The sequence below is a fragment of the Capricornis sumatraensis genome, chromosome 4 (genome assembly GCF_032405125.1).
Source record: "Capricornis sumatraensis isolate serow.1 chromosome 4, serow.2, whole genome shotgun sequence".
Classification (NCBI taxonomy): domain Eukaryota; kingdom Metazoa; phylum Chordata; class Mammalia; order Artiodactyla; family Bovidae; genus Capricornis; species Capricornis sumatraensis.
This window is the reverse complement of record NC_091072.1, coordinates 108,251,402-108,395,580: the sequence shown is the minus strand read 5'-3', so window position 1 is coordinate 108,395,580 and position 144,179 is coordinate 108,251,402. Positions and strand designations below refer to the sequence as shown.

Sequence of the window (144,179 nt, the reverse complement as noted above, 5' to 3'; positions counted from 1 at the left end):
GCTAGCCGTGGCTCTGAGGGAGGCCAAGGGCTGTGTGACTCCTGTGCACGCCAGCACACCACAGGTCTGACACATGAACACGTGGCCAAGAGCCCTAATTAAGAGACATCTGTGACAGTTTGTGACCAGCCCGTGCTTCTCTGCCCAGTGAACCACTTCTGGAGAAAGCTAAAGGGCTGAAAACCTAGTATTTGTCTGAGATGATGAAGTGTCAGCCCTCAACACAGAGGAATGGAAGAAATATCTCAGTACCTCAGTTTTCTCATCTATAAAGTAAGGACAGTCATAGAATCTATCTCATAGAGTTGTAAACATTAAATAAGTTACTACGTGGAAAGCATTTAGAACAGTATCTGGCACAAAGTGAGTTCTATGTAAGTGTGATTTCAGAACCTCTTCAGGTTTTAGGATAAAGCTCTAAATATGGTGGTGAAATCTACTAATAGCTTCTTTTCTTTCCTCCTGTAATCACTTAAACAACAAGGAAGAATTGTAAGGAACAGCACAGTTCTGCTCTCCAAGGAGGCAAATAGACAGCAGTGAATATACTTGGCATCTCTACTAGCTTCAAAGCTAGTGTTATTAAATGAAAATCAATCTTAATTTATCTTATACAGTTGCGCCATTTCATCTAACAGGAACTTCTTAGGGAAAACAATCGAAGACTCGGTGCAGGTAAAAGCCCTTGAACACTTTCAAGGAGTCACTGAAAGTCATTTGGGGACAGAATTTCAGGGACAGAAATGATTCTGGCTGATAAAATGCATTCTGGGCATCTCAGACAGTGTCTATAAAACACCAAAACCACCAAAAGAAAAAGTCAACCAATCCTGGTTGTTTTTAACATGATTCCCAGGCACTGGTTTGCCTATTTATTTTTTTTAACAAACTGATTAAATCAATTGCTTGTTTTGATGCTGTAGTGTAAGAGTTGGAATGTCTTCTCTAGAAATTGGGAAGCAAGGGTCTAGAACATGCTCTCTCCCTCTCAGAAAAGGGCTTTGGAAGACCCCACAGTGGGCTGGACACACATCAGTTTTCCCAAATTGGCCCACTGTTCAAATCAGGGGTAAATAAAACTTGCTGATTTGAACATTACTTACACTCATCCTCAGTAACATACATATATCTGTACATTTCTAGCCATCAAGTATGGATTTAGTTTTGCGAGGACTACATCTACTGGATGCAATGATCTTGAAAGAAAAGGTCAATGCTAGAAAGTAAAGGCTCCCTGATGCAGAGAGACCTCCCTTGGGACCTCAGACCAAATCCAACCTAACTCTGGGGTTGTTTACCAAGAGGACTGGACAAATAAGTCATGCCCAGCCTTTTAAGGAAAACTGGTTCTAAGACAAGTGAACTAAGCTGTCCTCACATCAAGGTAGCCAGGCTCTAGACCACGTGACCTATCTGTTCACCAGGTTGGTGATCAAGGGGGATGGGTATATGGAGGGCAGTAAGTTCATTGGTTGACCTGTGCAATGGCCTGGAGCAAAAAATCTGCACAGAAACAATGGTAATTAACTAAGCCAATCAGAGTCTCACTGGGACTCTGAACTGGTAAATGGTATCAGGCAGTTGGTTGGTTGGTTGGCTGGATAATTTTGGAGAAGGTGCAAGAAAACACCCAAAGAGATGCTGAAACCTGGAGGCTAGCTAGAGTATGTTCCTGGCAGAGCACCAGAGTGAAGAGGGGAAACTCAGGCTGCAGAAGGGAGATGAGGTTGCCTGACTCTAGAGCTCCTTGTGCTTCTGGGTGACTCCAGTTCCAATTTCTGTGAGGCTCACTGCACAGATACTTCTGGGTTGCTGCCAGGTTCCTATTGTCCTCTAGATTCTGTGTATCCACAAAGCCCAGTACTAAAGAAGACCAAAGTGAATCTGTTTCTTGCAGACAAAAGTGCTGACCTAACACAGCAGGTCTCCTTGGGACACCTATGGGTCCCTTTGGGCTGCAGAACAGCCAAGAAGATGCCGCAGAGGCCCAGAAGGTGCTGTTCTTTGAGTCAGCCATCCACTTTACAGGACAAGTTTCCTGTTATCTGCTGGGGCAGCGGGAGGTGGTACTGAGATGTCAAATTACTGAAAACATCTGCTCGAAGCTGTGTTCCTCCGACCTAACTGAGGTGGCTGGAGAGAGAACAGCCTTCCTATTGGCAGCTAGGTCAAGATCCTGCCTCTGTCCGTGGCAGGGCGACTTGTTAAGGTCAAGGTGGAGTCTCTGGAGGGGGAATGGTGGGAATCAATCCCCACTGTCACAGGAAACATCCTATGGAGTTAGAAGAGCATCTCTGACCATTAAGAGATGTGTGCCTCTTAATTTCTAAGTAATGGCTTATGCAGAGAAAGCTCAAATTTCTGTTTCCCATGCCTTATTTAAGATATGATCCTCCCTGCTCCATTTCTGAGTAACAATTGGTGATGAATGACTCTTGTTCTTGAGGCTCAGATACAAATAACAGGGGTTTTTGTTTGTTTGTTTTCTATGGGCTCCTGATCTGAAGCAATAGGAGAAAAGGCAGGCTATTCTTACCAAAGTATCTTACCCCAGAAAGAACCAAGTGGGCTACAGTCAAAAAGATCATACTTTGTTGTTGTTAATCACCTGAACAAACACTGTCACATCCTGGAGAGCAGGGACTGGTCTTACCATGGTATCTCTAGCACTAAGCTTGGTGACTGTCACGGAGGCACTCAGAACTGTTTGCTAAATGAGCAAATTAATGAAGTTTTACTGCCTTGTGGTCCAGTAGATTGCTCTGGAACCAATCATCCATACAGGTAATACAAGGAGTCTGCTGGGCTGGGCTCAGGGCATTTGCGATACATTGAAGGAACCAGCGATCAGGGTGACTCACATAGCCCCCTGGGACCACTGCTTTGCATTCACTCTGTTGCTCCCAGGTAGTATGGATTCGGTAACTAATGGGCTCTACTAACAAACTCCCTGGGGCCTGAGTTTCCTCATCTGTTCAGTGTGAGGACAGAATTAGGTAGTAGCAGGACTCTTGCCAACCTCAGCCTATATATGATGCTCTGAGTAAATTCTGACAACCCTGAAAATAAATGTTTTAAAACAAAAACCTGTATAGACAGTTGAAAATTTTCTAACATTTTTCTTCTATAAAAATGCAGCATTCTCTGGAACTAATGTAACTTATATGGAGAGTACATCATGAGAAACACTGGGCGGGAGGAAGCACAAGCTGGAATTAAGATTGCCGGGAGAAATATCAATAACCTCAGATATGCAGATGATACCACCCTTTTGGCAGAAAGCAAAGAAGAACTAAAGAGCCTCTTGATTAAAGTGAAAGAGGAGAGTGAAAAAGTTGGCTTAAAGCTCAACATTCAGAAAACTAAGATCATAGCATCTAGTCCCATCACTTATGTCAAATAGATGGGGAAACAGTGGAAACAGTGGCTGACTTTATTTTTCTGGGCTCCAAAATCACTGCAGATGGTGACTGCAGCCATGAAATTTAAAAAACGCTTACCCCTTGGAAGGACAGTTATAACCAACCTAGATAGCATATTCAAAAGCAGAGACATTACTTTGCCAACAAAGGTCTGTCTCATCAAGGCTATGGTTTTTCCAGTGGTCATGTATGGATGTGAGAGTTGCACGAAAGCTGAGAGCCAAAGAATAGATGCTTTTGAACTGTGGTGTTGGAGAAGACTCCTGAGAGTCCCTTGGACTGCAAGGAGATCCAACCAGTCCATTCTAAAGGAGATCAGTCCTGAGTGTTCATTGGAAGGACTGATGTTGAAGCTGAAACTCCAATACTTTGGCCACATGATGCTAAGAACTGACTCATTTGAAAAGACCCTGATGCTGGGAAAGATTGAAGGCAGGAGGAGAAGGGGATGACAGAGGATGAGATGGTTGGATGGCATCACTGACTCGATGGACATGAGTTTGAGCAAACTCTGGGAGTTGGTGATGGACAGGGAGGCCTGGCAGGCTGTGGTCCATGGGGTCGCGAAGAGTTGGACACGACTGAGCGACTGAACTGAACTGAATGTAACAGAAGAAATCCATAACTTCAAGGCCTCTCTGATTACTACCCTCCCCGCTGCTCTCCACTCCCCTCCAGAAATAAGGAGGTCATCTATGGAGCTTTTTCCAAACTCTGCCATATTTCCCCAGGGGGAAAAAGAATCGTTTTAACAGTAGGTGGGCCAACAATATTAAATTATAGAGGTTCATTTATACATACAGATGCTTATTTCCATCAGTAAAAGACTACTTCCTTCCCTCTACAAACATTTAGGCATTAAACGCAGACATTAAATGCAGGAGCTGCAACTGTCAACAAGTGAGGAAGTGGTGAGCAACTGAGGTTAAGTCAGTGGGAAAGTCCTATTAGATGGCAATGCAGTGACAAGTGTAAGGTGTGAAGAAGGTACACAGAAGCATCCAACCAAGGCTCGGAGGACCTGGAAGCCTCTGAGTAAGTGACGTTTAAGCAGTGACGTGGAGGGTAACGGAGAGGCAGGTGAAGGGCTGGTGGGGGAAGCAGTGGGTAGTCAGAACTCTCAGTTCCTGCTAGAGTAGCCTCTGAAGACCATCGTGGCCTCTTCACTTCCCCTTTGGGCTTCACTGATTTCAAGGGCTGTCATTCTCAGTGGTGATTTTTTTTTCCCCCCAATCCTTAAGGACACCTGGGACTTCTTGAACTTCAAAAATTATTTTCACTGATGCTTAACATAAATGGAAACTATCACAAATTGTTGTTTAAAGGTACTTGTTTCATGTTACCTGGGGGCTTGGGAATGAAATAAGAAATGTCACGTTCCACTCCTCTTCCAGTATACAGACACCACAGTCTGGCATCTTCTTCCACAGCTGATTATTGGGTTCCTGTGGTCATGTATGAGTTGTGACTGTGAAGAAGGCTCAGTGCCTTCTTCAAGAATTGATGCTTTTGAACTGTGGTGTTGGAGAAGACTCTTGAGAGTCCCTTGGACTGCAAGGAGATCCAACCAGTCCATCCTAAAGGAGATCAGCCCTGGGTGTTCTTTGGAAGGAATGATGCTAAAGCTGAAACTCCAGTACTTTGGCTACCTCATGCAAAGAGTTGACTCATCAGAAAAGACTCTGATGCTGGGAGGGATTGGGGGCAGGAGAAGGGGACGACAGAGGATGAGATGGCTGGATGGCATCACTGACGATGGACGTGAGTCTGAGTGAACTCCAGGAGTTGGTGATGGACAGGGAGGCCTGGCATGCTGTGATTCATGGGGTCGCAAAGAGTCGGCCACTGAACTGAACTGAACTGAACTGAGCACCTAGCATGGTGCAGTGAATTACTGAAGTAATTACTGAAATTACATGACCCAACTTTGTATTACCTTGTCAGGGCTGTGTGAGAGAAATTTAAATTTATTTATTCTTCCTGGAAGAAGAAAATTTACTTTTTCTGTTCACTCAAAGGGCAATATATACATATTTTTAATGTTTTTAAACCTGGAGATTCTCGGGCCACCTGCAAGTAGTACCTTTCACCAAAATCTATTTCCACTGCACTAGCAGGAAATTTATTTTAATTGCCAATATAAGTATTTTGTGCTAGCTTTAACTTATTTTTTTCATCCATTTATCCAGCAAATATTTACAGAGCACCTTGACTTCACGACATTGTCCTGAGAATTGAGTACAAACATTCATCATTCCTAGAACTTACTTTGAATACAGGTAAGTGCTTTATAAATATTAAATTAAAAATGTAAGAATACACTAATCTCTATACATTTATTCAAGTTTAGAATATTTAAAATAAAGGGCAATTCCTTAAGAGACAGTCACACTGAGTAAAGTCAGACAGAGAAATATACTGTGACATCCCTTATATGCAGAATCTAAAAAGAAATGATACAAATAAAAGAGTAAATCAAAACCAATTAAATAAAGAAAGAAAGAAAACAGAGGATGTGATATTCCAACAGTTTTTAAAAGATGCCACTAAATTCCTATTTTATCAAATTAACACAAAGAACAAATCAAGTTTGTGTAAAATTATAAATAGGTAAAAGTAAAATTATCCTTTAAATAAAATTCAATTAAGCAATCCTACTAGGATATTTTTATATTTACTACTGTCAATCATCTTGAGCCTTAGTTTCCTCATCTACAAAAAAAGAGTTCATTCATTTTTTTATTAACAAATATTTACTGAATGTCTACTATGTGCCAAGCATTGGCTTAGGCTTTGGAAAACATTGGTAAACAAAACAGATGCAATTCCTGTCTTTATGGAGTTTATATTCTAAAGAAGATAATACTGTCTCACGGAACTGTTCAGAAGACTGGATGTTAATGTAATTAAAAGTGCTTCATGAGTTTCACAGTGCTATGTAAACCCAAGGTTCTTGAATGTGATGACTATCCTATTCCTCTATCTCCCATAACTCGACAGAGGTTGTAAAAAACAGTGATTTAAGTTGATAAAAGTGTTTCAACAATGCCACATTTGACCACTAGAGGTCCTCAACAATCACACCCAACATTAATCCATTCTACTAAATTCATTCATTATAATTTGTGAAATAATTTATCAAAAGTAACTTAAGAAAGTTGGCCAAATTAGATAAAATGTATTATATGAAACCATAAAAGACTAGCCACAAGAGGTTAATTATAAGAGATAACACACTACATGCCAACACCATGCAATAAATACTGTGCCTGGCAGAATGCAGACAATTAAGAAGTACTATATATTAATGTTTTATCATTGTAATCTCTTAAATCACTTCATCACCATATACACTCCTTATAAGATGAATCAACACCAACATTATTTTTTTTAATATTTATTTATTCATTTGGCTGCACTGGGTCTTAGTTGCATCATATATGTAATTTCTCACGTGAACCAAGTGATCAGAATATACTCAGAACACACAAAAAAGTAAATTGAGGACTTGGTATATATGTTAAATTTTAATACTTGAGAAAATATATTTAAGTTAAAATCTGATACAAACATTTCCAAGAAAATATACATAAATTTGGATTCAAATGGAGTCAGTATGCAAACCTGGATATAAGACTGTATCTTGACAATTGTTACTGATGGCTTTTTAAAAAGTTATAGATTTTTATATCAGCTATACATCACAGAGGTTATGGCAATCTTTTTCTCAAAAAATTTCCCTTATCCTTTAAGCACTGTAAATTTAGTGTGAAGAAGAAAGTTAGAGATCATCTAATTTATCAAAACATTTTGAAGATTTAAGTTTTAAGGCTCAAACAATGCAAAAACAGTCAGCATTTCATTTTCCCCTGAAGGTTAATTTGATATGTTATTCATAATAACAAATTAAAGCAATGGAAAAACATTCCATTCTTTCTTGGAAGTACACATTATTTCTTCTTCCAGGTACTTCAGTACTTTAAGCTTAATATTTACTTTATTAAACAAAAAGGAACTTTAAAAATCATGCACTATTATTAAGAAATGAAAATTTCTTCCCAACTTCAACAATGTACTTTTAAAACTGTGAAAACAGTTAGAAACACTAGGCCTTTTAAGAGCATATCAAAATATATTTGACGGAATAATCTTTCAGCCATTGCTTACTTTTAAAAAAAATAGCTTTATTTTGGAAGAGTAAGCTATCTATAAGTAAAAATTCATCCAATGTGGATATAATTGGAGAAATTTTGTGACCATGAATATTGGATAAAATGAGTATTTCAAGAATGTTCTCACTGCATCAAAGTGTGAAATTAAAACAGAATTACAGGAATTAGAAATTCCTACTATCAGTGGCCTGATGAAAATAGGACTATTTATGAATTAACTTCCAATTGAAAAAAATAAAAACTATTTCTTGGAATTTGTGCCACATGACAATTTTATTCCTGATGTTACTGATACAGAAGCACTGTTTGGTCTTACAAAGGAATAAACACCTTCCTGAAGGTAAAATTCTTCCTTTTTGAAAGATACAGTAAATATTTCTTATCACTAGAGATGTAAAGCTTCTAGTACTTCTTGATTCCTGACTTCACTTTCCAAAGATGTATATATTATCTCCCTCAATGCCCAGACCAACAGTGAAACTAAACCATTCTGGTGACCATCTCTTTTATGAGAAGCATCACTTGTTTAAAAAAACTAGCTTGCATATAACTTTTGTCTTTATTCCTCAGACAAAAGATCACTTAGTTTTATACAAAAGTTTCATGCTTTATAATCTATAAACATTAGTAGTCAGCTTAAGATGGCTATTCTATGATTGCATACTTGTGTGAACCATTATTTTTCTTTAGAAACACATTTTAGTTTAAAATAGGTAAACATAAACCTCAATATGGAATGACTGATAATACTGTAAAGTTATTAAACACATCCCTAAAACTTCTGAAAGTACATTAATAATTTTTTAAATAGGCACAATCTCTTTAAAAACATATTATTTACAAATACATTAGATTGATGGAGTCTATGTAGTCATTACATTATCTGAGTAAGTTCTTTCGAGAATCTGCCTACAGAACAGAAAAAGGTACATATTGACTGTCCATTTGACATTGAAAAACTGAAGGCAGCATGACTTGATTGAAGAAAACGTAACTGGAAAACTAATTAAAATGGGTATTACTATAAAGAAAAATAACAATCACATGATAGAATTTTTACGCAGCACCATTTTTTCTTCACGATCATCTTAATTTTGAGACTGTAAAAATATAATTTTGATGTTAACATTATTGTAATGTAAAAACTGTCATCTGCACGCATAGAAAATTGCATTAAAAATATTTCTAATATGCTAAAACGACTAAGTTGTTTCTTTCACATTGCACAATGTCCATCAAAAATATAAGTTCTTATAAATAATACATGAACTTTTTTCCAAATTTCAATTTATATTTTTATATCTTAATTTGTTTTTTTTACCAAAAATACTGGTAGCAAAATATTATTGATGTTAACATAAGTCAGTTAAAAAATCAGTTCTTTCTGATTTGGAAAGCTTAAAGAATTTTTAAGTAGTATCAATTCTCCCACACCCAGTGTAACAGCAAGCAAATGTGCACCAGCCATCAGTACTAGGTATTGTTCCTTCCGACAATCCCGATCAGGAACCTAAATTAGGTGCCAAGACAAGTGCCAAACCGTTGCTTTTAAATTATAATGCAATAACATAATAAGAGCACCTCTATTGCTATCAGCAGGTAATAACTGCCATATTTTAACATATACTCAAAATATAGAAACTATGGTTACAGTTCTAGTAGTGTTATTTGACTATGTTTCCCTTAGTGGGGAGACTAACAAAAATGTCACGGATGGCAAATGATATAAATGTCTATAACTAATAAGAACCTCCTGGTGATTTTACCACTGTCTGCCTCAAAAAGGTACCTTCTGGTGAATTCAGGTATGTGAGTTCTGATGAGACTTCTCCTGGGCCCAGCCTCTACCCCCTCTCATTGTACTTAATGTCTGAACCTATTTGGATAAACACAAACAGGAGAAACCTTTTAGGATGTGAAGTTAACACATTCACTCTCTTTCTCTTCTCTTGTTTTCTTAGAATGACACATTATATTTATTTTCTAGGTTTCTTACTTCCCGTCATAACGAAATAATGGTCATCGTCTTCCTTCTTTTTAGCAGAAGGTTTTTTATCTGCACTAACCGTCTCCTTGCCAGATGAGGGTGGTTTCCTGGTTGAAGCTGGGGCTTTGCCACTTTTGGGAGGCCCAGTAGCTGAGCACTGGCTCTTGGTGGCAGTCTGTACTGACTTTGGTTCAGGTTGTGTTTTGGCAGAAGACTGGGGAAGACTCACAATGGACAGTGGGGTACGGCCCGGGGACCTGGAGGAGCTGGTTCCTGTCTTCTGGGATGTGCTTTTATTCTGAGGCTGCTTTTTGGCAACTGAAACCATATTCTTATCTTTCAATTTCTGTGCAGCTTTTATAGGGGCAACTGAGGATACAGGAAGTGGCTGGTTTAAATTCAGGGCCGACTTAGGCTTCTGGGCTTGTGGAGCTCTACCACGGGGCTGAGCCCGTGTTTCCAGACTCTTGATGACAGTTTTGGAACTGGTTGTTGTCACTTTTGCAGGGGACTGGAAGGAAGAAGGGTTAGGCCTCACATGCAGATGTGCCTTAGGTGGCTTTGGACACTTTGATGATGAATTTAAATGTGCAGCTGAGGGAGAGACCACGTGATCCCTGGAAGGTACATGATTGTCTTTCAAATGCTTTGGTTCAGTTTTTCCAGAACACTTATTTGGCAGAAGTGTAGACTCAGGCACATCTCTTGACTTCTGGGCCGGAACACGCTTGGTCTTAGGAGTACTGGGTGATGCGATACATTTTCTCAACGACTCAGATACACAAGGTGCTGCTCTTGATAAAGCTGGTGAAAAAGTGCTTTTACCCACTGGATTTAAAGAAGCATGTGAAGATGACGCATTGTTAGAAGGAGCCTGTGGTTTCTTTGTTATGCCCTTTGAAGACGCGAGTTTGAGATGAGAAGACGCTGCTGGAGAATTTGCCAATTTAGAACGGACTGACCCTGGGGCCAGATTCCCTCCTTTCAGGGAAGACGCTGACGGCAATGCAGCTGGCAGATGTACCTGCTTCTCTTTGCCCCTTGGAATACCAACCGGTGTGGCAGGTTTTGAGTTTTGTTTCTGAAACATGCTAACTGCTGACAAAGGATTCATTTCAGGAGGCTGAGGTGTTCTGGCGGGCGAATCAGGCACACTTTCATTGGAAACTCCTTTTTGAAATGCTAGAATTTTCTGTTCTAGCGTAGCAAACTGTAATATTCGACAGGGGTCATATTTAAGCAAAAATCCTTGAAGAGTATCCCAGCCTCCACCAACACGGACCATGACATGTTTTCCATGAAGCATCTTTTCCCCAAAAGAAAGCAAAAAATAAAGCTGTAAAACTGTAAGGTGCAGCCATAATTTATTAGCAGTCACAGTCTGTGGTGTCTGTGATTATGAAATGCAGTGTATTTGCCAACAGCTTCACTATAAATTGACAGTCTCTTTCTTGTATTATTAAAATTTAATTCATACTGAATCATGACACTAACAATAGAGTCTTCCAGTTTGTAAGAAGATATAAACACACAGCTTACATCCTAAAAATCCAAATTACTAAATGCAAAACTACAAGGAGAACACTGCTCAGTAGAGAATTCACTACTGAAGGAAGAAAGGAGTAGAGATAGTAAAGGAGAGGGAGAAGAGAAAAAAAAGTCTCACAATAGAGAAAAAATACTGATAACTGCAGAAGAACAATAAAAATGACCAAATCTTATACTTTAGAATTTAATAAACTAGAGTCATATGAATTATATCAATTTAATCTTTCCAAAACTTTGATATAATCTATTTCTAGTTCTTCTCTGCAGATGAGGAACTAATGGCTCTGAGAGATTAAGAAAACTGTCCCAGATCACCAACTTGGCCTGGCCTCACATTCACCAGGCTGCCAACCCCAAATGGTGCCTTCATGCAGAAATGGCACATCTTGGGTCTGCCAGCGCAGCCTAAGCTGGACCTCAGGCCCCTGTTCATTCAACAGGCAAATCAGCACAACTGTATGAGACTGCTCTGCAAATTTTAACTCCAAATCCCACGCTCTGTAAACTGTCACTATATCATACTGCTTAAGAAAAAAAAGTTAATTAAAAGACAGAAAGTGCATGTACCTGTTTCTGGGTGAGCTGAGTGGGGTATGGGGATCTAATGATAATATATGAAATCAAAGAAAATGTGGGTAATGAAATTGGATTTTTTTACATACTTTTATATTACATTCCTAACTTGGGAATGAAACAGCTCTTGTATCAGAAGTGGACAGAATGCTGAACAGGTAAAATGTGAATTTCCTTATCAGCAACAGGGATAATTAATCAATAACAGATTGCAGAAGGGATAAAGGAAGAAAATGAGCATGTATATTAGCTATGAGTATAGATGCTGATACTGTGTCAGCAAAAAAAAGGCTTCATATGTAAAACCCAAAGTCTTATATTATTATCAACTACAATATTTCTATTTATTTTTCTTCTTACTGACATTTAATCTTATTAGATGTTCTAATTTTGCTTCTTTCTTCTTATGATAGAAAACTATTCCTTCTTAGGAAGTCTGAAAGTGAAATAAGTTACCTGAGGTATTCAAAGATATTTTTTGCCCCAATTATATCTAAAGTCTAAATAGTCTTAGCTATCCCTACGGTTAGTTGCTCAAAATAAGATCTGAACATGGGGAGGGGTGGGGGTATAAATTGGGATATTGGAACTGACATATATATAGGCTACTATATATAAAAATATATTAATAAGAACCTACTACATAGCACAGGGAACTCTACTCAATGCTCTATAATGTCCTATATGGGAACAGAATCTACAAAAAGAGTGGATATATGTATGCATATAACTGATTCACTTTGCCGTACGGCAGAAACTAACACAACATTGTAAATCAACTATACTTTAATGAAAATTAATTTTTAAAAAAAGATCTGAGTGTAATAGGATGTAAATGGTGGACTTACTCTGATAAAAAGTATTTTATCTCCTAGTCGATATCGTCCTTCAGATAAGTACTCAATAGAAAACCGATGAGAACAACTACAAGGAGGGTCTTCTGCAATGTGTTTAACCTAAGATTAAAAATAAATAAAAAAATTTAGGACTTATGCCGAAACTACTTTAACATTAAAATGTAAGGTTATTTGATGCTGGGAAAAATCAAACTCAAAGATAAAAATTTAAAGACAGCTCAACTATTATCTCTAATCTTCTGTGTTAGTAGTGCAGTCATGTTCTGACTCTTTGCTACCCCATGGGCTATGGCCTTCCAGGCTCCTCTGTCCATGGAACTCTCCAGGCATGAATACTGGAGTGGGTTGCCATTTCCTTCTCCAGGGGATTTTCCCAACCCAGGGATCAAACCTGGGCCTCCCGCATTGCAGGCAGATTCTTCACCATCTGAGACTTAGACATGCACTAATCTAATAAAAGTTAGCAGTGATGAAGTATTGAGTCTCTCTTGCACTCTCTGCCCAAGTGCAGCCAGACTCACTGTGTACTCACTGATCACCAGAAAAGGTCTGTGAACGTGCACACACTGAAGTCAATTAAAAACACATTCATTAGCTCATAAGAAATGTATGAGTTCATTACTAAGCTTGAATTGTTTTAAGACCTGAATTAATATATGTCAAGTCAGGGAGAAGGAAATGGCAACCCACTTCAGTATTCCTGCCTGGGAAATCCCATGGACAGAGGAGACTGGTGGGCTACAGTCCATGGAGTCGCAAAGAGCCAGACACAGCTGAGTGACTAAACAAGAACAACAAAATTTAAAGCCAAGAAAGCCAACAGAATAAAGAATTAAAAGTATGCTTATATATATAAATGTGTATATATATATATATATACGTCAGATAAAGTTTAACCTAAAATTTTCACTTGTCTCCTAATGCTATGCTACAGTAATACTATGGGGGAATATTCAGATTATGTTCCAAAGTTAGTGTTAAAATAGACATAGACATAGTTATATCTATTCACCTAAGATAGGGTAAATTCTAAAAATCTCAACTCAAGAGACACTTTTCTAAAAATACTTGCTTTATTTCAAATAGTCTGCTACGGAGATGAGAGTTGAACTACCTCTACTCCTCAAGGGATTTACAGAATTTTTAACTACAGTAAATATCTTACAAATGGTAAAAACTGAAATAAAAATTTAGGAATTCTATATTCAAAACATGGAAATTAAAATGAATTGACTCAATGAAAATATTTCCTGAGATATGTGTGACTTGAAAAAAAGTCACATATCAGCCACTATGGAAAATATTTTGTTCTCCTAAAATGACACTTTTGAAAAATCAAGACCATGTTTATTTTTCTCAACTACTTGTCATACAGAGTATATCTAAACAAATTCAGTTAACTGAATACAGACATGATATTAAAGAAAGTCTCTTCAGATATACTTAGTGTAGCTGAACACTAACAGAAATTTATGACTGTCTTAATTATCTACCCAAGACGACACTTATGGATTCATCTGGGGCCCAATCAGAAGTGTCTGGATTTATCTCTCAACATCATTCATTTAACAAAATAGCATGATGACAAATAGAACTGATTTTCATATGCCATTCAATCAAGTTTATCTTGTTCATAGCCTGGGTATATGTGCATGTATATGTATACACATTCACACACACACATACATACCACATGCAAAGGATGGCTAAAAATAATCTCAACTTGAGGAAAGAATTTATAATTATTTAAACCATTTATAAATAAGATAAAGTAATTTGAAAGGAGGTAATTATTTCAGTCATTATTTTCTATCCATTAAAGTTTCTTAGGTACACAGAACTGCAATTCTATACTCTTCACAGCACTCAAAAAACTGAATCAGCAATTGCTCCCTATTTTAGACACGATCCTAAGATCTTGGCAGATCAGGTATGTATAGGTGGACATTGAATATATTCATACAGCACATACAGGTTTCAAGAAATGTGTTTTCTTTTAGTTTTCATAACAAGACTAAAGGTAACTTATTTTCTTTGTTCAAAATATCAAACACCACTTATATTCAGCAGTACAAATTAGCACTAACCCACAATAGAAATAAGGTGGTGAATCTAAATGAAGTAATAAATACTGTGACTAAAAAAAAATGTTCTCCTCTGGTTTTATCTATTGTATAATTAACATTTTAACATTAAAGAAATAGCTAGAGAAATTAAAATCATCTTTGAAGTCTCTACCCTAACATCCATTATTTTCATTCTCCTTGTTCTGATACATACTTTATACAAAATAAACATTTTTCTTTTTGCTATACGGTCTTCATAATGATCACATAAAATGATCACTCTGTAAAGATAATGAATCCTAATTTACCTAACCAATGTCCAATTTGAGAGTATTTATATCACTTCCAATTTTTCACCCTTACAAATAACAGTGCAATAAACACTTAGATTCGTGCTATGTTTTTTTCCCCTTTTCAATTACAATAAAAATGAAAGAGGAACACTTCTTGAAAATTATGAGACTGACGCATCACAGTTGAAAGAAAGTGTGACAGTTACTTACAGCTTCGTGCAGCTCTTCATGCTGACAACACGATTTTGGAATGCTGATGGAATCTTCAGGCCCAGAAGTATTAAGTAAAGTCTCTTCTAGTTCAATTTCTTTCTCAAGTTTTACTAATACTGGTGGCTCAACCCCATATCTGAAAATCAATTATGAGGTCTCATCAATCAAGTGAAGTCTGAGGCAAGTACTTACATGTATATCACAATAGGTTATTTTTTAATTTTAAATAAAGTCTGTATGACTCTCTTCTACCAGTAGTTTCATCGGAACATCTGGAAATGCTTTTTAATGTCTCTTAGACTGCCAAAGATTCAGATTATCACCTTTACACCATAGCATATGTATTTGGGTTACTCAATGTTCCCAATATTCAACCTGGGATCCTAAAGGTACCTTTAAAAATCAACTCAAAGGTTGCATGTTCTTATTCTACTCTTAACCTAAAAAATCTAAGTACCCATTTTTATAGTTTAATATTAAATAAAGGCAAGCTATAGGAACAAGCAAATGTTGACACAGCTCACATGAACACACTTACTAAAGGAACAAAAAGAAAGAAAAATTAGTAAATTAAGTTACTTTATTCCAATTAAAAAATATTTTCATTTATAGAAAATAGTATTCTAGATAAAATAAAGTAGCCTAAAACATCTTTATGACTTTGCACAAGCCTGAAATATTGTGGAATACATACCTTGAGACAATTCGACCAATTTCAAGAAGACAAAGATACACCTGTCTTGGATCTTTGTGCAAAACTGTGAAAAAGTAAGACCACATATTTTAAGGGGCAAATTAAACAGGCAATTATACACATATAAATACTTTGAGGGGAATTACAGACAGTCGAGTAAAAAAACTTAGATAGCTTTCAGTTTGGTCACTGCACAGACGCTTCTGTTGAATTAAATGAAATGAGAAAATACATCAATAATTCTCCAGTAGAGCATGATTTTTTTAAATGAATTGTCAAAAACATTAATCCACTTAGATAACCAAGTTGGCAGCATCTGTTTACGAGGTAAATCTAAACACCATGAATATACATCATTTGACCTTCTGCTATTTCTGTAATTATATGGTCAAAGAGAGATTACCTTTAGACTTTGTTGAGTAATTCTTGATTAAAACATTAATTAGTTAATAAGCATTAGTCCAGAACTTTCCCATAGCCAATTCATTTAGGAAGTAAAGTCTGTCTAGGCCATTCTAGATATATAGGATTTATAACTATAAATGAAAAGTTTAATCATGTATTTGATTTGGAATCTGATTTTCCAATTGTTTCACATCTATTTAGAACATAAATTTTTCTAGGAAAATGAGATGTGGCATTTGAGTTCTTATTTGGAAAGAAGAACTAGAAGTGAGGCATACAAAAATATCCTGCTGCTGCTAAGTCGCTTCAGTCGTGTCCGACTCTGTGCGACCCCACAGACGGCAGCCCACCAGGCTCTGCCGTCCCTGGGATTCTCCAGGCAAGAACACTGGAGTGGGTTGCCATTTCCTTCTCCAAAACTATCCTAATAAACATTAAATATGACTACAACATTTACCTAAACCTTCAGATTCAAAGAGGTAAGTCTCATCAACCCCAATGTGCCTGCACCAGTGAAGAAAGTTCGCAGTATTGTCTCTAGCAAAGAATGAACCAGATGCAGCATCTTTCTTACAGGGCACTTTTCTCATTGGAAAATTCTGGAAAAGACAAAAGAATAATTTCAAACAGGTATCAAGAATATTTTCATTAGATATCCATTTTAATATGGGCATTAAAATGGGCATTAATAAATGTTTAGTCCCTTGAAGGTAGCTAAAGATTATACACCACTAGGGAGAAATGCATCTTCAAAAATTATTTTGCTTTATTTAATAAGTATTGGGTTGGCCAAAAGGTTTATTTGGGTTTTTCCATAAGATGGTACAGAAAAACTCAAATGAACTTTTTGGCCAACCCAATATATTCCATAAAGTCATTTTTGGGAAAACAATCTGGTCAAAATTAGCAGTTCAGTTCAGTTCAGTTACTCAGTCATGTCTGACTCGTTGTGACTCCATGGACTGTAGCACACCAGGCACCCCTATCCATCACCAACTCCCAGAGTTTACTCAAACTCATCTCCATTGAGTTGGTGATGCCATCCAACCATCTCATCTTCTGTCGTCCCCTTCTCCTCCTGCCTTCAATCTTTCCCAGCATCAGGGTCTTTTCCAATGAGTCAGTTCTTCAAATCAGGTGGCCAAAGTATTGGAGTTTCAGCTTCAGCAGCAGTCCTTCCAATGAATATTCAGAACTGATTTCCTTTAGGATGGACTGGTTGGACCTCCTGGGAGTCCAAGGGACTCTCAAAAGTCTTCTCCAGCGCCACAGTTCAAAAGCATCAATGCTTCGGCACTCAGCTTTCTTTATAGTCCAACTCTCACATCCATACATGACTACTGGAAGAATCATAGCTTTGACTAGATGGACATTTGTTGGTAAAGTAATGTCTCTGCTTTTTAATTTCATGACTGCAGTCACCATCTACAGTGATTTTGGAGCCCCCTAAAATAGTCTGCCACTGTTTCCCCATCTATTTGCCATGAAGTGATGGGACCAGATGCCATGATCGTAGTTTTTGGAATGTTGAGTTTTAAGCCAATTTTTCACTCTCCTCTTTCACTTTCATCAAGAGGCTCTTTAGTTGTTCTTCAGTTTCTGCCATAAGCATTGTGTCATCTGCATATCTGAGATTATTGATATTTCTCCCAGCAGTCTTCATTCCAGCTTGTGCTTCATCCCAGTCCAGCATTTCTCATGATGTACTCTGCATATAAGTTAAATAAGCGGGGTGACAGTAACAGCCTAGATGTACTCCTTTCCCTATTTGGAACCAGTCTGTTGTTCCATGTCTAGTTCTAACTGTTGCTTCCTGGCCTGCATACAGATTTCTCAGGAGGCAGGTCAGGTGGTCTGGTATTCCCATCTCTTTCAGAATTTTCCACAGTTTGTTGTGTTCCACACAGTCAATGGCTTTGGCATAGTCGATAAAGCAGACATAGATGTTTTTCTGGAACTCTCTTGCTTTTTCAATGATCCAGTGGATGTTGGCAATTTGATCTCTGGTTCCTCTGCCTTTTCTAAATCCAGCTTGAACATCTGGAAGTTCACAGTTCACATACTGTTGAAGCCTGGCTTGGAGAATTTTAAGCATTACTTTGCTAGTGTGTGAGATGAGTGCAATTGTGCAGTAGTTTGAGCATTCTTTGGCATTTCCTTTCTTTGGAATTAGAATGAAAACTGACCCTTTCTGTCCTGTGGCCACTGCTGAAATTTCCAAATTTGCTGGCATACTGAGTGCAGCACTTTCACAGCATTATCATCTAGGATTTGAAAGAGCTCAACTGGAATTCCATCACCTCCACCAGCTTTGTTCATTGTGATGCTTCCTAAGGACCACTTGACTTCACATTTCAGGATGTCTGGCTCTAGGTGAGTGATCATCCATGGTGATTATCTGGGTCATGAAGATCTCTTTTGTATAGTTCTTCTGTGTATTCTTGCCACCTCTTCTTAATTTCTTCTGCTTCTGTTAGGTCCATACCATTTCTGTCCTTTATTGTATCCATCTTTGCATGAAAAGTTCCCTTGGTATCACTAATTTTCTTGAAGAGATCTCTAGTCTTTCCCATTCTATTGTTTTCCTCTATTTCTTTGCATTGATCACTGAGGAAGACTTTCTTATCTCTCCATACTATTTTTTGGAGCTCTGCATTCAAATGGGTATATCTTTCCTTTTCTCTCTTGTCTTTCGCTTCTCTTCTTTTCATAGCTGTTTGTAAGGCCTCCTCAGACAACCATTTTGCCTTTCTGCATTTCTTTTTCTTGGGGATGGTCTTGATCACTGCCTTTTGAACAATGCCATGAACCTCCGTCCATAGTTCTTCAGGCACTCTATCTATCAGATCTAATCCGCTGAATCTATCTGTCACTTCCACTGTATAATCGTAAGGGATTTGATTCAGGTCATACCTGAATGGGTCTAGTGGTTTTCCCTACTTTCTTCAATTTAAGTTTGAATTTGGCAATAAGGAGTTCATGATAGGAGCCACAGTCAGCTACCAGTCTTATTTTTTCTAACTATAGAGCTTCTCCATCTTTGGCTGCAAAGAACATAATCAATCTGATTTTGGTGTTGACCATCTGGTGATGTCCATGTGTAGAGTCTTCTCTTGTGTTGTTGGAAGAGGGTGTTTGCCATGACCAGTGCATTCTCTTGGCAAACTCTATGAGCCTTTGCCCTGCTTCATTCTGAGCTCCAAGGCCAAATTTGCCTGTTACTCCAGGTGTTTCTTGATTTCCTACCTTTGCATTCCAGTCTCTTATAATGAAAAGGACATCTTTTGGGGTGTTAATTCTAGAAGGTTTTAAGAATGACATGAGAATTCCAAAGCACATCTTTACAGTACATCTCTCCAAACATAAATACAAACACAAAATTATTGCTGTTAAAAGTTTATAGACAGACTAATTTTTGCTTACTTCCTTATTGGCAGATTTACAAACACGGTTCTGAGTTTCTTGAGGAGAACTTCACCAATGAAATAGTAGCCCATTCTTAATTCAAGATCTTCGAAAATCGATGATCTAAGTTTTACAGAATCCTTTGTTTTTATTTTTACTATCTGGACCAAATAATCCTGCTGAGGCTGCACAGTTTTCAGTTTTGTCTTAAATTTTTACTTGAAATAAGAAATTCATGTATAAGGTTTTTTAAAATGCAGCAGGCATAGTAGGGTATGTCTTTCTGCCACCTCTACCCCTCAGTTCCTTCCACTCCCTGGAGATAACCACTATTACCAGTTCCTCATATTTCCTTCCTGTTGCTATTATTTTCCAGAGTTAAAATAGCTTTCTGAGTTTTTTAATTGTATGTATGTATGTATATATATATATATATATATATATAAAATCAAACAACAATGCCAAATGCAAAGATGGTTAGTAGCAACTGAAATCTCATCCACATTTCAGTAAGACATACACAAGCGTATGTATCCCTACATACTGCTGCATAAACACACTATTCTGTAGTCTGATTTGCATAAGTGCATATGCACACTTAATGACAGGTTGCAGGCATCCTTTAGGGTAAATAAAATAGTCATTTCTAATGAACAGATAATATTCTACTATTTAGGTACCATAATTAATTTTAAACAACTTCTTTACTGATGAGCATTTAGGTTCTTAAATTTTTTTTGCACAATAGTTCTTGTGAATTTGTGGTTTTTTAGAATAAATTCCTAGAATTAGAATTATGTTATACATCAAACAATATGCTTTATTTTCAATGTGATATGTATTACCTATTTTCTCCCAGAAAGATGGTACTAGTTTATATTTCTACCAGCACTAGGCTCATGCTTAGAACCCACTCACAAACCTCAGATCCCATGAATGAAAACATCCATATTTGATAAAAAGAGAGCAAACCTTATCTACTTCAAATCACAACCTCACGGCCAATTGAGGAAAACTGTCTAAGAAAAGTATTATTCATTCAACCAATACTTACAGAATTTACCATCAAGATAGTATATAAGGAATAAAAAGATGATGATGAAGATAGCTCTTAACTGTGTGCCAGGAACCATCATAACCTCTTTTTTCTTTAACTCTTACAGTAATCCTATAAGGAAGGTACTATTATTCTCAGGCAGAGCTAGCTATTACATATTTATTATACACCAGGCACTAAGCTAACCACTATCTCTATATTATCTCATTTAATTTTGCTGACTTTTCGAAACTATATTCTATAAGGTAAATGTTAATATCTCCATTTTACAAGTGAGAATTTTTTTTAAGATGCTCAAAAAGATTAAGTAAATTATCCAAGATTTACATATAGTTGAGGTAAAAGTTTATAACCTTGTAGAAATAAAAAGTGTCCATAAACAAATCAATATGTACTGAAGTACAATATCACTACTGTCAAACACTTTCTTACCACAGGTTCTTCAGAGTTGCATGTTTTCACCATGTTTTGAAGAACATCAATCAGTTGGCATAATAGCACTCCATTATCAAGTTCTTCCAATAGCCTTTCGGCCTTAACTTCAATACCTAAGAACATATTTCAAAGCTAAGATTCTTCCAGAAATGGTAAATTCAAACTATATGGCTAAAATTTAATTAAATGTAATCAGATTATAGCTGAAACACAAGACAAACACTAGATCAGACCCCAGGTATTCACTCTTAGATATTATAGTTAAAACAGCAGATAATGTCAAATTAAGTGAAAGTCGAATGAAACAAAAATATCTGTGGTATAGAAGCACAGAAAAAATAAAATGACATTTACTTTATTTCATTCAAAAACACCGAAGTGTTTTATATTTCAATATTCACTATTCAGTTTTGATTCACTGCACATTACAGCTGCATGCACAAGAAAGATTCTCTGTAAGATGGATTTTGTTGCAATTTAAAAATGAAAGAACAATATAACAAGCATTCAGGAAATATCAGCTTTTCACCTCTAAAATCCTCTTTTTGGAAGCATTATTACACAATATTCAAAATAATAATAATTCATAATAATTATTCATAATAATATTCAAAAAATTATCCAAATCTTCAAACTGATATGAGATCTTTAGAGTGAGTGTTTAGTGTGTGTTTAATTTATCTTGAAAGACCATAGATGAGATGTATGTATACTTTTTCATGAAAACTTTGGAAGACTACACAAAATTCTGTTATTTAAAAGAGATTTCCCCCACCCCCTGCCCCCGGGGTAAAGTTCAGAGCACTCACACCCTCTGAGTAAAGAAGTAAGATGCCATCTATTACCCATCCCAACACTTCCTCCTAGGTTTCATATGCCTGTGCCCCTCAGAGCTTCAGAAACAGAAGTGAAGTGAAAGTTGCTCAGTTGTGTCCAACTCTTTGCAACCCCATGGATGGTACAGTCCATGGAATTCTCCAGGCCAGAATACTGGAGTGGGTAGCCATTCCCTTCTTCAGGAGATCTTCCCAACCCAGGGATCAAACTCAGGTCTCCCACATTGCAGCTGGATTCTTCACCAGCTGAGCCACCAGGGAAACAGAAATCATTTTAATTACAGCATATATTCCACCCAGAATCTCATGCTTTACACAGGTTTAAGGAGGGGGGGATGTGAGAGTTGGACTGTGAAGAAAGCTGAGAGCTGAAGAATTGATGCTTTTGAACTGTGGTGTTGGAGAAGACTCTTGAGAGTCCCTTGGACTGCAAGGAGATCCAACCAATCCATTGTAAAGGAGATCAGTCCTAGGTGTTCTTTGGAAGGAATGATGCTAAAGCTGAAACTCCAGTACTTTGGCCACCTCATGTGAAGAGTTGACTCATTGGAAAAGACTCTGATGCTGGGAGGGATTGGGGGCAGGAGGAGAAGGGGACGACAGAGGATGAGATGGCTGGATGGCATCACCGACTCGATGGACATGAGTTTGAGTGGACTCCGGGAGTTGGTGATGGCCAGGGAGGCCTGGTGTGCTGCAATTCATGTGGTGGCAAAGAGTCGGACATGACTGAGTGACTGAACTGAACTGAACTGAAGCAGTGGGAAAAAATCAATGAAATATAGACTCCCAAATTAGACCAATACACTTAATTTTTTTTTTAATATTAACAATGAAAACATTGATTATTCACAGCTTTTAACTACTTGACCACTACTTGACCTCTACCATTAAGGCTCAAACTTGCTTACTATTCAAACCCTGGGGTCAGAGTGAACCAGAATATCTTCTGTAAGATAGAATGTAAGTTTGGTGACAATAAGGATATCAAATATTTCCTTCAGTAGAGGATTCCCAACCCCTGGAACAATGATTCCTTGACAAAGAGTAAGATTCTCAGTAAACATTACTGGGTAAGAGAACATAATTTTGAGTATTTTTGTGAGCCTTACCTAATAAACCATTTAACCAGATTGACAGGTCTTCTTGCATGGGCAACAGGGTGGCCTCATGCCTCACAGCTATCCACTCATCATACTGACAAACATCAGCCAAACCTGGCCCATGTCTGGGGGTCAGAGGACTCCGTGGACTTAGAGGCAGGTCTTCTCCAAACCACACCTAGAGAAAACATCAACCAATGGGTGGAACTTGTTCAAAGTCAGGATTCCAATGTTTATTTAAATAATGAATCATAGACTATATTTAATATACACGTATATAGAGCTGCAGCAGCTCACAGAAAGTTAACAAACTAGAAGCAAACTATTAGTCTAGATACTTGACTTACTTTCCATATTTAATTCTGTGACAAATGTAAGTGAATCTCTAACTAATGGATTCTACTGTCAAATCAAGGGGATAAAAGTTAACACATAATTATTTTTCTTTCACTTGTTAGCTGAGTAAGTTTAACAAGTTACCTGACCAGAGTCTCAGCATCTTGGTTGTAAAATCAGTTAATAATACATCTTTGTAGACTGTAGAAGACCTCAGTTTGATCCCTGGGTTGGGAAGATCCCCTGGAGAAGGGAAGGGCTACCCATTCCAGTAGTCTTGCCTGGAGAATTCTATGGACAGAGGAACCTGGCAGGCTATAGTCCATGGGGTTGTAAAGAACTGGACATGACTGAGCGACTAATACCCTTGTAGAATATAGCACTGGGCCTAATATTTGTTGAATAATGGACAAATAAATGAATGAGTGCACAGATGGCATTTTATAAACTTTAAATCCTAACAACAGTGTTATCTAATAATAAAAACCTATATAATCTTGTCCATCACCTGCTATTGCAAGGCCCACAAGCTAAAAATGATTTTTACATTTAAAAATGGTAGTTATATAAGCACCTACATAATAGCTTCAATTTTGCCTACCAACTCACAAAGTCAAAACTATTTACTAACTGGTCAACCCCTGGTTTAAAATAAAAACTGACATAAACACGCTATCAAACCAACACTTGCAAATTTTGAAATACAATTAGATGTACTTTTAATATAGAATTATTGAGAGAAAAGACTGTGCTAAATTTCAATTGAGGAAAGAGTATCCGAGCCCAAGTGGTGAAGGGGTTCTCACAGGAGGGGAGAAACAGAGGACCAGAGCTTGAGTGAGGTGACAGGGTATCTACTACACATGGGTACAGCCCCAAGCACAGTGTCAGACCCTAGGCAAGGCAAGGAGGGTGTCCACTGGGGACAATGGGGGAACGTCCCAGTGCAGGGTGTCAGAACCCAGCTGAGCTGAGAAGGGCATCAACTTAGGGGGAGGTGGCAGTAACAATGGGAGACATGAGGATTTATCAAGTTGAAGCCAGGTTTCTTTCTGCCAAAGAAGAGAGGTGTAACTATGGACTGAGAGAAAATTAGAATGAACTCTATGGTGTAAGAATGCAGTATCTTTTACCAGAAAGCAAAGAAGTACTTAAAGAATGATGGAGACATGCAAAAGGATCCAGAAGTCAACTTGAAAGGACTTCTGCCGGCTAAATTAAGAACAATCTGAGCATCAAAATAATGATGTAAGGGAATTATAACACACTGAATAAAATGGACAACTCTGAGTTCACGCAGATACAAATAAATGAATAAACTGGAATTCTGATGAAGGATGAGATTTTCATACAGTTTCAAAGAACTTCCACAGAAATACTTATTAGAAAGAAAGAGTAATTTCACAGTTGAGAAACTTATCAGGCAGCAACTTAACTGAGTGACACAAGTGAATATGATCAATAATAGGACAAATCAAAATCATATGCCACTTGATGGGATGTAGTGAGATGAAACAGCATCCCTCTGGGATATTCCTGCCAAGATGCATAACCTCAATCTAATCACGAGAAATATCAGGTAAATCTAAATTGAGGGACATTCTACAAAATAATTGGTCTATAATATTCAAAAGTGTCAAGGTCATTAAAGAAAGCAAAGACTGAGATACTGCTCTGGACTGATAGAGAATAAGGGACACAACAACTAAACGCAACATGTGATTCTGAAATGGACACTATTGGGACAACTGGCAATATTTGAAAGTGGTTGAATATTAGATGGCAGTACTGCAGAGTCAATATCCTGACTCTGATGATTTCATGGTTGTTTTATAGCAGGAAGTCCTTGCACATGAGAAATACACTACTGAAGTTTGGAAGTAAGGGGGCACAAGATCTGCAACCTATTTTCAAATGGTTCAGCAAACAAATAACTTCTAGAACCACTTAACAATTAATTGTAGGTTTGTGACTGCTTTTAAGTAAAAAAATTTTTAAGTTTTCTAAAAAAAAAGGCATAAATATAGGCAATATCAAGTGAATCTAGTTCTTTCTTGATTTTTAGAAGTGGATAATTTCCTCCCTAAAATATATTAAACTCACTGAAGTTTATTTGAGGCAAGTCTTAACTATATCAAATTAAAAGCCAACACCATTGTTAGTCTAGACAAACTTGGAGGAAAAAAAAGAGCCCATTTCAATCTCCTGTGGTAAGAAATAAACACATATTTTAAAAATCCAAAAGGCAAAGAAAGACAAGGAATATGTACCACCAGAGGCAAGCAGGAGTAGTAAAACTTAAAAGTACCCAAAGACAGAAACAAAACTGTTTGAGGGGCAGTGGTTCAGGAAAATACATGAGGATCCTATAAAGTTTTAGGAAAAAGATTTTGTTTATTTCCCCAAATTCTCTTAGAATTATTTCAAAGGGAGTATAGCAGCAATTTAATATCTAAATCTTCCCTTCATAAGCACATCTTGTTTCTGTTTGTAATCCCAGGATTCTGTATAAGACCTAGCACATGATATGCAACCAAAAATATTAGCTGAAAAATTGAGGAATAGATACTAGTAAATGACTTTTTGCACCATCAAAATCAAGATGCATCTTACAATCAATGGTATTTTATAGTCAATACAATGTTATTTGTCTTTTATTTGAGCTGACAAGTCAGAGAAGATGTGAATGTTTGTCAAAGAAAAATGGGTATTAGCTAGGAAGGTGGTCTCGAAAAAATTGTGTGTGAAAAGGGAGAAGTAAAATTAACAAAAGTCATTCTAAATTTCTTGCCATGTTAGGGAGACAAGTACTTGGATATTCCTATTATTGCAAACAGAAAACCATAAAAACCTGGGTTGATAAAAAGGAATGAACTTGAGTCAGTTGCAGTGAGGTGGGTAAACCTAGAGCCTCTTACACAGACAAAGTAAGTCAGAGAAAAACAAGTATCATATGTTAATGGATATACACGGAATCTAGGGGAAAAGATAGTGCTGATGGGCCTAGTAGAGAGCAGACCTGTGGACACAGCAGGGAAGGTGAGGGTGGGCTGAGCTGAGACAGCAGCACTGACGTCTGCACCATCGCGTGTAAAGCAGACGGTGGGAGCTGCTGTATAACGCAGGGAGCCCAGCCTGGCGCTCTGTGAGGACCGAGAGCGGCGGGATTGGTGGGGAGGGGACATATATAATTATGACTGATTCACATTGTTGTACAGCAAAAACCAACACAATACTGTAAAGCAATTAGCATATCAATGTTGTTAAAAGTTAGATGTTAACAACAAAGTCTGCATGTATAAAGATTGTTCTCAAACATACTGAAAACTGTCATATTGCAAAGATTCCTAACCATAGGCAGTCTACAGAAGAACTTGAATCAGTACACAAGTTACTGATCTAACTGACATTTAGGCAAAAATTTAGGCCTATGTACGAACAGTCCTTTTCTGAGAGAGAGAGTTCATAGTTTTTGTCAGGTTTTCAAACGGGACTAGGACCCAAAAGAGATTAGGAGCTATAGTTCACTGATTTTTAGACTGTAAGTTTATTTACTAATCAGAACCATGGACATAAAAAGGGGCAAGGAAGGCCTTCATGAATTAAGTGAATAAGAAACAAATTGAAAACAGCTGTCTACTGGGCGCCTCCTCTCTGCAAGGCATTTAGGAATAATGAAATCTAATTAGCAAAGAGGTGAAAATCCTAGGAAGTTCTCACATTCACCAGGGAAAGAAGCAAAAACTTCCACGAGGGATGCCAAGAGTACTCTTGAAAAAGAATCACTAGAGGTGGATCTGTGTAATCTAGATGAGAGAAAGGTTCATGGAACTACAAGAAAACACTGTGAAAAAAAAAATTCATCAAGAAAGTATTAATGGCCAGGAGGTTGGAAATGAGAAAAATATGGTCAATATGCAATGATAAAAAGCACTCAATAAGGAAGAAAACATAATCAACATGAAATTGATGACATGCAGAGACCTGGATAAAAAGAGACATGTAAATACTCAGATAAAAATGGATTTTAGAAATAAGAAGTTCTGAGCATACTCAATGTGGATTAGAGAGGACCCAAATAGGAAAAATAAGACCTTTTGGGAGGCTGCCATGAAATGCCAAGTCCCAAAGTGAAATGAAAGTCGCTCATTCGTGTCTGACTCTGTGACCCCATGGACTATACATTCCATGGAATTCTCCAGGCCAGAATACTGGAGAGGGTAGCCTTTCCCTTCTCCAGGGGATCTTCCCAACCCAAGAATCTCCCACATTGCAGGAAGATTCTTTACCAGCTGAGCCACAAGGGAAGCCCAAGAATACTGCAGTGGGTAGCCTTTCCCTTCACCAGGGTATCTTCCTGACCCAGGAATCGAACTAGGGTCTCCTGCATTGCAGGTGGATTCTTTACCAACTGAGCTATCAGGGAAGTCCAAAAGGAAAACACTATGAAAGCGTTTACTAGCAGAGTTGGAAGACAGAGCTGCACAGCACAGGAGGAGAGAAAGCAACATCACAGCCTGAGTTGTTCTTAACCATTTGATAAATTATCTCTCTAGGGTATCACCCACTGTTATCTTGATGTCTTCTTTCTTAATTAAAAAAAAATAAAAGGCTCTCATGACACAGGTATAATCTCCAGTTTTACATTTGGGTAATTTTGTTGTACCAATGATACAACCAAACTTCCTAAGTGCCTACTATGTAACACATTCCAGGACACATCTTGCTCATGTTATCTCACTGATTCCTAAATTCCTAATTCCTAATAATGGGAATATTCCTAACATTCCTAAATATTCCCTAAAAGATAAGTGCTATTATCCTCACCTTAGAGGCAAGGAAGTGGGAACTCAGAGAGGTAAAATAACTTGCCAGGACCTCACACAGTGGCAGAACTAAAATCAGACACGAAATCTGATTGACTCTACAATTCTCACTTTCCAAGGCAAGCAAACTTTATTATCAGTTGCTTGCATCTTTCTAAGTAGACCTTCCAGGCAGTTTTAAAGTTAAAATTCAGTCATGTTCTATGTACATCAAAACAAAGAAAACTTTAAAGGATATAAGTACTAACTCTGGAAATCATTCAAATTCAAAGGTAAGATTATTCTGGTTTGTCTCATTATTTCCATCTTGCTTCTCCTCACCAAAAAACTAACCAAAAAAATCCATACTTTAAATTTTAAGTTTTAATACCATGTTATTTACAGGCATTAAAGGACACATGTACAATTATCTAAAATTAAAGTTTTTCATTTGTTTTCATTGAAAGCTCTTTTAACTACAAACACATCCTAAATTCTAATGAGAAGAAAATCACAAAATATTCTTTTTCCTGGGGTAGTATAATTAAGATGAACTCACCAATCCTAAGGTATTTTTGATTCTTACAAATATGCAGTATAAATGAATGCTTAAAATTAAAGTCTTTTTAGAACTAGAAAGTAAAAATAGAGTATTTCTGTTATTAAATTTGATGTTTAAAAAACTAGTACAATAAAAAAAATTTGTGATAATTCTACTTACTATTGCAATCTTGTTACATTGATCTCATTAATTTAAATATATATTTTCCCAAGAAAACCACTTACTTGAATTGCAGGCAGCATGGTCATCTATACTGAAATGACACTTCTGTTCTGAAAATAAAACAAAACATTAATATTCACACAATGGTAGCTTTTCCATTCCCCAAACCCTCGACTTATAAGAAATCTGCTTTATTCTATTCGATGGAAAACCTAATACTTTTTCTTCTATTTGGAGTTATTTGATGATAGGAGAATTCAATCATACTCCTAGCTTCTTCATAAAAGTACTCCTCATTTGAAAAAGGAAAACCTGAAACACTTTGATATGTAGTTTCTGGCACTAATACCAAAGAAACTCTTGAAGCATCTGACTAGTAAAATAAAATTAACAATAAAACTTAGTTTTAAATGAAAAATGTCCCAGAATTTCTCCCTGTGAAGACACTGTAAGTATAATGTAATAGAAACATCACAATGACTGATACTGAAAGTATCTTTCATCTGATCTTTACAAAGAGATCATATAAGTTTATCTAAACTCCGTATAAATTCACAAGCTAAACCATAAACCTCTTCTACCAGACGATAAAGTGAAAAAGAAAAAATATCAATTTTAACTATGAAACAATACTCAATGCCTTTCTATAATAATTTTTCACAAGTTATTTTCTCCATGACGTGTTAAAGCCAAAAACCCAAAAGAAATAGGAATTCAAACTCTAAAGTACTACTCTTGAAACCTTCAAGAAAAAAAATACAACTTTAATTTAGATTAATACAACTCTTTAATATATTTTCAGAGAAAAAAAAGAGTTTGAAAACATTCAGAATAATATAGACTATATAAAACCTAGAATTTTTAGATTGCTGAGAGCAGTGTAATATGCTGGTCTATTTTTTAATTGTAAACCACCAATAAAACATTCTAAGAAAAAACAGGAAATGGCTTATAAGGCTATAATGTTATCTATTTCCCAGGAAAAGTGACTTTCTTCCCCTAAGTCATACCAAACATACCTTAGGCACAGTGACCACTACACATCCCACTTTCCTCTCAGGAACACTTCTGGTACCGAAGCTGAAATGGAGCTAAACCTATCTGAAAAGTCTGATGTTACACATCACGTTGGTTTTGTAAGAAGTCAAAGAACAGCAGAATGTTGCTGATATCATTTTTCCTTCTCTCTACCCTAGCAAAAGGCCAAAGTACAATTGAGCATTACAAATGAGCTTGTTATGCTTCCCACGAGCTAATTCAGTGGGGAATACATTTTCCTTTAGCATAAATAATCCTTTGTCCCTAACAGAGATCCACAGTAAGAAGCTTCCGAGACCATTTTTTAAAAATGCAGCAGAGAAGCTGCTCCCATTAAAATAAGGAGTCCCACATAATCAGACAAGAGCTTGAACAGTTGGAACTGCCAACCCCAAACAAAAGAAGGCTTAAATTATAAGGCGTGTGCAAATCAAGAACAGTGACACAGTCACAAAGCAGCTATCACAAGAATGTTTAGCAGTTGCATTTATTATGGAAAATTCAACAAAATTTGTGCACAACCTTCAGTCACTGAACTTTAGCAGAGTATATTTAAATATAATATATATACACATACATATATATATATTCCCACATCATTCTTATCTCATAGAATTACTTTAAAGATGACAAAAGGACAACCATCTTGATTACCTTTTAAAAGTAGTTATTTAATAAATGTTACTCAGATAAGTTATAACATATCTTCATATGTGGAAAACTATCATGTACACAAATATATGCTCTTACTGGAAAACTTTTATTAGTTGATGAGACTCTATCAGTGAATCATCAATTAACTCCAGAGTATTCACTGTGTTCCAGATACTAAGAGCCAGTGATTTGACATTTTCGAGCCATTCTCTTTCTAAGCCATTTCTGTCTCAAGCATTATAATCCCAAAAGCAGTTTCTTGTCTACTGCTAGCCCAGTCCCTAACCCGCATCACAACTGCAATTCTTGCCTCTTACTCAGCTTATTATCTACTTTCCTCTTATCTATCTTTCCCTAAAAGTCTCAGTCTCTACATTTTTTTTCCCACATAAACTAATTACACTGAATCAGCAACTCTTCACTTTGAAGCTGCATCTTAATTAGCAACTTACTGGCCTTTTTGGTTTCTGTTTTTTGTCTGTCTTTTTGGAGAAGACTACTTTAATTCTGTGCCATCTTGAGGAAGTCTTTTCCTTTAGATCTAGAGGGGGTCGGGGGGTGGCGGGGGGAAGCTCTCATGTGACCAAGGCCAGACTACTTGCTAATGGGAGTCTTCAACAAGACAAACCACAAGTGAGGAATACCACGCTCAATTTTTTAAATCTGGAGAAAATGTTAGAAGCACATAATAAGCTCATCTACCTGAAACTTGAACTGAATTTGGGCCTAGTCCACTTTGCCCATGGGGTCACAAAAGAGTTGGACATGACTTACTGACTGAACAACAACATTCAGAAATAGTTTCAGCCATGAGATCCTTAAGATTATTTATCGTAAGGCTCTTTATACCAATTTGACTTCAGATCATGATGGGAATTAAAAAAAAAAAAAAAATGCCTGCCTGCGGAGCTGCTCCTTTGTTCCACAGCTGTAGGCTCTGAAACCAAGTACATTTTAATCCTCACTCACATTATATTAATAAAATATGGTGGGGAGAGCACAAGTGGCAGGGCTCAGTCCTGGAACAAATCAAGGGCTGATTTGTAAAATAATGGCCAAAAAGCAAAGAAATAAAGTAAGATTCCTCAGAAAAATAACATTAATTGCCACTGCAACACACCAATAGCACCCAGCTGACAGATAACTGCCAAGACACATAAGCTGCAGGGATATGATAAATGCCCAGGTTGGCACAGTGGTCACTGCTGAGGAGGGAAGGAAGGTGAGATTAGGATGGAAATCCAGAGAGGCAACTGTACCAACAAGATTCTCATTCAAGAGAAGTGGTGAGAACACAAGTGTTCTTACATTACTGTGTACTCCCTTCTGTGTGCCAAAAAACTTTTCATCATTTTTAATGCTTCATTTAGAAAAACAGTTGGAAGAAAATATCCTGATTTGTTCAGGGGAATAAAAAAAACTATCTTCTCAGTTTTAAAATTCTGAGTTAAATATTTCTTAGTTGCCTAGAAGAGAAAATAGAAATGCTGTATTCATACCATCCCCTTCATGGATCACAGCCTTGTCGTGGTAAAGGGGCTTGCGTAACTCAACGAAACTATGAGCCATGCCATGCAAGGCCACCCAAGACAGACGGGTCATAGTGCAGAGTTCTGACAAACTGTGGTTCTCTGAAGGAGGAAATGGTAATCCACTTCAGTATTCTTGCCGTGAGAACCTCACAAACAGTATAAAAGGACAAAAGGATATGACACCAGAAGATGAGGCCCCCCAGCTTGGAAGGTGTCCAATATACTACTGGGAAAGACCAGGGGGCGATTACTAATAGCTCCAGAAAGAATGAAGTGGTTGGGCCAACGTGGAAACAATGCTCAGTTTATATGCATTATATGCTCATTATATGCTCAGTGGATATGCCTGGTGGTGAAAGTAGTCTGATATGGTAAAGAACAATACTGCACAGGAACATGGTAAATTAGGTCCAGGAATCAAGGTAAATTGGATGTGGTTAAATGCAAGATGGCAAGACTAAACATTTATATTTCAGGAATGAGTGAACTAAAATAGACAGGAATGGGCAAATTTAATTCAGATGACCATTATATCTACTATTGTGGGCAAGAATCCCTTAGAAGAAATGGATTAGCCCTCATAGTCAATAAGAGTCCAAAATGCAATACTTGGGTGCAACCTCAAAAATAACAGAATGATCTCAGTTCATTTTCAAGGCAAATCATTCAACATCATAGTAATCCAAATCTATGCTTCAGCCACTGATGCTGAAGAAGCTAAAGTTGATTGGTTCTATGAAGACTACTGGAGAAGGCGATGGCACCCCACTCCAGGACTCTTGCCTGGAGAATCCCATGGTCGGAGGAGCCTGGTAGGCTGCAGTCCATGGGGTCGCGAAGAGTCGGACACGACTGAGCAACTTCACTTTCCCTTTTCACTTTCATGCATTGGAGAAGGAAATGGCAACCCACTCCAGTGTTCTTGCCTGGAGAATTCCAGGGACGGTGGAGCCTGGTGGGCTACCGTCTATGGGGTTGCACAGAGTCGGACACGACTGAAGCGACTTAGCAGCAGCAGCAGCAGCATGAAGACTATAAAACCTTCTAGAACTAACACCAAAAAAAAAGATGTCCTTTTCATCATAGGGGATTGGAATGCAAAAGTAGGAAGTCAAGAGATACAGAGAATAATAGGCAAATTTTGGTTTTCTGGAGTACAAAATGAAGCAAGACAAAGGATAACAGTTTTGTCAAGAGAACATACTGGTCACTGCAAACACCCTTTTCCAACAACACAAGACAAGACTCTATACATGTACATCACCAGATGGTCAATACCAAAATCACATTGATTGTATTTTTTGCAGCTGAAGATGGAGAAGTTCTATACAGTCAGCAAAAAAAAAAAAAAAAAAGACCTGGAGTGGACTGTGGCTCAGAACATGAGCTTCTTATTGCAAAATTCAGGCTTAAACTGAACAAAGTAGGGAAAACCACTAGACCATTCAAGTATGACTTAAATTAAATCCCTTATGATTATACAGGGAAAGTGACAAATAGATTCAAGGGATTAGATCTGGTAGACAGAGTGCCTAAAGAACGATGATGGACAGAGGTTCATTACGTTGTACAGAAGGCAGTGACCAAAACTATCCCCAAGAAAAAAGAAATGCAAGGAAGCAAAGTGGTTGTCTGAGGCGGCTTTAGAAATAGCTGAGGAAAGAAAAGAAACTAAAGGCAAGGGAAAAAGGGAAAGATAAATCCAGCTGAATGCAAAGTTCCAGAGAACAACAAGGAAACATTAAAAAAGAAAAAAAAAGCACCTACATAAATCAACAATGCAAAGAAACAGAGGAAAAAAATAGAATGGGAAAGACTAGAAATTTCTTCAGGAAAACTGGAGATATCAAGGGAACATTTGATGGGCACAATAAAGGGCAGAAACAGTAAGGACCTAACAGAAGCAAAAGAGATTAAGAAGAGGTGGCAAGAATACACAGTAGAACTATACAAAAACGGTCTTAATGCCCAAATAACCACGATGGTGGGTCACTCACCTAGAGCCAGATATCCTGGATGTGAAGTCAAGTGGGCCTTAGGAAGCATTACTATGAACAAAGTTAGTGGAGGTGACAATTCCAGCTGAGCTATTTCAAATCCTAAAAGATAATGCTGTTAAAGTGCTATACTCAATATGCCACCAAATTCTGAAAACTCAACAGTGGTCACAGGATTGGAAAAGGTCAGTTTTCATTCCAATCCCAAAGAAGGGCAATGCCACAGAATGTTCCAACCACAATTGTGCTCATTTCACATGCTAGCAAGGTTATGCTCAAAATCCCTCATGCTAGAGGCTTCAGCAGTATGTGAACTGAGAACTTGGAGATGTACAAGCTGGGTTCCAAAGAGGCAGAGGAACCAGAGATCACATTGCCAATATTTTTTTTTAATCATGGGAAAAGCAAAGGAATTCCAGAAAAACATCTACTTCTGCTTCTTTAACTACACTAAAGCCTTTGACTTTGACCATGCACAACAAGAGATGGGAGTACCAGACTACCTTACCTGTCTCCTGAGAAATCTGTATGTGGGTCAAGAAGCAACAGTTAGAATTGGACATGGAACAGCTGACTAGCTCAAAACTGGAAAAGGAGTACAACAAAGCTGCATATTGTCACCCTGCTTATTTAATCTATATGCAGAGTACATCATGTGAAACGCCAGGCTGGATAAACCACAAGCTGGAATCAAGATTGCTGGGTGGAATAACAACAACCTCAGATATACAGATAATACTACTCTAATAGCAGAAAGTGAGGAGACACTAAAGAACCTCTTGATGAGGGTAAAGGAAGAGGGTGAAAAAGTTGACTTGAAACACAACACTAAAAAACTAAGGTCATGGCATCTGGTCGCATTGCTTCATGGCAAATAGGGGGAAAAGTGCAAGCAGTGACAGATTTTATTTTCTTAGGCTCCAAAATCACTGTAGATGGAGACTGCAGCCATGAAATTAAAAGACTCTTGCTCCTTGGAAGGAAAACTATGACAAACCTAGACAGTGTATTAAAAAGCAGAGACATCACTTTGTCGACAAAGGTCCATACAGTCAAAGCTACACACTTTTTCCAGTAGTCATGTATGGATGTGAGAGCTGGACCAAAAAGAAGGCTGAGCGCCAAAGAACTGATGCTTTCGAATTGTAGCGCTGGCGAAGATTTTGAGTCCCTTGGACAGCAAGGAGATCAAACCAGTCAATCCTAAAGGAAATCAACCCTGAATATTCACTGGAAGGACTAATGCTGAAGCTGAAGCTCCAATACTTTGACCATCTGATGAGAAGAGCCAACACATTGGAAAAGACCCTGATGCTGTGGAAGACTGAAGGCAAAAGGAAAAGGGATCCTTTTGGAGAAGGTAGAGGATGAGATGGTTAGATAGCACCACTAACTCAATGGACATCAATCTGAGCAAACTCCAAGACAGAGGACAGCAGAGCCTTGCGTTCTGCAGTCCATGGGGTCGCATTGAGTCAGACAGGACTTAGCGACTGAACAACAAATCTGTACAGAACACAGTTCATGTTTTTTAATGTAAAAAATAAGTCACCATAAAGGCACCATTGGGGTAGTACAAAGTAGCAGACCCATCTGTTTGAATTTCAGATGATCTTGGGATAGTAAGCTTCCCTGGTGGCTCAGACAGTAAAGGGTCTGCCTGCAATGCAGGAGACCTGGGTTCAGTCCCTGGGTTGGGCAGATCCCCTGGAGAAGAAAATGGTAATCCACTCCAGTACTCTTGTCTGCAAAATCCCACGGATGGAGGAGCCAGGAAGGCTACTGTCCATGGGGTCGCAAACAGTCAGACACAACCAAGTAACTTCACTTCCTTTTTCACTTTGGGGTAGTTAACTTCTCTAAATCCATGTTCTCATTTGTAAATGGGATACCACCACCTCCCTTGTCTGCTTCATGTACACATTAAATGAGGTGATACAAATAAAGTACCTGACACATACCTAGCACTTAACAAGTGAATTGTTGTGATGATACCATGATGAAACATAATTATAGTGTACTTAACATAATTCATCAAATTAAAAAGAGATAACAAAACTAATACTGAGAAATCATTAAATGTAATTTGGAAAGCTTCTTTTTTCTAACAAAAAATTTACAACATATTGTAATATAGTTAGAAATGAACGACTCTTTGTGAGCCCATGGACTATATACAGTCTATGGAACTCTCCAGGCCAGAATACTGGAGTGGGTAGTCTTTCCCTTCTCCAGGGGATCATTCCAACCCAGGGATCGAACCCAGGTCTCTCACATTGCAGGCAGATTCTTTCCCAGCTAAGCCACAAGGGAAGCCCATAAATGAATATTAAAAACTCTAAAATACCAACAACCTAATTGGGAGTATACTCAAATATGGATTTGTGACCTACAAGTCTATTGCTAGAATAAGTCTTCAGGTGTGTCACAAAGAGGCTCTTTGCTCCACTCAAGCTGTCCCCTCAGCATCCTCTCTACCAGTTTTGCTCATTTCTGTGGCTCTATCACTGTTCAGACGAGATGTTCATTCAAGCACGGCCATTCCTTCATTTATCCAAGTATTTACTTACACCCTTTATTAAACTAGGCACCCCAGGCAAGAGATGCAGTGATGAGCATAACAGACGTGATGCTCTCATGGATCCACTACATCTGTTTGTGTACATTAGTGAATACACAGATGAATATACAATGTTAAATCATGATAATTGCTTTGGAGGAAAGAACAGAGAGAGAACAGCAAGGGCCTACTTTAAAGACTCAGACTGAGTGATATAGGAATGGTTTTGCCAGAGGAAAAACATGAACTTGAAGAATGGTGGGAATCAGCCAGGGAGAGAGAAGAGGAAAAGTTCTATGCATAGAGAATACTTTTTACAAAGACTCTGAACAGAGAGCATTTGGTGCATTCTGAGGACTGAAAGAAGCCAGTATGACTGAAGCGTGAAGCATGTGTGCCGTAGGATAGGGCTGCAAAGTTAGGCAGTAGCCCCACCACACAAAGCCAAGTTGAGGAAATTAGATTTTATTCTAAGTGCAGTAGGAAGCCATGGAAGAGTTTTAACCAAAGGAAAGACATAATGTAATTCATAGTTTTAACAGATCTCCTGCAGCGGGGCAGGAGACATGGGAGCAAGATAGTGATGGGTTTAACAGAGAAAAGGGGGAAGGAAACAGAAGGACAGGTGGGTAGAGACATGGGGAAAAGAATCAGTGGCTTCAGTGAGAGAAGGAGAAGCAGAGAGGAGTGGAAACAGGGAGAGCAAAGGAAACTGAGCACATAGATGAGATGGAGAGCAGTCTGGAAGGGCAAGAGGAGTGGCCCCACTGCAACAGTTCAGCGACAAATGATGGTGACTGAGCAGGGATGCTGATAATGTCTCAACCAGAGAGAAGTGGATGGATCTGACATCTATTTTAAAGTTAAGAATCAAGACTTGATAATGGTTAGAGATGGAGGGTGAAGGCAAAGGATGTCAGCGCAGAGTGAATTGTCAGGAATGACTCCAGGTTTTCTGGTTTAAGCAACTAAGCAAATAGATGATGGCAGTGTTTAGTGAGATGAGGCTGATGGGCATCTGAACAGACTGAAGCAGGGAACCCAGCAGAGATGGCAAAAGTGCTGTGATTTGGTCATGTTTAATTTGAGAAGCCTTTAAAGACATTCAAGCTAAAATGTCATTTTGGCAGTTGGAAATCTAGAGCTAAGAAGAAAGTTTGGGAGCAGACAGAAATTGTCAGCAATCCTTGGGAGATAAAGCCGCTAGAAAGAATGAGACCTTTCTGGAGAAAGCAGTGATTAGGGCCTAGAACAAGTCCTGAGAAAATCCAACATCTAGACGGAGAAAAAGAGTCATCGAGAGGGACAGAGTCTTCATCTAGATTATTCCAGGTTTACAACTCTTCTGATTTACCTTCTCCCAGGAGCCCTTCCTGACTGGCCTAAATTAATTCTGCTTGTATCTGTAGCTCTCGAATTCACGTAGCATTTCTCCCAATTCCTTATTTATACACTGCTTTATACTATTTCTTCATTATTTCTGTACAGTGCTTGACTAAGTTGCGACCCTATGGACTTAATTCATTACATTCTAGTTCTTTGAAAATTGGTAATTCATTGGCGACATACATAGCAACTTTCTGGTAAAACCCCTATTTTGTAACAATGTAATAATATGAGAAAATTTTTTGAGTTTTTAGAAGGAGAAACACTGAAGAGATAACAATTATAATTATTGCCTGCATCTTGTAAACATTACTTCTGAGGCATTTCTCTATGGTAGTTACATTTCAATTAAAATAGGGAAATTCAAAGTGAGACAACTGACTGACAGACTCAATTTTCCTATTCTCTCAAGTACTATGTACACTGCAAGCTTCATTAAGGATTTAAAAATAACAAAGTAGAGGGAGAAACAAATAATAGGAAGAAAGTAACACACACACAGCCAGTTTACAGTATGTATGCATTAACCTTAACCCCTTACTTTCCTCACAACAGTCAGCTTGAAAAACAATTACTGAAATAACTGAACTTTCATGATCTCCAAACTTAAATTGAAATTGACAGGCCAAAAAAAAAAAAAAAAGAGTGCTGCTTAGTAAAAAGTACAGTAAATACGCAAAAACTGAATGGGAAAATATAAATTAGGAAACATTACTTTTGAACTGGCCAAGTCTCCAAACGTCAATGGACTCATTTAGTTTTTTAGTAATAGCAGTATACTGTTGACATTATTCCTTTATCACACACTTTGATTTACCATCACAAATTACTTACCACTATTTTTTAATGCAGTAGTCAAAATAAACCGAAACCCATGGAAAAAATGAACCTGGGCCATACAAACAACTTTGTGCAAAGAAGCTTAATTCTGGGTATATAAATGCAAGAGTAGTGTGATTAAAAAAAGAGGCTGGACATTGGAGTGAGACAGTCTAGACTGAATTCTGGGTGAGGCCAGGAGCTTAATTTCTTTCTCTGAGCTTCAGTTTCCTCATCTATAAAATGGAGAAAACACCAATGACACTGCAGGATTACTAACAGGTTTAACAATATATAAGTAAAGCATCTAGAACAGGACCTGATACATGCTAGGTAATAATGCATTTGATAAACAGTTGTTGTCGTTATTGTTCCGGCTCTCAGTCATGTCCATCTCTTTGTGACCCCGTGGACTGAGCCAGCAGGGCTTCCCTGTCCTTCACTGTCTCCCTAAGTTTGCTCAAACTCATGTCCAGTGAGTCAGTGATGCCATCCGACCATATCATGCTGATAAACAGTAATGAGTACTTTACATGTACAAACTTAATTAATAAATGATAAATATTAATACCACTACCTCTGGTACTGCCTTCACCTTTTGCTCCTCTCTGCCCAGCAGCACAGAAATAATGCTAGTTATGTGTCAGGCAATGTACTAAACTAGTTACATGGATTATTTTATTTGAACTTCACAAACGTCAGAGCAATAAGGTAGCAACTATTTAATATTAACCTTTGTTTACACAGTAGGAAATACAGACTTAGAAAGATTAAATAACTTGCCTAAGGCCACATAGTAAAGTGTGACTTCAGAGCCCCCACACTTAGAAACACATAAAAAGAAACATTACTTATAATTCATTAATGTGGAAATAGCAGACAAACCTACCACGCAAAGTCTGTTGGTTTTTAATGAGGTTTTGAAACAGATGAGTCAGACAGACACGTATCAGGATCTACACCAGACGACTATCACCAGTTTCCACTTCTTCATTCAAATCCATTCCAATCTCCTCCTAAATGGAATCTGAGGTGGCGAGAATGCCAATTCCTAATTATTTAAGTGCCAATTGAGATCAGACAGCAGTTCACAACATGCTTATCTTCTGAGAGAGTAGGTATTAAAACTCTTCACACAAACGAAGCTAAACCCAAACTCTGACCTAGACTGGGCCGGCAAAGAAACATCTCTTCACTTAATAAGAACTGACCAGCTTCTCTAACAGACGTTCCACGAAGCACTCTAAATCAGTAAGACTCAATCCTGCGGTTCGAAGAGATTAGTTAGGAACCAGGAGCGACTGAATGGCAAGCACAGGCTCCAAAATTTTCCTTCGACTTCCAAGGCAACCTACAAACCTCCCCGCCATGCAGCCCTTCAAACCGAAACGTGCGAGTGGGAAAAGCAGCGCTCACAGCCTTGAGGTACGTCCCCTCTTCCCGTTCATCTCGGCGACATGACCCTTGGGTGGGCCGGAGGGAACAGAGAACAAACTTTTCCCTCTGCCAGATGGCAAAATAACTATCTGCAATTTCCCTTCCAAGGTCAGTGACTTGGAAGTTCTTCCCAGGGGCGACACCGAGGAATTAAGCGACCCTATGTGAGCTAGGTGCTTGGAAACAAAGGTGCCTCTGGAGAGGCTAAATTTCAGACTCTGATCTCTTCCTGGATTCTAAAGCAGAGCGGCAGGGAGAGATCACCTCATCCCCCGCCTAGCACACCTGCCGCCCCAGCACACCTGTGGCCCCTGCACCAAACCTGGACGGACAGGAGAAGGCAGGGACTTGCTTCATCTTGACGGCCCCAAGGACCAATCAGCGCAGGCGACTCCCGCAGCGGACCAATCGCACATCAACTTGAATCCCGCAGCTCCCAGCCCCTACCGAACCAACCCTTTGAGTGGGCTGAGCGCGAGGCCTCTTCCAATGCCAGTTGAGGCACCGCAGCCCCAAGAAGGCGAGTAAGAGTTCGCGAGGAAAAGAGAACGGCAAACAAAGTACTCACCCGCACAGGCGCAGGAGGGTCACTTCTCCCTGCTGGGCAACATCTCGCTCAATCTGTGCCTGGCCGGCACGCCCCTACCCAACCGCCGCCGCAGCTGCCTCAGGATCAGGGTTCGCCGCGGCCTGTTTCGAAGGAACCAATCGCCGCGGCCTGTTTCGAAGGAGGCGGAAAGGGGGCGTGGCTGGAGGCCCCGCCCCGCCTCCAGGCCTCTAGGGAGCACGAGACCTGCATGCGTCCTGGTCGGGGAGCTAGTCTCCTTCCTTTGCCTAGGGTTACACAACTCTGGCGGCAAAGTCACTCTTCTCACAGAAAATGGCTTGGTCACAGGGCACGTCCTTTCATCTGGCCCCTCAGCGACAACAATAAACCCTATTTGTCCAGATTAGCAGGAGAGGTGAATCAGTCTCTTCTCGAAGCATCCTGGAGTGTTGCTCAGAGTTGCCCTGAGTTTTATCCTGATCTGTTAAGAGCCCCTCCCAATCCTAAATCCAACCGAGATTTCACTGTATTGAGGGCGATGTCGTTTCCGGATACAAACTGTCATCCTTTTGAAGGGCTTGGGGAGAGGGAGAGAAACCCTGCAGTTCCAGGCCACAACTGAAAGCAGAAAGAGGATGTTGGCTGTTCCTTCGGGAAACACCAGAGTAGGGCGTGGGGGAGGGGTGGGAGAAGGATTTGACCGCAACACAATGAGAAATAGGAGGGTTGAGGTAAAGTGGAGACTGGTCTTGAATATAATAAAAGATAGGTCTCTGATCACTAAACGTGGCTTGTTAATATGGGGATAAAGTCAGAGCCGAAAGCCTGGAAGGCCAGGCCCTTTCTCTCAGCTTTATTTTGTCAAATTATGTCGCCTTTCTGGGTCTCAGTTTCCCATCTGTAAAGAGTGGAATTGACCAGGAATGATGCTCTTTAGCTGGAGAAGGAAATGGCAACCCCCTCCAGTATTCTTGCCTGGAGAATCCAGTGGACAGAGGAGCCTGGTGGGCTGCTGTCCATGGGATCACAGAGTCGGACACGACTGAAGCGACTTAGCATGCACGCATGCATTGGAGAAGGAAATGGCAACCCACTCCAGTGTTCTTGCCTGGAGAATCCCAGGGAAGGAGGAGCTTGTGGGCTGCCGTCTATGGGGTCGCACGGAGTCGGACACGACTGAAGCGACTTAGCTGCAGCAGCAGCAGATGCCCTTTAGCATGTATTCCTTCATTCACTTAAACAAAAAAAGAAAAATGAAGAGGTACTGTTGCTTGCTGAAAGACTAGAAAGAGAAAAGTCTTTACCTTGAAAGTGCTCAGCAACGTGGTAAATGCTCAGTGGAAATCAGAGAATCTGTGAAAGAGGAAGGGTGACGGTCAGAGGCTTGAAAGGACTTGAATTTTGAAGGACAAATAGGAATCTGCCAAAGGAGAGGGTAATTAAAGAGTGAGGAGTGCTTTCTAGGCAGAGAGAATAAGCTTCCAGGGATGTGAGAGCACCTGGAATGCTCTGGGAATTGTAGTTCTGAATAACAAGTTTAGGGATTTAGTGAAGTGAAGTCGCTCAGTCATGTCCGACTCTTTGCCACCCCATGGACTGTAGCCTACCATGCTCCTCCTTCCGTGGGATTCTCCAGGCAAGAATACTGAAGTGGGTTGCCATTTCCTTCTCCAGGAGATCTTCCCAACCCAGGGATTGAACCCGAGTTTCCCACATTGCAGGCAGACGCTTTACCATTTGAGCCACCAGGGAAGGGATTTAGGGATTTAGAGGTATTGATAAATCAGGCTGGAGGAGTAAGCACAGAGGAAACCTTTGTAGATACTACGGAATTTAGATTCTTTCTTGCAAGCAATTGTGACTGATTTGTGTTTTAAGGGGAAAAAAATATTTTTGAGGGGTTTGGAGATGGAGCCTGGTGGGCTGCTGTCTATGGGGTTGCACAGAGTCGGACATGACTGAAGTGACTTAGCAGCAGCAGCAGCAGCAGCAGCAAAGATTGGCAGCCATTCTAAAAATTAAAAGATTATAATTACTTAAACTAGCTCAGAAGGGATAGTGAGAAAGAGGTGTCTGGAGATACTTAAGAGGCTGATTTATCTGGACTTGGTATCATATGACAGTGATGCCAATCTAAGGAACACAAAGAAAACAACACTGGGGGGAGAATAATGCATTTTGGTGTGAGGTCATGTTCACTTTGAAATGTGAGGGGCATGTGCACGTTGAGGTGTTCAGAAGATATGGTTGGAAAATTAGGTCTGAAGCTGGTTAAACTGGTTTGTGCAAGAGACAGAGATTTGAGAAGTCAATTTAACAAACACACTTAAGCGCTTGTTCTGTACCAAACTCCATCCTAAGCAGTGGGGTCCTGCTCTTGCAGAACTTACCTTCTGGGTTAGCTGGGTAAAGATGGTCATCAAAAAGTTGACATTTAAGTGATCATTGAATATGATACCCAAGAGCGGTTGCTCCTTTTTTACTGGTGTCTTTACCAGAACCCTTTGTTGTTCATGACTGCAGTAGATCCATTTTCACAGGACCTGGTGTTCAAATCAACCTATGTTTTATAGCAGGGGTCCCCAACCTCTGGAATCTAATGCCTGATTAACTGAGGTAGAACTGGTGTAATAATAATTGAAATAAAGTACACAATAAATGTAATGCACTTGAATCCTGCCAAAACCCGCCCCCCGCCCCCCACCACACACACACACACACACACACACACACACTCTGGTCCATGGAAAAACTGTCTTCCATGTAACTGGTCCCTGGTGTCAAAAAGGTTGGGAACCAGTTTTACAGTGTTTCTGTTTCAAACTAAAGGGGCAATTTGTCATATCATTTCATTCAGCCAAACTTCTAGTAGAGTTCTGATTTTATGTTGGATTTGTTGAGCCCAAATATCAAATAGGTACACTGCTCTCCAGAACCTTAAGAATAAGTAAATTGTGTCACACAGATTTTGTTTGATGAGTCAATAGTTAACAGTTCTATTTTTTTCTTACATGCATGGTATGTACCTAAACATTTGAATACGATTTATTAAAAATTGAAACTATGTTATGTGAAGTATGTATACATTCTTTCTCAAACACACTCACACACACCACTTAATATTTCTGTAAGCCATTTGCTGAAATGTTGGCAGCAGGGCATTTTCATGGTTGGTTTCTTTTTATTTTCATTGTCTATTTGGTTTGTCTTGGTAACTCCTCTAGCTTATAAAGGACAGTGTGGTGAAAAGTAAATCCATAGTCAGGAAATCTGTGCAAATCAGATTCTCTAAGCCCATCTTCCTCTTTGGTTAAAGGTGGGGAATGGATGAGGAGTTCCCTTCTAGATTCTTTGATTCTTATTGCTTTTCCCCTATGAATAAAAAAGTCCCCCATGTTGCTCTCTCAACCTCACTTTTACAAGAATTCTCAGTACCCCATCCCCCTAGTACCCCACCCACTAAGCACATTTACCATCTTACCTGCCTTGATTTTAACACTGCAATTAGTAATTGAGGGTTTCAACTAGTGAGCTGCAATTTACTTTCATGTGTAGATTTTCTAACTGGTGGTTAGGTTAATAGTAATGTTTTAGGTGTTCTCACTTGAAATTGGCATGGTTGTAACATGCAAAGCAAGCCTCACCAGTTTGCTTCCATCAGATGACAAAGTATCTTATTTAATAGTTCTAACTTTCTCCAGATTGTGATGAAAGCATCATGCTTGGAGATCTAAATTTTTCAAGTTATTACATTAGGAATATTCATTCATCTGACTACACATCTCTACAGAACACAGAAGAGTCACTCATAATCTCATAATCCTTGAATACTGAAATACAATTTGGTTTTTTCACAACCCCTAGAAGAATGCTCCTTTATTGCTTAAAGTTTACTGTAGTTGTTGGAGATGTTTTTCTTTGATTGATTTATTAGTTGTTTTGTTCTGCATTTTGTATTTTCTGCTGTTGTTTCTAATGTTTTGACATTAGCTATCAATCCATGGATTCTGCCTTGTGTGAACTACTGGATGAAACTTGGGGGCTACAGATGGCTTGATTCACTCAGTTAATTAAACTACTCATTCAGCAGATGATCTATTGAGAGCCAATGTTAAAAACAAGATTAAGTTCAATCTTAAAGAGATGTTATTGATTTACATTAACAAATATTATCTGTATGTAATTCAATAATATAAAATTTTATGTTATGATCAATACTAAAATGTCATATTTACATAGTGAATCGAATAGCCTCCCCTCCAAAATTCATATCCACCTGGAACCTTAGTTGTTCAGTCACTCAGTTTTGTGATCCCATGGGCTTCAGCACGCCAGGCTTCCCTGTCCTTCACTATCTCCCAGAGTTTGCTCAAACTCATGTCCATTGAGTTAGTGATGCCATCAAACCATCTCATCCTCTGTCATCCCCTTCTTCTCCTGCTTTCAGTCTTTCCCAGTATCAGGGTCTTTTCCAATGAGTCAGCTCTTCACATCAGGTGGCCAAAGTATTGGAGCCTCAGCTTCAGCATCAGTCCTTCCAATAAATATTCAGGGCTCATTTCCTTTAGGACTGACTGGTTTAATCTTCTTGTTGTCCAAGAGACTCTCAAGAGTCTTCTCCAGCACCACAATTTGAAAGCATCAAATCTTTGGCAGCAAAGTGATGTCTCTGCTTTTTATTACGCTGTCTAGGAACCTCAAAATGTGTCCTTATGTGGAAATAAGATATGTATAAGTGATTCCCTCTTTAGGTTTGTTTATTTGCTAGTTTGGCTCACAGAACTCAGGAAAGCAGTTCACTTACTATTACCAGTGTATTATAAAGGCTACATCTCAGGAACAGTCAAATGAAAGAGACAAAGGGTAAATGGAGGAGGGTGTGGAGCTTCCACTCTCTGGCACATCACCCTCCTGGGCACCTCGATGTGTTCATCAGCCCAGAAGCTCTCCAAATACTGTCATTTAGTGTTGTGTGTTTTTTTAATTCGAATTTCCATTACATAGGTATGAATGATTAAATCATTGGCCATTGGCAACTGACATCGATCTCAATGTTCTCCCTTCCCCACAGTTGGAGGAATGGGACTGAATTCTAACCCTCTAATCACGTGGTTGTTTCCTCTGGCAACCATCCTCCACCCTGAAGCATCTAGAGGCCCCCAAGAGTCACCTTAGCGTTAACTCAGGTATGGATGAAAGGATCTTGTTATGAATAATAAAGATCCTCCTATCACTCAGGAAATGCCAAGAGTTTTAGAATCTCCATGTCAGGAACTGGGGACAAGTTATGATACTTGCTATTATAAGGTCTTAACCACCTGAATAAATCCAGACCTAAGAGAGTAACTTCTATCTCCATCTACAGGACACCCTCAGCTCCAGCTCAGTTCCCACCACTTGCTTTCCCCCAGATGCCTTAGGATCTGGAAACACCAAACCGCTCAGTTCCCCAAACTGACCCTTCTCCTTCAGGCATCCAGAAATTTACTTCTCTGTCTTAAATGTCCTTTCCTCACCACCCACTTCCCTGGTGAGTTTGCAACTTCCCATTTACTCTTCATTCATCAGCTCAATTCCTTTTGATGGTGGGTTCTGAGATCTTTATTTTGCAGAGGTGAAACTGAGGCTTACAAAGGTACTGTGCACCCTCCCGCTCTGGCCCACATTACTTCTGGTCCTTAAACATCTGTACAGCTTCCCCACCTCCCCTTCTTTTGCTCCTGCCACTGTGTTCACCTTGAATCCTCTCCTTTCTTACCCACGAAGTCCTGACTATTCTTCCAAGCCCAAGGCAAATGTCACCTCCTCCATGAGATTTTCCCAGGTAAGCCCACAGCACTTTCCTCTGCTTTTCTTTTAAGCCCCTCCAGGCAGTTACTGGGTCTTAATCATCTTTATTTCTCCCATGGAGATTAGCATAAAGATTTTACTTAGTGCAGACTCAAGTCATTTTTCTTGTTGAAACAAATGGAATTCAACTAATGTTAGCCCCAACTCACTCCCTTCTCTACTGACTAGCCTTTGTTAGAACTTCAGGATTGCCTTAATATTTTAAAACTAAAAACTCTCTGCTGCTAAGCAAGCTCCAATTTGGCTGATTTCAGGAGTAAGGGACATGTAAACTCATTACTTACAGAAGGTGTTTTATTATATTTACTGAAGGATGGTGGGGAGAAGAATGCAACAATATAACAATGAAGGAAGGAAATGAACTAATTCCTGCTTTAGGGGAAGTATACACAGCTGTGCACCCAGCTGAAGGAGTGTTTTCCAAAAGCAAAACAAACAAATAAATGAAAATGAGTAATTACATGCACTAAAGCCAGTAGAGAGCACTTTTACGAGAGAAAAGGGAATGTCCCATCACTGGAGTTATCTGCATACTCTGAATTTGTAAATGCCACCTCAGGACCTTAAGTAGGGAAAGAAATTGCTTGATGGAATATTTTATGTGAGAATCATTAACTCTTCTGTATGCTATGCTCTGTGAACTTTGAAGAATAAGAAATTATCAAAGGGCTATCACAAATGAATGAATATTCACCAGGACCTCCGGGGATGAGAAAAGCACTATTTATGTTGTAGGAGTTTATCTTTGTGGAAATTACCCCCTCAGACTCAATAGGATGCCATTCATTGTTTAAAGAAATGTTTGTCTATTTTTCAAAGTTTGTTCCCAAAGAAAAGCCTGTTGCCATTATGTTCGGTTTATTGCCCAAATTGAACACAACTCTTTAATAAAATATATGCAATAAGATAAGATGAAGAGCAAAGTGAGAGCTTCCCCTATTTCAACAGACTTACAGTAATGATTAATGTAATTTGGCAAACAGGGCAAGCCAATTTGAATGAAAAATTCCCTGAAGCTTTGTAAAATACAATACAGAGAGAGTATTTCAACCTAGCCCCATATTTACAATTGCTAGGGTTATATAACTACCACATAAATATAGAGAAAAATTCTGGCATGAAGCCAGGTACAAATGCAATAAAAGAAAGTTATGTATCAGATTTATATCAGGAAAATGAAGAGCTGGATCCTGCCTCTGCAGTGCTCATCACTGCACATCCCAGATTTCACAGAGAAGTGGGGTAAACTTGTGGTCATTCACTCTCCATGACATAAGCATGTCTGCGTGGTGATGGTTGAATGTCCTCAACTCAGTCAGGCGACCCAGAAGACAGGCAAAATGTTGAGGATTCTCAGGCTGATGAATTTTACATAACTTTTGTAGCACATCAAGCAATGGTTCCTGAAGCTTCTCTACTGCCTCTCTGTCCTTTATGTATTGTCTGTCTGTTTTTCAAGTTCAAAATAAAATGACAAAAAAAGTGGAAAAGTAAAAATTTGGCATAATTACAGCAAGGTTAACTTTTTTTGAACTGTAACTTACAAATACCGTATACTTAAAATGGGCAAAGTATTCATATTGATGAATTTTTACACATATGTATATATACTCCTGTAATTAGATCAAGCTATAAAACACAATTAGATCAAGCTATAAAACCTTTACTGCCCCCCAGCTGCTGCTGCTGCTGCTAAGTCGCTTCAGTGCGACCCCATAGATGGCAGCCCACCAGGCTCCTCCGTCCCTGGGATTCTCCAGGCAAGAACACTGGAGTGGGTTGCCATTTCCTTCTGCAACTGCTCCCAGAGGCCTGACTAATTCTTCCAATCAATGTGTTCAGGAAAGACTTCACACTACCCTTTGGTTTTAAACTGTATGCTCTGTTACCTGTGCTTAGTCATTTTAACTCTACACTTTGTAATAGAATGTTGCCTTGAGCCTGAAATATACAGAATAACCCATTCTCAAGGCTCTGACCTTTAAAGGTAAGACACTTTTCCATTCATTTAGAGATAAAATGTTGCAGAACAGAGAACAACGTTTGTCTTGTTGGAGGTTTATAGGAACATTATAACCAGACCTACCTGAACAGCTGCAAGAGCAAAGGATTCTAGCACCAAGAAGTTTGCAGCAAGCAACCACACCCCCTCCAATTTTATTATAAAAGAAGCCTGAATTCTAACTTGGGTGAGATGGTTCTTTGGAACATTAGTCCACCACCCTAGTCTGCTGGCTTTCCATAGAAAGTTGCTGTTCCTTATCCTAACAACTCATCTCTTGATTTTTCGGACCACCATGTGAGGAGCAGTGCGAGCTTGGGCTTGGTGACGAATGCACCCAGAAGGTAACCCCAAGAACAGACGTAAGTGTCATCTGTGGTGAGTATATTCTGAGGAGTGGAATTTCTGGGTCATTCTTTCTAAAATTATAATTTCTCATGGTAAAACAAAGAAACAACTATCAATAGCACCTGCCACAGTATCATAGATTAAAATGGTTTAAGCTTAACACTGTAATTAGCTTTACAAATCAGGAACATGACATTACTTATTCCCAAATAGTTAATCAAAAAATATAGACAAATTTTATGTACAGAGATTCATTTCAACATTGTTTAAAACAAGAGTAATGACAAATCTGGAAACATCTTGAATATCCAAACATGGTAACAACTGAGTAAATGATTATACATCATACAACATGATGTACATATTGCAACAAAATTCTACCAGTATGATTTTTAATGACATGGGAAAAGTATAAAGACAGTATATTCTTTATTACTTTAAAAAAGTAATAGTTTCATTTATGGCCTGCTCAAATTGCAACCCTTTAGATGAGCCTTCCCTGACTAGTGATTACAACAGCATTTTGCTGCCACTTTCTTTCCTTATATGACATCTTAATTTTTTTTGTAGTATTACCACTCTCTGAAAATTCTTTTTGTTTGTTTCTTTATTCATTGTCTTTCTCCCTCTGCTAGGATGTGAACTACATCCTGCCTGTTTCTTTGCTGCTGCTATATCCCGCAATGTCTGGAAACATGTTTAGTGTATAAAGGTGTTCAAAATGCAATTATTAAATGAATGAGCATGATGTTCAGAAAAAGGCTGAGAAGAACTACACTGAAATGTTAACAATGGTTCAATTTGAGTGATGGAATTATAGGCCATTTTACTTTCTCTTTGTTTTTTATCCAAGATTTTCCTTAATATTCCTACTATCCTTGAGAGGAAAACCGAAAAATGGGATAAAAATAAAGATATAACATTGAAATTACCTGGAGAGAGGATAACAATTGCTGTAAGCAGAGCATACTCTTCTTGAGTCATTTTCAATTCAGCAATACTTTTATAAAAGCTAAACATAGGCGTTATATATTCATCAGAGATACCTATGGGGGAAAGTTGAAAAATTGCAGAGGCATAATAAAATTTTTGAATGACTGAAAAGTGTAAAACTACAAACACATTATACACACACAGACAATATTTATATCCATATGTATACATTTAAATAATGACTATATATAAATATCCCCGTTAAAGGTGAGACACTGCAAAAAAGATCAGTTAACAAAATTCTTAAAATATAAACTAATCAATGATTTATCTTTGATCTTGACTGTGCCTTTGTTTTAGTCACAACTTTGTGACAATATTCTTGAATTACCAAAAGAATCTCTGAACTTCACTGTGTTCTAGATGGGGCTTGGTTAATCTTTTAAATATCACTATCTATAATCAAGACATAGACAGCATCTTAACTAACAAAAAATTATTGTTCTTTAGTCCGGAAGTATAAACTCTACTTAATACATTGGCTAGAGTTCTTTACAGAGTTCCCATCTCTCTCTGAAGTATCAAACCGTTTATCCACTGCCTACCAGGCAATGGTACTTGGTTTCTCTCTTCAAACTCAGCATGTCCAAAAGCAAAGACACCATGTACAGAACTAAATTCCTTGTCTTCCTCCAAATCCACTTCTTTCCTGATGTTCCCATTCTTAGTGGCTGGTATCCTCACCCACCCAATTGTCTCTACCTGGTAACCAAGATTCAGCCTCCCTCTAACTCAGTCCGGTGCTGAGTCCCCTGGATTTGACCAGCTAACTCTCACTTGGCACCTGGTTGACCTAGTTTAACTTTTTAATTGTTTTCATCTGGATTACTCCACTTGCCTCCTCACTGGTCTTCCTGTTTTCAGTGTGGTCCCTTTCAATCCATCCCTGAATCACCCTTCTAAAATTCAAACCACACCGTGTCTCCCCAATTCTTTCAAACCTTCAAAATCTCTCCATGGTTTTGGCATAAATGTCTTCCTTTTTACATAAGAAACTCTAGGCCCTGTCCCTGGCCTTTCCCACCGCTGACTACTCACCCACATGATAACAACAGAAGTTAACATTTGAGTACTCACTATGTATTAGGTGCACTTCTTGCACTGGGAATCATTTAATCTAACACCCCATAAGATGAGCACAGAGAGGTTACATAACTTGACCAGACACACAGCTGGTGAAAAGTGGGACCAGGATTCAAACTAAAGCTAGTAGGCCTCACAGTCCTGGCTGTTAGTTGTGGCTAAGGGGTCCCATCTTTCTATCACACAACCTTTACTCCAGCTGTGTTCAGGCACTTGGAGTTCCCTAAACAATTCTTATTGCTCAGTTTTGTACATGTTATTTTCTCTGCTTGCAATACCCTCCTCATCCTTTATAACTTACTCCTTTTCATAATTTAAGATTCCTTTGTGCCATTTCCTCCAGTCATTCAAGAGCAATTAGTTTGGGGCCTGTTCTGTGTTTGGCCCCACTCCAGAAAAGCTTTGATTAGGGAATTGTGCAGAAAGAAAAAAAAGAAAGTTTGTGTTGTGACTTATGGATGAATTAAGATGAGACTGAATTTCCCAGAATTGGTTCACAATAGACAACTCTATTTCATCCCAAACTAGACCTAAAGCCTTAGAGCTTAGGTCGAAACATACCAAGTAAAATTGGACTCCAAATGCTAAAAAGAGTATAATTATCATCTAATAGTACATTTCACAGGCTCAGAAAGTCTGAATCCTCATTTTTAGATGAATCTGAAGAATCTTCTCAAATAGAATCCCTGGCCTTTCTCTTTTTTAGTCAAAATAGCACTTTTCTCCCCTTCAATGCTTAATCGACCCCAGTGGGCTCTCTTAACAATAGTGTCTTTGTTGAACAACTTGGGGGTGACATCGTGTGGAAGACTGCCCTCTATCCAGCTATTACAGATTGAAGTGAATGCCCATGATCAAGCTAGATACAACTTAAAATTCAGATGGCTGGAGTATGTAGGCTGGGACTACTAGTCCTGGTTGCCAACAGACATAGTAGTTAAAGAGGTAGTAAGTCTGAGTCTAAAAGCTGACCTATGACTTGATCTTGGGCACATTACTTAAACTCTTTAAGCCTCAGTTTCCTCATCTGTGAAATGTGAATTGTAACAATAGTATTATATGAGATAAAATATGTAGAGTTCTTAGCACCATGCCTAGGCTTTAGTCACTCTACTTGAAGGTAATTGTTAGGTACTTAGTACAGTGAAAGTGAAAATGTTAGTCGTTCAGTAGTGTCTGACTCTTTGCAACCCCACGGACCGTAGCCCTCCAGGCTCCTCTGTCCGTGGAATTCTCCAGGCAAGAACACTGGAGTGGGTTGCCATTACTTCCTTCAGGGGATCTTCCTGACCTAGGGATAGAACCCAGATCTCCTGCATTGCAGGCAAATTCTTTACCATCTGAGCCACCAGCTCAGATGCAGCATCCTGCCTGGCTCATGGTAAACTCTCAGTAAATGTTAAACCCTCATAAATGTTAGAGCAAATAATCATAATAAGAACTATTATTGTCATTATTCAGGAAATTGGGTCAATACATTCGTTCCATCTTAATCTTTGATTAAGCTCATGTACTTTTGTATTTACAAAGCTGTATTTTTGCTTTTTGTTTTGTTTTTGCATTCTGCAGTTTGCTAGAGATGAATACAAACTGGCTGATCAGTGATTTGCCTCAGTATTTTTCTGGGTATTAAAGCTAAGTAAGATCTGTATTTGTTAATAAGGCCACTCTTCTTCACTTTTGAGAAATGGCAGTCTTCTATATTTGAGTACTATACTCTTCAGTTGCAGTTACCTAAAATAACTCACGACTGTCACTATTTTAAATAATACATAAAGGTTTGGAGATAAGGTTGGTGGTGGTTTAGTCGCTAAGTCGTGTCCGACTCTTGTGATCCCATGGACTATAGCCTGTCAGGCTCTAGTCCTGACATGCTCAGAATACTGGAGTGGATTGCCATTTCCTTCTCCAGGGGATCCTCCCAACCCAGGGACTGAACCCCCATCTCCTGCATTGCAGGCAGATTCTTTATGAACTGAGCTACCAGGGAAGCAGGAAACTGATTTGAAAATATTTATGAAATCATCTTTGACTACCTCATTTCTTATTTTGTTTTCCTAAATCCCTTTCACCTTCCAAAGATGATACCATTAGCTATCTAATTGCAACTGGTAATTTGGGGAGAGAAAACAGGTTAAAATGTTTATTAAAAATGTTCATCTTGTAAATGTTCATTGTAAAGACCAACAGTGAACATAGAGAAAATGTAGAAAATAAATAATAGAAGAGTTTAAAAAATTATTTTCCTACAGGATAGATAAATATAAAGTTGGTTTTGGAATTAGAGTGGATGATCAGAATTAATCACGCCAGCATAAACAAAGAGATGCTTTAAGTATTTCTGAGCCAGCAATTTCTAACATAAGCAATGTAACAACAGCATCATCCTGAAGGGGCAGTCTTTTCTTGTTTTCCTGCTTCCTCCTCCAGAAACTTGTTCTAAGTCCAATTAGTTGATTTTTGGTCACAAGAGGGGGCTATTTTCTAATTTAATCACAAAGCCTACCATGAAAATGTTAGTCGTAAAAAAAAATCAGTTTCTGTTTCTCTGTTTTTTTGTTTTCCTTAAAAAAGTCTGTGATTGATAAATTATTTTTCCAATGATAAATATTCTCTGAGAGAATAACCATGTGATAGAATTAACACTATGCTCTTTAAAGTTACTTTAAATGTAAATGTCTTTATTTCCTAATTAACTTCCTAGTTTTAATTGGGAGCAAAAATAAAACAGAGGTATGTGTGTGTGTATCAAACACAAATGCACATATACAAGGCATCTTCATTTGGCTAGGACACCCTACTCATATTTCAAGGCCAAGTTCAAATTTTGCTTTTTTTGTGGAGCTTTTCCTGTCATTTTGAAGCAAAATTTGTTGTGTCCTCCTCTATGTTCAATTCTATTGCACCTCTCACAATTCAAATCTCTCCCTTCCATTAGAGTGTGAAATACCATCTACATTTTATAAAAACAGGAGTCAACTGCTCTATCCCCAGTGCTTGGCACACTGCCTGACCAATAAAGATGTTTCTTATTCATATCTGTGTCCTTAGAAACTAGCATCCTACTGGAGACACAGTAGGAGATTAATAAATGCTTATTAAATTATGCAATATTATGTTTTGTTTGTTCCTAGCAATGAAGGTTACATAGCTGTGAGATGTACTAGGAGAAAGGATGCCATTCAGACAATGGAAATATTCCTGTGGTGCTAAGAGATTGGACCTTGGCCTCTTTCAATTGCTAACCTCCACTCAGTGAGTCATTTTTGCCATACTGTTGCCTTGATTAAAATATTTAAGATATTTAATACTTTCCAATAGTCTGAGTGGCTAAAATTTATCTTAGGATAATGGTGCTTAGGAGTTGCCAGGGTTTGGACTGTCAAATTTCGGATTCATCTCAACCGAATTCACCGATTTTTGTGCACCTTGTCTGTGCCAGGCACTGTGTTAGTGCTGGGAACAGTCCTCAAGCAGTGCACAGATTGATGGAGGAGACAAACGCATAAATAAATACATAATTCCCAAACTGGACAAGTAAAACAGGCTTGGGGAATACTGCTGAGGGGCAATGGAAATATTGACACTTGTGTTACTTTAATACTATCTCTTACTTTGAAGGGGTTTCTTACTATAATTTGACCCCCAAATTTGTCCCATGCCAAAATTATCATGTGACCACTTTGAAAAGCAGCATGAGAAGTTGTAAGATTTCTAAAGTTTAAGAATTAAAACTTTCTTATAAATATTCTGTCATTTGTCTCTGTACATTTCCAACCTTTCTTTCAAAGACAGTCTATGAACTGACAGTTTAAGTCTGCTTCATTAGAGAATTTAGCTTTTATAACGATTTTCATTTTGTGTAAGTTGCCAAAGTTAAAGCAGCAAAATCATATATATTTAAAAAGTAGAAAAAATATACTATATACGGTATGCTTTACTATGCTACAACAACTTTATCACTCTAATAAGCATCTCTCTTTCCTCTGACCTCATTGTCTCCATTCTATTTTTTGCTTAAATGCAATTTCAGATTGATAGATGCTGCTTGTGCCTTCTCACTCAACCAAAGGGGAAGAACCATGTCTTAGTGGGTCTTTATATTCCCTACCAGCTAGTAGCTGGGGAAATATTAGATCTTAGCAAGTGACAGGTACAATGTATAGAATACTGCTGGGCTTTGAATAGAACACCTGTGTTCATCTCCTGATAGTCTGCTGATTAGCTGTATGACCTTGGGCAGGTCACTCAGCCCATGTAAGCCTTTCCCCAATAATAGTATAGGAACATAGCCCTCACCTTTAGAGGCCATTGGAAATACTAAGAAGATGATGCCTGTAAAAGCAAACCATTGCACAATCACAAGGTATATTGTCATCTTGATAAACACTTGCTGAATTGAATATTTTACTTATGTCTGTTGTGGGTAATCAAAAAAGGCCAAAAAACACTATAGTTTTCAGAGGTTATTTCAATTTGAAGTGAACATAACAGAACAAGTTGTTAAGTCTGTGAGAAGTTATTGCTGATTACCTTAATGTAAAAATGTAAACTAATTAGTATCAGCAAGCCCTTTTCAGTTCTATCATATTTTATGGTATCATATGATTATTCCTATTTTTATTAAAAATTCCAGGTTATAAATGAATTTTACATAATACCACATTAGGAATAAAAACCTGATGCACTAGAACTGTGCAAAAAACTCAGCCACAGGTTGTGCCAGAAATATATTCTGAAGCCTCAATTAACATAAATAAACACTGTAATCCTCACTAGGTAAATGTATCTTGGGAGACAGCATCTTAGTGGATGTAATGGGATTTAATAATAGCAAACAAAAGAGTATGAATTTGGAGAACAGGAAAAGAAATTTCACATTATATTCTTTAAAGAGCTCTGTATGCTTAAACAGGGTAACTTTGAAATGTTATGCTATTCTGGAATTAAACATACAATAGAAATAAGAATGTATTATATTTGCATAAAAATAAAGTTATTCTGAAAGGTCATCTTGCAAGATCAGGTTTTTATATGGTGTGGGGAAAAGGCAATGTTCTGAAAATCCACTGGGGGATACAAATTCATAAATATTAATAAATGGAAGCATCACTGTAGATTAAAAATAGGAAGCAGCACATGAATTCGGATGGTTTTCATTGTCACAATATGTGGCTGATGTCTGGGTAAAGTATCTTATGAGCCAGAGGCATACATGTTTCTTTATACAGACTGTTCTAGAAGACTTCATTCTTGAACTTTTCTGAAATTTGCAGTATTACAAGTTCTGTAACTTCTGTTATCAAGTAAGGTTTTTTCTTTTTGATCACTACATATTTTTAGTCTATAAGACCCTCATGTTTTCTCACCTGGTTATTGCATTGGTCTCTTTACAGAGACCTGCTACTTGTCTTAATTCCCCCAAATCTTCTTTCACAATAAAGATCTTTCCGTAGTACTTTTATGGTCATATCGTATCTGTTCAGAATATTACCAAGAATCCCAATTACATAAGAACTAAAGCTACTTTTGTGGCATTCAACATCCTTAATAATCTAGCATTCACTGCACTGCATTTTCAGCTCCACAAATATTGTCTGGCAGCAATATCAAGGTATTTGTCAGTCCTATACATGGATGCTCTCTCATTTCTCCACATCTTTGTACCTGCAATTTCTATATTATTATATTGTAAAGGCTCTATCTCTTGGAATGCCTTTTTCAGACTTTTGTGGCTTGACAAGTTCATAACCATTCTCTATGATTCAACTGTAATTTTACATGCCTTTTCTGACTCAGCAGGAAGATTTGGCAGAAGGGAGGCACATCTTTAGGCTTCAACTTCATTTTACATACATATTCCTTACACTCCTTTGGAATCACTTGCTTATACACCTTACTTCTCCACTCGTCTGTGAGTTCCCCGAAGACAAAGACCATACATTCTCATTTCCATACCTCCCCATCACAGTATTCCTCCATAGTAAGTTAAACTGTGTGATTCATTCATTAGTTCATCTGAGAGGCAGTGAAGTATAGTGGTTAGGACATGTGGCTTCTGAAGTCAGGCTTCCTGTCTATCTCTGAAAAAATTATTCAACCACTCTCTTAGTTTTTTCATCTATAAAATGGGAAGAATAATAGTACTTAAAGGATTTTTGTGAGGATTTGAGGAACCAGTATATATTTAGAACAGTGTCTGAAACCCAATAAATGATGTATAAATGCTGCTATTGGTATTGTTTCTTATTTGGCTTTGAACTGAGATAGATTAATAGCTTGATACACAGTCATTCATAGCTGAAGTTTCTGAATAAATGGATCTTTTTTTAGACTGAATAATCCCCACTCCTTTATGTTATTTTAAAAATCATATTAATTTTCCAATATTTAAAAAAATTTCGCCTTTGGTCCTTCATCTTAATGCAGTGAAAAGAGTATTTTTGGTATTTTGCTATTACAACAAGAATTTTTGAACCAAGTCACAAAATTTGCATCTATTTAAATTGCATCTTTTCTTTTTTGTGTCATTTTCCATGCTAGTCACAATGGGCATAAATTACATAAGACAGGCAAGAGGCCTGCCTTCATGGCATATTCAAATTCTTACTTGCAGGAACAAATGCTTTTTACCATTAACCAAATTACTTACCACTCTTTCGAATTCTTTCTTCCAATAGGTCAGTATGTCCAGCTGGAAGTTTCTTACTGAAAATCTCAGCTGAACGGAGAAACATAGCTTCAACTGCAGACCCTTTCAGCAAAGCAATCTGATCTTCATGGTCCAATGTCTGAAATCCTGAATGAAGATGATAATCAAATCAGTATCAAAAATTGAATGTTCTATAACAATATTTCTGGAGAAGGCAATGGCACCCCACTCCAGCACTCTTGCCTGGAAAACCCCATGGACGGAGAAGCCTGGTAGGCTGCAGTCCATGGGGTCGCAAAGAGTCGGGCACGACTGAGCGAATTCACTTTCGCTTTTCACTTTCATGCATTGGAGAAGGAAATGGCAACCCACTCCAGTGTTCTTGCCTGGAGAATCCCAGGGATGGGGGAGCCTAGGAGGCTGCCGTCTGTGGGGTCGCACAGAGTCGGACACGACTGAAGCGACTCAGCAGCAGCAGCAGCAGCATAACAATATTTCACCATCCCCACTGACAGATAATTTCCATAAAGTGACTTTGTAATTGTTTAAGACTGAGTAGCCAAATTGAGTTAATAAGTATCTGTTATATTCCCCAAATAGAAGCTGAGTTTTATATTCATTGAGCAGGATTTGTTCAATGAGTTGGGCAAAAAAGGATATCAGGTCTACACCAAATATATATGCTTGTATACTATGGAAGACACAGGCTGATTCAGATGAAATACTGGAGACAAAGTGTACTGTTTCTGAACCATTATTTTAGTCACGTCAGAAAGGGTCAGAGAGGCTTGACTCTGTAGAATGGAAGTATCCACAAGCCAGAAAACATTTTACATGTACCCAGAGGTTTAAATGAATATTTGACCAACTCATGAGTCTTTAATCTATGTGAAGAAGCGGCATTCTACCCTCCTTGCCAAAAACACAATCAGGGTCACATTGAGGTGTCTGCTCTGAGCTCAGCACTGCCCATGCAGGGTAGGGAAAATAAGAGAAGTATGGGAAAGAACTGATGACCTGAAGAAATACAATGCTGCCCGGAAAATTCAAAGTCCTTATGCGGGCTTATAGGCTGCAGTCCCCAGCAGCCTCGTTGACCTCACTTTCTCCTTCATCACCTCCTCTTCAGTCATTGAGCTCCAGCCACACTGACTCCTGCTTCTGCTGTGAGCCCACAAGTCTAATTTTGCTTCAGGGCATTTGCTCTTCTCCAACTATTCCCATGCCTCACTCCCTCACTGTAGGCAAGTCTCTGCTTCAAGGTGACCCTACCTAAAATAGTACTTCCCAGCACTCACTAGTCCCTACCTTCTTTATCTTCATTCATAGAACTTAACACTGGCTGACATGATACTATAGGATTACTGGCTTATTTGTTAATCGTCTGCCACTCTCCTAGAGTATAAACTTTGAAGACAGAAACTTTGCCTGTTTCATTCATTTTTGTTCCAAGTGCCTGACATATAACTTGTATCCAAGAATTACTTGCTAAATAATTTTATAATGACTGAATGAATGGAAAACAAACACAAACTCGTGTGCATATATGTATTAATACTCAGACACACATGGACACATGAATACAGGCAGAAATAAACTAATGCCATCAGAGTCTAAATGCTCTGGAAAAGCATTAAAGAGCAACAGAATTCACAGAAGAGAGTAATGCCAAGAATGAAAAGTCACTACATTGATGGCAGGCATTCAAAAATACTTGCTTAATGAATAAATGAATGAATTGAAGAACTGAAAACATAGCAAGAGTCCATTAATGGTGATTACCTAAATAAATTATGGTAAATCAGTATAAAATATGACAGTATGGAGGACAGTATAAAATAAGGTCTCTAAAATCAGGTTGCCTGGAATAAAATTCTGTCTCTGACAGTTGCTATCTTTGTGATATTAGGAAACATAACCTTAGTGCCTCGCTTTCCTCATCTCCAAAATGGGGATTATAAAAGTACTTGCTCCTTAGGATTGGCAGAAGTATTAATGAAGCAATTGCATTAAATGCTTAGTACAGGTTTTGACATACAGTAAGTACTTAAATAATGTTAACTATCATTATTACAATAGAATACCATGCAGTTCTTAAAAGCATGAGACTGATTTATACATATGGACATGTGAAAATCATAGATGCTTAAAAATATATATATATTTTATGATCTCATAAATGTTAAAAAACCTGTGTATGTGCATGTTTGTAGAGATAAAAATATGTGAAAGCAATCAAACCAGACTTCTATTAATCATGGCCTAGAATAAAGATGATACAGGTGAGTGAAGAGGGGACTTTCTAACCCTAACTTTCTGCTCCATATATTTCTGCATTGTTTGAGTCAGGTGATTGAATTACTTACAATGGACACCAATTTATTCAGAGTTTTTCCATCTAAAACTTTAAAAATGAAGTGAAAGATTCCTTCTTTGCCTGCCTGCTGAGCCTGCCTTCTGAGATAGCCCAGATCTATGAGGTATGATTTTAAGGAGGTTTGGAAAGGTAGGAATTTTTTTTTATCAAAGTCCATTAATCTTTTAAATTTATCGCCCCATTGATAAGCAAACATTTAAATCCTTTTCCATAATTTGTATTTTTCCCAAGTATAAAATCAGATTGTGAGAGTAAAGAGTACGCTTTTTCAAATTATATTCCCTGTCTACCTCCTACCCAAGATTCTGAATCACACTTTTAGAAGCTATGCCCCTTTGTTTCTCTTCCTAAAATATAACCCAGAAACTTAAAATCAGTCCTGAAGTCTCATTTCCATCTCAGTGTCACAAATGCCTGATCAAGGCAAGTCTCAGAACATCTTCTGTAAGTAGCAGCTCTGCTGTAACCATCTCTTTTCCTATTGGTAATGAATAACCTTCCCCTGTTCTAAGAATTTGAGTCTTTTCTGTCTCTTAAAAAAAAAAAAAAAAGTCACTACCTTAAAGACTCTAAGAGCTCCTCTGAGGGCGGAAGCCTTGCTGAGTCTCCAGCACCCTGGATAGTGCCTGACACAGGTTATGTTCAAAGTGCTGAAAGACTCTTGCTGCGTCTTTCACAAAACACCCTTTCATACTGGTATTATATCACTATTATTATTATACATAATAATGTCATTTCTAAAGTTATTGTTAATCAATATTCTTAGTTTCTCAAGATTTTCTTGCCTTTAATTTCCTGCTGTACTTAAATTTTTTTCCTTCTACTTTACTCATAAAACATGCATTAATTATTTACACATGCATTAATTGTTTCTCTCTCTCAGGAACTATGTTAGGCACTGGAAATGAAGAGGTGTAAAAGATTCTTGCCACTGCTTTCAGATAAGCTACCTTCCTGTAAATAGGATTCTTTCTTTTCTTCAGTTATTCCTTGGTTCAATACCAACTGGCCATTTGAACTGAAAAGCCTCTTCCCATAAGCGACCAAGAACGTCACATTCTCCCTGTCCCAGTTCTACCCCCCACCCGGTTTCCACTCTTGTACAATCTTGGTTTTGATCAAGATTGCTCTAGCTAAATTAGCATGCAACAAATTAAGTTTCTCTTTCATTGTTAATAAAGGAATGAGATATATTAATGTTTCAATGATAACAAGAACTTTCTCCCCACGTTTTATGACTTTTGCATAAGCTTATATCTATCTATGACACATTTAATAATATAATAGCATAATGCTAGCAAAAGAAAGCAAATTAAATGTCTAATTAAAATCCTACATCAGAAGTCACCTTCTATAACAACATTACAGTGTTGTGCTACTATACAAGGTATATATGAGACCATGGTTTTCTACGAGACCATGGGTTTCTAATGTACTAACATATTTTAAAAACACTGGAACAACTTAAACCTATTGACTTAGCATTGATAATGCAGCTGGAAAATGGGAGGTGGGGAGGGGCGTAACTTTGGGAGATAAGAATCTTGAATTCCAGTTTATGCACTGGCACCATCTAAATGGGGCTTCTAAGGTGGCTCAGTGATAAAAAAAAATCTGCCTGCCAATGCAGGAGACTCAGGTTAAATCCCTGGGTTGGGAAGATCAGCTGGAGAAGGGAGTGGCAATCCACTTCTTGCCTGGAAAATCCCATGGACTGTGGAGCCTGGTGGGCTACAGGCCATGGTGTCACAAAGAGTCAGACATGATTGAGCATGCACACACAATCTAAATGATTATGGATAAGTCCCTCTCCCTCATCCCCCACATACAACTGTTCATCAAGCCCTATCAATTTTTGAGTCTCTCTTCATTTCCTCTTCTCTTTCTCTGCCATTGCTTTATCACAAGCCCTTTACCTAGATTGGTATAGTAGACATACTAACTGATTCTGACTACCTGCAATGCTTCCCTTTTCAAATCCATCTTATACACACCCAAGAAAATCATATCTCTGTGACATAAATTTCATCATGTTCTACTTCAAAAATAAATAAATAAATAAAGCCACCAAAACTCCTTACCATCCAGGGGATAAGAATTAAATCCTTTAGTTATGTCCTCATCAGTCTGGTACCAATCTGCCTTATGTCAAACCAAGAAGCCCACCATAGATACATTGAATTGTCTCTCCCATCTCTAATAATCCCATTCTTGTTCATGCCTCATTACATTTTCACAAGCAGATCTCTCAACTTGGAATGCCCCTTCTTTCCTATCACCAGGAAAACTCCTTTTTTATTTTATACCCAAATCAAATAAGGTTCTTTCTGAAGCCTCCTGGTCTTTCTCAGGTACAATTAAGAACCACTTTCTCTCTGTCCAAACAGTGCTTTGTGTACATTAAAAAAAATTTTTGGCCTTTAGTTACTCTACTTGAAGGTAATTGTTAGGTACTTAGTATAGTAAAAGGGAACGTCTTAGCTGCTCAGTCGTGTCTGACTCTTTGCGACCCCATGGACTGTAGCCCGCCGGCTCCCTTATCCATGGAATTCTCTAGGCAAGAAAACTGGAGTGGGTAGCCATTCCCTTCTCCAGGGAATCTTCCCAACCCAAGGATCAAACCTGGGTCTCCCAAATTACAAGCAGATTCTTTACCATCTGAGACAGCAGTTGAGACACAGAGTCAGACAGGACTGAGCAACTTTCACTTAGTATAGAATAAGTATCAAAAATGCTTATTGGATGAATAAATGGATGAATAACAATTCTGCAAAGTTTCAATTTTTAATCTATCATTTGGTGAATTATTATTAATGATTTGTTGATGAGTGGAACATGATCTGGCTCTAACATTTCATGTCTGTAGTAGACACATGAATTTAGAGCAGATGTGAGATGACTCCCATTCAATTGATAAACAGACACCTGCCTTTCAACATCACAAGAATACTGTATAGTAGAGAAGTAAGTATGTGCAAAGATACCTGGAAGTTTTTTTGTGAATTCTACAAGAACCTGTACATGACTGGTAGCCATTTCAGTTAAAATGAGAAAATTTTCTTCTGCGCTGAATTCTTCTTTTAACTAAATTTTAAGAAAAAAAAGCAAACAATAAGTAGATCAGAGAAATCAACATAAAATTATTAGACTACAGAATCATATTTATATAATAAAATTTAAGACCCAACTCATATTTTCAGATCTTTGGAGAACAAATGCTTTTTACCAAGCTAAATATGAGACTTACTCTTTGTTTGATGTAGCAAAAAGTTTAAAATATAACGTTAATTCTAAGCCCTAATCATTTTAAAGTAACAAATTCATATATACATTTGACCTCCAAGGTAGTCAAAGCTCCAGAAAATATTAACTTCAAACACATAATTTTCAGATATTGTACATACAATTTTATTTGTTATTTCCTGAGGCATCCTCTGCTTGCTATATGAATCCATAATATAATGAAGAAGATTCTGTTGATCTGGGGTGAGTTCAGTTTTCTCCTACACTGGCAAAAAAATAAAAGGTGTTAGGGAAGGTGGTTATCAGGCATGTTTCTCATATGTACATTCATCTAGAGTAAACCGCTAGCAGAAACTGTTGAAAAAAGCCCTAAATATGGCAGAAACTGTGCATGCACTCTGTTACAATGTGTACTTGCTTTCTCTGGGCCATTGGACAAGTTCTATCACATTACACTAAATTTGTCCAAAGTGGCTAATTTTCCTATCTACAAAACATGGATAGCAAAATATTCCTTTCATGTATTTCTTATGAAGAGATAATAATCTAGATATGAAGCCTATCAAGACAATTCACAAAATTACTGAAAATTCAAAGTTTAATCATAACTAAGAACAGCTTCCCACATATAAAATGGAGACTCCACGTAAATGTAGTTATGTGGAACAGGGGTCAACCAACTGTAGCCCATAGACTAAATCCACCTGGTTTTATAAATGTATTTCAACAGAACTACACTTGCTTTTCAGTGTATTGTCTATATTGCTTTTGTACTACCATTGCGGAGTTGAATGGTTCTCACAGAGACTGTGTGGCCAAGGCCTAAAATATCTGGTCCTTTATAGCAGTGTTACCAACCCCTTAAGTAGTGAGTCATCAATCTGGACAATTCAGACCCCAAACACCTCTTTCCCTCCGATTAGCATCTTTTGTGAGATGAGACTAATTGTGTTAACTCGTTGCTTCCTTTACTAAAGTGTTATTGACAAAGCACAACAGCAAAGCAATATAGCCGACCCTTGAACAACACAGGGTTTGAACTATGTGGGTCCACTTATGCATGAATTTCTTTTGTTAAACATGTTCTGCTGCACTACAGAATCTGTGGTTGGTTTTTGAATTCATGGACACAGAACTGAGGTTACTGGAGGGCTAGCATGTGAAATGACATGTGGATTTTCAACTGCCTGAGAGTGGGTACCCCTAATCACCCTCATGTTGTTTAAGGGTCATCTGTACTTTTAACATAAAATTATTTTTTCTGAAATGAATACAACAGAACATAGCTGAAAAACTAAACATGGATGACATTTTCAACAGTGGTATAATATTGAGAAAGGTATGACTTGACTGATCATAGATTACTGATTTTTCAACTAATGGAAAGTCAAAATTTTTCCAAAAGTCCTGGGCACCATCATCATATGTTTGGCCAAGCATCCAAGATGCTGTTCCTCCGTTTTGTCTGAAATCCTGAAAGGATTTCTTGGGTAATTTGTGACCTCGGTGGGAATGGCCTTTCTCTATTGATTCACAGATGGGTATTCACCCTGTCTTACCCCATGAGGACTAATCCACAAGCCTCTATTGAATCCACATCCTTTCTGGTCTGAGCCTCCCTTCTCAATGACAAGGAAAAAATGTCATCAAAATGTGGTTAAAAAAAATCCTCTTTATATCCCAAGCCATTCCCACTGGCAAACTTGGGGAAGCAGGAGAGGAATGGAGTCAGGAGATGGGAGCTTGCACTTACTCTACTTCATCCATGCTTACATGGGCTTCCCTGTATTTACTGCTGTGTTTCATGTGGCTCAGATGGTCAAGAGTCTGCCTGCAAAGCAGGAGACCCAGGTTTGATCCCTGGGTTGGGAAGATCCCCTGGAGAAGGGAATGGCTTTTGCTATCTTTTGAATTTTTATGTGGAAGCATATATTACTCTTTTGATTAAAAAGCAAAGAAGAGGGACTTCCCTGGTGGGCCAGTGGCTAAGACTCCATGCCCCCAACACAGGCATTGAATTGAACCCCTGGGTTCAATTCCTGGTAAGGGAACTAGATCCCATGTGGTACAACTAAAGATCTTGTTTGCTGCAACTAAGACTTGGCACAGCCAAATAAATATATAAATATTTAAAATAAATAAATAAAAAGCAAAGAAGAAATCCACTTGATGCACACTTGAAATGAAATCCTGATGTGGCTGTAGCCCTCGTCTGAAAGCCCCCCGCTCAACGTCATGACATCCTGGAAGCTCAGCAGCCACTGGTTCTGACCAACACCGTGGCCCATCATTACCCTGCATGACTTAGTTGTCGAGGTTACTTGTCGCAGGTCACGTCCTTCACTGTCTTCATGGATGGCGTGATCTGCATGCTGCTTCACATTTTTTCTCAGTCGTTTAGATTTACACTGAATTTCAGTTAGCAAGCCTGAAAAAATAAGCAGAGTCTTCACCATCCAAGGAAAGTCCTATTGGATGTGTGTGGTCACAAGGCAGCTGAGCTATAGTCAGCTCTAAAGGTCTCCTTTGCCAGCTGGCACTGAGCTGATTCTAGCCCTCCTGACACTGTAAGACTTGACCTTGAGCAAGAAATATATCTCCTGTGAGTCTCAGTTTCTTCCTTGATAAAATGGAAATGATATTTACCCTATAGAGTTTTTTGTAGATTAAATAATGACTAGGTCACTTTTTAAAATGAGTAAACAAAGAATCTGTAATAACAAAGCATTGTACCCATGTAAGGTAGTCAGTAAAAGAAGGTGAATGACACTCACCCTCTTCCTGGCCTAGGGGGGCCTCAGAAACTAGTGTTTCAAAACATAGTATTAATATTATTTTTCATTGATGTTTATATAATGTCCTGTAAGAAGTATATTCAATTTCACATTAAACACAGAAGTAAATATGTTGGGTAAAATGATGTCAACATCCTTTAGGGAAAAATCTTAAAGTTCTGTTAATTTTCAGGATTGTATAAATTATTGGGAATATAGTTATAGATGAAAATAACTCCAGGAGACTTTGAAATTTTTTTTTTTTTTGAATAATCATGGGACTTCCCTGGTGGCTCAAAAGTTAAAGAATCTGCCTATAATGCAGGAGACCCAGGTTTGATTTCAGGGTAGGGAAGATCCCCTGGAGAAGGTACTAGCTACCCACTCCAATATTCTTGCCTAGAGAATTCCATGGACAGAGAAGCCTGGCAGGCTACAGTCCATGGGGTTGCGGAGTTGGACATGACTGAGCAACTAACACTTTAACACTTTGAATAATCATATGAAATCATCATGAATTTTCACTTAAACAGAACAATCTAAAATAGTGGAGAGCAATCTCCCATGTTCCCATTTGACTTCCTCATTCTCTCAATGTTAATGAAACAAATCTCCAAGAATTTCTTTGTCCAGGGCATGTATTTTACAGGATCATACAAAAGTTCCTGTATCTGTTGCTGGATGAGTCTGTGTTTTCATAAATAATATTATAGACTCTTGTAGGTAGGTTCATGAAAAATGTCCTCAGGACTTAGCTGGAGCAGGTTCATATTTAAGTGATGAGGAACATGAACCACCTAGGATCGAAGCGAGTGTTTCCACTGTAAGATTGGATTCCAGCCGCAGCCCCTGCCGCAGTCTCTTGTTTCATACATGCTAAGAAGAGATTGTGATCGGCCACTATAAAACTTTCATCTATCCAGAGCTGGATTATTTACACTGCCCTATTTTTTCCCCTTCCTGCACGTATTATTTCTTTGGGTCCATCCCAGTTGCCTATGGTTGGGGAACAATAGAACTGGAGTCACCTTCCAAAGGTTTTTATTTCATGCAGCATTCCCTCTCTGAATGTTATCATCTCCTTGGTGATGTTTGTTTGTCTATTTGTGTTTTGAGAAGGAAGAGGACGTATCTCAGAATCTGAGGGGTCTGCAGAATTTTCAGGATGAAAAATTAATATGTTACATACTAGCGTGCATTCCAAATTCTGATGAAGATTACAGTTTCTCACAAAGCCAGCAGTTAATACAGTGTTTCTTTATCTGATCGAAAGACCAAATTATATTAAAACTCGGAGTAGTTAATTTCCTGTGTAAACCTATACAAATTGGTTCAAAGCTGCACAAAGAAGGAGTCTTAATAAAACGACTTGGTTTAAAACTCTATCTAGACAATTCAGAGGCAGTTATACCTTATAAAACATTTTTAATTTTCCTCACAGCTGTGAATTTGTATGCTAATTAATAAGTAAGCAGGATATTAAATTATATTTGGAGGAAATTTTAGACTTATTCTTTGTAGCTAATTAAAACGTGCTATTTTGGCTGTATGTTAAAGCCACTTCATTTCACATATAATTCATTGCAAGAATGGACACTAAAATACAGCTATTTCTTTCAGGTGTATGAAGTGCTTCTGCAGCTGACAATTTGGACAATTTCAGTGGTTCATTATTCTCTTCAAGAGCTTAGATGGTTTACTAAGTCCCTTCCTCAATTTTTGACCTACCATTCTAATTATATGAATTACCTGACATCTGCCTCCTTAAGAGATTTTTAGTGGAATTTAATTGTTTGATGCAAATACCTGTATACATACATTCAGCCAACATTCCCATTTCTTTGCATTTCCTTAGTCGACACTCTTGGCACTTCCTTCGCATGTACATGTCCATCACGCAGTTGCCCCCATTTTTACACTTGTACACGGCATTTTTGGTAATGCTTCTTCTGAAGAAACCTGGGGAAGAAACACAGAAAGGAGTAAGAGGCTCCTAACAACACACTCGACTTCTGAGATGGCGGAGCATCTTCTCATGAACCCTGCAGGGCACCTAGGCCCTCCTCAACCATACCTGTGACAAACGTCCTTTCAGTTGCACTGCATGGTCCAGACTGGCTGCTATTTTAATGACTTATCTCTCAAAAATAAAGACATGCTTGAATGATAGCCTCTCTTGGAAAAACTCTTTGTTTTAAAAGATAGATTACTTTCATTAGCGTATCTTTACAGGGAGACAATTACCTGCTAATGAGCTCTAGGTGCTAGTAGTAAAGAGTTGAATAAGTCATACCTGCCCTCTTACAGTTTATGGGCTGGTTGAGAACAAAGACATGCAAACAACCAAATCAGTGAAATTCCGTGTTCCTGGGCTGTGCTAGGGCAAAGAAGCTGGATGAATGGTCAGTTCTGGACGGAGAGGTCAGAATCAGAAGCGAGAAATGAGCTGTCTTAAAAAACAAGGGACTGTCTACCAGGCAGACAGGGAGCAGTCAACATTTAAGGTTTCATTTCAGTACTTAATATACCCCGCTTGGTATAATAATAAACATGCAAACCTTGCTTTAAAAATAAGCATCTCCCTGAAGAGGATGTAGCCATACCCACTGCTGCTCCAGTTCAGTTGTCTGGAGTAGGGCAAGGGATTGCCTGACTCCCTCTCTGCTTCTGCTCTTCCTCCTCCACCCATGGACCTGGATGACCATAGTTCCTGGCTCTTCCATGGTGAATCAAGAAAGAATTGTGGGAGGCAGGGGAGGAAGTGACAGGAAAGTGCTTACTTGCCTGGTGTTGTCAGAAGCTGGTTTCTACCTAGCGAATTTCTGAAATTGACTCTTTATCCCATGGGTCATGTTATTTTGAGAACTCCTCCCCTCTCCTTGATGAGGGCAAATATGTCTCTCTTCTAGCCCATGGCTTGTATCTCCCTCTGCTTCTAAGAATTTGGCAATTCTCCTCCATTCTCTTTCTTCTGAGGTCCCTCCATGTGGCACTTTTAGCATGGACTTAACTCCATGTCGTTTTCTCTGTTCCAACAAACTCAGAGAAAGTTTCTCCCACCTATCTATGAGCAGCCAGCTACCTGCCCTCTTGACCTTTCAACTTCTCAGGTGAAAGTCAGACATCAATCTCTGGTGTCCCTCAGCTGTGGGGAATATTTTTCAGTCTCCTCAAGTGATCCTGTTGACCACCCTTCCACTGGGCACAGGGCAGCAGGGCCTCCTTGGTGCACAGACCTTATCTGGGGAAGAGGGATATCTTTTCCTAATTCCCATGAAAGCTCCATACTTTTTCCACTGGTGTTGAGTGTTTGAGTGTCTCCTGTGGAGGTATTTGTCAGCAGTGGCCTGCCACTAGGGCAGGGCTTCTGGATACAGGAGACCTGGGTATGGCATAAACCCTCTTGGAAGAGATTGCCATTAACCCCACCACAGAGCCGCCAAAACTCACATAGGACTGGGGAAACAGACTCTTCGAGGGCACAAATAAAACCTTGTGTGCATCAGGACCCAGGAGGAAAGAGCTGTGACCCCACAAGAGACTGACCCAGACTTGCCCATGAGTGTCCAGGAGTCTGGCAGAGGTGTGGGTCAGCAGTGACCTGCTGCAGGGTTGGGGGCACTGAGTGTAGCAGTGTGTGCATGAGAACTTTTGAAGGAGGTTCCTATTATCGTCATTCAGTTCAATTCAGTTGCTCACTCGAGTCCAACTCTTTGCAACCCCACTGACTGCGGCATGCCAGGCTTCCCTGTCCTTCACCAACTCCCGGACTTTACTCAAACTCATGTCCGTTGAGTTGGTGATGCCATCCAACCAACTCATCCTTTATCATCCCCTTCTCCTCCCACCTTCAATCTTTCCCAGCATCAGGGTTTTTTCAAATCAGTTAGTTCTTCGCATCAAGTGGCCAAAGTATTGGAGTTTCAGCTTCAGCATCAGTCCTTCCAATGAATATTCAGGACAGATTTCCCCTGGGATGGACTGGTTGGATCTCCTTGCAGTCCAAGGGACTCTCAAGAGTCTCCTCCAACACCACAGTTCAACAGCATCAATTCTTCGACTCTCAGCTTTCTTCACAGTCCAATTCCCACATCCATACATGATGACTGGGAAAACCATAGCTTTGACTAGACAGAGCTTTGTTGGCAAAGTAGTGTCTTTGCTTTTTAATATACTGTCTAGGTTGGTCATAACTTTTCTTTCAAGGAGTAAGCGTCTTTTAATTTCATGGTTGCAGTCAGCATCTGCAGTAATTTTGGAGCCCCAAAAATAAAGTGTGCCACTGTTTCCCCATTTATTTGCCTGGAAGTGATGGGACTGAATGCCATGACCTTAGTTTTCTGAATGTTGAGTTTTAAGCCAACTTATTGATTCTCCTCTTTTACTTTCATTAAGAGGCTCTTTAGTTCTTCTTTACTTTCTGCCATAAGAGCGGTGTCATCTGTATATCTGAGGTTGCTTATATTTCACCTGGCAGTCTTGATTCCAGCCTGTGCTTCATCCAGCCCAGTGTTTCTCTTGATGTACTGTACATATAAGTTAAATAAGCTGGGTGACAACATACAGCCTTGACATACTCCTTTTCCTATTTGGAACTAGTCTGTTGTTCCATGTCCAGTTCTAACTGTTGCTTCCTGACCTGCATACAGATTTCTCAAGAGGCAGGTCAGGTCGTCTGGAATTCGCATCTCTTTCAGAATTTTCCACAGTTTGAGGTGATCCACACAGTCAAAGGCTTTGGCATAGTCAATAATGCAGAAATAGATGTTTTTCTGGAACTCCCTTGTTTTTTCCATGATCCAGTGAATGTTGGCAATTTGATCTCTGGTTCCTCTGCCTTTTATAAAACAAACTTGAACATCTGGAAGTTCATGGTTCACATATTATTGAAGCTTGGCTTGGAGAATTTTGAGCATTATCTTACTAGCGTGTGAGATGAGTGCAATTGTGTGTTAGTTTGAACATTCTTTGCCATTGCCTTTCATTGGGATTTGAAGGAAAACTGGCCTTTTCCTGTCCTGTGGCCACTGCTGAGGTTCCCAAATGTGCTGGCATATTGAGTGCACCACTTTCACAGAATCATCTTTTAGGATTTGAAATAGCTCCACTGGATTTCCATCACCTCCACTAGCTTTGTTCATAATAATGCTTTCTAAGGCCCCCATGACTTCACATTCCAAGATATCTGGCTCTAGGTAAGTGATCACACCATTGTGATTATCTGGGTCATTAAGATCTTTTTTGTATAGTTCTGTATATTGTTGCTACCTCTTCTTACTATCTTCTTCTTCTGTTAGGTCCATACAATTTCTGTCCTTTATTGTGCCCATTTTTGTATGAAATGTTCCTTTAGTATGTCTGTTTTTCTTGAAGAGATCTCTAGTCTTTCCCATTCTGTTGTTTTGCTCTATTTCTTTGCACTATTCACTGGGGAAGGCTTTCTTATCTCTCCTTGCTATTCTTTGGAACTCTGCATCAAATGGATATATCCTTCCTTTTCTCCTTTGCTTTTCACTTCTCTTCATTTCACAGCTATTTGTAAGTCCTCCTCAGACAGCCATTTTGTGTTTTTGCATTTCTTTTTCTTGGAGATGGTCTTGATCTCTGTCTCCTGTACAATATCACGAACCTCTGTCCATAGTTCATCAGGCACTCTGTCTATCAGATCTAGTCCCTTAAATCTATTTCTCAATTCCACTAAATAATAATAAGGGATTTGATTTAGGTCATACCTGAATGGTCTAGTGGTTTTCCCTACTTTCTTCAATTGAAGTCTGAATTTTGCAATAAGGAGTTCATGATCTGATTCTAATTCAGCACCTACTGACCTGAGGAGTTCATCTTTCAGTGTCCTATCTTTTTGCTTTTTCATACTGTTATGGGGTTCTCAAGGGAAGAATACTGAAGTGATTTGCCATTCCCTTCTCCAGTGGACCACATTTTGTCAGAAGTCTCCAACAAGACCCATCCATCTTGGGTGGCCCTACATGGCATGGCTCATAGTTTCATTGAGTTAGACAAGGCTGTGGTTCATGTGATTAGACTGGCTAGTTTTCTATGATTGTGGCTTTCAGTCTGTCTGCCCTCTGATGGAGAAGGATAAGAGTTTGACTTTTGAAGGATAGTTTGGCCTCAGGTCTGACAGAATGTGGTCCACTGGAGAAGGGAATGGCAAGCCACTTCAGTATTCTTGCCTTGAGAACCCCATGAACAGTATGAAAAGGCAAAATGGTAGGATACTGAAAGAGGAACTCCCCAGGTCAGTAAGTGCCCAATATGCTACTGGAGATCAGTGGAGAAATAACTCCAGAAAGAATGAAGGGATGGAGCCAAAGTAAAAACAACAACCAGTTGTAGATGTGACTGGTGATAGAAGCAAGGTCCGATGCTATAAAGAGCAATAGTGCATAGGAACCTGGAATGTCAGGTCCATGAATTAAGGCAAATTGGAAGTGATCAAACAGGAGATGGTAAGAGTGAACATCGACATTCTAGGAATCACCGAACTAAAACGGATTGCAATGGGTAAATTTAACTCAGATGACCATTATATCTACTACTGTGGGCAGCAATCCCTTAGAAGAAATGGAGTAGCCATCATGGTCAAGAAAAGAGTCCAAAATGCAGGACTTAGATGCAATCTCAAAAATGACAGAATGATCTCTGTTCATTTCAAGGCAAACAATTCAATATCATGGTAATCCAAGCCTATGCCCCAACTAGTAACACTGAAGAAGCTGAAGTTGAACAGTTCTATGAACACCTACAAGACCTTCTAGAACAAACACCCAAAAAAAAAATGTCATTTTCATTATATGGGACTGGAATGCAAAAGTGGAAATCAAGAAACACCTGGAGCAACAGGCAAATTTGGCCTTGGAATGCGGAATGAAGCAGTGCAAAGGCTAATAGAGTTTTGCCAAAAAAATGCACTGGTCATAGTAGACACCCTCTTCCAACAATGCAAGAGAAGACTCTACACATGGACATCACCAGATGGTCAACACCGAAATCAGATTGATTATATTCCTTGCACCCAAACATGGAGAAGCTCTATACAGTCAGCAAAAACAAGACCAGGAGCTGACTGTGGCTCAGATCATGAACTCCTTATTGTCAAATTCAGACTTAAACTGAAGAAAGTAGGGAAAACCACTAAACCATTCAGGTATGACCTAAATCAAATTCCTTATGATTATACAGTGGAAGTGAGAAATAGATTTAAGGGACTAGATCTGATAGACAGAGTGCCTGATGAACTATGGACGGAGGTTCATGACGCTGTACAGGAGACAGAGATCAAGACCATCCCCGTGAAAAAGAAATGCAAAAAAGCAAAATGGCTGTCTGAGGAGGCCTTACAAATAGCTGTGAAACGAAGAGAAGTGAAAAGCAAAGGAGAAAAGGAAGGATATACCCATTTGATGCAGAGTTCCAGAGGAGAGATAAGAAAGCCTTCCCCAGTGATCAATGCAAAGAAATAGAGGAAAACAACAGAATGGGAAAGACTAGAGATCTCTTCAAGAAAAATAGAGATACCAAGGGAACATTTCATGCAAAGATGGACTCGATAAAGGACAGAAATTGTATGGACCTAACAGAAGCAGAAGATAGTAAGAAGAGGTGGCAAGAATAGACAGAAGAACTATACAAAAAAGAGCTTCATGACCCAGATAATCACGATGGTGTGATCACTCACCTAGAGCCAGACATCCTGGAATGTGAAGTCAAGTGGGCCTTAGAAAGCATCACTATGAACAAAGCTGGTGGAGGTGATGGAATTCCAGTGGAGCTATTTCAAATCCTGAAAGATGATGCTGTGAAAGTGCTGCACTCAATATGCCAGCACATTTGGGAACCTCAGCAGTGGCCACAGGACTGGAAAAGGTCAGTTTTCATTCCAATCCCAAAGAAAGTCAATTGCAAAGAATGTTCAAACTACAGCACAATTGCACTCATCTCACATGATAGTAAAGAAATGCTCAAAATTCTCCAAGCCTGGCTTTAGCAATATGTGAACCGTGAACTTCCAGATGTTCAAGCTGGTTTTAGAAGAGGCAGAGGAACCAGAGATCAAATTGCCAACATCCGCTGGATCATGGAAAAAGCAAGAGAGTTCCAGAAAAGCATCTATTTCTGCTTTATTGGCTATGCCAAAGCCTTTGACTCTGTGGATCACAAAAACTGTGGAAAATTCTGAAAGAGATGGGAATACCAGACCACCTGACCTGCCGCTTGAGAAACCTGTATGCAGGTCAGGAAGCAACAGTTAGAACTGGACATGGAACAACAGACTGGTTCCAAATAGGAAAAGGAGTACGTCAAGGCTGTATATTGTCACCCTGCTTATTTAATTTCTATGCAGAGTACATCATGAGAACACTGGACTGGAAGAAACACAAGCTGGAATCAAGATTGCTGGGAGAAATATCAATAACCTCAGATATGGAGATGACACCACCCTTATGGCACGAAGTGAAGAGAAACTAAAAAGCCTCTTGATGAAAGTGAAAGAGGAGAGTGAAAAAGTTGGCTTAAAGCTCAACACTCAGAAAACGAAGATCATGGCATCTGGTCCCATCACTTCATGGCAAATAGATGGGGAAATAGTGGAAACAGTGTCAGACTTGATTTTTTTGGGCTCCAAAATCACTGCAGATGGTGACTGCAGCCAGGAAATTAAAAAGCGCTTACTCCTTGGAAGAAAAGTTATGACCAACCTAGATAGCATATTAAAAAGCAGAGACATTTCTTTGCCAACAAAGGTCCATCTAGTCAAGGCTATGGTTTTTCCAGTGGTCATGTATGGATGTGAGAGTTGGACTGTGAAGAAAGCTGAGCACTGAAGAATTGATGCTTTTGAACTGTGGTGTTAGAGAAGACTCTTGAGAGTCCCTTGGACTGCAAGGAGATCCAACCAGAACATCCTAAAGGAGATCAGTCCTGGATGTTCATTGGAAGGACTGATGTGAAGCTGAAACTCCAATACTTTGGCCACCTCATGTGAAGAGTTGATTCACTGGGAAAGACCCTGATGCTAGGAAAGATTGAAGGTGGGAGGAGAAGGGGAAGATAGAGGATGAGATGGTTGGATGGCATCACTGACTCGATGGACATGAGTTTGATTAAGCTCCGGTATTTGGTGACAGACAGGCAAGCCTGGTGTGCTGCAGTCTTTGGGGTTGCAAAGAGTCAGACCCGACTGAACAACTGAATTGAACTGAACTGAACTTCCACTGGTGGCCCCTAGGGGAAGACAGCTGCACCCCACACCTTTGCAATGGGGATGTGGGATTCCCAGCACACTAGTCACATTTCCTAAACCTTTAAAGATCCCTCTGTAAATTCCTCCTCACTTCAAACCTTCAAAGTGGGCATATTTATCTAGTCTTTAATGACCCACCACAAGATGGGCTTGCTTAGAATTTTAGCATCTATTGTCTTCTTGCCTCTGTCAAAACTGAGACAGCTGTGTCCTTCTATTTTAACAGCCTATTGGAATAATAGCTGACATTTACCAAACACCCACTGGCTTTTGTTCTAACCACTTCACTTGCATTATTTATTTAGTCTTTATATCAATTTTATTATGATGATAATATTACGTGTCCCCATATTACAGATGAAGAAGAAAGGTACATAGAGGTTAAGTACTTTGGTCATGAGCACATTGTTAACAGGTGGACTAGAAAGTTCAAATCCAGGCAGTCATGTACCAAACCCCACACTCTTAACCACGAGGCTATAATTGCCCCTCTCACATCAGAAGAGAATCACTTAATATTAACTCCCTACTATCTGCAAGCTTCATCAAAGAATGCAAGAGCTACACCAAGATGAAGAAAACATTCCTGTCCTCAGAGCTTCCAACTTAGTGGCAAGACAAAAGAAGTAAAATCACAGTATAATGCAGTGGAGAGTAATAGGAGAGCTAATTAAGTAATAAATTACTGTAATGTAGATGAAAAAGTGATCATTCCATGGCCATACTAAATTCTTGTGAAGGATATGCCACATTAAAGGGGAGACAGCAGTTCCATCATAGACTTAGAGACTTGCACATTTGTTATTACAATTTCCCAAGCAGAAGGCAATAAAAATTGTTCTAGTAAGATAAGTATATGAAGCTTTCCCATCATTGAGAAGTCTAGTGTCATGAGGAAAGGCATTATATGGGCTGGGAATGAAAGAAAGTGAAAGTGAAGTTGCTCAGCCGTGTCCAACTCTTTGTGACCCCGTGGACTATAGCCTACCAGGCTCCTCCGTCCATGGGACCCTGATTAATTCCAAGTAGCGGAAGTCACTTGGAATGATTCAGGGCCATTCTGAGCCCGTATGTCTTTTCCTCAAGACACTAGACTTGACCTGGGTTCGATCCTTGCAGGGGTTGGGAAGATCCCCTGGAGGAGGGCATGGCAACCCACTCCAGTATTCTTGCCTGGAGAATCCCCATGGACAGAGGAGCCTGGCAGGCTACTCTCCACTGGGTCACAAAGAGTCAGACACGACTGAGCAACTAAGCACAGGGGAGGTCACAGAACTCATGATGGAATTAGAATTTGAGCTGGACATCAGAGAATAAGTAGAATTTTGAAACATGGACTTTGAAGGAGGAAGGAAAGACTGGGAAAGGAGCAAAGGCATGGAGTTATGGAAATTCCAAAGAAGGGTAGATAATCCATCTTGATGGGAGGGTATAGTGTGGGGAGAATTAGTGGGAACTGGATGAGGGCATGTGATAGGACAGAATATGGTTAAATGAACTTGAGCTCCAAGCAAAGAAGCTGAAATACCTTTGAAGGGTTTTGGCAGGGCAGGGTCTAACCTAATCTATATGTTGGGAAGATGCCTTGGAGCAAGATCAAGGTGGGACAGGGAGACTGGAGACAAGAGGCTGTTATGGCCAGAGGGGGATGGATGCCTGACTAAGAGGTAGGGAAAATAGGGAGGAGGAAACAAGGACATTCAGGCCTAGATAACTAACTCAATATGAAAACAGGCTGAAGAAAAAAAAAGTCATAAACTTGCTTGTAAATTTGTCAGCTAGTGTAACTCTCAGTAGGAAAGATACTATCATTTTCCTAAATGTCAAATCTAACCACATGAAGTCTAAAAAAAGTCTGTTGATATTGGGAGTGCAAATACCAGATCATGCATTTCAGAAGAAACTATAGACAAAAAAAAGAATTTTTTTTCCTGGTACCAAATGATTGAACTCAGTGACCACTTTAGCCTACCTGAGTTAATATTTCCACTTATTCTCAGCCTCTCCCAAGGATGATTCCCTCTAACATCATGATCAATACTGATAGTTCAATAATTAACAGAAATAAAATTCCTTATTCCAAGATAAGTCAAAGGACAATTCTGGAGGTTTTTTTTTTTTTATTCTGTTAATACTGCATTAATACTGAGAAGGAAATCATTATCATCTCAATAGCTGAATTAGTTAGCTTTCACTCTGAGGTGGCAACACAATACTATCATTATATCACTTAAATAAGGCTACCTATACAGTATTTATACTTATGCAAATCCATCCATACACATCCCTCTGCCTCTATTTAGTGCATATTCAACAATGCCCATATCAAAAAAGTCATTTGAAAATGAATAGAAAGAAATATTCTCTGAGGAACAGAGGCTCCCAGGTAGACAGGGCTGGCATTGCCATCTGAGGAGTATGTTGCACTAGGAGGGTTCCGGGGCAGGGGGCGGGGGGCAGGTGAATAGCTATGGTAAAATGGACCCCTCAATTATGCAGAACACTGGACATCCTGCTTTTTTGTTTGGGGCTTCCCTGGGCATCTGTCTGCAATGCAGGAGATCTGGGCTCGATCCCTGGTTGGGAAGATCCCTTGGAGAAGGGAATGGCAACCCACTCAAATATTCTTGCCTGGAGAATTCCATGGACAGAGGAGCCTGGCGGGCTACAGTCCATGGGGTTGCAAAGAGTCAGACACACTGAGCAATCAGTATTTTCATTTTCACATACAGACAGAACCCATATGCTCCCAACTCATACATACATGCATGCCTATACAAACACACATGCACATACTGGACTCCAGGGACTGACAGTAGGCCACCCATTAATTTGAAATCAATAAATGTTGGTTGATGTTTAAACCTTTAAGGCTTTTTTTTCCTTGTTTTTGACCAAGGCCCAAGGCATGCAGAATCTTTGTTCCTTGAACATAGCTCAAACTCAAGCCCACTGCAGTAGAAGCAAGGATTCTTAACCACTAGACCACCAGGTAAGTCCTCCCCTGGCTTTTTCAGTTCAGTTCAGTCATGTCCAACTCTTTGCAACCCCATGGACTGCAGCACACAAGGATTCCCTGTCCATCACTAAATCCTGGAGCTTAATCAAACTCATGTCCATTGAGTCAGTGATGCCATCCAACCATCTCATCCTCTGTCATCCCCTTCTCCCGCCTTCAATCTTTCCCAGCATCAGGGGCTTTCCCAGTGAGTCAGTTCTTGGCATCAGGTGGCCAAAGTATTGGAGTTTCAGCTTCAACATCAGTCTTTCCAATGAATATTCAGAGATGATTTTTAGGATTGATTGGTTGGATCTCCTTGCAGTCCAAGGGACTCTCAAGAGTCTTTGCCAACACCACAGCTCAAAAGCATCAATTCTTTGGCACTCAGTTTTCCTTACAGTCCAACTCTCACATCCATACATGACTACTGGAGAAAACACAGCTTTGATTAGATGGACCTTTGTTGGCAAAGCAATGTCTCTGCTTTTCAGTATGCTGTCTAGGTTGGTCATAGCTTTTCTTCTAAGGAGCAAGTGTCTTATAATTTCATGACTGTATTCACCATCTGCAGTGATTTTGGAGCCCAAAAAACTAAAGTCTCTCACTGTTTCCACTGTTCCCAAATTTATTTGTCATGAAGTGATAGGACTGGATGCCATGATCTTAGTTTTCTGAATGTTGAGTTTTAAGCCCAATTTTTCACTCTCCTCTTTCACTTTCATCAAGAGGCTCTTTAGTTATTCTATTTCTGCCATAAGGGTGGTGTCATCTGCATATCTGAGATTACTGATATTTCTCCTGGCAATCCTGATTCCAGCTTGTGCTTCATCCAGCCCAGCATTTCACATGATGTACTCTGCATATAAGTTAAATATGCAGGGTGACAATATGCCTTGACATACTCCTTTCCCAATTTGCAACAAGTCTGTTGTTCCATGTCCAGTTCTGTTGCTTCTTGTCCTGCATACAGATTTCTCAGAAGGCAGATCAGGTGGTCTGGTATTCCCATCTCTTTCAGAATTTTCCACAGTTTTTGTGATCCACACAGTCTAAGGCTTTGGCATAGTCAATAAAGCAGAAGTAGATGATTTTCTGGAACTCTATTGCGTTTTTGATGATCCAACGGATGTTGGCAATTTGATCTCTGGTTCCTCTGCCTTTTCTAAAACCAGCTTGAACATCTGGAAGTTCGTGGTTCACATATTGCTGAAGCCTGGCTTGGAGAATCTTGAGCATTACTTTGCTAGCGTGTGAATTAAGTGCAATTGTGCGGAATTTTGAACATTCTATGGGATTGCCTTTCTTTGGGATTGGAATGAAAACTGACCTTTTCTTGTCCTGTGAGCACTGCTGAGTTTTCCAAATTTGCATACTGAGTGCAGCACTTTCACAGCATCATCTTTTAGGATTTGAAATTGCTCAACTGGAATTCCATCACCTCCACTAGCTTTGTTCATAGTGATGCTTCCTAAGGCCCTTGACCTAGGAAGACTTGACTTCTCATCCCAGGATGTCTGGCTCTAGGTGAATGATCACACCATTGTGGTTATCTGGGTCATGAAGATCTTTTTTGTATAGTTCTTCTGTCTATTCTTGCCACCTCTTCTTACTATCTTTTGCTTCTGTTAAGTCCATACAATTTCTGTCCTTTATTGTGCCCATCTTTGCATAAAATGTTCCCTTAGCATCTCTATTTTTCTTGAAGAGATCTCTAGTCTTTCCTATTCTATTGTTCTCCTCTATTTCTTTGCACTGATCAATGAGGAAGGCTTTCTTATCTCTCCTTGATATTCTTTGGAGCTCTGTATTCAAATGGGTATATCTTTCCTTTTCTCCTTTGCCTTTCGCTTCTCTTCTTTTCTCAGCTATTTGTAAGGCCTCCTCAGACAACCATTTTGCCTTTTTGCATTTCTTTTTCTTGGGGATGGTCTTGATCACTACCTCCTGTTCAGTGTCTCAAACCTCCATCCATAGTTTTCAGGCACTCTGTCTATAAGATCTAATCCCTTGAATCTATTTGTCACTTCGACTTATAATCGTAGGGGATTTTTAAACAGCAACAAACACATAGGACTAACCAATTAGTTATCTAACTTCCAATATGGCCTAAATAGAGTCAGCGTTTTTGCCTCAGCAGACTGTAGCATAAAAAGGACTCTACCACCCACTTTATAGGGGCTTCCCTGGTAGTTCAGACAGTAAAGAATCTGCCTGCAATGCAGGAGAGCCGAGTTTGATTCCTGGGTTGGGAAGATCCACCGGAGGAGGGAATGGCAACCCACTGCAATATTCTTGCCTGGAGAATTCCATGAACAGACCATGGGGTCGCAAAGAGTCAGACATGACTGAAAGACTAACACTCACTTATACATGACTTATTTTGTATCAGACACTTTAAAACATTTTGCATATGGTGTTTCACTCAACATTCATAACAATCCTATGAGGTAGACTTATTCTTATCTCCCTCTTACAGATAAGGGGACTGAGTTACACAGAAATTAAGTAATTTGCTCAAGGTCCCACAGATAGTAAATAGTAGAGCTCAGATTTGAAACCTGATAGGCTCATTTCATGCAAAGATGGGCTCGATAAAGGACAGAAATTGTATGGACCTAACAGAAGCAGAAAATATTAAGAAGTGGTGGCAAGAATACACAGAAGCACTGTATAAAAAAGAGCTTCACGACCCAGATAATCATGATGGTGTGATCACTCACCTAGAGCCAGACATCCTGGAATGTGAAGTCAAGTGGGCCTTAGAAAGCATCACTATGTACAAAGCTGGTGGAGGTGATGGAATTCCAGCTGAGCTATTTCAAATCCTGAAAGATGATGCTGTGAAAGTGCTGCACTCAATATGCCAGCACATTTGGAAAACTCAGCAGTGGCCACAGGACTGGAAAAGGTCAGTTTTCATTCCAGTCCCAAAGAAAGGCAATGCCAAAGAATGCTCAAACTACCACACAATTGTACTCATACGCTAGTAAAGTAATTGCTCAAGATTCTCCAAGCCAGGCTTCAGCAATATGTGAACGACGAACTTCCAGATGTTCAAGCTGGTTTAGAAAAGGCAGAGGAACCAGAGATCAAATTGCCAACATCTGCTGGATCATCGAAAAAGGAAGAGAGTTCCAGAAAAAATCTATTTCTGCTTTATTGACTATGCCAAAGCCTTTGACTCTGTGGATCACAATAAATTGTGGAACATTCTGAAAGAGATGGGAACACCAGACCACCTGACCTGCCTCTTGATAAACCTGTATGCAGGTCAGGAAGCAACAGTTAGACCTGGACATGGAACAACAGACTGGTTCCAAATAGGAAAAGGAGTACGTCAAGGCTGTATATTGTCACCCTGCTTATTTAACTTATATGCAGAGTACATCATGAGAAATGCTGGACTGGAAGAAACACAAGCTGGAATCAAGATTGCTGGGAGAAATATCAATAACCTCAGATATGCAGATGACACCACCCTTATGGCACAAAGTGAAGAGGAACTAAAAAGCCTCTTGATGAAAGTGAAAGAGGAGAGTGAAAAAGTTGGCTTAAAGCTCAACATTCAGAAAATGAAGATCATGGCATCTGGTCCCATCACTTCATGGCAAATAGATGGGGAAACAGTGGAAACAGAATCAGACTTTATTTTTTGGGCTCCAAAATCACTGCAGATGGTGACTGCAGCCAGGAAATTAAAAGATGCTTCCTCCTTGGAAGGAAAGTTATGACCAACCTAGACAGCATATTAAAAAGCAGAGATATTACTTTGCCAACAAAGGTCTGTCTAGTCAAGGCTATGGTTTTTCCTGTGGTCATGTATGGATGTGAGAGTTGGACTGTGAAGAAGGCTGAGCGCCGAAGAATTGATGCTGTTGAACTGTGGTGTTGGAGGAGACTCTTGAGAGTCCCTTGGACTGCAAGGAGATCCAACCAGAACATCCTAAAGGAGATCAGCCCTGGGTGTTCATTGGAAGGAATGATGCTAAAGCTGAAACTCCAATACCTCATGTGAAGAGTTGACTCATTGGAAAGGACCCTGATGCTGGGAGGGATTGGGGGCAGGAGGAGAAGGGGACGACAGAGGATGAGATGGCTGGATCGCATCACCGACTCTATGGACATGAGTTTGAGTGAACTCCGGGAGTTGGTGATGGACAGGGAGGCCTGGCGTGCTGTGATTCATGGGGTTGCAAAGAGTTGGACATGACTGAGTGACTAAACTGAACTGACTGAGGCTCAGTTCCAATCTCTATGCACATAACCACTATATCATGCTTTCCTTCTGGTAAGATTGCATTCCTAAAAATTATCTTTTGACATTAATGTCCCCAAATCCCTAATTCCTGTGAAATGCTCCACAGTTTCTTCCCTGTTCCCCAAACTTTTTCGTGGACATTTCCCTGGTGGTCCAGTGGCTAATACTCCCCACTTCGAATGCAGGAGACCTGGATTTGACCCCTGGTCAGGGAGCTAGCTCCCACATGCTGCAACTAAGAGTTCACACACCACAACTAAAGATCCTGCAAGCTGCAACTAAGACCCAGCAGAGCTAAATAAATAAATAGATATTTAAAACAAAAAACCAAAACTTCTTCAGAAACATCCTATTCTCCCTCTCCCATCTCAGCTGTCTTTTCCACAGCTGCAACGGAGTACAAACTAGAAAGAATTGCTGCCAATACTAACCCAGGTAAACTTGGTTTCCATCACATAATTTAGACTTCAGGATCTCAGTTCTTCTCTTTGAGTTGCTTGCTGAAAATTTTAGAACTCAACAACAGACTCCTGATCACCTAGCAGGTGACTGTTTTAGGTCACTGTTTTTGAAAAAGCAAATTCTCAAACTCTTGAATTACAGTTGATGAAAATTAGTCTTAACTATTTAGTTTATGCTAATGCCTTCTCTGGTGGCTCAGTGGTAAAAAATCCGCCTGCCAGTGCAGGAGGCGCGGTTCAATTCCTGAGTTGGGAAGATCCCCTGGAGAAGGAAATGGCAACCCACTCCAGTATTCTTGCATGGGAAATCCCATGGACAGAGGAGCCTGGTGGGGCAAGAGGAGTCCATGGGGTGGCAAGAGAGTCAGACACGACTTAGTGACTAAACAACAACGTTTTTTTAAGTCCCCCCCTCCCCCTTATCTCTTAGGGAGCCACAGAAATATGTCGACGTGGTTTTTCAACACTTACTTTTATCACTACCATTTCTCTTTTTAATTAATTCATAAATCTATTTATTGGCTCACTGGGTCCTCATTGCTGCAAGCAGGGGCTATAGTCGTGGTGTACAGACTTCTCCTTGCATGGCTTCTCCTGTTGCAGAGTATGGGCTCCAGAGCACATAGCCTTTCAGTAACTGCCATACATGAGCTCAGTAGTTGTGGCGCATGGGCTTAGTTGCCCAGCTGCATGTGGAATCTTCCTTGACCAGGGATCAAACTCATGTCCCCAGCACTGGCAGGCAGATTCTTAACCACCAGGGAAGTCTACTACAATTTGTAATAATCTTTTTAACTTAAATAAGTTTAAAAAGATCTGACTTTGAATTATCTTTGGAAGTTGCCTAATGTCACTCCAAAGTAGACAAATCTTCAGACAACTAAGTAGTCAAAGGGCATTCATCATACTTCTATACTCCCTCTGGGGAAAAAAATGCCATGAAATAAGAGAAAATTTCAATAAAATATCATAGTTTATAAAAATATTTGAATACAACTTCATTAGTGCATCAGAAATGTTGATGAACCTCAGAAAGACAGAAGTCAGAGTAAATTTATGAAGAAATATGACCATGGGGCAGAAGAGTTCAGGAGTAGTAGCAATGGGGAAGTTCCAAGTTCAGATACAGGTAGATGCAGAGAGGGCCCTGAAGCATTGATGAGGAGCACTGGGTTAAGCCAGGGGTTGGCTAACTACAGCTTAAAGGATCAGTTTAGCTTCCTATTTCTGTATGGCCCACAACCTGAGAATGATTTTTATACATTTTAATGGTTGAAAGAAATCAAAAGAAGAATATTTGTAGTATGTAAAAAGTACATGACATTTAAATGTCAGCATTCATAAATAAAGTTTTATTGGAACAAAACCGTAATCATTCATTTACATATCTACTTCTGCACTACAATGACAGAGTCAAGAGTTGTGACAGAGACCTTAATACCTGCAAAGCCTAAAATACTAACTTCCTGCCTCTTTACATACAGAAAAAGTTTGCCAGCCCCTATGCTAAGCCAGGGATAGCAGGAGTACTTGCATGCAGTTTCAAGCATCGAATACGGGTCACTGAGGGAGGGCAAGGAGGAACAAGGAATCCTTATGCCCAGATGATAAGGACCGTAACATTCCATCTAACAGCAAATCTTGTCCTCCCTCCTGACAGGGAAAAGCAGCCCACAGAAACACAAAGAGCATCCTTTGAGAGGTGTCTACTCAATGAGATTACTCTTGTTTCTAGTCATTTGGGAATTGTCTTTGCACAATTAAGTGCTTCCTCTCTCTTGAGTCAATGAAGAGAGACAGAAGACATAAATTATTATTATCAGAAAAAAAGAGGGCCATCCTAATAGTTTTCTGTAGCTTCAATGTGCCAGGAAGAAACACACAACATTTTAATAGCTTTATTTATTCCTGACGACACATCTGGAGTGGGGTCCTCCCTCCTGCAGGCAATCCTGTCATGTCCCTAGTCAGCATCCTCTCCTCTCCTAGACTGTTACAACCTCTCCTTTTCAATCTCTCAACACCATGTCCATACTTCTGACTCTCAGCTAATGACTGAGCTTCTTATTTGACTGACAAAATTGAACCTTTCAGAAGAGAATTTCCACGTGTACCACCGTGAAATCCATCAACCTGTCTGTATTTGTACTACATAATCTGCCTTCCTTCCTTTTTCTAAAGATGGACCAGTCCTCTTCTAAACCAAACCCACCCTAAAATAAAAGCTTCCCTTAGCCCCCATCCTTCCATTCATTGCCCTGCTTCTCTGCTCCTCTTTATGACAAGACTTCCTTAACGAGTAGTCCACAGTGGCTGTCTCTACTTGATCTCCCTTTTCTCTTAAACCCACGCCCATCAGACTTTACCCCACCACAGCTGAAAAGGATCCTCCACTTGATTCAGTTCTCCGTGCTCATCTTGACTGAACCACCATCAGTGTTTGATACAAACAGTTATGTGCTTCCTCTCTCTTGAGTAAATCAAGACAGAGAGAAGACATTAATTACTACTATCAGAAAAAAAAAAAATAGAGGGCCATTACTGCTAATCCCATGGATATTAAGAGCATAAAAAGAAATATTATCTTAAAAATTATATGTGCCTTCTCTATATCTCTAATTCTGTGTTTGTAAGGAGGGAAGATAGCTCTGTGGAAATAGAGACTATCCAAATGACCAAAAAACAAAATGCAAAACACACACACACAAAAACAAAACCACAAGTGGTTATCAGTGTTTGCCTCTGGGAAGCAGGAGTTGAGGTGGAAATGGTTGGGCAGGGGCTTTTCTACCATTTGACTTTTGAAAAACGTGTGCTCATTTCTTTGCACAAATGTCTTAGTCCCTGAAGGAACTGAAAGCAAAAATCACTGACACCCTCACCCCTACTGGGTATCTCTGGGAGAATGAGGGTAAGTATAATGTCACTCTGCAGGAGTTTGCCTAGCAGGTCTTTAACAGCCATTTAAACTCCCAGGCAGGCAAATTCCCAGGAGTTGGAGGCTTACACTGTTCCTTTTAGTCACTACTTTCATATTTACATACTGCTTATATATTGAAACTTTTTTCTTATTTAAATCTAATTTTTATTGTCTTCAGTTTCTCTTATATCACTGCTCTATATTTATTTAAAATATCAATTTCTATCCATTGGAAATCACCCTTCTACCATTTCATTTTTCTGCATGTTCTTTTAGATACTATTTTATTACTTTTGTAATTTTAACCTTTTTTGTTTGTTTTCCTGATTTCTCCCTTTTATTTATTTTAGCTCAGCTGTGTGAACGGTTTTCCTACTTTGCTTTAAATGGTGATACTGAGTGCAAAAAGTTCGTTTGTTTTGTTCACCATTGCATTTCCTATGCTTAGAATAATGCTGGAATATAGCTGGTATTTAATAAAATTTTTACTGAAAAAAACTGAATTAATTCAAATTCCCAGCAACTAGAGGCTTAATTAGTTAACTAATGGGAAGAGAGAACTAAGATCATGGCATCTGGTCCCATCACTTCATGGCAAATTGATGGGGAAAAAGTGGAAGCAGTGACAGATTCTATTTTCTTGGGCTCCGAAATCACTGCAGACAGTGACTGCAGCCTCAAAATTAAAAGACGTTTGCTTCTTGGAAGGAAGCTATGACAAATCTAGACAGCATATTAAAAATCAAAGCAAAGACATCATTTTGCCGATAAAAGTCCATCTAGTCAAAGCTGTGGTTTTTCTAGTAGTCATATGCAGATGTGAGAGTTGGACCATAAGGAAGGCTGAGTGCTGAAGAATTGATGCCTTTGAATTGTGATGCTGGAGAAGACTCTTGAGAGTCCCCTGGACTGCAGGGAGATCAAGCCAGTCAATCCTAAAGGAAATTAATCCTGAGTATTCACTGGAAGGACTGATGCTGAAGCAGAAGCTCCAATACTTTGGCCACCTGGCGTGAAGAGCCAACTCACTGAAAAAGACCCTGATGCTAGGAAAGATTGAAGGCAAAAGGAGAAGAGGGCAACAGACGATGAGATAGTTAGATAGCATCACCAACTCAATGGACAGGAATCTGAGCAAACTTTGGGAGACAGTGAAAGCAAGGGAACCCTGGCGTGCTGCAGTCCATTGGCTCGTGAAGATTCGAACATGACTTAGCGACTGAACAACAACAAATGATCCAAATTAGGGAGGCTGGATGAAGGCAAGAGTAACAGCGGGAACTCGGTCAATAAAACAATAATAGCGCTTGCTTTTGAACACTCAAATGTGCCAGGTACAAAGCTGCTGCTGCTGCTGCTGCTGCTGCTAAGTCACTTCAGTCGTGTCTGACTCTGTGCGACCCCATAGACGGCAGCCCACCAGGCTCCCCCATCCCTGGGATTCTCCAGGCAAGAATACTGGAGTGGGTTGCCATTCCCTTCTCCAATGCATGAAAGTAAGTGAAAGTGAAGTCGCTTAGTCATGTCCGACTCTTAGCGACCCCATGGACTGCAGCCTACCAGGCTCCTCCGCTCATGGGATTTTCCAAGCAAGGTACAAAGCTAGATGTTTCAAAATCAATGTCTCATATTACTCTTCATGGCAATCCGGTGATAACAATAGTAATAGAGGATAGACATTTATACTATGTTAACTGCTTTATATACATTACCTTATTTAAATCTATGTCAAAGGGCTTTCTTGAAAATGAAAAGTGTTAGTGTATGTAAAAGTTAAGTCGCTCAGTCATGTCCGACTCTTTGCAACCCCATGGACTGTAGCCCACCAGGCTCCTCCGTCCATGGGATTCTCCAGGCAAGAATACTGGAGTGGGTTACCATTTCCTTCTCCAGGGGATCTTCCTGACCCAGGGATCGAACCCAGGTCTCCCATAATAGAGGCAGACGCTTTAACCTCTGAGCCACCAGGGAAGCCCAGTATAAAGTCTCTAGATAAAGCCTACACAAAATCATCACTCAATATATGTTATTTATCTGTCTCTCATCCTCACATTACCATCATCATCATCTCACCCTCCTCCTCCTCATCTTTATTATTATCCTCATTTTACAGGTAAGGACTCTGAAGCCCAGAGACATTAAGTAACTTGGAAGAGAATCAGCTGGTTGGATTTTGTAACACTTATTACAAAAGGCATACCATGAAGTGAAATTCTTTAAACCCCACCCCTTGAATCACACTCTAAGATAATTTGACCTATAGAGTTCTTTGAGATCCTTATTGCATTTTATAAAATCAGACCTCAAAATCAAATAGGATTTCAGTAAGCTTATAAGTTTGTGACCCCATGGACTGTAGCCTGCTATGCTCCTCCACCCATGGGATGTTCCAGGCAAGAACACTGGAGTGGATTGCCATTTCCTTCTCCAGGGGATCTTCCCGACCCAGGGATCGAACCCTGGTCCCCGACACTGCAGTCAGACTCTTTACTGTCTGAGCCACCAGGGAAGCACTATAAGTCAGTCAGGGTATCTCAACTCTGAACCATGAACAAAACGTCTATTGGAAACACTATATTAGCCCAATATACCACAATTGTTTCAATAATTCTGGAATCTTCTCTTAAACTTCAGAACTAAGTCTAATGTGGTTTCACTGCCTTATATAAAAATAAGTTCAAATGGAGCCTCTCATTTACTCATAAAATGCCTTTTAAAAGTTCTACTATTTTCTCACTGATAGGCTAGACTTTCCTGGCATGGAGATGGGTTGTGAGTGACATTGACCTATTTGTGAATGCAGCCATTTGAAATATCCAGTCAGATGCAGATCAGTTTTGTTAGCTGAGGCTTGAGGTTTGAATCAAAATTCATCCAGACCTTAGCATATTTCCATATGCTCCACTGATAACTGAAGGGGAGGGACAGGTCTTGATTTAATCTAGCATCAAGCAAATGACAGTCACTGGCACTCAGCCTTATGCTTGTGTTCTGCAATTATTACATTTAAAAAAAAATCAGAATTTATCTTATTGATGCCATAAGTGCTTATATCAAATAAAACCTTAAGAAAAATTAAAATATTTTAACAGAAACAGATATAGAGACCAGTGAAATCAGGAAGTTTAACAAAGTTTAAAATCTTTCCTTTGTTTTTAAGCTTTAAAAAATTTTCTCATGGGTATATATGAGTGTGTATGTGTGTGTTTAAAGTATTACATGCATGACTGATCTGAGTGACGTCCTAAAGCTAGAGAGCTACCAGGATCTTTGCATATAAAAATATAATTTAATCGTCACAAACTCTGTGCAATAGATATTATCCTTAGTTTGCAGACTGGAGGTTCAAAGAAGTTACATATTCTGTCAGCTAAGGACTGGCTAACTGGATGCGTGCACCCTCTACTGTAAGGGCAGAATAGTTGAACAGTCTTTCCCAGACTCCCTTGCTGCTAAATGTGGATGTGACTTAACCTCTGCCAAACAGAGCCTCTTGTAAGACATTTGAAAAGTGGAAGTGAAACAAGAGCTGTGCTTCTGCTGTTCGTGCCGGCAAGCAGGATCACAAAGTTCTGCGATGACAGCATCCGGTTTCCAGTTGCCAGCTTCCAGGGCGACTGAGAGAGTTGTCACAGGGCCTCCATCTTTTGTATGTACAGATTTAGCAGCCACGCCATGGCTCTGGAGCCAGTAACTACAGAAAGGCAGATCCCTGATCCCCAAAGGGCAGATATGTTGCTGTGTTCCTGAAGTCAACAGTTCTTTAGCTTCCTGACTCCCCATCTTCTTGGACAACAACTACCCTAGCATTCCAGTTCTGCCTGTGACTTAGATTATCCTCCTGGAACACAGCACAGATGCTGCTCCTGTGCCCTTCCAACTTCTGTATGGATTTTCTCTGCTTGAAATTCCGTTTCTGCTTTACTTTGTTGAACACTGACTAATTAATATGGTAAGTAACTTGCTTAGTCAGCCAAGAAGTACAGATTCAATGCATGCCTGTCAAATCCCAGAGCTTACACTCCCTTTGATGGAACATTATGGAGTGAGATTCCTTTTGCCTGTGGTAAATGCAGATACGCAAGGGGTGTGGGGTGGGGACACCAAGTTGGCCAAGCTGTTAGGCCCGCAGGTGTTGGTTCCTTGGCTTGTAGTCTACCCTATTCTGCGCACCTTCTCCCCATTCACTAAGCTAGAACAGTTTTCACTTGTTCCCTCAAGTGTGTTAGTTGCTCAGTTGTGTCTGACTATTTGTATCTAGTCTTTGCAACCCCATAGACTATATAACCCACCACTATATAACTCCTCTGTCTATGGAATCCTCTAGGCAGGAATACTGGAGTGGGTAGCCATTCCCTTCTTCAGGGGATCTTCCTGACTCAGAAATCGAACTCTGGTCTCCTGAATTGCAGACAGATTTTTCATCAAGAAAGCATGAAGGAGCCAATTATTGATTTTTCAGTCACTAAAGTCTAAGCCCCAAGATCCCAGACACTAATAAAATTTCCCCAAATTGGAAGAGGCAGATAATCAAAGAGTAATGGCACACTGAATATCTGAGAAGGTCCTGAACTCTGTCCCTCTCATCCCCTATTTCTCAGACCGAGTCCTGGGGATTAGGTTTACTGAAAGCTTATAGGAACTCCACATCATTGGGGAATCCTAGAATAGAGGGATTCTTGTGCTTTTTCCAGGGGAGAGTACGGGGAGGCGCCAGAGGTTCCCTGTACCTATTGAGGTTTCCCTGGGGAACCAGGCATTCCAGGTGACACTGTGGGGCTGGACAGGAAGGAGGAGTGTGGTCAGGACACTAGGACAGTGCCTCAGAGACCTTTCCCACTAATGACTGAAGATCAGAAAGAACATTCTTCCCCAGATGCTGGACTGAGTCCCAACCCTGCACCCAATCCCTCCATGTGCATGCGTGCATGCTAAGTAGCTTCAGTTGTGTCTGACTCTATGCAACCCTATGGGCTGTAGCCTGCCAGACTCCTCTGTCCATGTGATTCTCCAGGAAAGAATACTGGAATGGGTTGCCTGACCCAGGGATTGAACCCATGTCTCTTACCCCTCCTGTGTTGGCAGGCAGGTTCTTTACCACTAGCACCACCTGGGAAGCCCAATCCTTCCACAATGCTATGTAATTCTGGAATTCAGAGGAAATCTCAGAAAAATTCAGTAGAATCATCCTGAGTTAATGAAATGAGGTATCCACCAAGGCTTGAAATTGGATTAAACCCAGTTACATAAAAGAAGAAATATTTTTCTTGCATGCATACCCTGAGTGTTGGGCTCTCTCACTGCACAACTCCCAGTTAATTCTGATGCTGGACTCAACTCTTTTACAATTAAGGTCAAGAAGAGTTACTGCTCTAGAACAGGGGTCAGCAAATTACAGCTAGGCCCATGAGCCAAATCGGCCCACTACATGTTTTTTATTCTCCTGCCTATTTTTGTAGGCTAAGTAAAGCCACTCTTTTGTGGCTGAGTTTGCCAAGTTGTGTAATTGCAACAAAGATCACTACAGTGCAAAGCCTACAGTATTTGCTATCCATCTCTTTATAGAAAAAAAAAAAATTACCAACGCCTGATATAGAACATGGGCCTTGCCTGGCTCTGTCTCATTTCCTGTCTTGCACTCTTGTCCTTTTGCTGTCATCATGGGGGCAAAGTCTCATATCAAAATCAATGGAAAAGCTCTGCCTTTCTCTGCTCTTACAAATGTATCCAGGTTCAGATCCAGCTTTTCCTCCCTGAAGTGCCCTGAGAATCAGTCCTCCTTAGACCAGACTTCTGTACCCTTGTCTCCTGACCCTGCATTTGCCTACCAGCCTCCCAGCTCTGACTTTTCTTCTGTATCCTTTGTGGGCATCTCATCCCATCTGCTTTTGGAGTCGCTGTTTCCTATGGTTGTCCACAGCACTCTGATCTTCCTCTACTCACTCCACCGCAGCTGAGAATTCTGAGAAGAACCAGATTTCACGCCAGCCTTCACCTGTGAGGGGGCCATCTGGCCCAGGTTATTGACTTCAGGGTTTTACTCCCTTGGCTTGGATAATACCAGTATTTCAGTGCCTAAATGGAGCACTTGATTCTCTTCCTTTGGCCACCACGTTAGTCAATGTTAGCTTGAACAAATAGCTCAGAGAGCAGTAATAAAGGCTCTGGAGTCAGCTTTAGAAGCAGGAGGTTTGAGGCTATGTCCCTTCTTACCTAGGAAGTGATGAGCACGGATTTTCATTGTGTCATTCCCAAAAACCACTTACTCCACATTTTCTACATACCAGACACTGTTAGATGCTGTGAGGTGCAGCAAAGCTGAAAAAGACATAGTCTATGTCTTCAAAGAATTTACACGTTCTTTTTATCCATATGGACTTGACTCTCCACAAAAAGGATAAAAGTATTTTGAAGGCCATAAAAGAATCTTTAAAATTTTCTTTATAGACCTGTCTTAATTTTTTAATTTGGGGTATAAATACTGCTTTGGGGGAAAAAAATCTCATGAAGTCACATCAAGTTTTAGACAAGCTGATCATCTGAACTTTCTAAAGTTTGAAATATCCTCGACCATTCTTCTGTAGCTGGGTCCTCTGTTTATTTTTGTGGCAATCACTGGCATCTGGAAACACTAAAGTGGCCTACCATTTAACAGATTCTCCTCAAGGGATAGTTCTTAATCAGCTTTCAATGACCTAGACGCTAACACGGTAGCATCCCATAAATACTTGCTGAATGAACAAATTAAAAAATAAATAGGTAAACCTAGTAGTCCCCTATGTTCTTCCTCTGAAATTTTACAGACTTATAATTTGTGCCCTCATTAGGGGAATGATCACATAGGGATTCATACTGAGTCATTTTCATATTTCATATGTTGTATTTTGTCCATCCTATACGGATTGCAATTTTATTGATTCCCCTACAGCACTTCTATGTCCCTGCTAAGTGAAATATTTGTTGAATATCAGCTATTTCTTTTTGTTTCCCTCTGTTTGCCTTCCTCTGTCTCTTTCTCAATTAGAGTACATGAAAATGTATTTTTAAATATTTACTGAATAAATCCTTATTCTCCTTGACCTTAATTTTAAGACAGAGGAGTTCAGCAATGTCTCTTTCTTAAAAAGACAATAAAAACGAACAAAACCCACAATCATAAATTCCTTCTAACTATATGTGAGGTTGTGAATAGGGAAAATGTTAGTTATATCCAAGCTAAATACTCTAATAAGATCTTCCTAGAAACCTATGACATCCCAATGATGGTGAGGAGATTAGAAGAGGGAGAAGCAGAAGAAGAGAAATGGGAAGTTATTTGGGAAAAGAAAAGAATCCAGTTTGAGGGATTTCAACAACAAATATAGAAAAACCTTATTAAGGAGAAAACTGCCAACCAAAAGACGTTTACCTTTGCATCCCTCACAGGTCAGGGCGTTATAGTGATATCCAGATGCTCTGTCTCCACAAACAACACATAGCTCATCCCCTTTGATTCTTCCTGCTGATGCTCCCAGTCGGGCCTTCTTTGTTATGGGAATCTCCACTACCTCAGTCTCTCCCTGATAGAGAGTCTCAGCAGGCATTCGCCTGAGTTCATATATTCCAGGAGAGTACCACTCTTCAGGCTGCTGGGGATAGAAACCCACATTGGAATAATAGGAAGAAGGGGAAATCTGTGGTTGAACCTGGGGAAACTGAACGTTGTTGTATTGTGAGTACGGTTCCACTTCTAGATTCTGTCCCAGAGGGCCTGCCACTTGTTCTGTTAGTACACCTGAAAAAAAGTGACAACAAAACTGGAATTGATATCATCATTCTATAAACAAGAGGCAGTTTAGCATATGGTTAGGAGTACAGGCCCTAAGGAAAGACTGAAATATTTAAATATTTACATTAAAATTTTAACATAAAAATTAGCTTTTTACAGTAAAAATACTATTAAAAGATTAAACGACAAAATTAAAAGCTCAGAAAGATATTTGCAACATAGAGGACAGACAAAACACTCATATCACTAATATGTAAAGAGCTTTTGCATATCAACAAGAAAATATTCAACACGGAAAAAAGGAAAGCATGCAAGCATGCTTAAAAGAAAAACAAAAAGGAAAGTTGGAAAAAATTCAACAATTCATAGTAAAAAAGATAACAGGTAAACATACAAATGCTGTCTTTTGTCATTTCTGTCTCGTGAAATCCTATGAAGTGGATAACAGTATTATCCTCACTTATAATTGAGTATTCCAAGGTTGAGAGTAGTTAGGCAACTTTACTCCTACACACCTAAGTAGCTGAGATTTAAACTTTGAGTCTGACTTCAAAGCCCATGTGCTGAATTGTTCCTCTCTGCTGCTGCTGCTGCTGCTAAGTCGCTTCAGTCGTGTCCGACTCTGTGCGACTCCATCGACGGCAGCCCAGCAGGCTCCCCCATCCCTGGGATTCTCTGGGATGACTGCAAACGTGTGATGCTTTAAAGAATGATGGTAAAGATTTCCTCTTCCTTCTTTTATACTTGAGTTTACTAGTCCCTTCAGTGCCCCCATTTGCAGGTAACCTATAACTAGGCCTGCAAGACTATGCATGATCCTACTGTTTCTTTCTTTCCCAGCCATTTCCCAGTGTTCTGACTTCCGTATTCCTTGAATGTGCCTTGCTCCTTCCAGAATCAAAACCTCTCCCACATGTTGCTTGCTGAGCCTGGAACCTTCCTCCACACAGCTACCCGCCTCCAAGAACATCATCTCGCTGTTCTCCACTTATCTTTAAATTTCCCATTAAGTATAGCTTCTCTTGGGAAGTATTCCTTGACCCTGGGTTCTGGGAGTCTTGGTTCTGAACCTAGTTATATGGCACTTACCTACACTGCCTAGGCCTCCCTTATCTGTAAAGAGAAGACTCCATGCTTCATGATATTATAGTTCTTCTTTATATCAAAAACTTCTATAAGTTTATGACCAACAGTTTATGGGCATTACAATTAACAGCCTTTCTACAGTGACAAAGTGGAAAATATGTATGTTAAATATTAGTTGAAAGAAAAAAAGCTTTCTGCATTGATCCAGGAAATGATTAGTGGAACACAAAGTATACAGTATCTGTGTGAAATCAATTTTGTTTCTTTCATGCCCAACTTATCTATATAAAATCAGCACTGAGTCAGTATATCTGTCAAACAGTTTTGGCAATGGTGCTTTGTCTTATGACCACAAAATGGAAGAATATAAAAATATGGAATTATTACAGAAAAAAGATAAACCATATACAAAATTTGGATCATTTAGTAGCTAAATATGATTAAAATTCCTGGAGTGAATACAACTGAAAATAGTGAAAAGCATTAAAATCATTAGTTTCACCTAGATTTATCCTCCAACCCATTTTACCCCTACTCAACTCCCCATTCCACCCCCAGCCCCAGATTCTCTCCATCTACAGGTCCAGTAAAGTTAGGCAACTTGCCTGAAGTCACATAATCAATTAAAGACAGAATGTTGATTCTCTAGAATATAAAGAAATGTATAGTCATTTTCTCTTTAAAATTCCAAGATCTCTGAGCATTCTTTCAAGAAATCTTTTACAAATCAAGACACCATGGAGTTCCAACTCAAGTCAAATCATGTTATCAGTATCATATCAATCTCTCGAATCATTTCAAATTAAACAGAAAGCTTTCACAAAGACATCAATTCTATCACATGAAATTAATAAACAGGGTGAGATTATGATATCAGTACACACAGTATTATTAAATAACACCTTTATTCCCAAAGCACATCCACTTCTAGTATTTCATAGTGTTCCCACCAAATCCCCACAGAGCAGAGACAATACATACGCAGGCAACTTACAATTAAAAGAAAAAAATCCAGCATGAAAACCACACTCCAAAAGAGTGGAACAAGAGCTTCCATGAACTGACTATAAGATCTTAAACAACTGCCTGACATTTTTCTGTTTTCCTCTGTAAAATGAGACTACTAACAACCAGCCTTCCTATCTCATAAGGTAGTTTTGAGTATAAGATACAGTTTCTGAGAAAAAGTTTTGACAAGTTAAACACCATAAAAAGGCATGTTTGTTTCCTAAAGAACCCAGCAAAATCTTGATTCTAATTACAGTTAATTGATAGTTAATTAGTAAATATTAATACACATTAATCTGTTTTGATATATTATCTATCTTTTAAATAAGGTACATATATATATATATATATATATATATATATATCTTACAATTTGCTAAACACAGAACTAGGTTCTGAGAATAATACAGTGAACAAGACAGAAAAGAGGCCCCAGACTTTCTCTTGTTTGTGTGCTGGGGGTGGGGAGGGGTAAAGGTATGTCAAGGGCTGGGATAAAACCAAGTAAATGAATACAGAATTTTCTGACAGAGCATAAGATGTGGAGAGGGCAAAGGTAGGTCAACTTTAGAGTGTACTTTCTGAAAAGGTAAATTTATTTTTGCTTTAATACAATTTATGAATGATTTCTTAAGAATCAGTTTATCAAGAAATAGGAGAATTTGGATTTCTTTATAATAGGAAATTTTCTGTGGGAGTTTAGGGAAGAGTTCTTAAATGGGAACACTTGAATGGACTCCGGGATAGTCTGAGACCCCCTGCAAAAGGAAGAAAAATTTTCTGGGTAGAGAGTCATTTAGTAGCATTTAATAGTTTCTCTAAAGGACTAGACCAAAGGGAAATTTCTGAGATGGAAGCCCTCTATAGCTTTCAATGTGTTAGCGGCTAACCATGTGGAACAGTGAACACTTGAAACATGGCTAGTGATAATGAGGAAATGAATTTTTCATTTTCTGTAACTTTAAATAATTAAAATTTAAAATAGCCACATGTAGCTAATGATGCCATATCCAACAGCACAGCTCTAAGGAGTTTGTGACCAGAACCACTGGGTACCCAGATGGGAGAATCAGGTTCATGTGAGAAGGATGGCGCTTTTTCTTGAACCTGTAGTTAATTGCTGATGAGACCAATAAAGGGTTCAGATTATATCCAGTTTTTCTCCCTGGCACAATGCTGATGCTGGTAAATGTTTCATGAATGTTTGTTGAAATGTTTCATGAATGGAAAAACTGCCTTCTTGTCCTTTCTTATTCCCTAACCCATGGTTCCTCAAGTAGATGATACGACTTGGTTTGTGAAATTGTTTGCCAGTCCTGGTGCCAGGCCTTTGTGATGTTGGTGCCTCTTCCCACCAAGTTTGTCAACCCATCGCCTGCTCTGTGACGCCTGGTCCGGTTTCCCCAGGTAGAATTAATCTCTCTTCCCCTCTGCACACCCTGGTACTGCACACTCAGAAGTGTGTACCATTGCTGCTGTTGGTTTACAGGCTCGTGTTTCATGCTATATCATTTAGGGTGGTGGGACATATGCATTGCAAGCATCCGGCCATGCAGACAAATCTGGATTCAGTTTACCTGCAACATGCTGGAAGTATGAACTTGGGAAACACACTGAACTTCTTTAAGCTTCTGTTCCTTTCTTATAAAGCTGGGGTAATATAATACACTACTATGTATAAAATAGATTAACTAGTGAGAACCTATGTATAGCACAGTGAACTCCACTCAATGCTCTGTGGTGACCTAAATGGGAAGGAAATCCAAAAAAAAGAGAAATATGTGTACGTGTAGCTGATTCACTTTGCTATACAGCAGAAACGAATACAGCATTGTAAAACAACTATACGCCAATAAAAATTGATTTTAAAAAGGATAGGACAATATAGTAATTGAAACAAAATATAGTACCTAGGTGAAAGGTTAAAGATAACCTAAGAAAAAGAATCTAAACTGCCCTGACTAAGCATAAACATTCAATACATTTTTGCTATTGTTGCGGTTAGTCTGTGGACTTTAGGGGAATACATTAGATTCAGTTCAGTTCAGTTGCTCAGTCGTGTCCGACTCTTTGTGGCCCCCTGAATCACAACACGCCAGGCCTCCCTGTCCATCACCAACTCCCGGAGTTCGCCCAAACTCATGTGCATCAGTCGGTGATGTCATCCAGCCATCTCATCCTCTGTCGTCCCCTTCTCCTCCTGCCCCCAATCCCTCCCAACATCAGAGTATTTTCCAATGAGTCAACTCTTCACATGAGGTGGCCGAAGTATTGGAGTTTCAGCCTCAGCATCAGTCCTTCCAATGAAAACCAAGGACTGAACTCCTTTAGGATGGACTGGTTGGATCTCCTTGCAATTACTATATATTATATTCCCTTTTTTCCTTCATTTGTGGCACCTTATAGAGTGCCTGACACAGTTTAAGTCTTTAATAAATGTTTATTAAATTGAAATGATGGGGAATTTGCTTCTCCAGCTTTCCATCTACTTTAGATTACTAAATACAGTCTCAGTCATTTTAAAATAAAACATTTAACTAAAATAACATGCTGCAAAGTTTACAATCAGAAATATGTTCAAAATTACAATTATTGTAAAAATGACGAGTTTCTCTAGCTGGAAATTCGAAAGGTAAGCTTCTGTTTTGAAAAAAATATGAAAACAGACAATATTCTTTATACTATCTATATTTTGATTATAATCTGTATTTTAGTTCAGAGAAAAGAAACATACTGGGCTTAATGCTGAACTCTTTACTCATCTGATTTTCCATTGACTTTTGGGAAAAACCTGTTGTGAAACTATTTCGATAAATTTTTTGGATCTCTTTTTATTTTTCTCACCATAACCCACAGTTTGAAATAAATCTTATATCATGATCCTTATACACACTTACACATATGTATAAATAATCTGAAACAAAATTTCCATGAAATAACATGTATCCTTACCCCTGACTGCACTCTGATATTTCTACTGTACTTATTCAGTTCTAAATTTTTAATGCTGGTCACAAGTCACAAAATAGATGTCATGACCCACTAGGATCTAAGACTCGCCATTTTAAAACATTGCATTAAACAATGTACTTTAAAATGTTTTTTCAAGTGTCTGAGGGCATTAATACTTTAGCTGCCTCGTGTTTAAACTGGAAGAACTGCGCTACTTTGACACAATATCCAGTGAAGAATTGTAGGGAAAACACACTTAGATTTAATCTCTATGAGATACCCACCTACCTCGAGCCCTACAAAAATCACCCCAGCCAGCTTTTCACCCCAGCCTTCTGGTTCTGACTGAGCCATCTTTGATGGAGATCTGTTGCTGAATCTCAAGCAAAAGTCCCCCACGTTTCCTCAGTCCATTGGCAGAAGCTCCACCGCAAGCAGCTGTGAACATTCTCTTACCTTTAGCGGGCTTCATGCTCATCACTTCCATGGCGAATCCTGAAGATGTGTGGCTGTGACAAGGACTGATTTGAACTGGATTTTCTAACTCCTGAAACTGCATTACCATTCTTAGCTTACTCACAGCAACTGAAAATGAGACTAGGTGAGGAGTAACAGAGGCCAGAGGTTGTACGGTTTACTGATTAACTTCATTACTGAGCAGAATATTTGTAAATGTTTATGAGAAAAGTCCTCAATGCCAAATTGCCTAGTAAGCTGGAAACCAGCCTCTTAGATAAACATTTTGGGGGAGCACATTCCAATTTAGGAATTTTCAGAGGATAGATTTTGGTTCAGTGACTCTAAAAGTAGATTTGAGGGTCTAGAGCCATATTCTGTTTTGGCATTTGTTCCTCTCAAAAGGGTACAGAATGGTATAATTTTGTAATGTCAGGAAACATGAAAGCATAACACTGAACGGTGTGAGGCCAATTAATCCGGGCTTATACGCAGTGTTATGGGTAGAACTGTGTCCCCTCCCCACAGTTAGTATGTGGAAGTTCTAACTCCCAGCTCCTCAGCATGCAACATGGTTTGGAGATAGGGTCTTTACAGAGGTAACCAAGTTAAAATGAGGTCATTAGATTGGTTCCTAATCCTGTATGACTGGTGTTCTTATGCAAATGGGAAATCTGTATTTCAGATACAGAAGCTCAAAGAAAAGGTGGTGCAAAAGACACAGGGAAACATCATCTACAAGCTAAGAAGAGGCCAGAAACAGATCGGTCCATTTCAGCCTTCAGAAAGAGCCAACTCAGCCTTGATTTTGAACTTCTAGCCTCCAAACTGGTACAACAATACATCTGTCATTTAAGTCACCCAATATGTAGTATTTTATTACACCAGCCTTAGCAAACTAATACCTGCAGGCTTCCTTGGCACTCACTAGCTCTCTGGATCACAGACAAACTACTGCCTCAATTTCCTCGTCTGCAGAATGGGACTGATAATCACACAACCTCAGAGAGTTGTTATGAGGATTCAATAAAATAATGTTTATTAAATGCTTAGCACACTGGGTGGCTACCCATCATCATTATATTGATATTTTAATTATTCAGCCTTGGACTCACATTGTAGGTTGGTTTGCTTCCTGAGTAAGAATAATTTCTGTGGCATAACCTGTGGATACCAAGCTTGTGATTGCAGGTTATTTTTTGGAAGGGAGGGCTTTAGAATAGGACTCAGTAGTTCTGGGGTTCAGCTCAGGGATAATGCAACCAGACATATCAACAGATGGTAAAAACACAGATAATATTTCCTGCCCTACTTCCCTTATGGACCTGTTGTGAAGATAAAATGACATAATAAATATGAAAGCAGTTTTAAAAGGCAAACATGATCTATATAAACATAATAATCCCTGCTAAGCCATTTCTACAACCTTTACAGGTTTACAAAGTGGCTTTCTATGCATTGGGCTTCACTGATGGCTTAGATGGTAAAGAATTTGCCTGCAATGCGGGAGACCTGGGTTTGATCTCTGGGTTGGGAAGATCCCCTGGAGGAGGGCATGGCAACCCACTCCAGTATTCTTGCTTGGAGAATCCCCATTGACAGAGGTGACTGGCAGGCTACAGTTTATGGGGTTGCAAAGAGTCCAACATGACTGAGTGACTAAGCGTGCACACACACACACACACACACACACACACACACACATTATCTCACCTGATTCTTACTTGCACGTCTTGAGGAAGGTATTATTTCTGATGCCCACTATCTTTTACCTTGTTTTGCAGACTTGAAAGGCAATTCAGTGAAGTTATGTGATTTGTCTTAAGTTAGCCAGCTATTAAGGGATGAAGCTAAGGCTCTAACCCTTGTGGTAGAAAAGCTAAAGCACACCTGCCCTCATTGCCAGGAAAGAGTTATGGTTCCTGGGTGTATTTCAGTTTGTATTGCTCAACCAAGAATGTATTGCTCAACCAAGAATCACCATTCGCAAAGCTGTTTTCAATTCTCAAAATATATTTTTCCCCTAAGGGTCTGTGCTGTTTGAAACAGTAGTCACTGCCTGTACACGGCTACTTAAATTTAAATTCAGTTCAGTTGCTCAGTCGTGTCTGACTCTTTGTGACCCCATGGACTGCAGCACGCCGGGCCTCCCTGTCCATCACCAACTCCCGGGGTTTAAATTAAATTAAATTAAATTAGAATTAATTTCTCAGTTACACTAGTCCCATTTTAAGTGCTCGGTAGCCACAGGTGGTTAGTGGTTACTGCATTAGACAAAGTAAACCTACTATATTTTTTATCACCACAGAAAGTTCTACTGGATAGCACTGTTGCAGATGGTACTTGGGAGCAATGTGAATGATATGCCAGTTGTGCCAAATGGGGGCATAAGCTATGATGCCATAAAAAAGGGAAGTTCCAGAGCAAACTCTAGCAATGATTTTCTGAGAACTATCCTTGAGAAGTCTTGACCAACAGATTTGAGTGATACAGTCTCACCGGAAAGAACTTCTCTTCTGAGAAGATGAACAGGAACGTTCTCTTAGCCTGAATCCTTACTCATCCAATTCTGATTTCCTGGTCTGGACTATATTTTGGTTGCCTACTCACTATCTATGGAATCTTAGCAGATTATTTAACATCCTTAGATCTCTATTTTCTCATCATCAAAAGGGGAATAGTAATGGTATCTACCCTATAAAAGTGTAATGAGAATTAACACTAATGGCAAATAGAGTATTTACAATGTGCCAGGCATTCCTCTGAGAATTCTTTAAATGAGATAAGTAACTTCACAAAGTTAAGTAATCTGCCTATGACCTCATGCCAGTGATATGGGACTGGCATAGATGGGACTGAATGCAGAATCCACTAACCAATCTAAAATACACTTCACATGATGCCTGACATGTAGAAAGGGCTCAAGAAATGGCAGTGGTTATGATCACATTTTTCTTTTTTAACCACTGTAAATGTATAAATTTGCAGCCTGATTTCATAGTCAACCTTTCTCAGTTTGGTTATCCTGAGCGTCCCTGAGACCTGTTTCTTAGCCTGCAAGGTTGAGAGCCAGGCCCTGGATGGTAGTGGATTCACCAACTAGCTGGTCAGCCAGTACCTCACTGCATACCTCTTCCAAAAGATGCATGCCCTATCTGAAAGAAGCAGTAGTTTATTTTGTAATAGGGAAAGGTTCTACTGATATTTATTTTCCATCTCCCATTTCTTAACCTTATAACAACAGTACCAGATCTGAGAATCCTGGGAGAGCAAGAACCAAAGCCACAGTGAATTAATAAAAATCCTAGAGACTGCTTCAATCTGTAAAAGAGATATAGGTAATAAAAGGTAGTAACAAAATATTTAAATAAGGCTAAAGCAAAGCTCCATTTTGTCTGAGACAATGGTATCTTTCCATCTTCTGGAAACTTTCAGCTTTGATTCACCCACCAGGTCAGAACTACATTGACTTGTGTTAAACTCAGTGAGATGGAAAAAGACTTGAAATCAGATGTCAGAAATATTATACAACATTGCATCTCAAGACCTTTAATTGTATTTCAAAACCATCTGGCTGGTTCTGCAACATCTGAAAGTTTCTTTTAGTTTAAGCAAAAGACATAGGCAAGAACCAGATTTCAATAAAAATAAAGCTATACAGAGAAAATGAACATCAACAGCTGAGAAAAGCATAATGTAATGAGAAGTAGCTAAGGGAAATGAAGTATAAGTGGATAGGATTATTTAGGATCTGACCTCCTGTGACTTGCTGGACCTCATTCATAATGGGGCTTTGGAAACACTGTCAGAAACAATAATAAAGGTAACACAAAAATGTAGATTCTAGAACATGTTTTTTTTTTTTTTTCCTTAGAACACCCAGAAATTTAGCTTGATACTGTTGGTTTCTGTTGGCTCCTTGAAAATTCTTAGCACTCAACAATGTTAAGATCAACAGAATTTCCTCCATTTAATAAGTAAAGTGGTGCTTATCATTCCAAAAGTTTAAATAATAACAACTACGTTTCAAACCCTGGAGGAGTTATACTGCTTTATGATGCCTTCAGATTCACAGGACACTTTCCCACACAGTCATTCAATCCTTCAACAAACAGCGAAGTGTTATTATTAACCCTAATTTACAGGGGAGAAAACTGAAGTTCAGAGTTTCAACTGCCTCTGCAACTTTATTTCTTTCAATTTCATCACTTACTTCCACTCACATTCATTGAACTTTTCCCAGTAACACCGAGCTAAAGGAACTGGATTCATCGTACTTGAAATAGTTGGTATGGGGACATGAGACTTGCAGTGATGTGGATGAACCTAGAGTCTGCCATACAGAGTGAAGTCAGAAAGAGAAAAACAAATCTTGTATATTAGCACATAGACATGGAATTCTAGGATAACTGTACTGATTAATCTATTTGCAGGGATAGGAATAGAGAGGCAGATATACAAAACGGACACGTGGACACAGGCTGGGGAAGGACAGGGCGGGATGAATTGGGAGAGCAGCACTGACATATAGATACTACCATGTGCAAATGGCACCCCACTCCAGTACTCTTGCCTAGAAAATTCCATGGATGGAGGAGCCTGGTGGGCTACAGTCCATGGGATCATGATGAGTCAGACATGACTGAGCGACTTCACCACGACGATGTGCAAAATAGATAGCTATTTTGGAATCTGCCATATATATAACACTGAGAGCTCAGCTCAGTGCTCTGTGATGATCTAGAGGAGGTGAGGTGGGGAGTGGGTTAGAAGGTGGTCCAAGAGGGAGGGGATATATGTATGCCGCTGACTCACTTTGTTGTACTGCAGAAATTAACACAACATTGTAAAGCAAATATACCCCAATAAAAAAAGATTGTACCTTTTCTTGCTTATTCTGTGCTAAGAATGGTTTTCTGTTTTCTGAATCTTTCAAATTCTGTTATTTTTTTTTCTTTAGTTCTCAAACCACAATTTGCTAAAAGAAGACAGATTTTAATTGACATGTCACATTCTACCCTATTCATTATGTCACACCATGGGAAGCTGTGGACTTTGTCATTATTACCTTTTATTATGTACTAATTGCATAAGACTCTGCCTTCTTCATTCATCAGAGAAGTCTTTCTTAACCCACTCAAATTAATCTTTGACCAAGTTTCCTGGCTTTCGGGATCTCCCAGAGGAAAGGAAATTTGTCTTTTTTAGGTCACCATGTCCTTCCATCCTGAGTCCTGTGTGTGGATTGGGGACCAGTGAGCTAGGTCCCCATGTGGATTTGTGAGCAGGCCTGGCCACAGAATGAGTTGAAGGATCTTACAAGGTGATTCCAGACCCATCTCTGTAATTCTTTCTTTCCTTCTTTTCTACAAGGTCCAACCTAAGAAAAGAGAACTATAGAACAAATGTACACCACTCCCCCACCCCACCTTAGCTTCCCTTTGAGTATTCTGACTGATCGGTAGCTGGGGGATCCCATTAGCACTGTGTGGCAGTCCCTCTGGTGATGGTGCACATCCTTTGTCCACCTCTCATTTCAGCTGTAGCTATAGCAGGGGATCATGTACAAGCTCAGACTCACTTCACACTTGCACCCTGTCATTTCAAGAGCAGGCTGCACATCTCTGCTTTTTGCCCAGAGCTTCTCCAAGGCCACAGGAGACCACACGGCTTGATTCTACTGGGAGTAGCAAAAGCACGGCCCAGAAGTGCAGGGACGTTAATGTCCCCGGAGTGACCCTCAACCAAGGGGAGCCAGAGGTCAGTTAATAACTTCTCCAGTGCCTGGTGCCTCGGTGGACAATTCTCTCTGCTTCTCCCAGTGCAACCAAGCTCCCCTTGCCCACAGCAGTGATCTCTATAATTCACCTCATCTTGTTTTTCCCTCCTTCCCTGTCTTATCACCCCACTCCTTGGCTCCTGCTCCCTAGGATCATCTCTCACATAAAGTCTGCACACAATCCTTGCTTCAGGCTCTGCTTTTCAGGGTAACCATTTATATGGATGGAAAGGCTTCCCCTTCTCCTTAGCCAAAGCCTTCTAGAGGGGCCCACAGTCCTCTCTGGAAGCAGCTGAAAGGCCTCATTCATGAGGTCACTAGTGTATCCACAGTCCATTAGTGAGTGCTCATCAGTATTTGTTGAGTAACATTTATGTCACTTTCTCAATGTCTTAAATTAAATGTCAATGTCTTGGGATTTAATTATGGCCTTTTGGGTGACCTGCAGGAAGGGGAACCATGCCCAGGACCACCTGAAAAGTCACATCGTATGTCAGGTGAGTACCACTGAGTCCAAGCTGCCACTTCCTGACACGACGGCTATAGAGCTTTGTGGGCCTGAATGCTAGCTCTAGGTGTCCTAGAATTCCCAGCCTAATAATCTCCTTTTACCAGTGTTGATTAGTGGAAATATCCAGAGCCAGTTCTCTAGACTCTTTCAACTTTCCTCAATGAAAATGAGAAGACAAAGCCCTCACAAGTCATTTTAGACTTTAGACCTTTGCATTTGCATTTCCTTTACCCAGGATACGTCTTCAGATTATGACTGTCTTTTTCAGCTCAGTTGTCAACTCCTCAGAGGTCTCCCCTGACCACACAAGTTAGAGCAGCCTCCTTCTTCCAGTTGCTATGACATCACCCTCTTTTGTTGTTTCCATAGCACTCACCACTACCTGATATTATTTCATTTATTTATTCCTTTGCCGGTTTCTTGAGAGTTTACTCTCCATTAGGGTCTTGCCTGTCTTATTTCCTGCTTTATTCCAACATCCAGCACATGGTCAGTGTTCAGTGTCTAGATGGAAGAAATTATAGCCACCCATATGCAATACCATAAACTTCAGTTGCTCTTGTTATAACAACACGATGGCTGGTTTTCAGGACACAGTTAGACCATAGGAAAAGAGTCCAGCTCTCCAGTTAGTTGAGCCTATGAGTTAAACTTCTGAATTTGGGGCGCATCTCAAGATCTACAAGTGATGACTTAGGTATTGTGGGCTACTCATCCATGAGCCAGTCTTTTCCCTGGTGTTCTGTACCCCAGGCTCAGAGTGGGAGGTCCAGAGAACCCATCAGTGTCATCAAGACGTGAAAGAAGATGGGCAGGAATTATAACAAAATGCCCTTCATCCTCCCCTTTGGCAGACTTTGGTTAGGTATGTTGAACAGAGTGAGACAGAGGCCCCGAGGGAAAGGTATGTGGGAGAGGAAAAAAAAAAACAAACAAACAAACCTTAGACCCTGCTCTAGAACTTAATAGAGAAGATTGAAGGAAACTTCTCCAACTCAGAATAACAGCCATGCATTGCAGCTTATGCATTTTGTGCTATGTATTCTAAGAAACATTACAAAAAGTGTTAGGAAACTGGATAAGGATGTGGTCCTGCAAAGGAGAGATGAGGAAAGAGCACCACTGAAAGAAAGCATGAACCACAACGCTTCTGTAGAAATCATTTTCAGATGTTTCTAACTTGACAGCTCCTTCACAACTTTTTCTCTATCTACTTACCTCTTTTTCACCTCACCACCACTGAGGTCCGCTTTCAATCTGATGAGCTTGCTTAAAGTGGACTAGTTTGTAAGAAAAATCTTAACAGTTTCCTCTTGATGTATATACAAAATTAAAGCTGGATGGATTTGTTTAATAATGATGACATCAGAGTTTAGATTTGGAGATCTTAACATGCAGTCATAAAATTTCAGAGCAGGAAATGGAGTCTATATGTGAAAAAAATCATCTCAAGTGCAACTTTCCTTAGTCTATGATCTGCACCTACAGTCCTAATTATCTGATGAGTAGATAAAATACTATCAAGATATCTATACATTATATTTGTAAGGACCCATAGAAGGGTAGGCTGGAACATGGAAGTCTATGTTCCACTGCCCTTGACTGTATCCACAGGATGAAGAAAAGCCAGCTGGAAGGAATAAGATGTAGCAACTATATCTGAGAACTGGCATTTCATAAATAATTACTGCTGCCTTTAGTTCTCTGAGAGTTACTGATCAACATCTTTTCCCCTTAAACCTCTTTTCTCCTTCCCTACTATTATTTATTGTTTGATTCTTGGATCAGTCCTGGGTGTTCTTTGGGAGGAATGATGCTAAAGCTGAAACTCCAGTACTCTGGCCACCTCATGCGAAGAGCTGACTCATTGGAAAAGACTCTGATGCTGGGAGGGATTGGGGGCAGATGGATAAAGGGACGACAGAGGATGAGATGGCTGGATGGCATCACCGACTCGATGGACATGAGTTTGAGTGAACTCTGGGAGTTGGTGTTGGACAGGGAGGCCTGGTGTGCTGCAATTCATGGGGTCACAAAGAGTTGGACACGACTGAGTGACTGAACTGAACTGAGGATTAATAAAATATAGTCTCTTCCCTTAATGCTCTTAAACTGGATGGGGGCAGGTAGACATGTAAAGAGATAATAATGACCCCTCCTTGGAAATGACCTGATAAACCACCGCACTCTAATGCTAATGACTAGTAGGTAATAGTATAAGCTATTGATTAATATCTTTCAGGGATTTCTGCAACCAAATAGGGGATAGATTCTTAACACATTGAATTTTGTGTAATTTCAAGTCTTTGCATTCTTACTATCATCATCGATCATGGTTCATATTTTAATATAGTGTAAAAACCTGGGAGCATCTAAGCCTCCCAGCAGAGATACAAAGCAGAAGGGAACTATTTTAAGAGTGGCAGAAAGCTGCTCTACCCCACTCAAAATATTGCCCCTGCCAACATTTTGCTGATGTTCTCAATTCAAACTCTTTATAATGAGGTGTTTTTTTAATAAATGCATAAAGTGGAGCAATAGATCATTTTATGGTATCATCTAGTTACAGATCTACTGAAAACAACTTAGTACAATTTGTGCTCAATCCAGTTTAAATGACTAATCCTGACACTGTGCCATATCTCCCCCAGCACCGGAAGAAGGGTGGAAAGGAAACGTAGCACAGAGCTATAATCTAAGTAACCCCAGCCTTTAATAGGTATAATATTAAACCATAAGAATCATGATTTCATACTTTAGTACATGCTATAATAATATTAGAATTAGCCCTAGACAGGAATGTATTTCTACTCCCAGCTCTGTTAATTATCTAGCCTCATGGCCTTGGACAAGTCACAAAACTCTCTGACTCTTGCAGTTCTCATCTATAAAAAAGAAGACTATTAGGTTCAGTGAATCCAAGGTCTGATCTATCTCTAATCTTGCAGAGTAACTAATGTCTATGGAGTACTCGGAACAAAAATATTTTCTGGACTCTCTCTGTACTTATCAGTTAGGTTTTTTTCCTTTTGTATGTCCAAATTGCAGTTTGTTTTTTACTAATATTTGAATGAACTTGACAACTTACCAAATAAATTGTCAGAAAGAGAAAATTCATCTGTGGCAGGTAAGTGGGAGTGTTCAATGAGATTCATTTTTGATCCCATCCAAACTTTTCTATTTGAGAATGTATTACCTTCGTTATGGTGGCCTTCAAAAAAATCCCCTGAAAGGTAAATAAATACATAGAGTGTTGGGAGGGTGGGCAGATGATTAAGAAAGAGAGGGAGAGACAGAGAAAGCGAATTTTAACAAGCACAAAAGATTCCCTTTGTAGACATTTTATCATAGCTTTTCTTTACATGTCTTTCCTCGATAATTACCATTTTTACACTCATTTGGACTTACAAATGTCTAAGATATATGCTTTCAGACTAGATACTCTCTAATTTATCTGGGAAAACACCTTTTGTTTTCATTTGTTTGAGCACTTGGTAGATTTGGGCAAGATATGATATTTTGGATATGTTTATTTTATGTATAGAAAAAACAGAAACAAATATAAAAGCCTTGATTAAAAATGGGATAAAAAAATGATTTACCGTAAATTTTACACTAAAGATGAACAGGTCTTTGCAAGACACAAAAATGATTTCAGATCACTTCCGACCAGAATTTTTCATTTTCTTTTTTTGGCTATCCTGTGCAGCCTATAGGATCTTCGTTCACCAACCAGGGATTGAACCCACATCCTCAACAGTGAAAGCATAGAGTCTAATCAACTGGACCACCAGGAAATTCCTTGGAATTTTCTTAAGTTGAGTAGGCATCATATTAGCAGATAAAAAATTCAGAAGATGTTCACCCAAGATCTTTATTCTTGCCTTTTAGAGAAAATTTAAGGGGCTTACATTTTCATTCTCATGGTCTACCTTGTCGTGTATTTAATCTAGGGTAAAAGAAGCTATGGCAAGAAGAAAAAAAGTGGTAAATCTCACCCAAATGTCTGAAGTTTCATCCTGAGAAGATGTCCACAGTATATCCAAGAACCCAAGAGATGCGGTGTTCACTTGTACTATATTTCCAGTTCTTCCTTCCTTCCTTCCAATATGTCTTCCTCCCTGAAAAAGTAATGAAAAAAGTCGAATAATGAAAAGGTATGTTATCAGAACACTTTTTTTCAAGGCTGTTTTCTGAGGATGATTTTTAAACTTTTAATCCTGTCTTTACTAAGAAATCATTTCATTTATGGATAACTACTTATATTTACAACTCAGAAAGAGAATACAGGGGGTTTGTTGGGCAAATATTTATTTCATTAGAACTTCCTTACTATTCATAGCTCTCTGTTTCTTCCTCATTCAGCAAAATGTTCCAGATCAAGCAGAAGTGACAGTTCAAGCAGACATTTGGCTGCAAAGAGTTGGACACGACTGAGCGACTGAACTGAACTGAACTGAACTGAAGGTAGTTCACCAGACTACATTTGTTGTATGCAGTCATTTATTCATGTTTTCAACAAATATTTATTGAAGAGTTATTCTGAACTAAGCTCTGTGCTGGATCTTTGAAAATGAAATAACAGGAAAAATACCATCCAAAATCTTTTATATCAAGCTTAATGAGGAACAGAGACATTGAAAAACAATCACAGGAATACACAGATGATTACATGTCTTGAAAGCTGCTGATGAAGGCAAAGATGAGCATGCTCTACTGGGGACTCACCTGTATTAGATTCAAGAGGCCTTCTCACCACCCTGAAGTCAGGAAGGAAAGGGGTGTAAAAAGGAGTCAAGATAGGGCAGTAGTTGGAGGAAAATGTGTGGTTTTGAGGGCAATTTTTAAAGACAAGCAATACTAGGTCTCATCTAGAATACACCAGAGAGTTTGAAGAAACAAGAGAAATGATACTCCTGAGAAATGATACTAGCTGTGTCCACTGTGGGAACACAGACATACCTGAGTCCATCTGGTAAACCACTGGCCTGGCCCTACCAAAGTCTACTGTCCAATAAGCCAAGGGGCTTGTTAGGAGAAAACTCATCCTAAAGTCAGAAGGAAACAGGAACCATGATCGTCACTTCAGTCCTTAAAGGAATGTGTAATCCTCACTGTGGCACAGTGTTTGACCAACCTGTATTAGATTCAAGAGGTCTTCTTGACACTCAGGTAAGAAGGGAGAGGGTTATAAATAAAAATGAGTCTATAAATACTGAACTGTAAGATAGAACTTCCAAAAGAATGAAACAAAGAGGAGAGAGCTCATCTCACTTCCATCCCCACCTTCAAACAACTCTGCAACATATCATAGTCACAGGAGCTTTGACTCCAAGGGGACTCTGGGCCTTTCTGGGGCATCTGTGAAACAGTGACACCATCTAGGTATCACCATGACCCATGGAAACGTGCCCAGCAGAGGAATTGCGACCACTGGTTGGGCACTGCTTTCCCCCATAAACACATAAAGTAATGGAAGAAGAGGCCTGAGTAGACTTGATTATGAACAAACATAAAGAGACCCCAGGGCATTCCTAAAACATCTGCAGGGAGAGGAGGGCTTTGATAAGGAACTATAAGTCCTGAGGAATAAACCAGTAAAAGTTCAGCTGTCACTATCGATGAGACCGCATTCATACTCATAAGCTAGCTGCGTGTGTGTGTGCTCAGTTGCGTCTGACTCTTTGTGACCCATGGACTATAGCCCACCAGGCTCCTCTGTCCACGGGATTTCTCAGGCAGGAATACTGGAGTGCATAGCCTCTCCCTTCTCCAGGGGATCTTCCCAACCCAGGGACTTGCATCTCATCCTTGGTAGGCTGATTCTTTATCACTGAGCCACCTGAGAAGCCCCTGATTAGCTAACAATAAAAATCTCCCAGAATCCAGATAGTTGACCAAGTCTGCTCAAATCAGGTCTGTTGGTTATGATGTTTGAAGGGAGTTAATACAAAAGAAACTCTAATTTTTGAAATGGTAACATAAGCACATGGCAAGCAATTCAATACTACACTGAAAAATAAGTCTTCCTTGAGTTCTGTCACCCTTTTCCCTTACCAGCCACCAGATCTGGTTTCTTGTGTATCCTTATCATACTGTACCCACTCTTAGCATAAAGGGGCCCATATCTTAAACTGGAGTCTGGCAAACTACTTTCTGTAGGCCAGAGCTGGCCTACCACATGTTTTTGTAAAGCCTGTGAACTAAGAATGGTTTTTACATTTTCAGATAGTTGGGAAAATATCAGAAGAAAGAAATTTCATGACATGAAAATTATATAAAATTCACATTTAAATGTTCATAAACAAAGTTTTATTGGCTCATAGACACATTCATTTGTTTCTGGACAATCTATGGTTTCTTTTTCCCTGCAGTATGACCCACAAAACCAAAATTTACTATCTAGCCCCTTTGTAGGAAAAGATTGTTTCCTCCTGCCTTATATAAAGAATAGAAGAAAAATTTAATCAAAATAATATCATAGTAAACTATGAATAACTATAGTGAGTACCTTGGGGGTGCGACCTCACCTAATTTTATACATATCATGATAGTTGACTCTTCCTTGCCTCTTGACAGATCCTTCCTGGGTTTGGCAGCTTTAGTCTTAATTGCTCTGTGACTTAATGAGCACCTCCTGTGTACGACAAAGGTCCATATTATCAAAGCTATGGTTTTTCCAGTAGTCATGTATGGATGTGAGAGCTGGACCATAAAGAAGACTGAGTGCCAAAGAAATTATACTTTCAAACTGTGGTGCTGGAGAAGACTCTTGAGAGTCCCTTGGACAGCAAGATCAAACCAGCCAATCCTAAAGAAAATTAACCCTGAATATTTATTGGAAGGACTGACCCTGCAGTTGAAGCTCCAATACTTCAGCCACTTATGCAAAGAGCTGACTCATTTGAAAAGACCCTGATGCTGGGAAAGATTGAGGGCAGGAAGAGAAGGGGGTGACAGAAGATAAGATGGTTCGATGGAATCATCAACTAAATGGACATGAGTTTGAGCAAACTCTGGGAGATAGTGAAGGACAGGGAAGCCTGGTGTGCTGCAGTCCATGGGGTCACAAAGAGCCAGACACAACTGAGAGACCAAACAACAAAAACTACATCTGAAGCACTTGGCAAATGTTTTCACATATGTTATTTCTTTAATGAGGGTTACATCTGTGTCTTCCTTTCTCTAATACTCTTCCCTTTCTTTGCAGGAATTGCTTCACAATAGGAAAATAACTCCCTGGAAGATGTAAGAAAGATCGTAGCTCTGGAGTCTTTTTTCCTCCTTGATTTCTCCCTTCCATACAAAGAATCGCCTTATAGGTTGAGAATAAGAAAATGAATATTCTCTACCTAAGGGATCTTTGAATTTTGCTTGTTTACCCCCCAAAAAAGAAGTTTCAAAAAACAATACATTCCCGCAACACATTTTTAGGTTGGCATCTAAAGTTTTTTACCAAAAAATAAACTAGTTCAAAAACTGTAATTGCTGATATATTGCAAAAATTGACATTTTTATATGTTATTACATTGCTTAAATCTCTTCAATTAAATCTAAATACCACAGCAACTTAATAATCTTCTTCATCATTCTAAGAAATATAAGGAAATGTTCTTTAAATTTTGGGAAAAAAGTTTAATCATCCCTGTGCTTTTTTGAGTTCCTATTGCATTCCACTACACTGAAGAATTTTATCCTAACATATGGTTGAATGTCTATTACTGAATATTCTATCATATTTTCTATAACTAAGTTTTGTATACAAATTTGGATTTAAACATTTTCTAATGGATTCAATTTTTTAAATGTTTAGACAATTTTTCTTCCGGATTAAGTTTTTTACTAGCTATTAATAATTGGTGCTTAGTAGACTTTCTCTACAAATAGGGTGGCTCACCCTCTGTGTTCCAGAGCACAAGTGGAGACACCCATCTGGTGTGGAGGAAAGAGCATGCAGATGAGAAAGGAAGACGGCTCTGTTGGGTAACAGCCAGAGCCAGCACTGGCAAAGCACACACATCAGGGGAAAAACACCTTCTTAGAAATGCAGGTGAAGGTTCTGGTTAAATAATGAACTTTGAACAACTTCAGAGAAAGCACCTAAGCATCTCTGAAGTTAGTAATAAAATCCCTGCTAACAGAAAGCCATCCTTTCTATTCAGGTGAATTCATGTATGTATCAACACACGAAACATTAAGTTTGGAATCACAGCACATAAAGAAAAATACCTTCTCTACCTTCATGCACTATTTTCCTGAAAAGCTGTTACAATTTATTTTTCAAATGAAAGCATTTTTAAAATAAAGAGGTCATTGCCGAAAATTCAGACAATAGAGAAAAGTATTTACAAAATGCTAAGTGACATTTTATAATTTTGCTCCAATTTACACTCGTACCAGCAGTGGATCTGGGTGCCTGTCTCATCACACCTTCGATGGCATTACTTACTCCCACTTAACATTCTTTTCTAATTTGCCCGTGACAAATCCTATCTCACTGTATTGAATTATATTTCCTTGAATATGAGGAAATTGAAAAGAAATTTATTTTATATCTTTATTGTCTGTATGTGATAGATATTTTTCATGTCCTTTGCACCTTTCTATGGAAGTTTACTTTTTTTATTGACTTAGAGGAGTTCTTTGTATATTGAGTGTACTAGCATTCTGGTATATTTATTACAAACATTTCCATTTGTCTTTTAAATATCTTTACTTGAAAAGATTTGCACTGTGTGTAGTTAAATATATTAGATTTTTTAAAAGCTTTTTAGTTTTAGTTTTTGGTACAGGGTGATTTTTCTGAGAATTGCTTGCTGACTACTTTTTTCCTTTCCCATTGATTTATAATTTTTCTTTTATTGAGACTGAATTTAGTTTTCCATTGATCATATTGTTACATCTACATCAAGATCATCCTTTCCTATTATTGTTCATTTGTTTTCAACCTTTTCTAAGATATTCTTACCTTCTTACTTTCTATGATAAATTATCACATCTTGTATACATTCTTTAAGAAAAGTTTCTTTGAGAGTTTGATATGGTACCAAACCTATATATTTAAGGTAGGGAGATTTATATCTTTGTATTAGTCAGTTTTGTCTTTCAGGGGCAAGTTGTGGCTTCATTTATTCAAACATGCTTTTATAACTCTCAATTTTGTAGATTTTCTTTCATGTATGTCCCAGCTTCTCCAAGAATGCATCTCCTATCATTTATCTTCCCTGCTTCATGTGGTCATCAACGATTTATCTTCATCTGTCGTCTTCTCCACTATATTGTAAACTCCTAGCAGGCAGGAGCCATAGCTATGCTCCTTCTGTATCCCCCCTCACAGCTAGCAGAGTCATGCATACACAGAAATAATATCTGTGGTCCAAGACAGATGTCAAGAGGGATGAAACACGAGAAGATTAGAATGAGGAGGGAAGGAATAGGAGTTTTAAATTAGCAGAGAGAAACTATTATATACAGGAGGGAAAAACAACAGGTCCTACTGTATAACACAGGCTTTCCTTGTGGCTCAGCTGGTAAAGAATCTGCCCACAATGCAGGAGATCTGGGTTCAATCCCTGGGTTGAAAAGATCCCCTGAAGAAGGAAAAGGCTACCCACTCCAGTCTTCTGGCCTGGAGAATTCCATGGACTGTATAGTTCATGGGGTTGCAAAGAGTTGGACATGACTGAGCGATTTTAACTTCATTGTACAACACAGTGAACTGTATTCAATATCCTGTGACAAACCATAATGGAAAAGAATATGAAAAAGAACATATTGAACATGTGTATATGTATGTGTGTATAACTGAGTCACTTTGCCATACAGAAGACATTAACACAACACTGTAAATCAACTACGTGCGTGTGTGTTCAGTCATTCAGTCATGTCTGACGCCTTGTGACCCTGTGGCCTGTAGGCTACCAGGCTCCTCTTTTCATGGGATTCTTCAGGCAAGAATGTTGGAGTGGGTTGCCATTTCCTCCACCAGGAGATCTTCCTGACCCAGCGATCAAAAAAAGAAAAAGAAGGAGACTAGAATGGAGAACCAGTGCTGACCTTTCATAGCTTCATCGATAACCTGCAACTATTCGCTTAACACTCTGCCCCATTATACACCCTCAGCTGAATGTTTAAAAATCTAAATGATAGAACTGAAATAAAGATTATAAGGCAATCTTTCATAAATGTCCATATATAGAGAAAGTGACAGGCACAAATTTGACTGCATTGTTTCCAACAGTAAAAAAATAAATAAAACTGGAAACATTAATAAATGTCCATTAATGAGAGAATGAGTACAATAAAGAAATAGTATATGCGTAGTGCTATAAGTATATTTGTAACTGTTATACAGCATTTAAATGAATGGACTAAGTGTTCATATGGATAAACTGAGTAACTTCATATTGAGGAAAAGAATCAGGTTGCAAAGTAATACATGTGGTTTGATATAGTGTATGTGCGTTTAAAGGTATGCAAAACAATGCTACATATTAATCCTGATATCCTAATGCAAGGGTCAGCGAATATGATCCCCAGGCCAGATCTAGCTTGCCCAGAACTAAACATGCCTTTTTGTTTACATATTGCCTATGGCTGTTTTCACACCACAGTGACAGAGTTTAAGTAGTTGCGACACAATTGCACGTGGTCTGCAAAGCCTAAAATATTCACTCTCTGGTCTTTATAGAAAAAGTTCCTGATCCCTGTCTAACCTGTAGAGACAAGCCTGGAAGTGTTGAATGCACATTCAGGATGTGGTCAGAATAACTAGATGGATACATAGGGAATTTCAAAGCATCTTTAATTCTTCCCTTAAGCTAGGGGTTAAATACAAGAAAGCTGATGATATTATTCAATGTTCTCCATGTTGGAAATATTTCATAATTAAAAACCATGAATGGAATTATATATGTGAAGAACTTCTTCATCTATAAAGATATGCAAACTCATACAGAGATTCTCTCTTACACACTCTTAAACATACACACACACACACACACACACACATTCTTGAGGCTTTGAGGAGGAAGTAATTCCTAACTATAAAATGTTGGGGACTTTTAACTGTGGTCAACGAGGTGCTATTGGAAATTTTGATGGCACAATAAAATCTATGTTCAAGAAGATTACTCTTATGGGAAGGCGGGACAGGGGAATAAGCAGTGAAAGAAGAAAAATTCAGGAAATTCTCATTCTGGAAGTGAGATGATTAGGTGCAAAGCAGGGTGGTTTCTGTAAAGATGGAAAGGAAGTGACTTGAGTACAGTTTACAAAGAGGAGGAGGAAGAAGACAAAGCAGGCTGATGATACAAAGTTTAAGACTTTGGCACTGGTGGAAGCAGGGACAAAATGTTTATTTTACTTTATGTTTATTTGTACTATGATGTAATGTAAACCTTAACTTAAGGACCCAGGAATCATTTCAGAAGTGGTAAGCACTATTTGTTTTTAAAGTGATAAGACACAGAGTGACTGGTAGCTTGGACTCCTACTTTCTGGTTATCGGTTTGTACTTGTTTAGATAGCGTGTGTCACAGGGAGTTCATGGTGGATGGAGCTTCTCTGATTTAGCACAAACCATTTGGAAGAGACCTTGGAAAGACCTTGCTCCAATTAAACGGCCTTGACTCTGATTTAGAAGAATCTCAGCTCTCAGAATATGAAGATAAAAAAACAGTTTCTTGTGCTGGTTCCCCATGAACTCTCCACACCCAACATCACCCTTCTCAGTGACATTTTTCTCAGATAAACCCAGTTGCTGGTGGTAAAGCATACACTTTGTGGGATATCTATGTAGTTCATTCATAAAGGGCAATAAAAAATAAACTTTTTCTAGCCATCATGATTTCATGCTCAGCAGAAGTCCTGGATTCAGCCCAAGGCTGGAAGAATGTTCCTAAGAGAAAAGAGAAAGGAGTTCTAGAAGAAAAGGTTTTATCTCACAGGGGATTTGGTTTTCCCAGAAGTGATCAAACCAAAGTAATTCTTTCCAGGGCCAAAATACAGACTTAGAAAAACAAATCCTTTCCATCTGGGGCAGAATGGATACTTCTAGATGTATGGTTAGAGTCCTTTACTGTTCAACTGAAATGACCACAACATTGTTAACTGACTATGCTCTAATACAAAATAAAAAGTTTTTAAGAAAAAAACAAACAAACAAAAAACCAAACAGTTCTCACGGGGAAAAAAAGGGAAAAGAGAATAGATCCTTTCCAAAGTTGAGATTTAAAGGACAATGTGTGGCCATTGTGATCACATTATTCTGAGAGTAGTGCTCTGTTAAGAACTGGATGACCTTTACTGCTATCACAGTAACCTTTACATCTTTTGTGAAAATAGATTAAAATAATATCTACTATTTTATGAGTACTTACTATGCGGCAGCTTTCATGCTATGTTATCTCATCTGATCTGTAATAAACCAAGTAGGTAATAATATATACACTTAATAAATGAGAAAACTGAAGCTCAAAGAGATTAAGCAAACTTTCCAAGGTCACGCCGCTTGTAAGAACCAGAGTGGGGATGTAAACCCACCATCTAACTCTAAATTCATGTTTTCTCATGCAACTCTCCCACTGAGACTGTCATTAACTACTCACCAGTGCTTAGTGAGGGTGAACTGGCATTTCTGCAAGGTCAGTTCTGCCTAAAACATTTCAACATTAGCTGTTTATATGCACAATTAAGTAAGCCTCTACAAAGTTGGCCTGTCATATTATTTTGCCTCTTTTCAAACTTCTTTGCTGTTTCTAAAGTCTTCATTTAGGGACTTCCTGGTGATCCAGTTGCTAAGACTCTGAGCTCCCAATGCAGAGGGCCTGGGTTCAATCCCTGCTCAAGGAACTAGATCCCACATGCTGCAACAAAGAGTTGTACGTCACAAATAAAGATCCTGCATGCCACAGCTAAGACTCAGCACAGTCAAATAGATAAATAAACAAAAAATAAATACATTTTTAAACAATAAAAAATAAAGTCACCATGTAAAGGTACACTTCCTTCAGGGGCTGTACAACAAAAATATTTTTGAGTCAACCAGACCTCTACTTCTGAGCTTCTGTGCTTTGGAGGTTATACAATAGGGCTCAAAGAGTGGCTGACCTTTATTTTCAACTAAGTGTAAAAGAGGCACCTGGAATAAAGGCCCCCAGGGCCATGAACTTGAGAGTCAGGACTCTAAATTTTGTACCCTAAGCATCTCATTTGTCTTACTCTAGTTCTAGGCCTCCTTTTCAGCCTTGACCAGGCTGATCTCCAGCAAACTATCATAGCACGGGGTACCTCTTGGAGCATGCGCCAGTTGTAATCCTCCCTTTGTTTTTGTGGTGATTTGGCTGTTGGTCACCCCACTGGGGGCTTCCCAGGTGGTACTAGTGGTAAAGAGCCTGCCTACCACTGCAGGAGCTGGAAGAGATTTGGGTTTGATCCCTGGGTAGAGAAGATCCTCTTCCTGGAGGAGGGCATGACAACCACTCCAATATTCTTGCCTGGGGAACCCCATGGACAGAGGAGCCTGGCGGGCTACTGTCCATAGGGTTGCAAAGAGGCAGACGTGACTGAAGCAACTTAGCACGCATGCTCGCACACACCCCTACTGGACTATCAGCTCTAGGAGAGCTCACCCTGGATCTCCAGTCCCCAGCCTGTGGCCAAGTACACATTAGATACACCATTAATTATTTGTTGACTGATGAGCAGATGAATAAGTGAACTAAACACATAAACAATAAATGAATAATATATCTCACCAGATAACCATTTTTAGAATCAGTCTTATTTCGGCCACAGAGTCAACAGTAAATACAGGTGTAGGATAACAACACATGCAAGAGCTGAAGAAGGACTTTTTTTTTCAGTCACACAAAAAACCTGACAACTAAGGCTGCTTCCCCACAATGTAGTCCTAATTAGTGATGCAAAAATCCATTCTTGTTGGAAATCTCTTAAGCAGTGATCCCCTACATTTTATACATGGACTGACCACCCCAGGAACTAATTTTAATCATTCTCCCAAAGCTTACTTTGTTAATTTCTCTTCCTTGAGAGCTACCAGGAATAGTTCTTGGTCTACATAACATTCATTCAGTAGGCTGCAGTCCATGGGGTCACTAAGAGTCAGACACGACTGAGTGACTTCATTTTTACTTTTCACTTTCATGCACTGGAGAAGGAAATTGCAACCCACTCCGGTGTTCTTGCTTGGAGAATCCCAGGGATAGGGGAACCTGGTGGGCTGCCGTCTATGGGGTCGCACAGAGTTGGACACAGCTGACACGACTTAGCAGCAGCAGCAGCAACATTCATTCTTAATAATCAGGGAAGTTTCTCCCCATTATCTGCTATAGTCAAAATGGTCAAGATGATGGAGAAATTTACGCTTTCTCCATGACTGACTTGTCATCTTCTTTTCAAATGATTCATTAGATCTTCTGAAATTTTATGACTATTACTTTTTAAATCAGTTTGTTTGTAATTAGAGGATAATTGCTTTATACTACTATGTTGGTTTCTGCCTGCCATATATCGGCATGAATCAGCCATAGGTATACGTATGGCCCCTCTCTCTTGAAACTCCCTCCCACTTCCCACCTCATCCCACCTATTATTTACATAAATCATTTGTTATTTATAAAAGTGGCCACCTCGGCCTCTCGCATTCCATATGCCCTTTTGCAATGAGGGTTTGCCACTACGCATCAATAGGTGAAGGCTATTTCCACAGTGCTTGAACTTGAACTGGTCTGGTAACTTCCTTGATCAGTAGAATGGTGGAAGTGATGTTGTGAGACTTCTGAGCTTGCCCTTAAGAGACATTGACGCTTCTGTTCCCTCAGTCTAAGAATGCTGCCGGGAAACTGTCACATTATTTGTAGATGCCCCATATATAAAACCTAATGGAGACAGAACTCAGCTATCCAAGCTGTCACACTTGACAGTCACACCAGGACACCAGACCTGTGTGAGGCCATCTTGGACCTTCTGTTTCATCTGATTGTCTATCAGAAAAAGTCACTTGAGTAAGCCCAGGCAAAACTATGAGAAGAACTGCTCCTCTGACTCACAGAAATGTGGGAATTAAGTCACTAAGCTTTGGGGTAGTTGTTACAAAGAAATAAATAACTGCTATAGAACCGTACTTAGAAGGGGGATTTTTTTTTTTTTTTAAGAGGCTAAACAAATGGCTCTGGCTTTGGGACTGGGAGGTGGACAGAGCCTGAAAGGGCAGTGGGGAAACTGGTAGAAATCGGAAGAGTGGGGAGGAATTACTATAGGAAGTTGAAAAATGAATAGGTCATATTTTGCAGTCTCTCCCTCTCTCTCTCACACACACTCACACACACACACACACACACACACACACACACACACACACACACGGGCAAAACTGTTCAACTTGGAAGATACACAGTTTCCTAATGAACCTGTGGGTTTTTGTTTGTTTCGCTCTGGTTTGGTTTCAGGAGGGTCAGAGCCTTTTCCCCACTGACCTCCAAGTACCTCTGTGGATCCCTTTGGGATTAAGGAGAACTCCAAATAGTAAGGTGAAGGTGTCAAGAGGTGTTTTTAGCTGTGAATGATAGGTACATGAAGACAGAGATGAATTAGGAAGGAGCTATTCGTTTTAAGCAGGATTTGAAGTGACAGCACAGTACAGCATTTGGGGCTTCCCTGGCAGCTCAGTGCTAGAGAATCTGCCTGCCAGTGTAGGAGACCCAGGTTCCATCCTTGGGTTGGGAAGATATCCTGAAGGCAGGCGTGGCTATCCATGCCAGTATTCTGGCCTGGAGAATCCTATGGACAGAGGAGCCTAGCAGGCTATAGTCCATAGGGTCACAGAGAGTCAAACACGACTGAAGCAACTTAGCATGTGAGAGGTCCAGGATGTGCTGGATTGATAAACAAGACTATTGTACACTTTTGTTCTTCCATATGATATAAGAGTCTCAAAATAAATGATTCCACAGTAAATATCAAATCATGGATGTGGCTATAAGATCCTTTGCTGAGAGCTCAAAAAACAGAAGGAGGTGCCTAAGAGACCCTCACATCCAGGTAAAAGAGCTTCTAAGAATTCCAGGGCATTATCTCACAACATTATTTCATAGTAGCTTGACGTGTCCAAAGTAGAAAGAAGTTTGTCTCAAAAAATTATGGAGGTAAGTTTTCAGGCATGGAGTAAGTCCCCAAAAGACTAATAAGAAATCCACAAAGTGCTTTAGCAAATAGGTGTCATGAGAGGAATGTCATCTTAAACCGAAAGCTAACTCTGCAATTCTTAGAAATAAGTAAAGCCCCACCAATGAATGAGCTGTTTTGATGACTTGCTCTGACCGACAGAATTGTTGTACTTCTGAAGGTAAACCTCAAGAGAACCTTGTTACTTCCACTTTCATCCTCTTGGGATGTTGTCCTGAGACCCCATGCCATGAAGAAGCCAGGAATGAAATACTCCAGGACAATGACACTGGGTCATTTCAATTATCCCAGTCAACAGCCTTCATCAAGGCCCCAGTCATGAGAATGAGACCTAGTCGACCCTCCAGTTGGTATGTTACCTGATTGAGCTCAGGAAAAACCAGCAAACAGCCACCTAGTCAGCTCACAAAATTATAAGAAATAATAAGTTATTATCTTCTTAAGCCATTAAGTTGTGCAGTAGCTTGTTATATAGCACTAGATAACTGATACAATCTCCCAAAATGAACAGTATGGCATGTTGTCTTTTATTTTGCTGGGTCTAAAAAAGAGACCCCTTGCTTAAAAATACTACATTTTCTCTTTTAAAGTGGCATTTCAATGTCCACTTCCAATATCAATGCCAAGGGAATTCATTCACTCACATATTTATTCATTCAATATACATTTATTGACTCTGTGTCAGGCATTGAACAGATACGGGAAAAAAAAAAATCATGATCCTTCAAGAGTCTTAGTGGAAAAGTCAGATAAGGACAACAACGCAATCAAAATGGTATGGGGACTGCTATAATAGAGGTAAGGACAAGTTCCTTCAGGAGCACAAGCAAAGGCTTCACTCATTCTGTGTTCATTAATTGTTCACCAGGTACGAGGTTTTGATCTCGGTCTTGGAAATAGAATGATGGATGAGACAGAATAAAAAAATAAATCCTGATAATTTGCAAGTAAACAAGTAGTAAGGTTTCCAATGATGATAACAAGAAAATAAAGGAGATAAGGGATAAAGTGGTGTGCATGCATGCATGCTAAGTCATTAAGTCATGTCTGACTCTTTGCGACCCCATAGACTGTAGGCCACCAGGGATTCTCCAGGCAAGAATACTGGAGTGGTTGCCATGCCCTCCTCCAAGGGATCTTCCACATCTCAGGGATTGAACCTGAATCTCTCAGATCTCCTGCACTGGCAGGCAGGTTCTTTACCATGAGCGCCATCTGGGAACTGGGCACTATTTTAGAGAGGGTGATCCTAGAAAAGCTCTCTAGAGAGTGGACATTTGAACTGAGATGTGGAGGACAGGAAGAAGTAAGCCAAAAAAGGGGGAAATAAGTCCAAGCAGAGTGCTCAGCAAGTGCTAAGGACCTTGGCTTGGGGTGCTGGAGGAACAGCGAAAGCCCAGTGAGGTTGGAGATGAGTAAGCAAAGGGGCAGTGCAGGAGATGAGGTCTGAGAGTAAGCACCTCTCTATGGCCTGTTGACTATGATAAGGAGTTCAAATTTATTCTAAACGGGAGTCTGACTGACGTTAAGCATGGATGTGACTAGGAGAAAAAGAAAGTCTCTTTGAGGGTGAGGGGCTGGTTCGTGAGTTTAATCTCTAAGAAGTTGGCACTAAACTAAGCAGAAGGCATGCAGAGGGGATGGCCATAGGAGGAAAACAGCAGGCTGTCTTCTAAGCAGCCATATATTGTCCTCATGCTGTAGTGAGTGGACTCACCTCAAACCAGTGGAGAAAGGTGGCCTATTCAAGACCCAATAGCCAGAAAAATGATGATTCCTTTGGGGTAAAAAATTAAAACGTTCTATCTTATATCATGTTAAGTCTCAGGTGGATTAAAGACTTTTAAAATGATAAACATTATTGGGAGAAAATATAGAAAAACACATTTGTGATCTTTATTAAATTCATAAACATTAAAAAAAGACTTAATGAACAAGAAACAAATAGGAAAAGAATCAATTTGACTACATTAAAATCAAGAAGACAGAAATCAAGACACCATAAACAAAGCTAAATATATGAAATAAACTGGGAGAAAATGTTTACCACATAAATAATGGCCAAAAATTAGTATAAACAACATATTAATAACTTCTGTAAATAAAAACAGAAAAGATAAACAACTCAAGGAAGAAACTGGCAAAGGATACAAAGAGGAAATTCACCAAAAGGGAAATACAAGTGGTTGATGAACATACAAAAACATCTGAAGCTAGTTATTAATTAGAAGAATGCAAACTAATACAACTAGATACCATTTCCACCACTGAATTATCAATGCTTTTTTGTCTAATAATACTAAAAGTTGAAGAAGATGTGTGGAAATACGCATTCTCACACACTGCTAGTGGGGGCATAGTTGTTATGTCTTTTTGAAGGACTCTTTAGCAGTATATTCTGAAAAATAAAAGTACAATTCTAATTCTTAGGTATCTTCCCTGGATAAAACTTTGTACAGGTACACAAGAATGTTCACTCTAGCACTGCTTCTATTTAAAATAGGAACTGAAATATCAAAGCTTTATTTGGACTTTTATCCAGAAAAATTAAAATTAATAAAAATTTATATTTACACCTATTAATTTTGGTCACCAGAACTCTGTTGTCATTCTTAGACCTAACAAAGAAAAAACATATTTTTCCTGTGCAATACTTTCTTTCTTATACAGTACTTCCCTTGGCAATCAAGCTGCATTATGTTGGCATTGAACTGAAACAAGTTTGCAAAGAAGAGAAAAAGAAGAGCAGACATTCCTTTATTGCCCAAATTGGAAAGGGGCAAACTAAAGGAGAAAATAACTCACTGTGGAGGGCAAGGGGTCTCGGGGATTGCAGATTGGGGTGAAAGAATAGGGGGGTAGGAGAAGAGAGGAGGGTGGATATTTTTAGGTACTGATGACTTTTGCCTCCCCTGCAGCTGGGTGACGGAGGATACATAGAGTGATGCCTCGTACATTTCCACTGGTAGAAAACATAATGGCAACAAGAAACACCTGGGAAGAAAAAACTGTTCCCATTTCTTTTAGCCCCTTCATGATGTATGTTGCTAAGATTTAAGAGAAAAATGGGACTGAGCAAAATGAAGGAAAAACACTCCCTATCAAGAAAAGAACATGAACCTTCATTCTTTTCTTTATCCACAAACCTAATGACAATGCAAGTCTCTGAAAACCTATCACAAGGTGATATGTATTCTGCTGGTGTTCATAACCTGAGGTTTCTGTGAAACACAGCAGTTCTGAGTGCCTTTTGAAAGTCCCTGATCACAACACCAGGGAGGGTTCACTGAATCTTTAATTAAGATGACAATAACTGAGGTGTCCAGTCAGCTCTCCTAGACTGACCTTTGGGTTAAAGCAAGTAGTGCTAATAACTTTCCACTTGCCCTGCTTGAGTGTAGTTATTAGAAAATGCCCTAAGAAGTTTTAGTAATCTTCGCAATTGTGCTAGGTCTTAACAAATCACCCCTGTCAAGATGAAACATTTGTGGTCTGGTCCACCTGCTTTCCTCTCATCATTCCAGATTTCAAATTCTCCCAACCTCCAACAATACCGAGGTAGCAAGAAGAGACCTTCTGAGTTAAAAAGACTTGCCCGTCCTGTTACTTCCTAACTGTGTGATTGCAGACAGGTGACTTGTTCCCTTTGAGCCTCAGTTTTCTCATCAGTAAAATGAGTATAAGAACTTCCATTCAGGGTTATTGTGAGAAGGAAACAGGCAATTTAGACAAAGCCTCTGACATGTTGGTACACACTCTTGCGTACAAAGTTCTTTTCTTTTACTTCCAAATACAACGACTGGGTGTTCCACCACCATGTGGCCAGATTTTGGAGGTGTGGAAATAAAAGGAAGGACAGGGATTACATTACTTTGCTTCTCCAACTGGTGGGGAGAGGGCAGAGGTGTGTGGTACAAAACAATGCTGCAAATCCTGATGAAGGGTCTCAGGATGAAAGCATCATCCCTGGCCAGTATTTTATCAGCTAACTTGAGTTGCATCAGCCATATTGCAACATTCTCAGCAAAACAGAAAAGTCCACGGTGCAAATGGCACAGGTCCACAATTTGGAGGGCGGGGGAGACTCAGAGACAAAGGTGTCTATCATTTTATAAAAATCACACTAAAAACCTGGTATTAGCTGTCTCTATTCCCCTTGTTGATACTGCTGAGGTGGTTCTAAGGCAGCATCAGTGACATCATCAGATTTCTTTAAAGTTCAGGTGAGTTTCTCAGACCAAGGATCCAGCATGTGTCTTTTGCATCCCTTTCCCCAGCCCCTCCCTTCTAAACAAAAACTCAGTTGAGAGAAATATGACCCAGGCTTCGCTCACAGTTGCCTAATTCCCTATGGCAGCATGTAGAGAAGGAGATGCTTTATCTGCAGATTCAGACCTTGGAGAATTTTAGTAATAAAGTTCTTCCTAATATTTTCCATCTTATTTTAATATTTCCATCTGATACTAATATGAGAAATGGAAACCAATAGAAAAGTTTGCAGTAGGACTCAAAACAGAAAGCTTTTGAAACCTACTCTTCTCCTAGGAAAAACTTTCAGTCAAGCATAACTTAAATATCATTCAAGTCCTAGATCTGAAATCTTCTGACATTAGTAATATTCCCCAACTTGCATTAAGATTTGGTAAATCACAGCACATTATACAGACGAGATTGCCTACAGAATCAGAACAGAGACACTTTTGAAATTTAGTCTTCAGTGATTCTCTTGGGTGATCACAATGTTGAAAAGATATTCCAAAATAATTTTTCAGTAAGAAAAGCAATTTACTTTTTAATAAAGTACTACCCATTGACTTCTGCTTCTTTGTTTTGAAGAATTTTTTTTTCTTTTTTAGAAACCATCATGATCTCACATCAAATTCCACCAACTGAGAATTCATTCATTGACCAAACTTACTGATGCTAAGGAGAAACTTTCAATGACAACGTCCCCTCTGCTGTTTTGGGATGGATACCCCACACCCAGAGGAATCAGGTACTCACTGAGATTGTCTTAGGCTGGAGGTGAACTTTCAAAGCCCTGGGAGGATTCTGAGTCCAATCTTCCTCTCCAAAATGCAGTGGTTTTGCTACAAATACTCAGGATCTGATTTTGCATTGGGGCAAGTCCAGGAGACAGTGGGGTGAGGAGGAGGGAGTTCCAGCAGGAGCCGGGGCCAGTCACGGGCGGCCTTCCTGCCTAGCAGCAGCATCTCTGCCTTGGCTCTGTGCCTCATGGACAGAGATTAGTCATTAACAATCCTTTCCCTGCTAAATGATATAAACAGAGAAAGGAACCTTGGGACATGCTCGAGATTCCCAGGACAAACTCCCAAAGCCCCTGGATAGGGACTGTAACAAAGCGGAGGCATGCCCTGACGCCTTTGAAAACCCTTCTCCACAGGCTGTGTTTTAAGGGTCCCAGGTACCCCGATTTTTGCACACAACATCTAAAACTGAATTGTCATATTACCTCTCTCTCTCCAACTGCTTTCAATAGCTCCACCACCTACAAGGGACTGGAGTTAGCAACTTTGAACCTTTTTGACTCTCCCTCTCCCAGGCTTTCTGTATCAAGGAGTAACAGATTAATGCAGATTTCCTCTTTCTAATGTCTCCTATTTCCAACCCACTGTGCTCCTCTGCTGATTCAGGCCTACCACCACTTCCCTTCTGAACAGTGTTGCTTGGCCTCTATCTCTTCTGACTCTTCTCTTCTGGTTTCTGAATTGCACAGCAGCATAAAGTGTGGGGCCCTGCTGAGATACCTTCTCATCTGCCACAACCTCAGGAAAGACACTCAGCATTTCTGAGTCTTGGTTTCCTTGTCTATAAAATGAGGATGGTGTAACTGTCCTTTGTGTGGTGGTGAGAATTACATGCATAGTTTAAAATGCATAAAATGTTTATGAAAGTGCCTGACAGAGAGGAAGCACCCAATACATTTTGTTGTTTTTATTCAGTCGCTCAGTCATGTCCGACTCTGCGACCCCATGGACTGTACCATGCCAGGTTTCCCTGTCTTTCACCATCTCCCAGAGCTTACTCAAACTCATGCCATCCAACCATCTTGTCCTCTGTTGTCCACTTCTCCTGCCTTCAATCTTTCCCAGGATCAGTCTTCTCTAATGAGTTGGCTCTTTGCATCAGACAGTCAAAGTATTGGAACTTCAACTTCAGCATCAGTTTTTCCAACGAATATTCAGGGTTGATTTCCTTTAGGACTGACTGGTTTGATCTCCATGCAGTCCAGGGGACTCTCAAGAGTCTTCTCCAACACCACAGTTCAAAAGCATCAATTCTTCAGCACTTAGCTTTCTTTATAGTCCAACTCTCACATCCATACATGACCACTGGAAAAACCATAGCCTTGACCAGATGGACCTTTGTTGGCAAAGCAATGTCTCTGCTTTTTAATATGCTGCCTAGGTTGGTCATAGCTTTTCTTCCAAGGAGCAAGCATCTTTTAATTTCATGGCTGCAATCACCATCTGCAGTGATTTTGGAGCCCCCCAAAATAAAGTTTCTCACTGTTTCCATTATTTCCCCATCTATTAGCCAGAAATGATGGGACCAATTCTTAATTTTCTGAATGATCTTCATTTTCTGAATGTTGAATTTTACACCAACTTTTTTCTCTCTCCTCTTTCACTTTCATCAAGAGGCTGTTTAGTTCTTCTTCACTTTCTGCCATAAGGGTGGTGTCATCTGCATATTTGAGGTTATTGATATTTCTCCTGGCAATCTTGATTCCAACTTCTGCTTCATCCAGTCTGGCATTTCACATGATGTACTCTGCATATAAGTTAAATAAGCAGGGTGACAATATACAGCCTTGATGTACTCCTTTCCCAATTTGGAACCAGTATGTTGTTCCATGTCCAGTTCTAACTGTTGCTTCTTCAGCTGCATACAGATTTCTCAGAAGGCAGATCAGATGGTCTGGTATTTCCATCTCTTTAGAATTTTCCACAGTTTGATTATACAGTGGAAGTGACAAATAGATTCAAGGGATTAGATATGATAGACAGAATGCCTAAAGAACTATGGACAGAGGATCATGACATTGTATAGGAAGCAGTGATCAAGACCATCTGCAACAAAAAGAAATGCAAAAAGGCAAAATGGTTGTCTGAGGAGGGCTTACAAATTGCTCAGTAAAGAAGAGAAGCAAAGGCAAAGGAGAAAAGGAAAGATATACCCATTTGAATGCAGAGTTCCAAAGAACAGCAAGGAGAGATAAGAAAGCCTTCCTCAGTGATCAATGCAAATAAATAGAGGAAAACAATAGAATGGGAAAGACTAGAGATCTCTTCAAGAAAATTAGAGATACTAAGGGAATGTTTCATGGAAAGATGAGTACAATGAAGGACAGAAATGGTATGGACTTAACAGAAGCAGAAGATACAAAGAAGAGGTGGCAAGAATACACAGAAGAACTATACAAAAAAGATCTTCATGACCCAGATAACCACGATGGTGTGATCACTCACCTAGAGCCAGACATCCTGGAATCAGAAGTCAAGGGGGCCTTAGGAAGCATCACTACGAACAAAGCTAGTAGAGGTGATGGAATTCCAGTGGAGCTATTTCAAATCCTAAAAGATGATGCTGTCAAAGTGCTGCACTCAATATGCCAGCAAATTTGGAAACCTCAGCAGTGGCCACAGGACAGGAAAAGGTCAGTTTTCATTTCAATCCCAAAGAAAGTCTTCAAACTACTGCACAATTACACTTATCTCACATGCTAGCAAAGTAATGCTCAAAATTCTCCAAGCCATGATTCAATAGTACATGAACTATGAACTTCCAGATGTTCAAGGTAGATTTAGAAAAGGCAGAGGAACCAGAGGACAAATTGCCAACATCCATTGGATCATCGAAAAAGCACGAGAATTCCAGAAAAACATCTACTTCTGCTTTGTTGACTAAACCAAAGCCTTTGACTGTGTGGATGACAGCAAACTGGAAAAAAATTGGTGGAAGGCCTACACTCAAATCTATTAGGAAAGCTGTATTTTACTTCTCTTATTAAATAGTATCTGTAGGTCCTGCAGGCTCAGACTCCCTACCCCTATGGGCTTCTTCTATCTTGAAGCATACCACCTCTACCCTTTATTACCAGGAAGAGGGAAAGCCCAGCCTTGGTAAACACTGTCCTGCCAATTTGAACAGTCTTTCCCATGACACACAGTGGGCTCTGCAGCTCTGGGCTGCCCAAAGGGTTCTTGCATGACTCCCAGACAAATTCTTCTTGGATGATGAAAGTCTTTGTCATGGCTTCATTCTCTTCATCAGCACTGGAAGGTGAAGGCTGAAAGAATTTTGTGAGAATCAATTGACTACCTGGAACTGTATATATACATATATACAATTGTATATATTTACAAATAATAATAAAACATAAATTTGTATATGTATATATACATATATACAATTGTATAAATATACACATATATATGTATATATTTATACAATTGTATATATGTATATATACATATATAAATTTATATTTTATTATTATTTGTAAAAGTATGTTAGATAACTGTTATATCAGAAAAATTTTAAATAAACTTGTGAGTGTATATGTACCTAGGAATATATGTGTGAGTATGTGTGTGTGTACCCGCTGCCCTGAGAGCTGGTTGTTAAATACTTCCCAGCACACCACTGCCCCCACCTATACTACCCCTATTTCTTCATGGCTCCTCCGTACTCTTAGTTGAAAAACACTGATGTTCTCTTTACTTAATGGGATTCTCCAAGCTCCCTCGTGCATCAGAACCTTTCCTTATCCTGAAATGCTCTCTTTTTTCCTTCTCAGTACCTTTCACCCTTGATCATTCAGATCTAGTCTAGGCATGAGAATGTGATAGTGTGAAATGTCAAGAGGAAAATATTGCTGAACTCTTGTATCAGTAGCCAACTTATGGTTGCAGTTCAAGCATGATTTGACAAATGGACCTGCATTCCATTCCATTAATTCCTTCCCAATACACTTATTTTCCGGATATCACACACATGATGTACTGTTAAATTCTTAGTCTCACACAAATTACATTCATAAAAGTGAATGCTCTTTTGGCTCCAATACTACATATGTTGGAAATTCACTAGTTCATCAGAGATATGAACAGCTTTTTTGCTGAATCAAATAAGTTTTCAAATATTGGAAGAGAATTTATTCAATGTTTCGTGTGTGCTCTTCACAATGTAAATAATCTGCATTATTAACAACACCACAACTTAGACCAGAGGTCAGCAAACTTTTTCTCTAAAGGGCCAAAAAGTAAATATTTTAGGCTTTGCGGCCACATCTGGTCTCTGTCATATTTTTCAAACTTTAAAAAATTTAAAATCTCTTCTTAGCCCACAGGCTGTACAAAAACTTCCATAGGCCAAATTTTGTCCTCCAGCCTTAGTCTGCCAATTCCTTGGACCAGCAGCTTTCAACGGGGAAGAAGTGGGGGAAGTCTTGCCCACCAGGGGATATTTGGCAATATCTGGAGACAGGAGTGGTTGTCACAACTTGGAGGAAGTGCTAGTGGCATTTAGTAGGTAGAGAAGACAGATGCTGCTAAAAAACCCTATGGCGCACAGCACATCCTTCTGGAACAAGGGATTGTTGAGCCCCAAATGTCAGTAGTGCTGAGGCTGAGAAACACTGGGGCTGCCCAGATGGCACTAGCGGTAAGGAACCTGCCTGCCAATGTAGGAGATGTAAAAGAGGTGGGTGTAATCAGGAAGATCCCTTAGAGAAGGGTACGGCGACCCACTCTAGTATTTTTGCCTGGGAAATCCCATGGACAGAGCAGCCAGGCGGGCTACAGTCCTTGGGGTCACAAAGAGTCAGAAACAACTGAAGCAACTTAGCACAAAAGCATCAAGAAATGGTGTTAGACAGTTACCAAAGCAGTAAAAGAAGTACAGATTTGTAGATTTAGTTCATTCCCATGGTGTGAATATCTTTCACACTGGCCAATTTCAAGCTATCAGCATGATGTGATTGAACACAGTGATGGAAAGAGAGGCACATGATTGCTTAGAATTTCCACCATTCAGATACAATAGATCTGAATAGCCACGAGAGCATATATAAATGTGAAATATTTTTAAATAGTTAGACTGTAAAGAGTTTTAAGTACGTATTACCCTGGATTTTTAAGTGTCTTTAAATATAAGTTAATGTAATTTAACTTTTAATAGGTGCTGTGTTTAACAACCAGTTCAGAAAAACCTGAAAACTACTAGCTCTCATGGGCCAGGGCAAGCTGACTCAGTCCACCATTGGGGGAATGAGGACTTTCTTACATGTTGTCTTCATAATTTAGGAGCTGCTGCTGCTGCTGCTGCTAAGTCGCTTCAGTCGTGTCCGACTCTGTGCGACCCCAGAGATAGCAGCCCACCAGGCTCCCCCATCCCTGGGATTCTCCAGGCAAGAAACACTGGAATGGGTTGTCATTTCCTTCTCCAATGCATAAAAGTGAAAGTGAAGTCGCTCAGTCATGTCCAACCCTCAGCGACCCCATGGACTGCAGCCTACCAGGCTCCTCCGCCCATGGGATTTTCTGGGTAAGAGTACTGGAGTGGGTTGCCATGCAATTTAGGAGCTAGGAAGTATTATCCTCATTTTTTAAATGAGAAAAGTAAGACTTAGACATTCAATGGCTCATGAGAGCAAGAGAGCTGGGCTTTAAGTTTAAGTTCTTTTCTCCAAAACTGCTGTATTTTCTCCTATATTTTGTTCTACAATCAATCCAAGCAAAGAGAAATCAAAATATTTGTTCTATGAAGTGCTTCTCAATACTGGCTTATTTTAGTTAGTTGCTAAATAGACTACAAATGAAGGAAGTCACTAAATATATTGACAGTGACCAACTTTTGTACAGTATTAAGTATATAGTAGAAAAGCCATTCTGCCCAAAAAAAAAACAAACAAACAAACCCAACTCTCCATTCATTGATAGTGTTTCTTGGTTAATGTGTTGACTTCCTTAGCTTCTCCAGGATTCTTCTGTTTTTTGAAAAACCCACCCCCACTCCCAACTCTAGTGATTGAGTTCACCCCAGATCAGGGACTATAAGATATCCTGCGGTAAATGGGAAGTAGAATAGGTGAACTTTGAATACTTGGACAGCCAAGGTGAAACCCAGCCTAGGAGGCCTGGGTGATCACCACAGAGAACAGAGCCAGGGCACTCAACTTCACAGACGGACACTAAAATGCACAGAAAGAAAGGAAGGAAGGGCTTGGATCATTGATGCTGGCCTCTTTTCCTAATGACCCAGGCTTACCTGTGAGCATTAATCTCTGCTCCAACATTGTACCTATCAGAAAGTTGCATCTGCAATGGTCTTTACAGCCTTGAATAATGTCTTTTCCTTGGTAATGAGAGAGTTAATTGTTAGATAGGTTGATAAAGAGTCCGGGGCCCTTAGGAGGAGAAAGGGACAAATGTTTTATTCTACATTGCTTTGTCTTAGTCACATAAGATGTTTTTTCTTAAACTCTGAGTTGTTATGACAACAATCTTTAAGACTAACTTTCTTTAATCCCAGAGCTGATGATTATACAACAAACAACTCATCTAAACTATATAACAATGTATCCTTCTCCAGGACATGTTTCTCCTTCTTAAGAACCTTCTAACTAATCCTGTTCTAAAAGGTCTTGTAGGTCTTCATAGAACCGTTCAACTTCAGCTTCTTCAGTGTTATTTGTTGGGGCATAGACTTGGATTACCGTGATATTGAATGGTTTGCCTTGGAAACGAACAGAGATCATTCTGTCACTTTTGAGATTGCATCCAAGTACTGCATTTCGGACTCTTTTGTTGACCATGATGGCTACTCCATTTCTTCTGAGGGATTCCTGCCCGCAGTAGTAGATATAATGGTCATCTGAGTTAAATTCACCCATTCCAGTCCATTTTAGTTCGCTGATTCCTAGAATGTCGACGTTCACCCTTGCCATCTCCTGTTTGACCACTTCCATTTGCCTTGATTCATGGACCTGACATTCCAGGTTCCTATGCAATACTGCTTTTTACAGCATCGGACCTTGCTTCTATCACCAGTCACATCCGCAGCTGGGTATTGTTTTTACTTTGGCTCCATCCCTTCATTCTTTCTGGAGTTATTTCTCCACTGATCTCCAGTAGCATATTGGGTACCTACTGACCTGGGTAGTTTCTCTTTCAATATCCTATCATTTTGCCTTTTCATACTGTTCATGGGGTTCTCAAGGCAAGAATACTGAAGTGTTTTGCCATTCCCTTCTCCAGTGGACTACATTCTGTCAGACCTCTCCACCATGACCCACCCGTCTTGGGTTGCCCCGCAGGCATGACTTAGTTTCATTGAGTTACACAAGGCTGTGATCCTTGTGTGATTAGATTGACTAGTTTTCTGTGAGTATGGTTTCAGTGTGTCTGCCCTCTGATGCCCTCTTGCAACACCTACCATCTTACTTGGTTTTCTCTTATCTTGGGCATGGGGTATTGCTTCACGGCTGCTCCAGCAAAGCGCAGCCACTGCTCCTTACCTTGGATGAGGGGTATCTCCTCACCACCACCATTCCTGACCTTCAACGAGGGATGACTCCTCTAGGCCCTCCTGTGCCCGCGCAGCCACCACTCCTTGGATGTGGGGTTGCTCCTCCCAGCTGCCGCCCCTGGCTTGGGCGTGGGGTTGCAAAAGTAGGAAGTCAAGAAACACCTGGAGCAACAGGCAAATTTGGCCTTGGAATGCGGAATGAAGCAGGGCAAAGATAGAGTTTTGCCAAGAAAATGCACTGGTCATAGCAAACACCCTCTTCCAACAATGCAAGAGAATACTCTACACATGGACATCACCAGATGGTCAACACCGAAATCAGATTGATTATATTCTTTGCAGCCAAAGATGGAGAAGCTCTATACAGTCAGCAAAAACAAGACCAGGTGCTGACTGTGGCTCAGATCATGAACTCCTTATTACCAAATTCAGACTTAAATTGAAGAAAGTAGGGAAAACCGCTAGACCATTCAGGTATGACCTAAATCAAATCCCTTACAATTATACAGTGGAAGTGAGAAATAGATTTAAGGGCCTAGATCTGATAGATAGAGTGCCTGATGAACTATGGAATGAGGTTCGTGACACTGTACAGGAGACAGGGATCAAGACCATCCCCATGGAAAAGAAATGTAAAAAAGCAAAATGGCTGTCTGGGGAGGCCTTACAAATAGCTGCGAAAAGAAGAGAAGCAAAAAGCAAAGGAGAAAAGGAAAGATATAAGCATCTGAATGCAGAGTTCCAAAGAATAGCAGGAAGAGATAAGAAAGCCTTCTTTAGTGATCAATGCAAAGAAATAGAGGAAATCAACAGAATGGGAAAGACTAGAGATCTCTTCAAGAAAATTAGAGATACCAAGGGAACATTTCATGCAAAGATGAGCTCAATAAAGGACAGACATGGTATGGACCTAACAGAAGCAGAAGATATTAGGAAGAGGTGGCAAGAATACACAGAAGAACAGTACAAAAAAGATCTTCATGACCCAGATAATCACGATGGTGTGATCACTCACCTAGAACCAGACATCCTGGAATGTGAAGTCAAGTGGGCCTTAGAAACCATCACTACAAACAAAGCTAGTGGATGTGATGGAATTCCAGTTGAGCTCTTTCAAATCCTGAAAGATGATGCTGTCAAAGTGCTGCACTCAATATGCCAGCAAATTTGGAAAACTCAGCAGTGGCCACAGGACTGGAAAAGTCAGTTTTCATTCCATTCCCAAAGAAAGGCAATGCCAAAGAATGCTCAAACTACCACACAATTGTACTCATCTCACATGCTAGTAAAGTAATGCTCAAAATTCTCCAAGCCAGGCTTCAGCAATACATGAACCATGAACTTCCAGATGTTCAAGCTGGTTTTAGAAAAGGCAGAGGAACCAGAGATCAAATTGCCAACATCTGCTGGATCATGAAAAAGCAAGAGAGTTCCAGAAAAACGTCTATTTCTGCTTTATTGACTATGCCAAATCCTTTGACTGTGTGGATCACAATAAACTGTGGAAAATTCTGAAAGAGATGGGGATACCAGACCACCTGACCTGCCTCTTGAGAAATCTGTATGCAGGTCAGGAAGCAACAGTTAGAAATGGACACGGAACAACAGACTGGTTCCAAATAGGAAAAGGAGTACGTCAAGGCTGTATATTGTCACCCTGCTTGTTTAACTTCTATGCAGAGTACATCATGAGAAACGCTGGACTGGAAGAAGCACAAGCTGGAATCAAGATTGCCGGGAGAAATATCAATAACCTCAGATATGCAGATGACACCACCCTTATGGCAGAAAGCGAAGAGGAACTAAAAAGCCTCTTGATGAAGGTGAAAGAGGAGAGTGAAAAAGTTGGCTTAAAGCTCAACATTCAGAAAATGAAGATCATGGCATCTGGTCCCATCACTTCATGGCAAATAGATGGGGAAACAGTGGAAACAGTGTCAGAGTTTATTTTTGGGCGCTCCAAAATCACTGCAGATGGTGATTGCAGCCATGAAATGAAAAGACGTTTACTCCTTGGAAGAAAAGTTATGACCAACCTAGATAGCATATTGAAAAGCAGAGACATTTCTTTGCCAACAAAGGTCCATCTAGTCAAGACTATGGTTTTTTCCTATGGTCATGTATGGTTATGAGAGTTGGACTGGGAAGAAAGCTGAGCGCCGAAGAATTGATGCTTTTGAACTGTGGTGTTGGAGAAGACTCTTGAGATTCCCTTGGACTGCAAGGAGATACAACCAGTCCATTCTGAAGATCAGCCCTGGGATTTCTTTGGAGGGAATGATGCTAAAGCTGGAAACTCCAGTACTTTGGACACCTCATGCCAAGAGTTGACTCATTGGAAAAGACTCTGATGTTGGGAGGGATTGGGGGTGGGAGGAGAAGGGGATGACAGAGGATGAGATGGCTGGATGGCATCACTGACTTGATGGACGTGAGTCTGAGTGAATTCAGGGAGTTGGTGATGAACAGGGAGGCCTGGTGTGCTGCGATTCATGCGGTAGCAAAAAGTCAGACACGACTGAGCAACTGAACTAAACCGATACTATTGAATTCATAGACATATGCCCTCATTTGACTAAACCCCTACCTCTGAACCTTTGAATTATTTCTAATTTCCCTCCATTATAAATCATATTGCAGTGATCATCCTTGGTAATTAAATTTGGCTACATCTGTGATTATATCCTTGCCCTTGTTTTCTAGAGGCGGAATTACTAGGTCAGAGTGATCACACTTCCAACTGCCTTCAGAAAGGTCGTGCCAATTTTTATCCCTCTAGTAGGATCCAAATGTGTCTATTTCTTGCCCATTTGCCAGCACATGGGGGCCTTGGTGATTCTTTTTTCCAGAAGAGCATTTCTGTGAGATGCCTCCAGTCCTTACTGGGAGAGAATGCCACTACCCCTCCCAGTAGAGAATCAACATGGAGATTCAAGCAAGGTTTTTGAGCTGCACGATATAACCCACTGTTGTTCCCAAAATCAGTTTAGTAGGTCATGACCAGCATTTGTTTGTTTCAAAGAAATGGCATTTTTAAATAGCATAGCAAATATTTCCTTTGCAAGCAGAAAGGTAAGTACTGCTTAAGGGAGCTGTATCACTTATGTATGCATGTATTGTTGCAGCCTAGATTTCAGTATAACACAGCTGTAAGGTCAAAGTTTATTTGCTTATTTATTTACATTTATTTTAGATTGTGAGACAATACTTAATACATGTATCTGACAGAGGACTGATATTATGGATGCCTTTAACATATGAAATTCTTTTTTTAGTTTTTGCAAAGTAAAATGTATCAGTCTTTTTCTTAATGCTGATGCTTCTGGTGTTATTCTTAGAAAGACACTTTCATCCCCCATGTTATACAAGTACTCATTTATAATTTTTGACATTTGATTTCTCATTTTGTTTTGTCTCTGTGGCACAGAAGATCTTAGCTCCCCAAACAAGGATGCCATGCCTCCTGCATAGGAAGTGCAGAGTCTTAACTACCAGACTTTCAGGGAAGTCCCAAGGTCAGAGTTAAGAAAGTTTTAAAAGCATGTGATCAGTCAAAAGATCATTGAATCAGTGCCCATGGACTTGGATTCTGGACATAATTTGGTGGGGTAGGAAGCCAAGGGCAAAGAGAAAGGACACATATCTCATTTACTGTCTTTGTTGGAAAAGTATTGGTAGAAATGTGACAAAACTCTCAAAGGCACACATAATCTAAGACATGGTTTTAGAATAGGAGAAATGATCAATTTCGAAGGGTGTGATAAGTAAGCTGAACCTCTCTTGTCCATATATTTGAGTCACGTTATATCTTTGGTTATAGATCTGACTCTGCTTCTACCCAGCTCTGCCTGGATCTTAACTCAATCTCTCCATGCCTGTTTCCCTACCTGGAAGACAAGGATGTTCAACAAGAGGACAGCCAAGGTTCCTTCCACATCTGTGCTGCCAAGGGTCTGATGAAGGGATCAGCTGTGCGAGGCTGATATATTGCAGTTTTCTGCAACCCATTCGCAGGGCTGCTTCATGAGCATGTGACCTGTTCAGTCACACAGGATCCCTCACTTAGAAGACCATATGTTCGATTTAACATTGTGCTGCCATTCTGTTGAAATTCTTAGTTTTTCAACAAAGGTCTTTCTATTTCCATTTTCCACTGAGCCCCACAAAGTCCAGTGGATTAATTCAGATAACAGGAAGTCTTCCTGATAAAAAGTGGAATTATCGTCTTTGGCACTGCTAAGAGCTGAAGCAGTGACTGTACCTCGGGGGATCAAGTACGAGCTGCTTTGAGGGTTTATGACACAGGAATTCAAAAGTCTGCTATGAACTAGAACAACACAGAAGAAAAACTGTTTAGAACTTCTGTTCTATCCAAGGCTTGTGTGCCATTGTTTCAGCCCCAGCTGGAGTGGATTGTCCAAACTGCATTCAACTCATTAAAAAAAAGGTCTTCAAATAGGATGACCCATTTGATGCCATGTGCTTCTAAATGGGTTAATTAGATGTGAAACATTCACAGCAGGTTCTCAATAAGGGAAATAAAAGATATAATAGAAAGATGAAGGTCATTTTTGGGCCTGAGCACTATATTATGTCCAACCTGCCTCTAAAACCCAAAGGTTGCTGAAAAAGATTGTTACTAGATAGAACAGAGGATGACATTTGGGGATATGGCCCATTTTATATCTGGAAATGTCTCTATCCATTTGGGAAATTTAGATGATAGTTCAATGGTAAGCTGTCTTCAACGGAGACAAAGCTACTTACTATCAGAAAGTATGCTTTTGGAGTAGTGGTGAGGCATCTACTCTATTCCTGTTCTGTTTGCCAGATATAAGTCATGACCATGGAGCAGAATCAGATATGATGGAATCATAATGCTGATTTTCTTAGAAATGAGTCTGAAACACAGGAGTCAACCAAGTATTTAAAACACCAGTCTTTACACAAAGGACACGCATTTAAGCATGTGTTACTCAAAGGCTTTGTACATCCTTTGCAGATTCCTAATCAGACATAGTCTACATGAATGTTCTCTCTCCCCTGTGCTCCAAAAGCATCCCAGGCACACCCATCTCAAAGCACTTTTTATTCTTTATTACAATGGTTTATTTCCTTATCTGTCTCCTTCATGTGTCTGTAAGCTCTTTGAAGGCAAGTTCCATGGTTATTTTTAATCTCAGTATCCCTAGCCTGATGTAGGTGACCAATGAATCTCTACAGTTAAGTAAAAGAATGAATGTAATATGATATATATGTAGAGTTCTTGCAAATCAATAAGAAAATGATCAACAACACCAACGAAGAATGGGTAAAGTGCAGGAAAAGATGAAACAAAAAGGATACAAATGACCAATAAGCATATAAAAAGATATCCAAAATCAAACATAATAAAAGAAATGCAAATTAAAACCACACTGAGATATCATTTTTCACCCATCAGATGAGAAAAGATAAAAAGAAATTCACTAACATATTGTGCCAGTGAGGGTAAGCCCTTTCATCTATTGTTGATAGGGATGTAAACTGGTATAATCTCTAACAAGGACAAATTGCAAGTGTACATGAACTTTTACCTAGCAATTCCACTTTAAGGAATTTATTCTAAAAGATATATGCACAGATGTGTGAAATGATGCAGGGGAACTAAATTCATCTGTATGCTCCAGAACTGCTGTACTGATTGTTAAAATGTTAAAACTGTTGCTTGAAAAAGAAAGTAAAGTGTTAGCCACTCAGTCGTGTCCAAATCATTGCAATCTCATGGACTGTAATCCACAGTCTCCTCTGTCCATGGAATTCTCCAGGAATGAATACTGCAGTGGGTAGCCATTCCCTTCTCCAGGGGATCTTCCTGACCCAGGAATCAAACCCAGATCTCCTGCATTACTCATTGGTAAGTACCGACCTGAGCCGAGACCCAGTAACTCAAGATATAATGTATGGTACTGCAGGGGCTCCAGGATCATGCTCAGCACTATGGCCAACCTCATTCTGATTGGTCAGTGCTGGTGCTATAAGTGTTGCTAAATATCTGGATATCACTTCTATGTTCAAGGTCATTTACTTCAGCATAGAATGCACTAGCAAAATTTGGGAAATAATCCAAGCAAAAACTAACATTTATTAAGAGCTTACTATGTGCCACATAATATTATATGTACTTTACATTGATTAACATATTTAATCCTCAGCAACCCTAGGAAGAAGTGTTAGTCCCTCAGCTGTGTCTGACTCTTTGTGACCCCATGAACTGTAGCCTGCCAGGCTCCTCTGTCCATGGGATTTCCCAAGCAAGAATACTAGAGTGGGTTTCCATTTCCTACTCCAGGGGATAATCCTTACCCAGGGATCAAACCTGAGTCTCCTCCATTACAGGCAGTTTCTGTACCATTTGGGCCACGAGGGAAGTCTGTGAAGAAAGCACTACTGTAATTCCCCCAAGGTCATATAACTAATAAGAAATGAGAAGAATTTTATCAAGGTAGTCTGATTCTAAAGCCTCTCCTCATAAAACCAAATGTCCTTTACCAGGGATTGGTGAAGTCAGTTACTGTATAGCCATGGAAGAAAATATTACACAGCCACAAAGAAGATACAGAAGCTTATAATGGAACAGTATCCAAGCTATATTACTAACTGAAAAGAAAGTACAGAAAAATGTGTTTGCTGTTAAATACATATGTAAAATTGAAAACTAGATACATAGGCTATGTCTAGAATTATATTAAATACATATGAGACTGATAACACTAACTGCTTGCCTCTGCAGGGACAAAGTATTAGGGAAAATATTTGTAGTGTGTGCCTTTCGTACATTTTGGATTGAATACTATTTGCATGCACTGCCTATTTTAAAAATAAAACTGCCAATCATTTTTTTAAATGAATGATATGATGTGGACATAGATATTCTGAGCAGAAAGTCAAAAGACCTTAGAGAAAAATAGAAAAGGTATGTGGCTGGCTGGAGGTGGATGAGAGTCTATTCTCCTGGTCATCAGGGGGAACTGGGTCTTTGAGCAGAGCCTTTGAAGATAAGGAAGTTGTGAGGATATTTGAAGAGTGGGGGAAGGGCATTTTAAGGGAAGAGCCAGAGATATGGAGACGTGAAAAATTTTAACACAAAATGAGGTGAAGGTCACCCAAGGTCTGTATGCCCTCTATAATTGGGAGCAGATGCATAGGAAGCTAAGACCTGCATTTAGAGGGATCCAAGGAGGGATTCTAAGGGGCCCCTGAGGCTGACTGCAGATTAGAATCAGCCCAGTGATGCTCATTTTAAGGAAATTCAGAAGAACATAAACTCAAACTGCCTGAACCTCGCCCTGTCCCACATCTAGTGCTGGTGAGGAGTTAATTTGTGGAGCCGTCCTCAAAAGACTGGGCAAGAAACAAAGATGTAATTGAAGGTTTGGGGGAAAATAGGGCCAAGGGAAAACAGTTCAAGAGATTGTCAGTTCTGAAGGAGGACAATTACTGGCCCCTCCTTGAACGACGCATCATTGCATTGTCAGTGGGATGGTGACCAGCTGTTCTCTGCAGTCACAAAGGAGACAAAGAGAAAAAGGGCTTCGACTGCAGCGTGAGCAATTTAAATGAGATTCAGAGGAAAACTTTCCATCAGAAAAATATAAAGTTGCTAAAAGATTTTGAGGGAGAATACAGTATCCCTCCCTCTAAATTGAGCTGGTGCTGCACAAATCCACCAGGGTTTGAATCAGTCATGTTCTCTGCTTCCCAGAGTTTTCATCCTGAGCTATTGGTAGTATCAATAATATCACCCTCACAAAGTTGCTGTAAAGATTAAGAGATCCTGTGTGTAAAAAAATAGAACAGGGCCTAACACAGAGTAAGTTCTGAATAAATTGCATCTTTGTCCTTTATGGTAAAATGGTGTCAATTAAACAAGGTCTTAAATGATTTAGACAGTTTCTTGGGAGGGTCCCTGAAGGTCTCTTTTATTCAAGCAAACATCCCAAATGCTTTATCAATAGTTTTATATACACAGTTTAATAATGAAATTCTAACTTTTCTGGAATAAATATTAGACTATTCATTCTACTTGCTTTGACTGTAAAGTGTTCTAGTCAGCCATGTTCCTCAAAATCACATTTCTAACAACTTCCCCTCTGGAGGGATGGCTGTGTAGAATAGCTCCAAACACTGCCAAAGAATTGGGTGCCCTGAGTGTAGCACAGAAGCAACTGAGCTGCAGAGCCCCCACAGGCTGGGACAAAGGTCGGCTCAACAGTCAACACTGTGGGTGATGTCCCATGGTTGCAGGAGCTTTATGTGTGAGAACTTAACACAACGCCAGGCAGAGTGTCAATAATGACCAAAATTTAATTTCTTGGCGACTTGGCAAAATGGGAAACAGAACTATTTTTCACACTCTTGAGTTTTGGCCTGAGATTTAAACCTGCTCATTTCTAGATCTAAAACCTCAGTGGTATTTCTGTGGCTGAAATATTCCTTCCTGGACCAAGAAGCCTATAGTTTTTGAGAGCATAGATTTTAACATGTCTGGCAAATTTCTCCCCTGGTCCAGCCCAACTAATCAGATGCCACCCCTTGGGTATAAACCCTCAGGCTGGTGTCTTACCCAGGGATTGAACCCAGGTCTTCTGCATTGCAGGCAGATTTTTTACCATCTGAGCCACCAGGGAAGCCCTGGTATCTTACAAGCAGGACCAAAACAATAGGTAAAAGATGAGCTGACTCTCTATACCAATCTCTGGAGTTTATGTTTCAGAAATAAACTCATACTACTTCTACAATGATTCATCATCATCCATTATATTGGGAGGATATAATACAAGGTGACAATTTAAGGAGACACATCTCACTGCAGAATGATGAATTACCTTAGACATAAGATGCTGTCAGCCCGGCCCCCTCTTTCCTGCTTCCAGGCAAAGGAAGGGTGTGTGTCCGTATCAGATTTGGGGATCAGATATCATAGATGAAGCTGAAAAGAGTGAATGCTTTGTTATTCAACAAAGCCCATTTTCAAAGCATTATCCCTTTCTGCTGCTATGCTTATCAAAGAGAATCAGATTATCACCAGAACAGGGCCAAGCATTATTTTATAGAGAAAGCTAGATCATTACTCATTAGGATCTAATTACTGAGTTTAATTTCACTGATGCTACTTCCTCCCATTCTCTCTCTCTGAACAAAAATTTTAGAAATTTCCCCTTTTCTTTGTGATTCTATTATTCTCTATGAGTACTGAATACCTGTTTTGCTAACATTGCTTCTTAATCTATTTTAAAAATTAAGTTCTAAACACTAGTCTCTATGAATCACTTTGGTAGTATCGTCTCTGTGAATCCATTGCCAGTGATTAAATACAACTAATTGTGTGCTTTTCCATTAATAGATAGCTAAAATATTGCTATTTAGCATAATAGTAAATCATCTATCTGAAAACGTGGGCTTCCCTGGGCTTAACTGCTGAGCAAACTATATTGAAAAAGCAAAACTACTGCTTATGTGATAAAATAAGGAAAACGCGTCTATAGCAAGAACATATAAAATCTAAAGTTGTACTCATATCTGGAGTTTATCTTCTTCTTCCTGAAACACAAAAAAAAGTAAGATAAAGAAGGAAATTATGAAAGTCAAGTAGGTTTTCAGCAATAGCAGAAAATAGAGCCTGTGACTATCAGTCAGACCAGTGAGGGTATGGGGGGGGGTCCAGACTCCTCTGACCTCTTCAGAAACA

General features: G+C 39.5%; 2 protein-coding genes across 7 annotated transcripts; both read right to left on the bottom strand.

Moving 5' to 3' along the window:
* Positions 1-9,548: 9,548 nt before the first annotated feature.
* GAS2L3 (growth arrest specific 2 like 3) lies at positions 9,549-29,011 on the bottom strand. The gene is made up of 8 exons (XM_068971969.1): positions 28,994-29,011; positions 23,076-23,244; positions 21,125-21,240; positions 16,688-16,829; positions 15,826-15,889; positions 15,129-15,267; positions 12,551-12,658; positions 9,549-10,887 (listed from the first exon to the last, which is right to left on the bottom strand). The coding sequence occupies exons 1-8, from the start codon at positions 29,009-29,011 to the stop codon at positions 9,571-9,573; spliced, it is 2,073 nt and encodes a 690-aa protein (XP_068828070.1). The 3' UTR covers positions 9,549-9,570.
* An 18,046-nt stretch (positions 29,012-47,057) lies between these two features.
* NR1H4 (nuclear receptor subfamily 1 group H member 4) lies at positions 47,058-126,986 on the bottom strand. Of its 6 annotated transcripts, XM_068969926.1 has the most exons (12): positions 126,899-126,910; positions 123,612-123,671; positions 109,687-109,809; positions 108,777-108,914; positions 93,537-93,902; positions 68,030-68,182; positions 65,744-65,877; positions 63,611-63,709; positions 63,191-63,290; positions 57,830-57,976; positions 50,034-50,147; positions 47,058-48,198 (listed from the first exon to the last, which is right to left on the bottom strand). In XM_068969926.1, the coding sequence occupies exons 4-12, from the start codon at positions 108,853-108,855 to the stop codon at positions 47,960-47,962; spliced, it is 1,431 nt and encodes a 476-aa protein (XP_068826027.1). In that variant the 5' UTR covers positions 108,856-108,914; positions 109,687-109,809; positions 123,612-123,671; positions 126,899-126,910; the 3' UTR covers positions 47,058-47,959. The 6 variants fall into 6 exon arrangements, with proteins under 6 accessions (XP_068826027.1, XP_068826026.1, XP_068826028.1 ...); XM_068969925.1 differs by lacking the exon at positions 123,612-123,671 and having other exon boundaries at positions 126,899-126,986; XM_068969927.1 differs by lacking the exon at positions 123,612-123,671 and having other exon boundaries at positions 68,042-68,182; positions 126,899-126,986.
* Positions 126,987-144,179: the final 17,193 nt, after the last annotated feature.

Coding starts and splice junctions, on each gene's coding strand:
- GAS2L3 (XM_068971969.1), bottom strand. Junction 16,830..21,124: donor GCAACTCTGAAGAACCTGTG/GTAAGAAAGTGT, acceptor TGTCTTTTCCAG/AATTTTCCAATGAGAAAAGT. Junction 12,659..15,128: donor ATGAAGAGCTGCACGAAGCT/GTAAGTAACTGT, acceptor TTTTAATCTTAG/GTTAAACACATTGCAGAAGA.
- NR1H4 (XM_068969922.1), bottom strand. CDS start 99,507: ATGGTAATGCAGTTTCAGGAGTTAGAAAATCCAGTTCAAATCAGTCCT. Junction 63,710..65,743: donor CGACAACTAAGTCATGCAGG/GTAATGATGGGC, acceptor TTGCCAGTGTAG/GAGAAAACTGAACTCACCCC. Junction 48,199..50,033: donor AATTGTTATCCTCTCTCCAG/GTAATTTCAATG, acceptor CTTGAAAAACAG/ACAGACAATACATAAAGGAC.